The following is a 107,874-nucleotide window of genomic DNA, read 5'->3' as shown; positions in this document are numbered from 1 at the left end:
CCTCCTCGTCCTTAGCATCCAGACATATTTCGCTCGTACTTGTCCTTGTCTCCCTTCCCATCACCTACAGCCATCATCACGGCCATGAAGGCAGCAGCAGGACCGACAGGCATTGGGGCCTCCAGATCCCGCGGTTCCCGTGGGTCACATCCTCTAATTTCAGAATTTGCAGAAGCAAAGGCCCACAACAGCCCCCACGGATGCAAACACACCCGCCTTTGCCAAGCCCTGCAAGACCCAGTAAGGAGCACGGTGCACGGCGGGGGTCAGGAAGGGTCCCCCCACACCCGCCTACTGAGGGGCAGCTCCCACTGCGTGCACTAACAGCCAGCCCCAAATTTTCCTTCCCCATGGTGGGAGCAGCTCCCCAGGGCCGCGATGAGGCTCATCACCCCAAGCCATCGCCCTTCTCTTCAGCCTCCCACAAAATGATGGCAACACTCCGCTCACAGCTCATGCATCGCCACCTTTTGCTATCAAACCCCCACCCCCCCTCAGGCCCCGGCAGCTCTGAGGAGCCCGTGGTGGTGGTGTGTCGATTCATTAATCCAGAGAAAACACAGCCCCCTAGTAATGGCCATTGACACATTAACTGCTCCAATCCATCACGGTAATGACTGCGAGATAATCGGTCACCGGAGCGATTAGGAGGTACACCTGCCTGCACACCGGGGCTGCAAGAACACCCAGCCCATGCGGGTGGGTGCCCAGCCTGGCTGGGGGGAGGGCTCTCTGCAGCTCCACCTGCCCCTCTGAGCACCAAAAAGCAAAGCGCAGCCCTCCCAACACACATTTCCAGCTTCATTTTTCCCTAAGGCTTGATTTGTGCTTGTTTGGAATAGCGAAATACCAGCCCTGGTGCGGGATGAGCCAGGTCCCGGGCAGTGAGGGTGCCGGTGCGAAGGGCTGGGCGCTGCCGTCGCAGCCCTGGCGCCCAGATCCTGTCTGGAAGCTGGAAATGAACTGGTTTTGCAGCAGCACTCAGGGCTGCCCGGCTCCCAGCTCAACGCCCTGGCCAGGCCTCTGAAGGAGCTGCGTGCTCTCCGGCGAGACGCACTCCCCTGGAAAGCTGGCCGGCTGCCCTCCTGCCATTAAAGTAAGTGGCGATATTCCCATGGATTCAGATGCTCACGGGATCATGCCCAGAGCGCTGTCTCCTGCGGAGAGACCAGGCTGTTGCAGGGATTTTGTTTACAGCCGGAGAGGTTCTCGTTGTTATTCTGGTCTGATGCGGGGAGGGCAGCCCCGGGAGGGGGACGGTCCCATGCAGCCCCCACCATGCACACGTACACGGTGCGCAACCCCATCCATGCCAGCACTGATGCCACAAATCGAAGTACAAGGACTGTTGGACGATGGGGAGGGGACACAGGGGTGGATGATTCTTTGCTGTGAGGGCGGTGAGCCCCTGGCCCAGGTTGCCCAGAGAAGCTGTGGCTGCCCCATCCCTGGAGGGGTTCAAGGCCAGGTTGGACGGGGCTTGGAGCATCCTGGGCTGGTGGGAGGTGTCCCTGCCCAGGGCAGGGGGTGGCACTGGGGGGGCTTTCAGGTCCCTTCCAACCTGAACCATTCTATGATGGTGACAGCCCAGCTCTTAGCTGCCATCTGCCCCACCAGGAGCAACCTCCCTGTCCCCAAACAGGGCTCCAAGGCAGCAGCTTTCACCCGGCATCGGCCCATTTTGGGGGTCCATCGGTTATTTCCAAAAGGTTCTCAGGGGGGTGAGGACTCGCCCAGGCCCTTCTGCGCAGGGAGCAGGGCAGCTCTGCGGGGGGATCCCGAACGTCAAGGAGCCACGTTGTCCCTCCCACAGGCAGCAGCTGCAACACTGCAGCAGGGTTGGGGGTGACCCCCAGGAGCCAACCAAGGACCCACAGCTGGGACCACCGGCTGACCCGAGGGGGCTACTTGGACCAGCATGATGTAGAGCAGAGATTCATGGGCAGAATGGCGGGGAGGGGGGGGGAATCTGCGCCCATCAGTGCCCAGGGCCACCGAGCCCCTGCGAGGAGAGGAGCCAGCCCCAGAGGAGCCCCACACCTGCCCCAAGCCCGAAAGAGCCTTGGGCAACACCAGAGACACCAGACCGTGCCCCATGCTCGCGGGTCACCCACAAGCCAGGTCCAGCCCCTGCCGGATAAGCCGGGCACAAATCCCGTCACCAAAAGCAGCTCTCAGAGGCACCCCAAGGTCATGCCCTCGCCTCCCCGGGGGATTTCTAAAACATGTGCTCTGCTTTCCAGGAGAACCGAGGGCATCCTGCTCACAGCCTGGGGTCCCACAGCAGCAGGGCAGGGCTGTGCCAGGTGACACCAGCCCATCCTCGTCTGCTTCCCCCAGGGACCGAGGAATCACCGGGGGAAGGCGCCTGGGATGAAGGATGCAGAAGTTTGGGCTGAAGCGTTGCCTGAATTGCTCCAACAGCCTGCTCGCCCGGGGATGCTCCCCTGGCTCTGGTGGAAAATAATCATTACCCACCCCCCCCACACACCCAGTCTTGGGGACCCGAGTCCCAGGGGATGCTCTCTGTGTCTCTCTTCTTTTCTCCAAGCCTCATGGACCTCACGTCTCCCCTTCTCACACATCTCTCCCCGCCATCAGCCAAAATTTCATTACAGTGCTCATGTCACCGTTGAGAATGTCAAAACACAATTAATATTTGGAAACACGGCTCAGGCCGATGCTGCCGAGCTTCCCCCACCATGGTGGCTGAGGGGGACCGGTAGGAGGGCACGGGGACGGACGGGAGATGCCCCAGCAATGCCAGGGAAGCAGCTCATACACATGGTTACGCGGAGAGCAGTTCAGCACATCCCACAAAGGTCGCTGCTGCCACGGCCAGGGCTCCTCCTTGGCACCCGGGTCAAGAGACGATCAAGTGCTCCAGGATAGTTCGATACCATCAGCAAATGGATGCAGCACCGTCCTCCGCAGGATCGATACGGCTTCAAGAAGAACTGAAGAAGTCGCTGCCTCTCCTGTCCCGGAGACAGGTACACCCCGAGCTGATTCCCGGCTCCGTGTTCACATCCATCCAGGGACTGCAGGGTGCTCCAGCATCTCCAGGGCCACCAGAAGCTTTTCCCTGAACCTCCAGGGCTCGGGGGGCTCTGGTGTGTCCCAAGCCCATTCAGCCCATGGCTGTTCCCCAGACAGATGCAGCTCCAGCCATGTCGCATCCAGCCTCCCGCCAGCCCCCATCCAGCCAGGAAGGTCACCGTCTCCACTGCTCAAGCCACTGAGCACCACCAGGGAGACAAACTGCTTGCAATTTTTTTATTTTTTTTTTTTTAAATATACAAAACATGAAACCGCATCTTATGGACTGGACTTTCCGGCTCAGCTCTGCAGAAGGGCTTTGAATAATTTATGGCCGAGCCACCGCCTCCTCCTTCCTCTTCACGGGTCACTCGCGTCAGAGAGACACAGACCCGGGAACCACGCACGGTCCTTTTCAGCTGTGGGTTGCGTTTCCAGCGCCTGCAATTGCCTTGGGTGTGGATTTAATTCCCTCCTGGATAGAAGGGTGGGGGAAAATAAATCTTTAATTCAAAGTGAAATATTAATAGAACTGTAATTAGCTGTAATATCTACACAATTTAAAAAAAAGCAGGAGTCCCAGCAAGAGCTATTTTCATGTGTATTTAAAGGAAAATAAGTTTGCAGTGTAAGGAGGGGGGAGCTGGGGATGTTTTTCTGGTGTCCCACTTGTCTGGGGGGAAAAACGTGTCCGGGAGGAGCGGCAGCAAAGGGACACGGGCTCCGGCAGGTCAAGGGCTCCTGCCTGGTGCTGGTGACACAGGAGGAAGGGAAAGGCCAGCTTGCAAGAAAAGAGGAGGAGAACAATTTAGAGGGGAAAAAAGAAAGAAAGAAGAACACGTCGAGACTTCTGTCCTGCTCCCTGGGGAGGGTTTTTGCAGCAAAGGGAAAGTTTTCACTGACGTCAGGCAGAGAAGAGCCTCAGCAAGAGGATGGGGAAAACGGGAAAAAGTCTCTGCTGGAAGTTGGCCGGTGTTTCAGGCTGGGTATCGAGGGGGGTGACCCCAGCTCAGTCCCCCCCCCGCAGCGGTTCGCCGGCTGCAACGGCACAGCTTGCTTGCAAAAAGCCACTGAGCTGGGCAATCAGAGGCAGGGACGAGGTTTACTGAAGGAAAAAGGAAGAAACAAAACTGCAAAATAAAGCCAAGCGACAAAATAAGTCGACTTGCCCCCCCAAAAAATATCTAAATAACAGGCCCAAGGAGGGGAAGAAAAAAAAAAAAGACAACACACCAAAAAAACCCACATCCTTGGATTTCTTTCCACAAGAAAGGGACTCCTACACACAAACAGCACATGAATATGGGTAATAGATACGGATATTTCAGAGAGCAAAAATGGTACTGACTGTGCTCTTATTGGATCAACACTCACACATAGAGTCCATGTTTCTCTCAAGGAGTGAGGATAATGGGATGCCGAATGTCAGACCATTTTAAATATATATAAAACTCATTATACGCTTCATGACTAACCAGATTTCGACGGGAAGAGTCGCATTTTAAAGAAATGGGGGAAAGAAAAGCCCATCCAGGCTTGCAGGGAGGAATTAGCAACGAAAGAGGGATGATTCGGCTGCAGCGATGACAATTCCTTCTCCGCCTCATGAGCTGCGGCCATGCCAGCTCCCTGGCAGCCCCCCTGGTTGCCTCTTGCCCACCTTGGGGGCTGCCAAGCCCCCGCCAGTGGCTTTCCTACAGCCTGGAGTCCTGCCGCATCCCGCATCCCACCCGGCTGGTGCGGGACCCCCAGGAAAACCCTGCCTGAGGGCAAGCAGCCAGACCTGCCGCTTGGAGGCCACTAAGGAGGTGACTTTCCCTGGGTTTGTGGGCTTCTCTCACCCCCCCCATGCCAGCATTGAGGGGACGGAGGGAGCCCTGGGGATCCTCCAGGAGCAGCCCAGGGCAGCAGCAGGCACCGCTGCTTCGGGGCAGTACCCATCCCCGGCCAAACCCCCTCCAGCTGCAATGTCAGAGCCTCTTGTTGGCGTTTTATTCCTCTCTCCTGGGTGTATCCAGCCTAAAAATTCCCCTTTGTACCTCACCGCCTTCGCGTTTCAGGAGGACAAAGGAGTCATGGTTGGCTTTGGCCGCTCTCGGAGCCCGGAGTCGGGCAGCACCAGCGCTCTTCTCCTCTGCAACACTTCCACCTAACGGCAAGAGCGCCGGCAAGGAGTCAGCCCACGGCACCAGGGCCACCCACCCCACGGCCCCTCGGCACCCACATCGCACCCCCAGGCGTTGAGCAGAGGCCGGCAGAGCTCAGCGCACCGATGGATCCATCCAGGCTCAGACCCCAGTCAAGGAAAAGCTGGAAAAGACCTTGTGAGCAGGTACCGGAGGCTCCAGCAATGGGGAGTTTTCCTCGATTAAATAAAAAAAAAAAAAAGCCAGTTTTGTGATCGAAATGCACTAATCCGACGAGTGTTGCCTGGGCAGCGTGACATTTCACTACACACTTTGCAATTATTTGTCACCCCCAGCATCACCCGGGCTGCGTTTATTCCCCGCACAACCCATAACTTGCATCCCTGCGTTACACCCATCTGGGGCCAAGTTCCCCCTTCCCCAGGGAGCCGCAGGAAAGCCATAACCCCCACAAATGGGGGTTTTCCACCCCACTGCTCCGGCTCCCAGCCATCTCCATCCTCTGGGCGATGTCCTGCTTCCCTCTTGTGGCTGCTGCTCCGGCTCGGCTGCGCCGGGAAGGCAGAGGGGATTCGGAAGCCTTGCACCCCAGGCTTGCACCCCACTTTGCTGCTCGCTGGAGACCCATCATCTCCAGTTTGACCCACTCAATTGGTGCCATCCAGGTGAGAAGCTGTTGCTTATAAACGAGGCTGAAAAGCAGCCATTGCCTAATTCACCAGGGCTCCCCCAAATCCCAGCCGCCAACCCAAGGGCTCAGCAGCCAAGCTGGTGGCAGGAAAAAAAAAAAAAATCAGAGTTATTTTACCCATTATCTGTGTGGAACAGGCTGGGACATCTCCAACAGAAAGTGTCAGAGTTGTCCACACACACACAAATACTTTGACAAAAGACATTGATTTAATTTTTCCCACTCCCTACCGGGATTCGCGGCTGAACAAGATCCCAGCCCTCACCGAGAGGTGAGGAAAACTGGAAACCAGAGCCAGCTCTGTTCCCCTCCCAAATTGCTCCCACCCTCCTGAGAAAGCTGATGGGGAAAAGAAGGAAAGAGGGAGAAGACAAGTTTCTCGTCCCACCAGCAGCTCTCTGCGGCAAGATCCGGCCCCGGCACGAAGCGTCATCGATGCTCCATCGACTAACGCCAAGCAGCAGCAAACACCCCCCAGCACCCCCCTGCTCTCACCTCCCGCTGACATCCAGCCGTCCCTCCTCAACGCTAAAACCCTTTAAACAGACCTTAAAAACAAAATAGCCGTGACGGATTCAATGGTTTCGGAGGAGTTGCTCTGTGTCAGAGCGTGCTCACGTGGCACAGGCCCAAGGACGCAGCTGAGCAGCAAGAGGCTATTTTGGGCAAGCGATTACTCCGGATTTTGGGTCCAAACAATGCAGAAACACGAAGAGCTGAGACACACTATTACATCGGAAATCTCTCGTTATGCACCTTCAGCATCTTTTATCACTGGCACTTCGGAGAGCACAGGACCAACTCCTGAATTGGCGCAGAGACGGATCAAACTCATCACACCCGTGCTCAGATCACCCCGCAGGACTGCGGGTCTGGGGATGCGGGTGGTGCAGCTTCTGCCGAAGCCACCATCCTGCTGCCATGGAGAAGACCCGCAGCCGACGAGGGACGCAGGGCAGGACCCAAGACATGGAGCTGCCTGACAAGCCGGCAGCGCTGACCATGCTGGTGTCATTAGCGCCGCTGTGTTTTTTCGGCTAAATATTGCACCAAGCAGAGCTGGCACGGCGCAGAAGTCACCCCCCACGTAGGCTCAGAGGTGCCGGGTGTCCTGGCAGTGCTGCCCTGCTCCCCTGGACTAACATTCCTTTTCTCCCCCTGCAACTTTCTCTCTAAATCCAGAGATGTCCCCCTGTCCCCAGCGCAACATCCCTGGGGACATGGTCCCGTCCCTGGCATGGGGGGGGAGGGGGGGGTCCCAAAGAAAGGGGGTCAGACAGCTCTATCTGCATTTCCATTTGGATGCAGGACGGGTTTTTTCCACCCGCAGGGATCATGGGCAGCTGGAAATGCTTTCTTTAAAGAAAGAAAAAGGAGGAAAATGAAGAACAGAGCGCATTTGGTGGTAAAAATTAACTGTGATGGCCAGGCAGCACACACTCCCTCTGCACCAACAGGACAATTAGAGGAAAATCTTTATGTATTAACTAACCTGAAAGTCACTGATGGTGCGGAGAGTTTATTCCCTCGTCTTTCCCGGCTGGCTGTGCCGGAGCAGAACAGCAAGAGCAGCAGGATGCAGGACAGGGCTGACGGGAGAGCAGCACCTCGCCGGCTCCCAGCCAGAAACAGCCCTGAGCCACCAGGGAGGGACCAGCAATGAAAAGCCACGGGATGCCAGAAGGGTCCGGCACCAAGCATCGGCCTCTCGAGTCCCCAGCCAGGCGTGAGGACATACATGACACGGAGGAGAGCATGGAGCAGACCAGCGAGGCTGCCATTGTCATGCTTCCCCTCTCCAAGCTCCCGGAAAACCTGCCGTACCCCCCTCAAAGGCCTCCAAGCCAGCAGCGAAGACACTCGCCCCGCGTCCTGCCCCATGCAAAACCTGCCCCATTCGCTCCGCGTGCACCAGCCTGCTCTGCTGGGAGGCAAACTGCCCCAAACTGGGCTGGATTTGCACCGAGGGCTCCTCCAGCACCCCCTGCCTGCTGCCAAGGCCAGGGGTGAGGGGCAGACCATGCCCCCCACCCAGGGAAAGGGACCCCAGGCAAGCGAAGCCCTGCAGCACCAGGGCATCCTCCACCACAGAGCTGACCCCGTCGGAATAACACCCGTCTTCTCCTCCCGACTTTTCCATAATTCATGCAACAACCTCCTGCAAGAAATATCCTCCTCGGGCATAAAATATTCATGGCCTCATACTTTGCAAGGAAACACTGTCTTCCTTGGAGCGCTACCAAAGAGTCAATGCCGGCACGGATTTGTCTTTGCAAGAGTAATTATGTTCCTCATCGATCAGGGGCTACAATGAGAGGGGCTGCGCTGGGAAGGGGCCCCCCCAGCCGGTATCGGTCTGTAGCTCCGGCGCAAGAAAGTGACTTTTGGAAAAGCTGTAAAAAGGCTCAAGAAAAGGTGGGACGGCTCCTGCACGGTGAAGTGCGTCCCAGGAGGTCCCCGTCCCCGTGGCTGCATCGCTTTGCACAAGCAAGAGCCGCCACAAAAGGGACCATCTCCCCCAGCATCGCCACGGATGCCATCCAGCCCCATCCCAGCCGCGCCCCCGAGCCTGGCACAGGCACAGAAAGACATGCCGATAATTACACGCCTGCGGATGGCAACCCCCCAGCCCCCCCACCTGCCTCTTTCTGCTCACTATTGGGCTGCTGGTCAATTAATTAAGAGCTCCTTCATATTTCACTCCATTTGCAGAGTTCAGCAGGGGGCCCCAGCCCTGTTTGGCTGCACAATATTCAAACCCTTTATTATTATTATTATTATTGCTGCTTGCTTTTTCTCTTTCCCAGCATGGGCGGCACCACAAGCTCCGGTCCCAAGAGCCCAGGATGGCATGGGATGGGGGGGGGGGGGGGGGGGGGGGGCATGCTATGGAGGGAGCAGCCGGCTGCGAAGGAGCTCCATTCTGAGCAGAGTTTTGGGGCAGCAAATGTCCCGTGTCCCCAGCCCAGGGCCCCACACATGGCACAGAGCGGCATCAGCTCCTGCTGGCTCTGGTGCTCAGTCTGGCAGCAGCCGGGGAGCACGGAACAGCCTCCCCACGGCAGCGCTTCTCTCCATGGCTGGCAGCGGCTCAGCACCAGCCTTTGCTGAAGCCACAGCGGGCAAAGCCGCAGCCCTTGCGGGGTGCTCGGCAGCGCTGCATCCGATTTAGGGACGGCGCCATCAGCCAAAGGTGCTTTCACTGCTGAGAGAACAGCTTCCCACAGAGATGCTGCTCTGACCTAGCTATTAAAATTAACGAATAACGAATTCTCGCCCATGACCCGATCGATCCCCAGGCAATAAGCCAAGCCCACGCTCAGGCCAGGCTCCCGCAGGAGGGTCTGGCACCCAGGTGTGCTCAGCAGCTGCTGGGCACCAAACCCCTGCGGTAGGCGGGTTTGGGGACCTCTGGCATGGAGGGGACACCCGCACCAAAACAGAGCCCCCAGCCTGGGTGACAGAGGGGTCCTTTAACTGCCACCACCTGGGGACAAGCCCATGCTCAAGCAGCAGCATGCGTTTAATTACTCCCATCTTGTCCGGTGCAATATGCGCTCTAATAAAACATGGCCCAGATTTCATGGTTCCTCACACCCTAAGCCAATTAAAAATAAAAAAGCCTTTGCCACCAAGCCTGCCTTCAGCAGCCAAACCTCACCTTGAGCCGGGTGCTCTGGCCATGCCAGGGTGGCACTGCTCCCTGCACCCTGGGCGAGGGGTCCTGGGGGGTTCTCCCATGCTATAGCAAGGTCCAGCAAAGCCCCCATCCCCTGGGACAAGGGGGGAGATGGACGTAGGTGCATCACTCAGCTCTGAGGGGTCTCAGTGGTGGGGAAGGAGAGGAGGGGGCTGTGGTGTCCCAGGGGGAGCGGGCACCCCAGCAGCAGGGGATGGGGTTTACAGGGCAGGGGGTGGGGGCTCGGCACAATGGGTGGGTTTTCACTGAGAGGTGAAAAACAACCTGGAGAAACCCGTGCAGAAAGGATCAAAAGCCAGCCTTGGGCCAGAGCCGGGAGCGGTGATGAATGGATCCCGCAGGAGCACAGCCGGCCCCCCAGGACCCCCAACCAGAGCCACAGGCTGCCACACGCCCCAGCTCATGGCCACGCTCCCCACACCAAGCTCCAGTCCCAAATCCGGACTCAGCATCTCACATCCCCGGACTTCCAGCAAAAGCCACCAGTGCCTTCCTGTGGCAGCCGTCCTCACTGCAGCCGTGCGGCAGGACGGATCCGGCCACGCTGGGCTCCCTTCAGGCCGGGGCGGAGAGGAGGAAGGATTTTGGGGCAATTCACTGGCCTAACACCCCATGTACACACAGCTGTGGTGGGGACAGGGACCCTCCCCTCCTGTCCCACGCTCAAAGGGTGTTGCTCAGTGTTAGCACGCAGCTCCCACCACCCACCTGCAGTGGGTGAAACACAAGTCATGTCCTCAACACCCCCCCAGGAGCCTTCCCTAAGTCTCCAGGGAAAAATCCCCCCCACCAGCCGATGCACCCCACGCGCTCTCCCCAGGGATGCTGTGGAGCAGGGACCCTGCAGGCACCCATTAACTTTGTCCTTTCGTTTAAGGGCGACATGCGGGTGCTGGCCCAGGGGTGGGCTGTTTGAGGGGTGTTTTCCCTCCGCAGGGACCCTGGGGCCTCTCGTCGGGAACGGGAATGCTGCTGTCCTCCCCCGGCTCCCAGTCACGCCGAGCCGCCCCCCAGCCCGCGCCGTCGTGACGTTCCCCTCCAAGGGGAGACACGCGCGCGCCTCGTTTGGCTCCAGCACCTACATACAGATTAGCAGTTGCTAAGCGAGCAATTAATCAGGCCCCCGGAGCGCGCCGGGAAGGTGGGTGACAGCCTTGCAAACTCCCACCGAGCTGCTCTCCTGACGGATGGAGGGGGACCGGAGCATGCAAGAAGCCTCCTGCCCCCCAGCAATGAAGCCATGAAGGCGGCAGGCGCCATGTGGGACCCCCCCTCTCAGGCAGGGACCATGGGGGTAACCACAACCCTCATGGGTTTTGGGGCACGGAGGGGTGGGATGCTCAGCCCCATGGTGGCTTCCAGCATTGTGGAACCCAACCCCTCACCCTTTCCCTTCGTGACCCCCCCAGCTGCCATGCCGGTACGTCTGTGCCATTTGAAAGATGACCCCCCGGCATCGCTGGGCATCGCTCAGGCCTGGCGCCACGTAACCGGAGACAGGAACGACCAGTGACCACCCAGCCTGTTATAGCTGGCCCTAATCCTCTGGCCGGGCTGGATGTCACGTACCCTGCCAGGGATGGGCGAGCCACATCGCAGGGTCAGGGACACGCCACGTGCCTGGGTGTCCCCTGCTAGGGACAAACATGCTGCCCCTGCTGTCCTTGGGGGGCAAAGCAAGCAGCGTGTGGAGGGCTCAGCCCTGCAGCCAGGGTCACCAGCATCCCCCTGTCCTTCCCCTCCCCAGGGGACCAAGAAAGCCCCCTTGGGGACCGCCACAGGCAGGCTGCCTGCTGGGAGAGGCAGGGATGCATTTCAGCCCTGCCCAGCCCCACTTTGCTCCAAACCCACCCCAGCAGCTCACCCTCACCCCCAACCCCAGCACCATCCTGCTTCCCAGCAAGGGATGCTGAGACTCACCACAGGGACAGGATGCCTGCGGACAGGGAAATGGTGTGAAGCCCTACAGGGCAAGGACTAGCCAGAGGTGGCTCCTGCCCACTCTGCCTTTGAAGGCCAGGGACCAGCTGCAGGCGCAGCCCCATTTCACACCTCCGTGGGCTCCCAGCTGGGCTCAATCCGCTGCTCCCACAGCCCCAGCCCCAAACTGGGTGCAGCTGACCCGGACGGAGGGCCCCCAGCAGCAGCCACGTGTGGGCTGGGTTGAGCACCAGGACCCCCTGGGTCCCTTTCCAACCATCAGTGCCTTGCGTGCCTCAGTTTCCCCTCACCGCAGAAGCTCGGGTTCCCTCACCCCACCGAGTGATGCTCCCTTTGCCCCGGTGTGTTCGACCGCTGCGGGGAGGGTGCAGCCCTCGGGGGACCTGCACCCCACGGGGAAGGAGGGCCCCGGGAAAGGGGTTCTCCCCCTCCCCGGCCCTCCCCGCTGCCGGGAGGCCTCTCCCCGTTAGGTGGCAGCAGGGGACCGCAGTGTCACCGCCGGGCTGCAGGCAGCGGCCCCGGGATGCTGGCGGCGGGGGGGGACGATGCCTGGATCCGGCCCCCGCAGCTCCCCGCCCCAGGGGGACGAGGCCGCATCCTGCCCGCTGGCGCTGGGACCACCGGCTCGGTGGGCTAGCAGCTTTTCCTTCTGCCAGAAAACAATTTTCCAGCCCCCAAAACCCACTTTGGCAAGGTTGGGAGAGCGTTTCCCCCAGGAAAACCTGCCGGTTACATCTCAGGGTGCCCCGTCCCACCCAGCCCTGCTTGCCTCTTGGCTTATTCATTGATCCATAAGGTGCTGCACCCCCTGCCCGCCGTCAGCCATGGCCCTCAAAGCCCGTTAATTAAACACCCCAGCCCAAGGACGGGGACACAAGTCACAGCATCCACAGCAGAGACCAGGGCTGCTCCGGCTCCCGCCTTTACACCAGCAGCCAGCTTGGCCCCGTGCCCCATCCCGTCACCTCCGGCATCGCCTCCTCCTCCCGTTTCCCTGTCTCTGTGGTCACCCCGGGCCCCCGCACGCCTCCGGAGTGGGGGGACGCTGCCAGCAGCTGAGTCAGGCGTGACCACCACCTGAGTCACCGGGACGGAGGGAAGTCCCTCTGTCCCTGATGCTTTTCCAACCGGAGCTGAGTAAAAGGGAAAGTGTCAAGGAATTTGGCTGGGAAAAGTGTTTTCTTGGAGCCCCGATGACGAGCAGCCTCTCCGGCGCGTCCCCTTTGCCACAGTGAACTCGGGGTCACCATCAGTGAGCACAACCCCGAGCAAACAAGTACACGGTGCCCGTGCTCACATGGGGGGCAGCGCCAGAGACACCCCTCTGGGGGCGGAATATGGAAGTAACAGCGAGTGGCAGCGGCTCCGGACACGACCGTCCCCAGAGCTGGGTCTCCTGTCCCAGAGGTACCGGGGATGTGGCTGATGCGGGTCCCCTGGGGTGCTGCCCCGGGTGGGAGGGTGAGCTCAGGACATGCCCCCGCACAAAATCGGGTGCTCAGCAGGGACAGCTCGGGGCGGCCTTTGCACGTGGGGCAGCGGAGTTGCCATCTGGCCGGGGAGAAGGGCAGGGGGTCCTTCCCCATCGCAGGGGGTCCTTCCCCATCACAGGGGGTCCGTCCCCATCGCACGGGGCCCGCAGAGACTCCAGGGGCCGGAGGAGCCAGCCCTTCGACTGGGAAGGGCAGGAAAATCGTGTCCCCTGTCCCTTGCACCGCGTGTCCCCCATCCCCTTGGGCCACGCATCCTCCGGCCCCACTGCAAGCCCCTTGCAGTGTATCCCCCACCCCTTGCAGTGCACCCCCCCACCCCTTGCCCCTGGTGCCCCCCACCCCTTGCAGCACCTCCCTCCCACGTTGCTCCTGCCCCTCCCTGGGACGCTGCCGGCCGCCGCCGGCTCCTTTGCTGCCCTGTTTAGTTTTGATGTGCCACATGCAATAAAATACCTTGATTAAAAACAAAAATAAGGCAGCCAGACTCCCCCGCGAGCCAGACGCAAGTCCTCAATTAATGACCCTTCGCATTCTCTTCCGTTGCGTTTCGTTAATGGTTTACAGCGGTTCCCCCCGGCCTTGTTCCCCCCCCTCTTTGTTATCCCCCAGCCCCAGGCTGGGGCTGCAGTGGGAAAGGGGCTCTGGGGAGGGACCGCAGGTATTTTCTCACCCACTGGCACGTGCCCTGGGTGCCCCCGGGGGGGACTGGGGAGCAGTGGTGGGGAGCCCTTGGTCTGCTGAGGATGAGGAGCCCCGGGGTGAGGAAGGTGTTGGAGACCCCACCATGGATCGTCCACATCCTTGCTCGGAGGCTCCTGCAGGAGCGGGGACGGCACACAGCTTCCTTCCTGGTGGTCCCCTGATTTATGTCACCCCCTTTCTAGCAGGAGCGAGGTGATGCAGGACCCCGGCTGGGCTGATAGCCACCCGCCACCCACCTGAGCCCCAGCCCGCTCAGTGCATGTGTGCTGAAGCGCGGTGGGGGGAGTCGGGAAGGGGGCTGGAGCTGGCTGCCCCCAGCAGCCCGGGGCTTTGTGCTCCTGCAGGCAGCCCCGAGGAGGTTTCATGTTACTGGGAAACTGGGATGGCGGGATGTTCCCGGGGCAGCCCTGCAGACAAAAGGCCATTGTGCACCGCAGCCCCGGCCGCAGCCCCACAGCATCCCAGCTCCCCTGCCAGGGCCAGAGCCCAGCAGCCCACAGGAGGTGGCACCCACGGTGACCCGGGAGCACGGGGCACCCCCCTGTGGGACACCGAGCAGCTCCCCAAAGCTAATGGGATGCTCCACTTTGGGGTGCCCGAGCCAAAGCAGCTCCCCCACGCACACCCCCTTCCCCATCCCACCACCGTCGGCACCCAAAACTCATCCTCGCCACCCTCGCTGGGCTCGAGCGGGTAATCCGGCCCCGCCGCAGCCGAGCAGGGGTGACAGGCAGGGACACGTCCCCACGGGTGCCGGCAGGTCCGGGCGTGCAGGCAGGGGGTGGCTGCCCGGGCACGGCAGCAGCGTCCCTGCCGGAGCCAGAGCCACTTTCCAGCCCCACCGGCTCGTCCTGCTCATCCTGCGCCATGTGGGCTGCCACGACCCAGCCAGCGCTCTCCGGAGCTATAAATTAAGGTGTTAATGTGCATATTTACATATATGGGGCGATATGTATCACACACAGACCCAGGCAGCACCGAGCCCAGGTGAACCCCTCCAAACTGCTGGCAGGGGATGAAAAGCAAATCCCAATTTTTGTTTTAAAAAGGTGGGGGGGAATTAAACCTGGCTTCTGGGATTGAAGGGGGATGAAGCCCAATCCCCAAAGCGTGGAATGCAGCAGCTCAGCACCTAAGGGTGCTCTGAAAAAAACCCTGAAGCCAGTTTTTTTATGGAAAAAATACCTCAAGCTGTTTTTCTTAGGGTCTGTGAACAAGAGGCAGGATGAGACATGGTGTGCATGGGGACAGGGACAGGTCGGTGGTCACTTTGATTGACCAGGGTGTCGGGGGCCCGTATCTGCCCCCAGCCTCTGTCACCCCATCAGGGATGTCATGCCATGAGGATGGAGGTGGCTTCACCTCTGGTTCCTCTGGCGTGGCCGGAGCTGCCCCACGCTGCGTTCCGTTGGCCAAGCTCTTCTCTAAATCCCCGGCTCCTGGAGTCAGGGGATCCAGCCCCCATCTCCTCCCGGATACAAACGCAAAATGCTGCGTCCGGCAGCGCGGCTGGAGGGGCAGGCGGGGGGAACGCCGGGCGAGCGGCTGGCAGCGCCGGGACCAGCCTCATGACTCTCCGCCCAGGCGGCCAAGCCGTCCCTGGGGTGAGTTCCCAGCAGAGCTTTCAAAACAAGACAGCACCTGACATGCTTGGCTTGGTCCGGGCAGATTTGGCCACTTCTTTCCAGGCACAAAGGGCACCCGCACTCTTCGTCAGCCCGGGCCCCTCGACGCTGGAGGGTTGGGACAGGCGTAAGGCGTAATGTTCCCTTCCTTCCCCTCCAACTTTGCCCCAAGGTGGGCTCCACGGAGACCCACGCACACCCACGGCAGCCCTTCTCCCAGTGCTCAGCCCCCCCATTTCCACCCCATTTCCCTCCCCGGGGTGCGGATGGGGGGCAGGCACTCAGCGACCCGCACGCCTTGGCCTCGTCCACCTTCCAAGCAGAGGAGCCAGCTGCCAGAAATGTCTTTTCCTAGGGGCTAATTATTGGTTGCAGGCAGTAATAAATATTTCAGCAGGGATTTGCACGCAAGCTCCAAGGTAATGATGGGTTTTGTGTGCCCGCTCCACGACTGCCTCTCCCGCATGGACCAGGGCGAGCCCCTCTGCTTTTTGGAGGAAGGAGAAGTATTTCTTCTTGTCTGCTGGAAACTCTTCAGGACATGGCGAATCTCAGGAAAGCCCTTCCCAAGGGCTGCAGGTCTCAGGATGCTCCACACCGGAGATGTCGTGCCAGGAGGAGGAGTTCAGCCCTGCGGTGCCTTCTTGAGAAAGTCAGAAACATGGAGCGTGGCAAACGTGATGCTCACCATATTGCACTGGGCGAGACTTAACGAAGGCAGTTAATCATCTTGGACCAGTCTGCAGAGCCTTCTGGCTTGTGCAGCCATCACTTAGCTTGCAGAGAAAGGGCAGAAATGGGTGGAAACGGCGGGGGTGTCTCCGCTCATCCCTGCAGCGGACCCTACACTGGGTCCCGTAGTGTTGATCCCGGCCATGCAGAGCTCAGCTAACTCCTGTGCTGGAAGAGGTGGATGCGACCAAAGCAGTAAGCCCAGACCTGGCTCAGACCTTGCTGCTGTCCTCCTGCCTGGCCTCAGGCACCTCCTGCACCCAAGATGTTTTCCCATATAACATATATCCCCTCCCTGGAGACACTGAGAGCATCTGAGAGGCTGCAGCGAGCGGGGCTCCTGTACAGAGAGGAGCCAAATACGCGCTCCCCTGCCTGCATCAACGCAAGGGTGCTGGAAATGAGAAAACTCAGCTTCAGAGCGAGCCACGTCCTGCCTGTGGCTTTGGACTTCGCAAAACCACTTGCGCAAAAAAGGTCTTCAGCAAACGCCCCTCGCCATGCAGCGGGGGACCGGGGTGGTGCACGGGGATGCTCCAGGCACAGCATGAAACCTCCCCGGCCAGCAAAATCCCAGCGACGCTGGGTAAAGGCATCTGAGAGGAACACGGTGCGCCCCGAGCACCAGACCCGGCGCTAACACGGGTGAAAGGTGCTCTTCACCCGGCCTCGAACGAGTCACGCCACCGCTGATCCCCGCGTCTCCCCATCTGTGAAACGAGGGTAACGACACCTCTCCCCGCAAGGCCCACAGCCACGCGGATTCATTAACTGTTGTTCAAGAGGGCTTTGGAGGTGACAAACACACCACACTCTTAATTAGGCGGGGAGCCCTTCCAATTACCCAGCAACCCGGGCGGAGGCTTTTTTTTTTTTTTTTCCAGAGCTGCCTTAGAGGATCGGGTTTCCCCTTTCCCAGGGAAATTAGCAGGAATTAGGCACCCAAATCCCGAACGCAGCTTTGCGGGGCTCGGTGGCAGTCGCCGGGATGCGGGGCAGAGCGGGACGAGATGTCCCCCCCCCGCAGGGCCACCCTGCGGTCCCCCACGTGTCCCCCAGAGGTGGCTGCATTTTGGGGGCGGACGATCAGCGCCTGCAGTTCTGCAGAGCCGGGGGAGCAGGGAATGATTTCAAGCGCCTTCTTTTCAGGGAGGCTTACAGAGGTGCAGCTTTTCCCAAGCCCTGGGCACCCATTTCCCCATCGGATCTTCTCCCAGGCCTGAAACATTGGCTAAAAAAAAAAATAAGGACACACGATAATTCGTGTGTGCACCCCTCATCCACAGCACACGCATCCCACAGCGCTGGCATCACCGTGTCCTGCAAACTCAGGGCTCGCGCTCTCGAAAGCGGCGGTATTAAGCCTATAATTTATCAGGTGATTTAGGAATTTGTCCCCGGAATAGGGCGACAGGAAAATACTGCCCTGGTGAGTGCTAAATCCACTCGGGGGGGTGAGAAGGAAAGAGCTGTTTAATCAAATTAAAAGGAGTGTTTCGGGGTGGGACCGGGGCTGTTTGGCCACATGGGGCTTCATCAATGGGGCCGTAGGGAAACAAAGCCGGGAGGGGAAACAAAGGCCCCGTCCCTGTCCCCGTCCCCGTCCCCTCCCGCCATGGCCAGCCATCCCCGCAAAAACCCCGACCGGGGACATCCCCTGCCTGTGTCCCAGCGGGTTTCCCAGTTTGTTTGCCTCACTGGGATAACGGGCAGCACCGGCTCCATGCGATGCCAACCCCAGCACGGCGCAGGCTGCCCCTCCGCGCCCTGCGTGGGGCTCAGCTGCGATGGCGGAGGGAAATAAATAAATCACTTCTAGTTTCACTATTTCCAGCCATTTTCACTTTCTGGTCTCGCTGCAGAACTGTTCTGCAGGTTGTGGGATCCTCGCCCGTCCTGCTCCCAAATCCGGACCAACCGCAGGCTTTAAACTGGGGAAAATGGCAAAAACAAAAGTGAAAATGATCTTCCCGGGCTGAAATCCTGGGCCTGGCACCGGGCGCTGCTCGGATCCCAGCAGCCTCGCGCCGCCGCGCAGCTCACCTCGCCGCTGGGGCATCGCACACGCACAGACCCCCTTCTATTTACAGTGGGGGGGGTCACTGGCCTGTGGCCACCTCCCTGTGGGCGCAGCCCTCTCAGCCGCACATTGCCAGGCTACTTCCAAAAATCCCTGGGTCCTCCCATCCTGGCAAACACGCTCTGAGCGCCAAACCAACCCCATTGTCCCAAGTCTAATATTTTTCCCCCCCTGTTTTCCCCCATCGCACGCAGTTTCCCACCGGGGCGGTGCTGCTGGGAGCATCACACCGCCGCTCTTTAGTTTCGGGGCCACACTATTTTGTTTTAAAGACCAAATGGTCACCCCACAGGTGAACCCGGCGTGGGGGGGGCTCCGGCGTGGGCTCGGCCAGCGGGGAATTGCCAAAAGTTTAAGGGATCAAAGCAAGAAAAAGCAGCTTCGGTTGTTTGCAGCTCTCCGGTTACAGCCATTCACCGCCACCGTAGAATAAATAACGAGGGATATTAATAACAACGAGCCTGTGCCAGGGACAGAAACCAAATTCCTCGCCAGGCTCATGGCAAAGAGGGGGAAGCCTGAATTTGGCCGTGGGAAGGGCTGGGGCTGCTGCGGGCAGAAGGCACCCCGACCCCTCCAAACCCAGGCAGAGGGGGAACACCAATTTTAGCCAAAAAAAAAATAAAAAAATAAAAAAAAATAGGGTCTGCAAACACCACCTTGCCTGGATGCAAGGCCCTCAGATGGAGGAGACGCAGCACGATTCCCGGGTCGGGGATCCGCAGGCCGGCTCAGCCCCAAAAACGCAGCGGTGCGAGGGGGCGATGCCCGCTCTGTTTGCCAGGCGTTGGAAAACAGGTCAGCCTCTTACAGGGTGTTTTTCCTCCCCCTACACACCTCTCTGCTTTCATTTTTTAATCGACAGAAAGGGACACTGCTCCGATTGTGTTTTAGGCAGGGGAATTTGCAGGGGATTTTAAAAATCCAAATAACAATTAGCCAAAAAAAAAAAAAAAAAAAGGCACCGCAAGCCCGGCTGGGTTTGATTTCTTTTTCACGTTGTAAATCTTCCCTGCTGAAGAAGTTTTGCAGATATTGAAAGTTCCAAGTTTCACATTTATAAAGGCGCTTTTTTTGTTTTTGTTTTTTTGTCTTTTAGTAAAAACTTGCCTGAAACGTAAATCCAGCATCGGCCAGTCTGAAGTTTGGCTCCTAACTCCAGATTTCGAGCCTTAGCATTAGGATGGTCAGAAGCACCTAAATTGGAGTTTCGGTTAAATTTGTGATTGGAGTTTCCGTGGGAGTTTGGGGGAATTTGGCACAGCCCCGTCACTGAGAGGATGATGAGCTCTGGATTTCCTTGTATCCCATCAAAAAACCCACCGTGAGACCCCAAATGCCTGACATGCCTTGGAAAACTTTGCCCCCGATGTAACGGGGCTCTGCTTTTTGAGGTACCTACCTGGAGAGCTGATCCCATTCCAGACTGACCTAAACCACTTCCAAAACAGATGGTAGGAATTCAGAATAAAGCTCTTTCACTGCAGATGAAGCCCATCGCCCACCCAAACCCCGGGAGAGCCTCAGGGCCGCTCACCAGCTCCCGAAACCCCACCGTGCCGAGCCATGCAGGACTCGCTTCCACACCAGCCTCCCATTCCTGCAGTGCTGCTGCGATGAAAAACAAAATAAATATCGTGACAAAACCCAGCCGGCCCTGGGATGCCCCAGGGATGGAGCACCCGCTGGTGGTGCCTTCAGATGGGGAATGGAGGATCTTTTTTAGGGGGGGGTGGGTAACCTGGCAGGGACGGGTGCCGGACCCGGTGCACGGCACAGCGCCTGCTCCCACGGTGCTGCCAAATTCCTTTATGCCAGCCCAAAACACCGCGGGGGGGGGCAACCGGGGGGGGGGTGGGGGGGTGTCTACCCAGCGGCGAGGCCAGGTCGGCGGCATGGCGGGGTGCCCAGAGCCAGCAGCATCCCTGCAGCATCCCAGGGCGGGGGGATGGCGAGGCGGGGGGCGGCGATGTCTCCATCCTCCCCCGGCTCTGCCTCCATCTGCCCCCGGGGTCGGCGGAGGGTCCCCCCGGGGGCTCGGGGAGGGGAGGTGGGGGGGGGAAGCGGCCGCCGCCCGCCCTCCGCAGCCCTTTGAACGGACCTATCGCTCCCGGCCCTGCCGCCGCCCGCCCCCGCCGCCGTGATGCAGCCCGGCTCCTCCTCTCCCCGCTCCGCAAGGGCTGGAAGCTCCCCTTAGCCTGGTTGCCCTTATTTAATTTCGAGTGTGATTTTGCTATTTTTAGCAGCTGGATCCCCTCCAGTAAGGCTGGGAGCTCGCTCCTTTTTTTTTTTTCCCCCCCTTCTCCCCCCCTTCTTCCCCCCCCCCCCCTTTCCTATTTTTTTTTTTTTCCTCGCTCCCTGCAAATGATTTTGACCCAGCTTCCTTCCTCCTGGAGCAATTTTTTTTTTCCTCTCTCTCTCTTTATTATTTATATAAATAAGAGGGGGGCCTGGCTGAGCTGTGGATGCGTGTGTGAGTCGCAGCCTCTCTCTCTGCCTTCTCCTTTCAGATCCGCATTTGCGAGCAGCAGCAGCCGCCGGGAGGGGGGGGGTTTAATTCGCTTCACAACACAGACACGCCAGGAAAAAAAAAAAAAAAAAAGCAACCAAACCACCCCCCCCCAAAAAAAAAAAACCCACCCCAAGCACCCAGCTCCGAGATCAAGCTGACTGTGAGTGCCGGCCTTCCTCTTTCCTTTCTGCTCCGGGGGGGTGCGGGGGAGGATGGGGGGTGCTGGGGTTGGGGGGGACCCCGGGGCTCTGCTCCCCCCCCGCATCCCCGCATGCTGTGCACGATCGCCCCCGGTTCGCTCTGGATTTGCAAAGACGCGTGTGTGTGTGCGGCGGGCCGGCTCTGCAATGCCTCGCTTTTATTATTCTTGTTATTAATTATTGTTATTAATAGGGTGATGCACCTGCCTGGGCCGTGGGGAGGGGTTGTGGGGGGGTGGGGGGAACCGGGGGTCCCCGGTGCCGGCTGCTCCCGGCGCGGCGGGACTTTTCCTGCACTTACCGCGTTTCGGGGGATGCAAACGCCCCGCACCGCCCGGGGGGGGGCCCGCACGGCCGCGGGGTGCAGCCCCCCGGCACTGGCGGGGGGGTGTGTGTGTGTGCCCGGGCTCGCAGGGGTGCGTGGGGGCCGGTGTCGGGTGCGTGGGGGTCCGGGACCACGCATAGGGATGGCGGGGGGGGGGGCGGGCCGTGCAAGGTGCGTGGGAGCAGGACCGGTGCGTGGGGCCGGGGGGGTGCAAGGTGCGTGGGGCCAGGCCAAGCCCGGCTCAAGGTGTGGGGGGACAAACACACACAAGTGGGTGCAAAGTTGCAGTGCTGGGGCTCAGCCGCCCCCCGCCCCCCCCCCCGCCAAAGGACAGTGGCCACGCTGCGAGACCCTGGGGCCCCGCACCCCGGCGTGGGGGGGCTGTGAGGGGGGGTGATGCCACACAGGGCTGGCTCCACCCGGGGTTTTATTATACGCCCGCAGGACAGGGGCTTCACAAAGCGTGTGATGGTGCCCTTCCTGCCTCTTTTCTTTCTCCCCCACCTCCCTCCTTCCTTTCTTTTATCACTTCCTTTTATTATGCATGCCCAGGAAGGAAAGGGGGGTGGACTTTCCTTAATAGCAGGCCCGGGGGGGGCTTCAAAGCAGCCCCATGGAGGGTTTGTCCTAATGAGGAGCCGCGCACATCCCTTCCCAGCCCAGTTCCCTGCCGAACAGGCTCTTCAACTTCTGCTCCACTATTTCTTCCCCTCCTCCCTCTCCCGTCCTCCCTCTGCCAGGAGGTGCGGCCGGGATCCTTCTCCAGCTGCAATCAGGCTAGATTTCCTGGGCGTGAAGAGATTTTTATTTTTTTTTTTTATTATTTTTTTTTAAGATCTAAGCCACCGCCTGTCTCCCCTCCTTCTCCTGGGCTGGTTTGTTTAATCTAAGAGTAGGTGGCAGGAGCGGGGGATTTATGGGGTTATTTGCAGGGAGCGGTGTAAAGCTAGCGCAGGCGGGTGGGGGAAGGCAGGAGCAGGCCCAGGGGCAAGCGAGGACCGTCGCTTCGAGGGGCCAGGTTGCCTCTTTTGCAACCCAGCCCTCGCTTGTGCAAGAGATGGCTGCTGAGAATGGCCCAACTCATGTCGTGGAGCAGAGGGAGCCGATAGGGCTGGGGGACGAGAGTCCGGCAGCTCACCATCCGTAGGGATGGAGAAGGGAGGATCTTTTCATCCCCCCAACTCCATCGATCGAGAGGCAGATGTGGCCTCCCCACCTCCAAACCTTGCGGAGATTTATCCCTCCCGGCCTCGGGGAGCCTGGCAGTCCCCTGCCCTCCTCTCTGGCTGGATCCTCCCTGCGCGGAAAGGTTTCTCCCTCAGCTGCTTCCTTCCCTCCATGGCAACACAGCTGCTCCATCCCTCCTATATGGCTTTGATGCTCTGGAGCGGCTTCCCGCGCTGTGCCTGGCACCGTCCCGGGGGCTTGGGGTGGTCCCCTGGGGCCACCAAGCAGGGGAGCATCACACCGAGCCGGGGCTGCTCTGGGGCCGGGTGCTGGCTGGGAGGGTGCTGGGGTGGGAGAGAGGAGCATCCCCCATCTCCCACCCAGGCATCCTCCTCCTCATCCCCCTCTGTCCCAGCAGGGCATGGAGCCCTCGGTCCCCCGGGGTGGTTTCAGCGCTGGAGCCCTTGGGGAGAGCTTGGAGGCGGTGGGGGGACGGGTGGGATGCGCACGTACTTTCCCCAGCACCGACAACTTTGCGGCGGCAGGCTGTGGTCGGGGGGCCATAGCCGGTGGCATCCCCCCAGCGGGGAGGGTCCCCTCAGCATCCCTGGCCGGAGCCGCTGCCTGGGGCCCGTGTCCGTCCCCAGCGGGGTGGAGGAGAGCGCGGCAGGGTGGGGGCCATACTGGGCCCATCTGTTCCCAGCTACAGCAGAGGGTACGGCACAGCTCAGAGGCTGCCTTTCCTCCAACAAAGATTAACTTAAAAAAAGACAAACCCCTCTCAGCCCCCAGTCAGCCGGCCGGTGTTTTACTTTCCTAAACCTAAACCATACTTTTTTTTATCTAAGAGACTCCTTGAAGGGCTCTGGGATGCTGTGAGTAATATTTTCAGGGTGTTTACACGACAGCATGGTTTCTGTCTCCCAAAAAAAAAAAAAAAAAAAAAAAAAGAATCCGAGGGTGGTTTTTGTTGTTGTTGTTTTGCACTCGTGAGTCACTTCCAGGGGGGAGCGGGAGCTGACGCCTGTTTTTTAAAAAGCCTCGAAGGTCTGAGCACGGCTCCTTGCACCGCGTGTCTTGCCCGTCCCCGCTCCGATGAGTCTCAGCATCCCCCGGGGGGGGGGCAGCACCCCGGCTGCCCCCCGCAGCCCTGCTCTCCCCTCCCTGGTAGCGCTGATCCGGCTGCTCTAACACCATCCAAATTGAAACCAGTTGCTCAAAACTAAGTGTTATTAACCCTGTAGGCAGAGGTAGGCAGAGTCTCTCCTTTGCCCGCAGACCGGCCACACAACCTTGTACCTGCCGGAGAAGCCGGGCCAGGGGGGCTGCCGTGCTCCGGAGATGTGGGTCAGACCCAGGGATGGGTGCAGGGACCGTCCCCAGAGGGAGAGGTGGCCCGGGGGGGGGTTGCAGCACCCGTCCCAGAGCCACGCGGTGATTTTCTAGCCAAGTCTCCCAGGCAGCTCCAAACCCCGTCTTTACGGGCGGCGAGACCGGGACGCTGCTCTCACGGCCCTGTTTCTGCTGGGAAATGTCACATCACCGACGAGGGGAGCAGGCGCCCTGCGCTTGGGGCCACCACTAAGCGCTGGGGCTGTAGTGGCAATCCTGCACCCTTCCAGCCCGGAGCCCATCCTCCCGGCTCCTGGGCTGGGAGCTGGGTGTGGAACCAGCACCACGGGTCTGGAAAAGCAGGTTTTTCCCTATGCCCCTGGGGAAGCATCAAGGTGGAGAGGGGAAAATGGAGCCTTTTCCTCTGTGGGATTTCCCCACGAGCAAGGAGAGCCATCTAAGCCCTGTGGGACATGCACAGGGGAGGGGTCAGCCCAGCATCCCTAGGACAAGGGCCAGGCTGTGCCTGTCCCTAAACCCAGCCGGGGTGGCAGGAGCAGGGTGAGGGGTGCAGCATCCCGCCTGGGGTGCAGCGGTGCTGGGTGTCGAGGTGGGGTGGGGGGAGCCCCCGTGGGGATGCCCAGAGGCCCCCGGTGCCTTGCCACCGCTTGTCCTGTTCCAACTTGCCGGCACCGGCAGCGTGTCTGGGATTTCAAGGACTCCAGATTAAATCTGGAGCCGCTCCCCTCCTTTTGGGGAAAGGGGACGGGCTCTGCGGGAAGGGGTGGCCAAGCTGCTGCTCCCCAAATGCCTGCTGGGGACCTCAGGAGCTGCCTTACCACCGGGACACTGGCTAATTCAGCGGTGTGTCCGTGCCGTGGGTTTGTCCGGTTCGTTTTGCTCCCTCGGGAGAGACGCAGCTGCAAACCCACCCTGGGAGGAGAAGGCAGGGAGTGGGGACGGGTGAGATCATAGAATCACAGAATGGTTGGGGTTGGAAGGGACCTTAAAGCCCAGCCAGTGCCATCCCCTGCCCTGGGCAGGGACACCTCCCACCAGCCCAGGTTGCTCCAAGCCCCGTCCAACCTGGCCTTGAACCCCTCCAGGGATGGGGCAGCCACGGCTTCTCTGGGCAACCTAAATGAGCACCCAGAGCCTCTCCCAGCCGGGACAGGAGCAGCAGCCGCCACATGGGGCTGGTCATTAGTGCCACGAGAGCAGGGAGTGACACCGGGGTCCCGCTGCCAGGGTCTGGCCCCATCACTGCCACCACGTTGCTCCATCCCCGTGTGTCGGCGCTGGCCTGGGCTCGTTGCATCAGGGCTCGTTGCATCAGGGGCGGGAGGGAGCCAAAGGTCTGTTTGCAGGAGGGACGGGGGTGCAGCAAGGGCGGTTGTGCAGATCCCAGCTTTGCAGCAGCAGCGGGAGCAGGGTCATACCTGACCAACGTGCTCCGCATTTCTGGGGCAGAAAATCCCTGCACCCCACAGTGTGGTGCTGCCGAATGGGCTTTGGGGTTAAAAAACAGAAGCGGGAGTCTCTTCTAGGCATAACTCTTAGTGATGCTTTTAGTTTCTCCCCCGTGGGCCCTGCCAGCCCCGGCAGTGCCCTGGGTGCGGGCTGGTCCCCGCTCTGGGCGGGGAGAGGAGCAGGATATGGGCAAACCTCTGGGAAGGGCTGGAGTAAGGCAGAAGCTGCTCATTTCAGCTGAATTTTAATTCTAAGAGGCATTCTTAAAGGGGGGACCCTGGTCCTTGTCACCTCCTGTCTGTGCTGATACCCCACCGGCCACCCCCATCCCCACAGAGGGGCTGGGCAGCAGCTGGGGGGGCTGAGCATCCTTACCTGGGGGGGAGCGGGCAGAGCCACAGTCCGGCTGACCCCACGGGAGGCTCCAGTGGCTCCCCATGTCCCTCGCAGCCCCAGGAGTCACTTGGCGTGGCCCCCAGCACCCACTTGTCCCAGAGCAAGGGCTGGGGGGGAGAGGGGCTGGCTGGCATGGCGAGCCATCACTGACCGACCTTCCTCCCCTTCCCGCTCCTCCTCACTGCCGCTGGAAGGACAATGAGCGAATCCGGCGCCAAATCCAGCCAGCCCCTGGCCTCCAAGGGGGAGAAGGACGTGTCGGAGAAGAGGGGCCGGGGGCGGCCCAGGAAGAAGCCGCAGGTACGTGGGGTCCCCCGGGAGGGTGAGAGAGCACCCCGGCACCCCACTGGGCAGCTCTGCGCACCCCCAGGCCATGGGGCAGCAAGAAACCCCCCCCGACTTGCACCCCAGCAGCATCCCCCGGGCAGGGATGGGGATGCCCAGGGTGCAGCCCCCGTTACCCCGCTTCAGGCAGCACCTCCCGGGTGCAGCAAATCCCTCCTGGGGGGCTTCAGAGCCCCCCCAAGCCCTGCAACACCCCAGAGCTCCTCCTCACCCAGGGAAGGGCTGGGGGCCTCCCCTTGCTCCTCCCCAGGCTGCAGCTGAACCTGCCTTTGCAGACGGGCTAATTAAAGCCCCATTAGGAAAAGCTGCTCAGAGGGATAAGATGCTGCTGGAGCCTTTATGGTGCCAAGCCCCCCCTTTAACACACACACACACATACACACCCCCGGGGGTGGAAGTGGGGGTTTGTGCGCATCATTTTCCTGCAGAAAAGGCGATTTGCTGCTTCCCCGACACTTTGCCGGGCAGCGGCACCGGCAGCGAGCCGGGTTCGGGGCTGAGACACCGGCTGGGACCATCCGGCTAAGCCAGGCGATTAATGCCGGTGCGGGACGGGTCACGTACGCACCCGGCTGAAGGACGTGCAGGAGCCTGTGCCTGGCACCCGACCGCCGATCCCAGTGCAACCAGTGCTCCCAGTATCACGTCCAAGAGCATCCCTGCCCCAGCAGGGTCTGTTGGGGGGGATGGGGCTGCCATCCCGCAGCATCCCAGGGTGCGCTTGCTGCACTGGGAGCCGCGCCAGGCACGCATCCCTCCCTGGAGACCCCCAATCTGCAGTGACCCCCCCTCTCTGCTCTCCCTCCAGCAGGAGCCCAGCGAGGCCCCGACACCCAAGAGACCCCGCGGACGGCCGAAGGGCAGTAAAAACAAGGCCACCCCGAAAGGCAGGGTAGGTGGCTGGGGACGGGGGCTGCTCCGTGTGCTGGGACGACAGGTCCATTTTGAGCTCAATTATAGACAATTTAGGGCAGATCTACCCCTGGGAGGGAGGGTTCTTGGCGCTGGCCCCCGGGAAGGTGGGGAGGGAGCCAGGGACGGCGTGTGTCAGCCTGCGGACACCCCGCGATAAACCTGTTTGCAAAGGAGACGACTCACATCCCGCGCCCGCCACCTGAGTCACGGGGCCGCGGCCGTTCCGGTGCCGGGGGGGGCCTGGGGGGGGTGGCCTGGCTGTGGCCCCGGGGCCACCTGGGTGCAGCAGCCCAGGAGATGCCACTGGGGTGATGAATTTGGCAGTCGTGGGTGGGAGGAAGGGGAATGCCGTCTGCCCCCCGACGGCAGCATCACGGGGACAAGCGGATGGAGACAACCTGACTAAAGTGTCTTTTTTTTTTTTTTCTTTTTGTCTCAGAAAGCTGCAGTCACACCAGGGAGAAAACCTCGAGGCCGACCCAAAAAATCGGTGAGTGGGCTTTTCCCTTCCCCCTCCATCCTGGCAGGGTGCTGGGCACTGGCTGTCCCCAGGAGTCGGGGGGAGATGCTGCCGGGCTGGAGGAGAGCAGAGCAGTGAGCGGAAAAGGGACACGGCGTGGCACGGGACAGGCTCCAAACCTGGCCATGCCGATGCTGGGGGGGCGGGGGGGGCGCTGAGCCATCCCAGCTCCCCCATGTCCCCACGGCCCCAGAGCGGTGCGCAGGAGGCGGCTGGTCCTGCCTGCGTGACATGCTGGCACACGCCTGCCCGGGCGCCCGCTGCGTCACCAGCGTGGCATTCCTGCAGCCCAGGTGCGCAGCAGCCCCCCCACCCCGGTGCACTACAGCCCCCCCTCCCCCCGTGCGCTACAGCCACCCTCTTGTGCTTTCCCTCCTCCATTTCACTTCTCTCCCCTTTTCCCCCCGCGGTTCGCAGCCCTACGGGAGCTGCCGGGCACCCACGAGCATCACCCGGCTGGGAGCAAGTTTCACCTCCCTGCCGGTGTGCCCATCCTGCTGCCCCCAGCCACGTCCCTGTACCCAGGAGATGCCACCAGGCACCGGGACACAGGAGCCACCCACGGGCACCCCTCAGGGTGCAGCTGCTCTGCCCCATGTGGGGTTTTGCCCCTTAAATTCCTTGTGGAGAGCAAGAGGCTGAGGGCTGCAAACCAGGGGTGCCATCCCAGGGGTCTCCCGCACCAGCGTCACACCCCAGGGGCTGTTTTGGGGACCCCAGGGCAGGCAGCCGGTTCGGGAGGGTGGGACCAAGCCCATCCCATGGTGACGGGGCCACGCCAGGGACACCGTGTCCCGCTTTGGCAGCCGCCGGCTGCGGTGGCTTTTTTATGAATGGAGCAGGAGGAAGCGGGGGCCGGCGCTGACTCACGCTCACACTCAGCCCTGACTCACCGCCGCGTGCGGGGCCGCCATGCTCACGGCCACCCGCCCCACGTGCGGTGCCGGACACGGACACCCGGTCAGACACGGACACCCGATCCTGCCACCACCAGCACCCCCCTGGTGGCAACCGGGGACACAGCAGTGGCGCTGGGGACCGCAGTGTCGCACTCGCTACGAGCCCAGCCGGGGATTTTCTTACCCGGGATTTAGCCCATAACGGTTAAACCCGGTTAAATTTAGAGTCCCCCAATCCAGGAAAGTGCTGGTGCCTCAGTTTCCCCCTCTTGGCACAAAGGGCGTGATGTGCCTGCTCAGCCCTTCACCCAGGGAGGGAGGGGGGTGTCCGCACCCCCCGGCACCCCCCCCCCCGACCCCGCTCCCTTGCCTCGCAGCAGCAGGACGAGGAGGAGGTGAACATTTCCCAGGAGTCATCCGAGGAGGAGCAGTGAAACCTCCCGAACCGGCGCTACCTCATCGCCCGACGGTCCCCGCGTCCTCGGTGGCCGGGGGAGAGGGACGGGGAGAGACCCACCGCGCCGCCCTGGCTTTTTCCTCCTCCCTCCTCCGCTCCTTCCTCACCCTCAGACCACGGCAGCACTGGAAAATGGCCCAACCTGGGCGGCCCCTGCAGCCCCCCAACCTGGGGGGGCACCCACCCCGGCTCCCCCCTCTCCCCAGCGCTGGGTTTCGGGGCAGCCCCACTGGCAAAGGGGGTGCCCGGCAGAGAGCCGGGTCTGGGACCCCCTCGCCTTTGCTGTCCCCCCACAACGCAATGATCTCACCCATCCAAAGCGGGGGCCGGCTGCGCCCCCCCCCCCCCCGCCCCCCAACACCGGGCTTTGCCTCTGCAGGGAAGGGACCTGGGCGGGGGGGGGATGTCAGCAAAGGTGAGACCCCCCCAAATGCATTAGACCTTTGCTCTGCCCTGCTGCTACCCCGGGCAAAGCCCCCTGTGCCCCCCCCCAGTCCTGGGGACTGCGCTGTGTGTGGGAGAGCGGCTCCCGCAGCGACGCCGGGGCTCGGTGCCCGTCCCCAGGGGTGCCCGTCCCCGGGGACGCCCAAACGGGGCCGGCTCGGAGCAGCCCTTTCCTCATAGGTTCTGATATATATATATATATATATATAATTTTTTTTTTTAGTACTATTTTTTTTTTCCTTTCATTCACAACTACCTCTGGATATTTAAGTTCCACTCTCTGAACTCACAGACGTGCTGCTGCTGTGCCGGCTGCCGGGGGCATCGTTGGCTCGGTGTTTCCTTTTTCGGGGTGTCGCTGGGGGCTGTGGGGTATTTTTTTTCCCTCCCCTTTTTTGGGCTCTTTTTTTTTTTTTTTTTTTTTTTTTTTAAAAAAAATAAGAAAAAACAAATCATTATTTTGAGGTCTAAGTTACTCTGCTGCTCCAAGGGATAGAGGCTGGCAGGGTGGTGGGGTGGGGGGACCGTGGGATGCTGCTCCCCCCATCCCGCCGCTCCCCGCTCGACGGCTGCAGCGGGACCGGAGGTCGGTGCCGGGCGGTCCCGACGGGAGAAAAACTGGGGTTTGGTTTGGGTTTGGGGTTTTTTTTTTGATTTTTTTTTTTTTGGTCCACTGTTAACGACCTTTTGGTTTCCTATTTGCAGTTACTTGAATAAAACATTTTATGGATGTTTGATGCCTCTGCCCCGGCCTCTGGCGGGGGTCCAGCCCCCCGGCAGCGTGGTGGGAGCAGGTTTGCTGGGATCCAGCCAGTGGGAGCAGGTTTGCTGGGATCCAGCCAGTGGGAGCAGGTTTTTCTCCGCACAGGGCACGGAGCGGGAACCTTCTCCGCGGGTTCATCCGTGCTGGCGCCAGCCATCCTCTGCGGGGACGGACGGGACGGGAGCTGCCGATGGAAAAAGAAAGAGGCAAAACCCCGCCGCCCCCCACCAAAATCCCATCCTTGGCATCTTTTTATCACCAAACCGAGTCCGGACGATGCCAAGGCAGGAGCACGAGATAACATTCCCCCAACATCAGGGTGTCCCATGGTCCAACGGCGCTTGTGCTGCTGAAAACCCTCCCTGCCCGACGCCGGAGGCTCTTGACCGAATGCAGAGAAATCGGTTTATTGGCTCCCGCACACGCTGTGCTGCTCCTCTGCGTCCTGCCCTCCGCGCCCGGCAAAGCCCCGCAGCCTGGCTGCTCCCCACCAGGGTGCCAGCCCCGGCCGTCCCGTCCCGCTCGGTGCATTTTAAGGGGCTGGCAAAAGCAAAAAAAAAAAAAAAAAGAAAAAAACAAAGGCAAAAATAGGCGCCGAGGTGGGAGATAACCCGTTATCGTCAGTGCTCACGGGGTGGGATCGCTGCCGGGCAGTGGCCGCCGGCGTCACCATGCTGCTGCGGGCGCATCCTGCCCTTCCCGACAGGCAAAGGCGGCAGCGCCGGTGCTGACCCCGTCCTCCCCTCCCTCCTGCGGGCAGGATTCGGTCCCGGCTCTGCAGGCGGCATCAGGCCTTCCAGTCCCTGCGGGGGGAGCGGTGGGACGAGGGTCCCCCCCAGCCGGGCACCACCTGCAAAAGAGCGTGCCCTCAGCATGGCGGGCGGCCCCAGCCCAGACCCCCACCAGTGCTGAGTTGGCGGGGGGGCACAGTGACTTCGAATGGTGTCAGTGAGGGTGGAGAAGCCCCAGGGCTCGCAGGCGCAGCCCAACCCTCCCAAAAACCTTTGGATTATACCCAAACCCCCGCCCAGCTCCCAGAGCCCGCAGGCTGGCACTGGGGGTTTCCCACCCAGGCTCCGCACCCCAACTCCGCTCCCCGACTCGGTGCCGCTTAATACTAATTTTTCCACGCAAAAAAAATAGGTAAACGGCAATTCCCAGCGGCACTGTGGATGGCTGGTGAGGGACTCACCCGTCCCCAGCCCAGAAACCAAGCCCCCGTCCCCAAAAAGGCAGCGTCGCACCCACCCGGGCGTCCTCCGCCTCCACCAGCAGCTCCTGCTCCGACTCCTGCAGCTCCTCGGCCGGGTCGTAGCTGTACATGGGCAGCAGCCGGTGCCGCAGGCGGTCAAACCTGGCAGGGGGAGGGCGGCTGAGCGGTCACCGGTCCCAGGCGCCCCCCCTCCAAACCCCACATCCCCCCGCCACGCTCACCTCCGCTTCTTCTGGATGTACATCACCTGCGAGGAGAGCAGGGGAAGGCGTCAACGAGGGGGTTTCGGATGGTGTTTCGCCCCCCGACCTCCCCACCCAACCACTCACCGCGGCCAGGAGGGCGCCGAGGAGGGTGAGGAGGAGGAAGGGTCCCAGGACGTAGCCCACCAGCGAGTCGCCCGCCGCCCCCGGCGCCGTGGGGGCCGTGGCGTTGCTCATGGCCCAGCGCCGGCTCCTCTCTGCATGGGGACGCGAGTGTCCGGCCCCGCCGGACGGGGACGTCTGCGAACCCACAACCCCCCCTGGGAATAATCCAACTTCCCGGTAATGACCCACCATCCCGGTAATAACCTACCACCCCAGGAATAACCCAACTAGCCAGGAATAACCTACCACCCTGCGAATAACCCGCGAATAACCCACCGACCCGGGAATAACCCCCCATCCTGGTAATAACCCAACTAGCCGGGAATAACCCACTGACCAGGGAATACTCGAACTACCCGGTAAGAACCCACCGCCCCACAAATAACCCAACTACCCGGGAATAACACACCATCCTGGGAATAACCCAACTACGCGGGAATAACACACCATCCTGGGAATAACCCACCGCCCTGGGAATAACCCGACTACCTGGGAATACTCAAACTACCCAGTAAGATCCAAATATCCCCACAAACATCCCAACTACATGGGAATAACCCACCAACCCGGTAGTAACCCATTGCCCCAGGAATAACCCACCGCCCCAGGAATAATCCACTGACCAGGGAATAACCCGCCGGCCAGGGAACACTCAAACCACCCAGTGAGAACCCACCGCCCCACACATCCCGGGAATAACCCACCAGCCCAGGAATACTCAAAGTACCTGGTGAGAACCCCCCGCCCTGGGAATAACCCAACTGCCTGGGAATAACACAACATCGTCCCGGGAATAACCCACCGCCCCAGGAACAACCCAACTACCCGGGTAACGACCCACCACCCCGGTAACAGAACCCACGGCCCCGGGAATAATTCCCCCAGGAATAACCACCCCGCCCCCCGGTACCGACCCCCGGGGCCGGGCAGGAACGGCGGGGGGAGCCCCCATCCCCGCAGCCCGGCCGGGGCGCTGCTCCTCGGGACACGGGCATCCCCGCACCGCCCGGGGAGCCCCACTCGGGGCCGCGGGCGGCCGGTTCGGGTTGGGGGGGGATCATCCCGCACACATTCCCCCCCCCCCGCCCCGGAAATTTGGGCTCGGGGGGACTCCGCCTCCGCGAGGAGCAGGACCGGGGGGGACCGGCGGCGCCCCCGCACCAGGCTCTGTCCCCCCGCTGCATCCCCCGCCCCGTGCCCCATTTCTCCTCCCCCCCCCGCAAACACCCCCATTGACCCCCTCTCGGACCCCCCGCCCCCGCCCCGCGCATTCCCGCGCGCGGCCCCGCCCCGCCCCACCTGCGCGCGCCGCGCAGCGCCCGCACCCGGAACCCGCGCGGCGGCGCGTGACGGGCGGGGCGGGGCTTCGGGGGGAGGGTCTTCGCGGGGGCGGGGCTTGGGGGCGGTGGCGGCGCGGGGCCGGCAGGGGGCAGCAGAGACCGGGCGGGGGGGGGGGGGGGGAGGTCGGGAGGAGGACGGGGAAAATGGGGGGGGGGGGAGAAAAAAGGGGAAAGGAAAGGGGAAAGAAAAATGGGAAAATGAAAAATAGGGGAAGGGGAAAAGGAAAAAAACGTGAAAAACAGGTAAAAAGAAAGGAAAGGACGCGGGGGGGGGCACAGGGAGGGGTGGAGGGAGGGGGTGGATGGACAGACAGCGGGATGGAGGGAGGGATGGGGGGACGGAGGGGCACGGCCAGACAGGGGGTGCACAACGGGATGTGGCTGGGCGAAGGGACAGAGGGAGGGAGGGACGGGTGGGTGGACGGACGGACAATGGATGGACGGATGGATGGATGGACGGATGGACAAACGGATGGATGGATGGACAGGCGGACAGATGAACAGATGGATGGATGGATGGATGGACGGGCAGATGGATGGGTGCACAGGGTGGGTTGGTGTGTCCTTGCACCATTAGTTGGGTGGACGGACGGACGGACGGATGGATGGTCGGATGGATGGATGGATGGATGGTCGGACAGAGGGATGGACGGACGGATGGACAGAGGGATGTGTGGACAGAGGGTGAGACGCCAGACCCGCGGGGTCCAGGGTCCCTGCGGGTGCAGGCACAGAGTCTGGCCGGGCAAGGCCGCCCGTGGCGGGGGCTGCCGTGGGTCCCCTCCCTGGCTCATGCTGCAGCTGATCCCCCTGGGGACCCAGACCCACAGGGACCCGGGAGCCCGGGCAGGGGCTGTCACGGCGGTGCCACCTGCGTTGGAGCCCGGGGTGGTGGCAGTGGCCCAGCGCTGATCCTGGCCTCGGGGCTAATCCGCTTTGCCCGCGCAGGGACCAGATGGCCCCACTAAGTGGGTCAGGCAGGAGTGGGGGACACTGGGGAGCAAGGAGCCCCGTTTTGCTTCCTGGTACCTAAAAGAATTAATAATCAAGTGAAATGAGGTAGAAGAGGGGAGCCTGGAGGTGGCAGAGCTGGGGACACACAGTCCCCAGTGCCCGGGCTGGTAGCGGGACGGGGCTCGGTGCCACCATGGAGCATCTTGTGCCGGTGAGGTGGCAGCGGTGGGGAAAAGCAGCTCCTGCTCTGCAGCCCCCGGGATGAACCTGCCCAGCAAGAGGCCAACCAGCGGCACAGCCGGGGTCTCCTCCTGCCCTCACCCCCTGCCAGCCCACGCCAGGCGATTTTCGCCTCCTGGTCCCTGTGCCAGCCCAGGGCCGGGGCTCAGGGACGCTGCTGATGCAGCAGGGCCGTGGGGACGCAGGAGCAGAGGTGCCCTCAGCCAGGCACGGTGTGGAGCAGGGGATGCCGGAGCTCCTCACAGAGGATGGCAAGGGATCAGGGGGTGCTTGTCCCCATGCAAGGGGTACTCCGCAGCCCACCAGCCGTGCTGAGAGCACCTGACGCTGCTGTCCCCACTGTTCCATTGTCCCCAGTGGTCCCACTGGCCCTGGCAGCCCTGCTGTCCCCAGCATCCTCACTGACCCTGCTGTCCCCAGTGGCCTCACGTGTCCCATTGTCCCTGCAGACCCTCCCTGGCCCATACCCCCTTCCCAAACCACAAACCCATTCCCACATGGAGCCGGGGAGCATCCCCTCCATCCCAGTGTCCGTCTTACCATGGGATCCGGGGCTTTGGGAGCAACGGGGGAGGCAGATCCTGGGGGTCAGCATCAGTGACAGGGGTCTGGGGGAGTCCCGCAGCCTGAGCAGGGCATCACCCCTGTGCGAGCAGCAGCAGCTCCTCCTGGCAGCCCATCCTTATCCTTTCCTTCATGCCCAAAGGGGCCAGGATCCGGCCAGCACCAATGGGGGAAACACACAGTGGCACTGGACCCCCCAGAGTCCCCCCATTGCTGGGGCAGGAGCCGGCCAAGGCGGCAGGAGCACATCCACGCCGCGTGGCTTCCCTCGCTGCTGCTGCCCATCCTCTCCCAGCCTGGCGCTGCCGTGCTGCAGCTAAAAATAAATCCAGCAATTTCTAGGAAAGTTCCTTGGAGAGAGCGAGAGAGCGAGCGGGAGCGTGCTGGGTCCCAGGGGAAGCAGTGGGCCCTGGGAGCAGACCAGGGGGGTCACCGAGCCCCCCTGCATGGCTGGAGGCAGCCCTCGGCACTTGCAGCATCCCCCAAATCCCAGGTGAATTCTTTTCCCCATTCACCGTTGCCCAGAGCATCTGGATGGGGAGACAGGAGCGGAGGCCGGGGCAGGGCAAGGGCTGCTCATCCCTAGGGAAATCTCTTACTGCCAGGGAGGGGGAAGAATGCCGGGGGGCTGACGGCAGCATCGTCACCAGTCCCAGGACATGGCACCTTTGTGACCAGGGTGGGAGGGGGGTCAGACAGGGGGGCAAATTTTTGGCAGGCAACGAGAGCTGGAATAGCGATACGGGGTATTGCTGCTCCAAACCCGCCTGTGAGAGACATCGGCCCCCTCCTCGCTGCTGCTCGGCCCCCAGCAGATAATTGGGGACAGCTTTGCTGAGCCACTAAGCTCCCATTTAAGCAGCTAAGCGCGAGTAGCTGGATCTCCAGCCAGCGCATCCCTCCGGCTGCTCACCCGGCCAGGAATACCGAGAGCCGGGGGGAAGCACTGACGCCCGTCCATGCTGGGGCACAACCTGCTCCGGTTCTGCCTCGCAGCACCCAAACACGTTCACTCTACCGTGAGCAGAGATTTTCACCCTTGGCTCGGCACCGTGACCGTGAGGATGCTGTGCACGAGCCGGCGCGTCTCCCCTCATTGCAGTAACGCGGTGCAGGAGGAGCCCGGTTGCATTCGCATCCCAAAGGGAATTTTCAAAGCAGGGTGGGGGTGAGAGATGGATCTCCAAACCAGGACATATTCGCTTTGCAGATAAACGTGAGAGCTCCCGCGGCTGGATTTACGGCCCTGCTGCTGTGCCATCGGGCTGCACGTCAGTGGATGTTGCCCAGAATTTAATTTCACATCCCCAAAGAAGGAGAAACCCCCACCCCGGCCGAGCCAGGGCCAGAGCAGAGCCCTGCGGGTCAGGTGAAGTCAGTTCACTCTTCCCGAGCCCCAAGGCAAATCTGCTGCACCGCAGCATCAGCAGAGCCCAGCCCCTGAGCTGGGGAGAAACGGGGGTGTTTGGGGTAAGGGACAGTCTCGAGGGGCCGCACTGGGCACCCGTGGGGACAGGAGCTGCCCCTGGCACACGGAGATCCCCCCGCAGCCAGGCACGGCCCATGGCAGAAGGACCACGCTCGCTGGAGCGTGTGGAGGTTGAGGAGGGGCTGAGCAGCCCCGTCCCACCAGCAGTGAGGACGGGGGACCTGCCGAAGGCTCTGCCGTGACCAGTCCTGTCCGATCCCCGAGTGCGCCCTGGCACCGGTCCTGCATCCCCCACAATGGCCTCTGAGCATCTCCCACCGCTCGCCTTTCCCAGGTGGTCAGGGAAGGCACCAAGGAAGGTTTGGGATACCCTGAGCCGGACCATGGGTTTTGGGAAAGTGGTCAGACTTCACCAGGCCATGCTTTAGTAGAGCATTTGTGCACACACATGCGTTTGGAGCACAAACACAGCGGGTATTTGTAAGAACGGGGTCTGAAGGAGCTCATGTTATTTTTCCTTGACCTACGCTGGCATCTCCAAAGACATCTGTCGCCCTTTCCAGCCCTCGCTGCTCCTGTCACCAGGGCAGCAGCCACCCGCAGCCACCCGCAACGCGCTCTGCTGAGGGCTGTCACCACCAGCTCACGGCGGGTGCCGGTGGCACCCAACCTCTCCCACACCGGGGGCTATTTCCACCTGAAGGTCCCTCGGTGAGGACTTTGTGAAATAATTGTGAGCATCTTCAGAGCCAGGATGGCTTCTGCTCGACGAGGCTCTTGGTCAGGACCAGAAACATCTGCAGGAGGCTATGCCATGCCTTAAAATTCACCCCGGTTTTATTGCCCGGTGCTCTCCCCACTCAAACAAGCCCATCTCAACATCAGGCTGGTGGTGACATCCCTCTGAATTTTCCTTTCCAGACTGTGAATGTACCTCAAGCCGCTTCAGGGAGGGCTTTCTCCTCTGGTGACGCTTTATTGCCCAGTCCCCAAGTTCAGGTAACAGCGCCGGGAAGAAGAGAGACCACGCAGCAAGCAGAGCCCTGTGTGAAATACTGGCGTGTTTATTGGTTGGCACTAGATTACAGCCTACACTCTTGTCAAACTTGCACCCATGAATTTGGTTTTTTTTTAAATCTTTTAAAGACAGAGATGACCTCCCTCCTCCCGCACACCTCAAATCGAGGAACCACGTTGAGAAAGGAACCAGGCTGCCGTACATCAGCACAGCCGCACACCGACCCAACATCTGGCTCAAAAACACCCCCCGGACTCATCGCAGAAGAGGGACGGGGGCGTTGTAATGACACCAGAGCTGAGCGTGGAGCGGACAGGGAGCCCTCCGGTCTTTTTGGGGAACACTACGGTTGAAAAGATCCAAATTACGTAGGTATATGCTATAGCTGCCAGCCTAGACTAAGCAGGAACAGGAGAGCACCTGCATTATTCACAGGTCGAGCCAAGATCTGACCTTCAACGGAAACCAAACGTTGTTTTCTACTAATGCATCTGACTTTAAACAAATGTGTCGTAAGTAAGAACAAGTCCAAGTCAGTAAGAAAGAGAAAAAGCATCAGCCGAAATGCTAGATTTCCAAATTGCCCTTGCAGTTGTAAAGTGGTTTTGCAAACCGTTTCAACTTAATGTATCATAAAAACCCCCACGTTAACTTTACCAGAAGATTAGAAACACAAAGCACTGGAGTGAGGAACAGAATTCTGCAGCCAGAAAAATAAACCAAAAGATTATGGGAATTACAAGTCCAAAACCACCTAGAATTCACGGAGAATTGAGTATTTAACTTACGATTCACTGAAAAATCACCAAAAGCCTTAGGCTTCTTTCAATTCTAATAAATTAGCCAGTTTGTTCTCTACACCAGTTTTTCCTCCTCCAAACTCTGACATTTCCATGCAAAAGCTGGGCGGCAGCAGCAGCACAAGAGACATCCCAACCAACACCAGCAGGTCGCACAGGAGCAGGGAACCCCGGGAGATCACTCATCGCGCTCCGCTGCCATCGTCCTCCCCAGGCCTGGACACTCAATCGACTCTGAAAAGTATCCGCAAGGTTTAAAGAAAACCCCGTTTTCCTTAGGGACTGCTCATGGCGGTGCTGCCAAGGAGGAGGGGTCGGTGCAGGTCAGTACCTGGCTGGGTATCAAAGTCTTCTCCTTGGTTGCGAGGTTGAGTTCGAACGTACCAGCTCAGACAGGACCAGAAGAGACGGCCAAAGCCCCGCGGCTCCGATCTTGGAGGTATCTCAGTGCGATAAGGAATGGAAAAGCCTAAGGCAGATGTGTTCATACCCACGGACACGCAGCTGGTGCCGATGGCAGGGCGATGCGCCCTGGTTCTGCATCCCATCACCAGGCACATGCTCTGCCGGGCTCCAGGATCCTGCTCTCCGGCTCGGGGCGGGCTGGGGGGGGGAGGGGGGAAAGCTGCCAGCGGGTCTCGGGTACAGAGAGTTCATGAAAAGACTGACCAGAAAATGCAAAGTGATCATTCCAGATCTTCTGATTTAATAAATAGAAAATAGGACATAACAGGACGTTCAGCAAACACTCTTGGACCTCCCAAGATTAAGATGAGGCAATTCTAGAGCCAATTTCTCAAGTATAACTTCAAAATGCTCACTTTCCCACAAAAAAAAAAAAAGAAAAAAAAAACAGAAAAATACCCCCTATCAACTAGCACCAAAAAGAGATTTTATAAATCTCCTAAATACGTCTTCAATCCAGTTAAGTGTTCTTTGTCACCCATCTACACCTCTCTCAATTATGTACAGAACTCATGACACTACACCCAGTAAAACACTACACGTATCTACACACCACCTTCCACCACTGACGCCGAGAGTCCTCTCTAGCCATATTAAATTCATTCTAACACGGAGAAAAGTGAGGAACATATACATATATCTGTATGTTACAGCCTCTAACGCCGAGACAGGGTGAGAGCAGACCAGGAGGAAGGTCACCTGCATCCCCGGGCTGTGCTGTAGCCACTAGATGATGCTGTCTTATTAAGCAGGGAGAAGAGAGCCAGGAGGGAAAACCCAGTCATTTAAAAGCAGGACTAGAGCAGGCGAGGAATTAACACAAAGTTATTGAGTATCTTTATAAGGTAAGAGCTCTTCATGCCAACGAGCGTCTGCAACAACTTCATTTCTTGGTGCAAGTTCAGCTAAAGAGACCAACAGATTTCGATCCTCTCCCAAGAACTGGCACCAACCGATGCTTCTACTCCAGGAAAGTTAAATATTCAATCCTATCTTTCATAAACTCCCAAATCACCCCCGTTTCCTTGCACAGGTACAACCATTGCATCCGGCTGTCTGAAAAGCACAAACATATCCATTTGGGATAAAACTAGGTTTCTGAGAACGAGCAAGAAAATCTGAAGTTGACAGAACTGGGAGAGGGAAACATTCGCTCTGTGCAGCTCCAACTATTTGGCTCTTTTGGAGCAACCAGCACGTTGCAAAATGGTGAACGCATTTTCTGCACGGAAAAGCTGAGGCAGAGGCCCAAAGCCCGGGCGAGATCTGGGAAGGGAACTGAGGATTCCTGACATTCCCTACCCACATTTTTAGCCACTGAATACTTTGTGTCTGCACAAGGGAAAAAGCAACACTAGCAGATTCCGATCCCTTTTAATTTTTCAGTTTATAGAGTTTGCTTTAAGGCACATTCAAGACCAGGCTGAATTAAACTGCCTTCTTGCTCCAGAGAAATCTGGGCCGTGCACACAACCTCCGTCTGCCGAGGAAAAAAGCTGATGTGAATGCTTAAATCGCAGCTCCCTTCCAGCCCCCAAAGCAGAGCTCTTACCTTCCTCCCCAGCAGCGAGCCCCGAGGCCACCAGCGGAGGAGATGCAGCAGGCTGGGTGGGTGGGTGCAGGAGCTCCAGAGCACAACCCCCCCCAGGTCGGGGCTCTGCTCCGTCCCCACCAGCACCACGCAGCGTTTTTATTTCGCAGCAGCCATTAGAGCACACACCTGCCTTGCGAAGCTGGAACCAAAGCAACCTAAGAAGGAGCCACATCCCCAGAATGTTAAGGAAAAGGAAACAAATCCCAGCGGATGCATTTTTAAAAGCCGCAGAGAGACACAGCAGGTGCATTCACCTGTCCGTGCACCTTCCTCCGGCAAAGCGAGGCGAGAGATGTTATCTGAGGAGAGCCCTGGCCGGGCGCCCTTCACCTGTACATCTAATAGTTTCTTGTAGTGTAACATACACAGAACTCAGTTAAATCACAGCAGGTTTACTATCAAGAACCAACGGCCACTCCCAGGCATTTCTTCCATCTTACTGTACTGAACATGAGCAAGGGATGGGGGGAAGAAATAGCCAGATTTTAACAAGCCAGATATACTTTTCCCATCCGATCCACGCAGCAGCTTAAAAAAACTCATTATGAAATGCCCCTCTGCTAAAGCCCATGTTTTTATCCCCTTCTATTTTAATTACAATTACTGGCTAATAAGAGTTTTTCAGTAATACCGGTCTACGACGTCAGCTGTGTTTAACAGCATTAAACACAAACGAGCGAGCTGACCGCCAGCCACTTCCAAATTATCTTTTTGCTAAAGGTGATGCAACTGCCCCACTTATTGAACAGCCTCACTCCAACACCCTCTTCTTGACAGATGCACCTCAAGATATTTCAGCTGTAAAACCACTCAGAGACTACATGCCTTGTTCCGAGAGTTCAAAATCGTGCACAAGGAATATTTACCCCATCCAGCGCCCACAGCACAGCGGCCGGTGAGAGACCTGCCATCACGTCCTGCACCCTCCCAGCTGTCACTGCCTCCGAAAGAGTCCTAAAGAGTTTTGACAGTTCAAAGTCCGACGCATTTTCAATTAGAAAAAAACCCGTCATTTTTAGTTTGCTAAACTCAAAGGAATGTTTTGCCAAATGATACACCTGGTGAGGCAAATGCCAAACCCGCAGAGGGAAACGCCGAGCACTGGTACTTCTAAGAAGTCACCGCGGTTGCGAGCAAGGGTTTGCCGAGCTCTGCCAGAGCAGCTCTGGCCAACCCTAAAAGAACACAAAACAGCTCGGCCAGTGCTGGTAAGAAGGAAAAACACTGTGCAAAGATAAAGGAGGCACAAACCTCCCCTGGCTTGGTAACAACACCGAGTTTCTCTATCACCAGTAAACTATTGTCTAGAATTAAACAATCCATCTCTGTGAAGGAACCAAAAGACATCTTTGTGAAGCAACCAAAAGTACTCTTAACAGCACTGAATGCCCAAATTTCAGGGAGAACAGGAAAAAAACCTCTTCTTTCACTCTTCTCTAGGCATCTCCCAGGAACAGGCGTCACCTCCCCGGCCCGGCAGTGTCCCATCACACCCTCTCATAGCCAGGCACCAACACCAGCACGCACAGCTGCGCGGCACAGCTATTACACACTGCGGGAAAGCGTCACTGAATAGAAAACGATACGTATTACTTTAACTGAAAAAAGGTTCTTCCTTTTGAAACGTGCCTTTTGAAAAGCCTCAGCATGGGCAAAGTCAAATTTGAAACCCAAAACACCATCTTAGAGTAACCACTTCAAGCCAAAGGTGCCACTTGTTTTCTACCACACACGACTTCTAAGCTGACATGATCCAATGCATCAAAACCCCCCTTCCACCATACCAAAACCTCATTTGAGAGAGACTTCCTAGAGCTCGATACGTTCGATTTCAGCTCCACTAAGTTTAATTACACCTGGCACTCCCCTGCAGAGGGATGGCCACCTGCCTCTTGAGCTTTACGCATCAGTTAAGATCCTCAGAAAGGTACGGGATCTGACAAACCCTGCTGGAAGAATCAAGCAGCAGTAGCTGGAGACACTGGTACCCCGGGGTGTCTTCCTTTTCCTCTTCCTCCCATGCCAGGGCCAACAAACGCCAGTATACCCGCTACCCGGCCATCAGCTCAAACCACCAACTAACACTTTCCTGCCACAGCCGTAATCCAAGCTGGTCTGTCAAACGTTTCCAGTGACGGAGATCCAGACTTTTAAGTATTTTGAGGTTTAAAAGATGATCACACTAAGCGTGTCTAAGTGCTGGATGCACTGCTTTTCTCCCATTAGGGTCTCAAATATGTTTTAAAACTCCAGATGGCAGGATGCAACTCCGCTCTACGAGGATTTCTAGTTTTGACAATACCAGAGGAAGTGAATCAATGCTGAAGAGCGGGAACCGCTCAGAGAACCTCCCTGCGCTGAGCAGCAGGTTTCCCTCTTCCTCTTACTTCATCGCTCAACTTGTGACCCTGAGGTGACCCTTAGGTGCATAGAGAAATCCAGTGTTCAAGTGTTTCAAGGGCCAACAATTTTACCCCTCTTCCTCGCTGCAGGCAGACTTGCTTCTTGATGTATCAAGAGTGATGTGTCCTTGTATATACCATGAATTCACGTATGAAAAGCAGCAAGGGAACACGTAACCTTATCAGCGAAATTACTCTACCCCTAAGAAGTTGCAGAGGACACTGGAAGTTTGTCATGAGACCCCTGGGCTCAGAGGTGTGCCAAAAGGTAATTAATGGTAGCTCCTCTGAGTTGGAGGCTGTGTATCATCAACACGCCTGGTGTTTATCCCAAATTGAGTTTCAGAGAACAAAGACAAGCATCTGAAACCTGCAACTTGAGGGTGACTCGATGGATTTGCTGCAGACTTGCAAGGATGTCTAACGAAGCATCACTATTCCTCTGTTTTACTTACAGACAGGCCAGTGCCAAGTACGATGGAAGCTATGTTGAAAGCCAAACTAAGAACGTTATTCTTCAATGGGAAGCTGAGACACATTGTAATGTTCGATGGGAAGGGTCAGGCTAGACACTACACCGTTTGAGGTAAGAATGCCACTATCTCCAACACAAGCTCGATATAGCACCAGTTTTAGCAACGCTGGGAGCCTGAGTCTAATCCTACAGGGTTTTTAGCAGTTGGTCAGGACAGCCCCACGCAGCGCCATCATCCAGGCACTAGTCTGTACTGCCAAACCCAGAGCACATGCCGTTCTTACAACAACTCGTGTCATTAATAAAGGTAGTTTGATTGTCGGTCCCAAACCAATTTAACATCGTTTTTGGAGAAAATCGCTTAAACTGCCAGGGCACACGGCTGTATCCGTTACTGGAGAAGAACCTCAGATGCTGAGGAAGACGGGAATTCGTGTGGTGCAGGGAGAAATTTGGGTGGCACAGGACCAAGGCCTGTTTTGAAATCCACATCATTTCTACCCCAGGAGCTATTTCCAGTTAAGAAGGCATAATATCAGCCACTCGATGTTACTGTGTTAACAGCATCAATTCATGCCACATTAAAACACTTTCTTGGCACAATTTATTTTTCTGACCCAAACAAATAAGCCATTAGCAAGTCATTAACAATATTCTACCCTAAATTGTCAGTTTAACAGCCCTGTAAAAACATTTTTAGTTTAAAAACAAAAGTGTGCATGCTGTTGATATTAAAACTGCAGTTACTCTTTCAGGAGTACCAGCTGTTTTGTTGCAAAGCATTTTCAACATACTAATCTGTACAGTAAAGAGAGAAACTCAGTTGAAGGCAGTAGATGGCTGTGGTAGGTGCCACTCACAGCTCGGTGACAGCGGACTGGCTGAATTTCTTGTACGCTTCCAGATACAATATTCAAGCCCTTTTGAGAGTTTGGTTCAGGCCGATCAGCACAGAGTAAGAAAGTATTGTACATTCGTCTCTAAGTTGAAGTGAACTGAACTGGTGTAATTTAGGCTCGATTCCAGATGCTCAGTTTCAAGCTACTTCTTGAATAATGCCTCTCAGCTTTTTCTTATGCGTGGTTTTTCATGTTAGCGATCACTGGCACTGCTTTTGGCCTTGCTACTCCACACTGATGAAAGCAAGGAGAACAAGCAAAGGAACAGAATAGGATCTTAAAATGACCAGCTTCTTGCCAAACCAGCAAGGATACCATTCCCCCTTGTCCCAGGCTCCATGGATATTTCTATCAGATTTTCATATTGTAAGCGCTTCTCGGGAAGAGAGAAAACTCCGGAACAGTGAGTATTTATTAGAATATTTTTTGTTAAATAAAGAGGAGGGGAAAAAAAAAAAAAGGAAAAAAAAAAAAAAGAGTACTGCAGATTTAATTTCACATCTTGGCTATGCTCTGACAAAAGAGAAGTTACTGAAGTCAGCAACTCCTTCTTGTCCCAAGCCAGGGATTAATTAATGCCCCTCCCAAAACTTGTACCAGTCCCAACCCACTCCCCAGCCCCAACCCTTCCCATTTTATTTCCCAACTAGACAACACTGTTGGCAAATCAAGACAGCATGAAACTTACATCAACAAAAACAACAAAAACAGGAGAAAAAAAAAATGTGCCAATGCATCAGGGGAACTATCTTATTAGACGGTGAACTTCTCCAGCTAGCAATTCTGCTCGGGAGTCAGCTGTACCTTTCACGGAGGGAGAGTTTAAATGTTTTGAATATGCTCCATGGCGCAATTGTAAGTGCTGCAGAACCACAGGACAAGAGATTGAACACCTGAATTTCTCCCCCAGGACTTCTTTTCAGGGACACACATAGTTATCCAACCAAGGGTTCGTGCAGTAACACTCAGTAAGTACAATCCGATGCTTTAGCACAAATTACAAGTATCCAGTTCAGCACGGTATAAGGCATGTGGACAAGAAGAGACATCAGCAGAGCGCAGCAGGATCAGCAGAACAGCATTGGTGATTGACGCTCCAGTTTGTCAGACTTTGACCCCACTTTGAATCCCTGATTCCTACCACAAACAAGGAAATTCAGTTTCTATCGTAGCGTTTCTGAGGCTATTTATTTTTGGCCAAGTGTTAAAAGACCAACTCCTTTTTGTTTCGTTTTGATGTAAATGCAGAAACGTTGGCGGAAGCTGTAGGAGAAGCAATGGAGCAGCAGGGATGTCTGCAGGTGATCAAAACTCCGCCCTCAAATTCAAGTGTCACTGCACTGAATCGGGAGATACTGAACGGGGAGTAAACTGGCCCAGCCACTAGCACTGTCACAGAATGTGTATTTGTTGGGTTTTTTGTGTTTTTTTTAAAAAAAAACAGAACAAAAGGCAAACAGATTAATTATGAACCCTTCTTTTCAGAAGCAGACCAGGATTAAAAAAAAATTCCCGTAGAATTAAAATGTTAGATTCTCCACCTAAAAAAAGTTTATACATATGCGCTGAAAGTGACCACCACACAGGTCCGAACAGCACCTTACAGTACAGACTAAGACTTAAAGAGCTGATCTCACATTTGAAGTCTTTCAATTAAAAAAAAAAAAGTGGCTATGGCTGGGATGACACAAACGGGACACTTCAGAACACAAGGCAGAGGCGAAACTGGCAGCCTTGCTCGCCAGGCCATGGAAGCGGTGTAACGGGAAAGGGGCACTTCATGCACAAAATGTATTTTACAAAATACATATCCAAAAAAGCAAAAAAAAAAAAAGCCAACAAAAAAATAATAATCCCACCTTGCACTAAATTGCAGCACTCTCAACACTTGCTCTGCCACAGGCTGCTGCCCATGCCTTGTTTGATAGAGGAGGCATGTGAAAAAGGGGAGGGGGGAGGGAAATCCGTGTTTCAGTCTATTTTTCAAAATTTTTCTCCTGGGGACGTCTTCAGTCATCTGATGTCAGACACGGAGCTCTCAGAGTACGTCGTGGTCATGACAGGAGTGCCGTTGTTTGCCAAACAACCTTGCCTCAAGGTTTCAAAATACGAGGCCTGCACTGGTTTATGATACTGCAGAACTTTTATGGCATCTTCTATCTTAAACCATTCCCTTTTCCTTCCTGTGGGGAAAAAGAAAAATTAGCAGATGCAAAAAACAATGTTATCCTCTCTATGTTTAAACATTCCTGTTGATTAGCTTTCCATCATTATCACGTGCAAGAATAATTTCACTGTGTAGCAAAGCATCCGTTTAAAAGATGCTGGGAAATTTTCTCTCAGGATTCTCTGATCTCAAGAGCCCCCTACTCCGAACACCACAAAGACGGCTCCTCTACCCCCACGACAGGGATCTGCATAGGGCAGTACATCCACTGGCCAAACAAACCGTCTTGCACGTCCCAATTTAAACCCCCCCAACAATTATTTTGCTATTTCTGCACTTTCTGTTGAAGTTAGATACTCCTTTTAAGACAACCCACAACAACACACACCAACCACCACCTAATTTCTATCACTTTGCAAGCGAACCTCAGTTCTTGGTGGACAGCACTCATTTCTTACTCTTTCCACAAAACCTCTTCCGTACACAGCCTGAGGAAAGTCAAGGTACAGGTGCCACGGTGCTATTCACAACCCTCGTGCAGAACAACAGGTTGATTTTCATTTGGGAATCAGATTTAAATGCAAAGATTTCAAAAGATAATGGGGAATGATTAATCCACACTGCCCACATAATTTTTCTTCGAGTCTTAGAAAGGACAACTCTTCATGCTCTTTGCTCAGTATCTTCAAATGCAAGAATTAAATGCAAAATTGCTGCAGAGGCAGCTGTACAGCTGAACTGACTTCTCTTGGGCCAGAGAGGTTACAAAAGCATCAATTTGACCACAATGTTTTTTTTCCCAAGCAACCAAAGGACGCACCACTGCAACTTTTCTCGACCACTCCCAGAAGGATTCCAGCTCCCAGAGGGACACTGACATGTTTTTTCCTGCATCAAACCAGTTAATGTTAGCAAGTGCAAAGAACTTACCGATATTGACAGAGTCCTCCCAGTCTTCCAACACTTCTGTGACGATAAGTACGTAAACATATGTCCTGTGTTTCCTGTCCCGATTCTAGAAGGCAAAGGGAACAGAATAACCACAAAGCTACCAAGGGAGCCAAGGCAGGCGGGCACATGGTGACTACAAGTGGCAAGGTGCCTCACTGCGATGCTGCAGTACCTTACGTGCAGTTTCTCTCACATTATAGCTCCTTCTTAGCTACTAACAACCGTTGTGTTTTAAATGAGAGGTCTGAAATTAATAGAGATTGCAACTCAAAAGTTTATTTCCTAATCTGTAAGGCAGTACTTGGTGGATGGATAGGCTTATAAATCAGTTCCTCAGCCGGAAAAAAAAAAACAAAGGAAAGATTTTTATCTATTTCACACAGCTCTGAAATAGTTAGTGGAAAAACAACTGTAAGAAGAGCTGTGTCTGGTACCTGCTGACTGTGCATCTCCCCAGTACTCCTCGGGTGTTACCGCACTCCTAAAAGGAGCCCACACGCTCCACCACGTTGCAGGGGCCAGTTTGGCAACGGGTGGTGGCAGGTGCTAAAGAACAACGGAGGGTCACCACTCCCCAGCTGGTGGGTGGCATTTCTGGCAGCAAGAAAGGTATGAGGGCACTGAGAATATCCACTGTTACACTGGCTTATCACTCCTGATTTCAACTGGGAATTGCAGATGATCAATATAATTGAAAGGATTAGCATGCATTTTTATTTAAATGGGGAGTTTTACATTTTCCTTCAATCAAGTTATCTGGTTTATTTCACAACAAACTAGGAAGTGATTTTTTGCATCAACATTTCACAGCCTCCATGCCTGAAACTTACCTCAAAAATTCCCACTAATCTTCCTAACGTCCCTTTCACTCCAGCCTACGAAAAGTTCAAAGAGAAAAAAAACAAACATGCTTTAACAACAGGGCAGTACATATTTCCTTATTTGTTGTGCAGGAACAGTTCCTTTAGAACAGGAAGCAAATGCTGTAAAATTCTGTAAGCAGGCAGGCATTCTCAGGAATTTTGTCGTCTTTTTCTATATTCAAACCATTTTGGATTCAATCTGGAGGAAAAAAAAAATTATTTGAAGAGTTACTAATTGCATACCAATATACCCTCAATGACCAGAATCTCCTCTAAAGGCTATTGTAGTCTAAGCATGGATAAAGTTTGCTTTGGCGTTTAGCAGTTTTACGTCTTTAAAATTAGTTTAAGAAAATAACTTTAAAGTATGTATAAGGCATCCACTTACACCATCAAAGCAAGATGACAACTATCCGGTACCTCAGGGATGTCCTGCATACATTTGAAGCGAGCTAATATAAACATAAAATACTTTCAATGTGGCCTCCGCAGGAGGAACAAGACTATTTTTGATATAATACAAAATGCAGACGCGCATGGAAAGATTTTTAAATCAAGCGCAGACACAAATCAAGAGAAGATCTAAGCAATAGTTTTGTCTTCTATTTGAATACTACTGAGGATCTACCCACTTTATCTCATTTGCTGTCACTTTTTATACATCCACTCACTGCTGTGGCTCAGTCACTTTCTCAAAGTGCTGTTTCTCGCCTCTGCTCTCCGGGGTTTGCATCACGCATGAATGCAAAACGCCAGCCCACTCTCCTGCCCCCAGCCCCCCTCTTCTTTTCCAATAATTTACATTCCCTTCTTTTTATGACGGTAAATGGTTGGAACTCAAGCGCTATAGACAAGATGAGATTTCGCTCCATGACTTGATTGGTCTGAAACACCACACACAATCTGGCATATGACCCAGCCACGTTTGGAAGGTAAATTCGGCTGCCATCTCTGGCAGCTGGAACGTATCCTAAACAGTTCAGGAAAATAGTGCCTCTGCTCTCGCAGACAAGATACATAGATCTGATTATGTCAGGCTTTTTTTTTTTTTTTAAAAAAAGATCTTTAGGTGAGGGCAACTAAATATTTGATAAGACGCATCCTCGGTGTCCTGAGCAGCCAAGATACACCGTTTCCCGCTTGTTCAGCTACTAACCAGTTGCTGTACGGTCATACGCTTTTAGAAAGGAAGAACTTTTATTAATTAGAAGATTTTCCTAGTTAAGTTCCCTGCCTAAATGAACACACAGATACTAAACAATACAGGCAGGGCACACCTCACTATTGCTTCTAACAACAGCTGATGGCAGAACTACCCCAAAAGAAAAGGATTTGTAGCTCCCCCTACTACAAGCATTCACAGAAATCTGTAATTCTTTCTGTAACATGCTCCCTGACCTCTACTTCTAGGAAGGAGCTTTTCAACTGAATCTTTTATGTTGGTTTTGGATGCAAAATTTATCGTCTCATCAGTATTTCTGACATTCTGCTCAGCCCATAGGTGAACCACTGACTATTAACCACAAGGCTATTTCTGGAGTCAAACAGCAATTCCATGAAGGTCAGCGTACGCGTGTGTGCGCACACCAGCGTGGCTGGGACAGATAACTGGGTCTGACCTTTGCGGATGAGTGATTTTACCTCATCTGCAAAACTGTTGCTGCTAACCTGGACTAATCTCTCTCAGAAGCAAACTGGAAGGCTAATACTTCAAATGAAATTCATCCAAAGAACTCCTTCAGCAGCCTTGAACGGTGGGCTTTTTTTTTTTTTTTTTTTTTTAGATAAGCAACCATATCAATCAGCCAGCAGTAACACAGAGAGGAACACAAGGCTTCCACCTTCACAACATACATACATATATATAAGTATATCATAAGGTGAAGAGTAATCAAACTTTTCAGTTAACTAACTGTTTTAAGCCAGTTTTCTTCACTTGTTCCTGCAGAAGCCATTGAATTTCTGCTCTCCTTACTCACCTGCAGAGGCACTGAATCAAAAGCCAGGGATGTTGTTGTGATGGTTTAGCAAACTCTCAAGCCTGACTAGAAACAAATTTATCTCCAGGCAACTAGCCAGCCTAGAAACTGAGCATGAATACTGCACAACCAGCCTCCCAAGCAGTTCATCCCAGCTCTAAAACTGTGCCTGAAGTAAGACAGGCAGGTGAGGAGCCCTCCCTTCTGTTCTGATTTAACAGGGAGACGACAGAAATAATGCTCCGCCTGCAAACTAAGATCATCCTTTGCCATTCTGCCTAGTCTTATTCACCCAAAAAGGCACAAAAAGTGGTGCCGAGAAAACATGCCCTGTAGGGAAACCATATTGAATTATCATTAGACAACTCAAAAAAGTGCTAAGATTTTCTTCACGTGTGAATTTATCACATGCAGTAGGAAACAGCAACATAAGTTAACGGTTTGATTCAAACAAATATTGGGTTGATAAAGAGAGTCATAGAATCATTTAGGTTGGAAAAGACCCTTGGGATCACCGAGTCCAACCATCAACCCCACTCTACAAAGTTCTCCCCTACACCATATCCCCCAACACCTCATCTAAACGAGTCTTAAACACATTCAGGGATGGTGACTCCCCCACCTCCCTGGGCAGCCTATTCCAGTGTCTGACCGCTCTTTCTGTGAAGAATTTTTTCCTAATGTCCAGCCTAAACCTACCCTGCTGCAGCTTGAGCCCGTTCCCTCTTGTTCTATCACTAATTACCTGTGAGAAAAGACCAGCACCAACCTCTCTACAATGTCCTTTCAAGTAGTTGTAGGGAGTGATGAGGTCTCCCCTCAGCCTCCTCTTCCTCAAACTAAACAGTCCCAGCTCCTTCAATCGCTCCCCAAAGACTTACCAAAGACTGCAAAGCACATCAATCAATGGCGCTCTCATTCTGTTTTACTGGTATAGTGGATTTTAAAGACAATGTATAGGATATACAACGCAGATGGATTGGACTGTTACACACTTATTTTTAATAAAGCACTTAATTCACCCAGTGCCACCCCCTGCCCTGGGCAGGGACACCTCCCACCAGCCCAGGTTGCTCCAAGCCCCGTCCAACCTGGCCTTGAACCCCTCCAGGGATGGGGCAGCCACAGCTTCTCTGGGCAACCTGGGCCAGGGGCTCACTGCCCTCACAGCAAAGAATTCCTTCCTGATATCCAATCTAAATCTACCCTCTTAAGTAAGCTTCTAACATAAAAGTTAGAAAAACATCCAATAAAATACTCTATAGCTATTATCACTAACAAAGCAAGCTAGATAACAAGCAACAAAACTGCCAGGCTCCTCTTTGGGCAAGCTCCGTACCGCTCCCTTTGCTACGGGCCAACCCCTCAGCACCTTCCCGACTCATCTCCACTGCAGGACAATGAGCATTTTCTTGGAAAGTTAAAAGCACAGTCACACGGTCATCCAGGATTGAAGCTGGATCTAAATCTTAATTTGCACCAGATGACTCAGGAATTTTTCTCCTCGGATTGAGGATCCTCTGCCCTCATGGGCCACAACAGTAAGTGTCTGGCAGAGACAGCACAATTTATTTGGGCACGTGTTTCCCCCCAGCATTAGAAGTGCTGCACAGGGAGCCCGTGCTGCGATCCTCAAAATGCACGCGTGTCCTAGGAGGATACTATTAAACCTATCAACACAGGTAGGGGAGCACCAGCATCAACTGTTCCATCTGCAGGTGTGAAAATAAAGCCCATCAATCAAATGACACTATTCCCCAGGAAGAAGCACACTCAGGTACAAAAGAGGACAGACAGAGCTTGCAAAATGAGCTGCTTTTTCACTGCTCTGCAGATCCAAATCCGTTTCCAACGCCCGAGGTAGCCCTCACTGGAGGAAAAGACGGATCTGGCAGGAGTGCATCAATGTCACAGCAACAGCCAGCTGCCCCAAACCAGCACCCGACTTCAAACTGCTGCCGCGCGCCCACAGGGGTGGGCTGGGCATTCGGGACAAGGAACAGAAATCTGGAGGAAATGAAGCTTTACTAGTTCTGCTGCTCATGGAACAACTTGTTTTAATAAAGAAAAATTACTGAAGACATCCAAGAACAGCAGGTTCAGGTTTCAAAGCTGAAAATAAGTTGGGGTCAGATGCAAAAAGCAGCCTGCAGCAACACCATCTGTTCCTAGGGACAGCTTTTATTTCCTTCCATCTGAGCTAAGGAAAATGTGGGTTGGAATTTCAGCTATTTTACTTTGCTCTATTCGGCTCAAAGCCTGCATCTACTATGGATTACTGCTGGGCAAGAGGACTGTGGTAAAACACCCAAATCTTTGTTCTAATACTTGCAGTACTGAAGGTAGTAAATCACACCCATAAAGAGTGCTAGCTTAGACAAGTTCTAAAGACACCAATTACAGACCTACTAGGCAAATTTTCTTGCTGTCTCTACTGTGTCTCAGAAGGTTATACCTATTCATCTAATTCTTTACTGCATTACAATGTAATGCAATGTAAAAAAAAAAAAAAAAAGTAAAATGCTTTTACATTTGTGAAATGGAAACGAAATACCACAATGAAGTGAGGAACTTTAAGAGGGTGCACTCATTTTTATGAGGTTTGATTACACCGGGTAACACACAGTACTGAACTTGGTCCCCTATCTGCACTGAATATTACTAAAACCAGGAAGAGTTCAATGCCATCTCTTCACTCCTTGGTCCTTTCCTTATCCGCAGTCGTTTCCTTAAAAGAAGTCGTCCTATTTTAGGGCTGAAAGGTATCAATATTCATATTCTAAATCACTAACAAAATACATGAAACAGAAAGGACTCTTTATAAAGCAAGTTTAAGAGGGGGAAAAAAAAAAAAAAAAAAAAAAAAAAGAAGAGGTCTAGCAACCAGATCAAAGTACCATCACGATGGACTATTTTTCATATTGGCATCAATTGCCTGTTTGATCACAGATCAAGCACAACTTATCTGGCTTTTGATTCCCATGAAGAAAGCAGGACTAACACTCCCATAATTTTACAGAACTTGACATTTACTAAGTATTTAAAGGTCAGGATGTGAAAGATGCTGTAAGTGCAAAATGAAATGCCTTTGGGTTTAACAGATGAGTGTGGAGGCTTTTTTCAAAGTCACTCCATAATATGTTTAATTTAAGGCATCTATTTCTAAAACATGTTCTTCACCAGTTGCTCACACCCATAAAAAAAAAAAACCTTATTCCTAACACAAAATTAATTTTGTGGAGAGAACGCAACAGCAAAAAAATCCAAGAATGAAGAACCAAAAAATATACTACATCGGTGCTAATGACTGCTTTAAAAGGGCCCATCATTTTTTCAGGTGAACCTTAGAACATACCTGGAGTTTACAGCTGTGTAAGACTGCCTATGTCATTTTTCAACATTATGTCAGAAATAAGTGGTTTTATGCTGAAAGGCTGCTCTCATTCAGAGCTAGCGTGTTTGTCTACTGCCACGTTGCCTAAGAACAATGCCCAAGAACTCAAGTCACTTCAAATTTTATGCAGACAACAGCAGGCATGACAAGTGTTGCTACCTGTCTACTTTAATACTTCTGCTAGTACAGATTAATATAGATAAGGACTATCTCAAACTAGGACAAGGACTTCTAACTCAAACTGGGACAGAGGGATCAGAGGTTTCACTCAGAATCAACATTTTATTTTCAGAACAGTCTTCTAAAACACTGAAAATCAGAAAGAGGGGAAAAAGATTTCTTTATATTGCAATTATTCTAGCAATCACATGGATAAGCTCAAACATATATGTGGTGAAATTAAAACAGTGAATGCAGAAGTTAAAAATCTTAGTTTAGGGAAGCATATTTTAAAAAGCAAATGCATACCATGCAAAGAAGAATGAATTGAGAAAAAACAGCCTATTGTCATCTTCAAAGACCACAAGCAACTGAAAGGGTAATGAGTCCTTCCAGCTTTTCCAACTGTCTCTTATTAAAATGGAAAAGGCATACCAAAGGCAGTGAAAGAAGTCCACAAATTTCTTCCATAACTTTGACCAGCACACAAACCACCTTCTTTTAGAATAAAAATTACTTTGTGTTCATCAACACAGAGGAAATTGGATTTTCCCTCTCCCAACACAAGCAGCAGACTCTACCTGCTCAGCTACGCTCTGGCTTCCTTGCGAGTGACAGACATGCCTGGCCCAGGAGAGGAGCAAAGACATCAAACCTTCTCAGAAACCAGCGTCAGCTACAACCTACCTGAAAACACCTAGGTTCACATGAAAGGATGAACAAGGATGCACACCGGTTGCCCAGCAAGCAGCCTCCTAAAATACCTCCCCTGTCAAATCTATAGCACAAGCTGGGAAACTGGGTGCACAAAAGCCCTTTACAGCATTACAACTGTAATATAACAACCATTCCCCTCCCGCACGCACATTCCCCAGCAACATTTTACAGTAAACAGCTCGCTGAGCTTTAGACAGTTGATGTACATTATAATTTTGTGTGCGGTTTGTATGCAGCGTACTGGAACACAAACCTATTAGAGGAAGGCCTCACACACCTAAAAGCTTGCCCGCGTTTTCCACCCGTGTCAGCTAGCCTCATCATTAGCCGCAGAAGTGCTCAGGTAATTTTATACACATGACAGGCTGCTCTTCTGCAGAGGGCTTTCAGGAAAGCCTTTATCGTAACAGCATCTGATAGCTCCATTTCAGATTCCCACCCTGCATTCACATCACACGCTACTAGGTGTCGCGGAGGTTAGCTGTTGGGGTAATCCTGCCGCTTTTGGAGCTCTGGATGTTTACTGTTTGTGGAGCAGCATTCAAGCAGATAGGTGCTTCGCTGGGAATGACTCAACCCTGCCAGGCTGCCACAGTTTGAATTACATTCTCATTCGGCACCGGTCCACGTGAGCGAGGGAACACCAGCTGAGCGAGAGGGGATTATCTCAGCCAGCCCAAACCAGTTTCTTCGCTGCAGACTGAGCCCATGCCAAGGCTTTCCTTTCAGCCACCGAGCTGTCACGGAAAGAGAGTGACTCTTCCAAGGCACTGCCCGAGGAAGGGAGGGTCGATACAGATTTATTTTTAAGGATTTGAAAGGTGAAGCCACGCATCTCCTGAATGAACCCTTGACTTCTGTATCAAATCACTTAATTCTTAATAACGATTGGGCTGCAAAGCAGGAGTCTGTAGCTAAAAATATTCTATTGTTCTGGTTAAACTCACTCTGGCTTGTAATGTGTTTGAAAGATCGCTGAGTTACTGAAAAAGCAGGAGCTGCATTACAAGCTGGAAACGAAATTTGCCAGCAGCAATCCCCAGTACTAGAGGGACCTAAAGACATTTAAAAAAAAAAAATAAACTTTGAAACTTTGACTGTATAATCTTTCATATCTTTCTGATAAACTGCAGGATTATAAAAACACCCAAAGAGAAACACACAACTCGGGAACTGCCACATTAGGTTAGTCCAGAGGCCCAAATATTCAGCATTTTGTTAGACAGCAGCAGGTACTTCCAAATACTTCAGAGAAAAACCTTCATATACCAGACAATTAAATAAAGCAACTACTGGAGAAGCTTCCTCCCAAGTCCCATCAATTAGCTCTTGATTTCTGTTCTGCAGCACAAAGATTTATAACCCTCTCAAAAGCATTTTTAATCCCGCCTTATATAACTAACTGTGAACCTACTTGGTCATCCATATATAATCATTTAATCGTTTCTGAATCCAAGCATCTCTCCACTTCAACGATATTCAGAAGTGAATTCTAAAGACAGGTTTTACATACAATTTAAGTGCCATTTGCTGTCTTTAAATTCCTTATGAAGAATAAAATTGTTCTTCCAGCCTTAAGAAAAAAATATGCCTTCGCCACACAGATCATCAATCTGTGTTTGATCTGCTATGTGATCTCTTTCTGAAATAGCTTCAAGTAAAAAAAACAGCACATAAACATGAACACATTAAGAATTGTTGCTTATAACTCTTAAAATCAATTTCTCTTATTCACAAAAAAAATACATACTAGATCGAAACATGCTGAGGTGCCTATTTTGGAGTGTCTTTAGTGGCTCATACAGTCTTATTTCTACCTTCTACCCAAGTATTAGATAGTTCCGCAAAAGCACAGCTGTTTTTTGAAGTTCTCTTAAGAAACTGTCCTTCATACAGAGAAAACAAAACAGAGAATATCATTGTATGTATTGAAATGACTATAGCTTAATTTTATCTATTTTCAATTAAAAGTATCAGGTGTGGAGAAGTTCATTCCGATTAAGAGCCTTAATTACATTCCTATGCTATCTTTATTTAGGACTCCGGTTTCCTCCCACATACAATGTGGATATCGCCAGTGACCCTATATCCCTCTTCACCTTAAGGAAAACAAGCAAGAGTGACAAAACCAAATTCCCAGAGCTCTGGCTAAGCATCAGCAGTGAAGCTCCAGAAGCCCCCATTGCTGTCAAACACTCACCTCTTCACAGACTTCTCGCACAGCGGCCACGTTGGGCTCCTCCTCGGGCTCCATGCCACCCCCAGGGACAATCCATCGATCAGGATGACGACTACTGCTCACCAGCAGCACCTGCAGAGAGGAGAGCACGGCTGATGGACAAACTCAAAGCAATGCTCCTTCTCAGAGCCCCGCTGAACAGAAGTTGTCTTTGTATCTCTCACATCTCCAGACACAACCAACCCAACGCGAGCCCTTGAAAATACTCCAGTTTTTCCAAGACAATTTCCTTAGCCCCTTTCAGGCAGCTGTGCAAACTACATTATCAGTGACACCAAGGCACTCCAACACTCCAAATGATTTCAGTCATTACCTTCTCGCTGCTCCAACGCTTCACAGAATAAATTATGCCTCTGCATACCAAAACAACGATTTGCTATTTGATACAGCATGACAATACTTATACTGTAAGAGCTCACTGCTGTACTTCAAAGTCACTACGTGGTCTTGTCAGCCTGGGATAAGCATCATGCAACAACATAACATGGCATAGAAGCTGCTCAGCACCTTCACCCTCTGCAGAAGTAGCTCAGTTTAACTTCTTTGGTACCCCGGGCCTTGTCTGCCTCGGCAGTTACACTACTGACATATACAAGTCAGGTAACAGCCCATTAAAATATTTATGTGCAATTGTTTTAACAAAGATTTTCAACTTCCCCATTTGCCTCTTCTTACGCAGGAGGCACCAAAGAGTTCAGCTCTGGAGCCAGCACTTGGCTACTTTTGGTTTAGATGAGGTCGTTCAATGAGATGTAAGCCAAATATAAGCCTACATTAAACCACTTAAGAACCCTAGGAAAAGGCTGCATAGAAGGACAGACTTTTTTGAATCAGGAAAACGGTTCAACCATTTCTATGGGAGTAATTTTTCTTAAGCATGCTTTGTGGCATTTTTTCTTGAAACACATTTTATTCCTGTTTAATTCTGTTCTATACAAGTTCATTTTTTGTTTTGTCATCTTCTGGAAACAAAAAGCTAACTAACAATCTCAACCGGCTAAAAATTTTCCCAAAGAATACTGAGACACTGTGCTTATTAAATCTACTTGCAATACATCCCTGAGCAGAGATGGAAACTGAAAACAGAACTAATACTGCTTTTCAGCTCTCTAAACAAAGCTTGTTCATTAGAGTTATCATGCTATACTTCATCATTTCACTGGCACAAAGCTTACAGCCAAAGCGACTTGCTCCAGAAACTTTCCAACATACCAGTCCAATTAGGTTACAGGCCAGCTGTAACAGTTTCAATCAGACATTCTAAAGTTAAACTGTGCGAGACACTCAAATCCCAGGCTTTACTGTCTAAATGTTGCTTTACCAGTAGGATATGAAAAGATTTGCACTAATTATCAAGAGGAAACCTACCTACAGAATTCGAAATTAAACTTCTGAAACAAAAACACGCGTAAGATTTCCAGGGTTTCCCCAGTTCTTTTATCTTTTGAAAATTCTCATCTGCCAACTGACCGCCCTGAAAAGTGATTTTTCATTTTCCAGGGCCACCCAGACCACATTGGCTCAGCACAGGGAAAAGAGAAGGGCCAACAGAACTAGAACACACCAGGGTGAGGAGACAAGGGTCTATTGTGGGGGTCCAAACCACAGCTCTCAAACCAGGAGTAGCAAAGCTTAAGTCAGAAACCAAAGAGGGGTCACAACAAATGTTTTGGCAACTGCTGGTCTAACCTTTCCTAAGTCTGGAACTAAACTTGGTGTTCTCAAGTGTCAGCACTCTAATCAGGATTTTTCTGTGGATCCCGCCAATAATAATGTCTCAAAGCCACCTCCTCCTGCTTCAGCCAGAACCCACACCTCAATCCTGCAATGCCTGATGAAGCATCATTTATCAAACAACCCCATTTAAATCCCTGAGCACTCCCCAGTCTGTCTATTGAATTAAGGCAATTACAATGCGTACTAGAAATGAATCAAGCTGAATGGGCTACCTTAATTCTGCAGTTTCCCAATGGAGATGCTTACTGCCTTAGATGTCTTCTGGCTAAGGCTGCAATGGAATAGCATTTCCATTATAGTAACATCCTGTAGTGTTTGGTCTTCTTCAAGAGGAAGACAGAATTCCTTTCCCCCAAACATCCATTCCATATAAAACGCGATCAGTAAGCCGTGCTTAAATAGGGAATGTAAACTTCCTCCATCCTGAGAGCCTTCAAGGCTCGGGACAGCAGCTGGCTACCATGGGCTGGGACCGTAAGGCTGTCACCAGCAGCCACCTCTGGTTTGCCAATATTTGGCCACTGCAGGCTCACCACAAAACACACTCCCTGGCCTGTGCTGCCTTATCACGGTACCTTTTCCTACTATGTTACAGGACTTTACTTTGTCCTGACTCATTACCAGTACTGTACACTGGACTGAAATTCTTAACTTCAGGTCAGCAGGTGATTCTGAGGGCAACGTTAAAAGAAAAGTAACAGACATTTCAAATATACGTTTTCTTGCCAGGTAGGAAGCATCATCTTCGTCGGTTCCGATTTCAAGTCAGAGTTACAGCTCAAAGAAAAAAAAAAGTAAAAAAATCTGCAGGAAGAGATCTTTGAAACTCAGCACAGCACACTTCATGCCATTGAACTCCTGCCACCTTCCACTTGTGAGAAAAAATATCTGCTAAGAAAATCCCTGTACAAAGACTCGTAAAGGAAAGCCTGCTGGACTGCTCAGACTAAGACAATGCTTTAGTAACACACTAGTAGGAACATTTAGGTGTAAACAACAGTTTTAGGCAAAGTAAATTAACTTCAGCTGCTCTGGCATTTGAGCATTTTCTGAATAGAATTAACATGAACAACCCTCGCTGGGAAGGAAAAACCTGTCATTCTCACACTTTTATGTAATCAGACTATTTCCTGTTTAATAAAAAGGAAATCCCATCAAGAGAGAATAGGAAACATGCCCTACAAGGTCATTCTTTTAAAACAACTTTAAACAGGATATTGCTACCAATGAGCTCTCCCAAGACAAAGGGGCCTAGTTCAAAATGAGGGTGAGACACTCTTGTGTTTTAAAAAACCACACATCTAAAAAAGTCCTGTATCCCAATACATGCAACCCATTCAAAGGGATCATGTAAAAAGGTCGTTATAACCCAAAACCATGTTTTCCACAAGGCAACATCATTCAAATATTTTACAAATTGCCCCAAAGCCAGTAAAATGAAACCTGCTGAAAAACAACCTCTCTCTGAAAACCATTCACATTTGGGCCGAAGAGCCCGAATGCTGTTTCCAGATAAGAAATACAATCCCCCCATTTCGCCCCCCGATAGCTAGGTGGGTGAACATAGGGTACCTGGGGAAGCTAAGATACCGGCCAAGCAGGTGGCGGAAGCGAGACGTAATAGTTTATATTCCTGCCATAATGAGGTCAGAATTATTTTCCAAGTTTCAGAACACGTGAGATAGCACAAGGTTAACTTACACCAGAAAGCCAAGACAGAGAATGGCAACGATACCTTCACCTTACAGCATAACAGGACAAAAATGTTATTCAATTGCTCAAGTAGACCGAATATTTTCCAATATAACAATTCTATAAAATAAAGAGTATAGGTGTGTGGTTTTTTTAAAGGACCGCTTGATAGCTCCTATGTCGTCAACACCTAAATTTTTGTTCGTTAGCTTCTTTATTACTTACAAACATTAATTTGACTATATACTAAAGAAGAGATTTTAATCAAAACAGTAGAAAAAAATATACCAAAAAGTGATTTATTTTATTTCTTTAAATCAGGCCAAAACGCAAAGGAAGGTTGACATTTCCATTTTATTCTTGCCAGGCAACTGTGTTTAACATGGCTACCGAGACTCTTGACCCACCAGAGATTTTAGGGGCAGATTTTGGAGCCAAGATTTGAAGTCTTTTTGGAAAAGCACTTGCAGGTATCGCATCACATGGCCAAGTTCTGTTTTCCAGGATTTGAAAGACAATTATGTCATTTCAAAGCAGGGAAATGAGCAACACAAGCCTCTTTGGCAATGCACTAGGCAGCCCTGAAGTAGCTCTCACACACAATCAATGAAATAAGAGAATGGTTAGAAAAATAAGCAAAGTTTGAAGTCGACAGCAGGGGCTCCTAAACAGTGCTAGATTGTAGCCTTCATGGTACGCAAGCTTCAAAGCAGCATGCAAACAAAAAACCCAAACAAATCTAGAGCAGGCTACCAACTCTCCCCAGGAGGAGACAGGAAACACGCCGAGACATCTAAGGCACACATGGAGCTCGGGGCTCCATGGGAAAAGGGAAAAAGAATTTGTCACCGGGATAAATCTGGGAGTCCCTGATACACAATGCTGACCGTAAGGCAACCTAACTACATACAAATCTGTTGTGTTCACATAATCATTGTTGGGTTTTTTTCTTTCCTTTTTTCCCCCCACCAGAAATAACGGTGCTCGGGAAAGCAAAAAACCAGGCAATCAAAATAAGGCAGAGGATTCATTCTCAGTTAAAAGAGCAGAGACTGCGGGATTCCCAGGTTCTGTCATGCAATGGTGGATTTAAACAACAACCACCATCCATAAATAAAACAAGAGTAGCCACGCTGTAAGGAAGACGATTCCTAGAAAAAGGCTCCACAGAAGCATTACAGCAAAGACGAAAAGGACTACAGCATTATTAGAAGCTGGGCTACAACGTTATTAGAAAATGAGCTGTGAACCTTCCAGGCTTCCAGGAAAAGACAGTCCTACCCACACGCGCCAGCCTGAGGACAATCAAGTTGGCAGACTTAATAAGAAACAGGAGACAAGATGTTAAATATGTGGGTTTTGGCCCAGCTAGCATTCTGCTACCAGAAGCCAATCTATAAACTACTGGCTACTGAAACAGCCTTTGCGCTTTCTTTCATGTTTTCTACCAATATTAAGCCACAAAATCATGTATTTCACATAGCGACTAAAGCACAAACCTCCCAACAGTTAAACTCATTTCACACTTCGGCATTATTTATCAGAATGAGGACTGCCAGAAAATAACACGTCTCTTAACAGGCTGTAGGGAGACTGGTCGAGAAGATGGCTGACTTCAATGATTTTGGCCTGTACAATCTGTCTTTGTTTGAAAGTTTCAATTTAATAAGAGTCTCTGTATTCAGGAGTTTGGAGCTTAGCTGTGCTAGCGACTCTCCGATCTGCCTATGACCAGGCAGGATATTGTAGCTGGTGCCACTCTGTGTCCAGCATAATAAAGACCTTTTATGCTCTACTCAAAGTTAACAAACATTCTCACAATCTCAACATATTATTGTTACTGTACTTAATACTTTTATATCTGACAAAACTGGGATCTCAGATCGACCACATCAAACCAGCTTTAAACACTAACAACAGCATATGGTGACAAATGGAGTTCAAGAGGAGCAGGAGGGGAAAAGAGACACGATAGTGAGCAAAGCCGTGCAAAAATTCATCTAATTTAACAGGCAGAAACATGGCCTCAATTACACTACAAAAAACCATGCATTTTGCCAAACTACTAACGCAGGATGGTCTAAACACACACGCCAAGGCTTACAGAAGGGCTTCTCCCACCCTTTTGCTATTCAGGGCACGTTACGGAGTTAGCACATAGTAGTTGCAAGTACAGCCTGTGGTCAGCGAGGCTACAGCCAGCTTCAAACATGACAGTCTCTTTAGCTAAGACAAGAATACACACAACCTCAACAGCAAGCCACAGAAAAACCCTCTCCTGACCATAACAGCATGTCCTCACTGTTCCTCAAGAGTATACATTTCCTCAGACAAGTGTTATTTTCGCACACACACCCGCACCTTGCTCCGTGGCATAATGTGATTTAACCTACAGAGTGGTACCTAGAAACTGGAGGCAGGAAATTAATGGCACAAAGCGAGAAGGGGAAAGTACTCGCCCTACCGAATTTGACAAAAGTAGAGCACAAGTCTTGAAAAAGGAGTAAGAGGCAAACTGGAAGAGGTTCAAGTCATTTCAAGTGTTTGGATCGCACCTACAGTACTATAACCATAGAGGAAAAAACACAGAAAATCCTGTTGGTTTTTAAGCTGCTTCTTAGAATAACAATAATAAATCATCACATACTGCACTGCTACTCTGGCTTCAAAATACCAAGGGTCGTATTACTGTTACTACAGTTTTCTTGAGACTTTAGAGTGACTGCTTACTCTTACCAGAGAGCACCACAATCCGGAGTCCTCTCCCTCCACCAAAATTATGTTTTAGATAACCACAAAAGTTATCTGCGACATGCCTTTCACAACAGGGCCAGGACAGAGAAAACAGCTGAAATGCCTGAACCAGCCACTGCCTGTTTCAGAGGCAGAGGGCTGATAAGGAGGCACTCCCAGCGAGAGACCCCAAAACCGATAACCTATTTCTGTCTGTCAAAACCAGTTTGTTGACCACTCAGTACTTACACAACTCGTCCAGGCAGACTTTTTCCAGAAGAAACACTAGCTTTTAAACTGCCCCCCTGCCTTTTTTTCCCCCTAAGGGAAAAAAAAAAAAAGAAAAAGAAATGAAGGGAGTATTTTGGTCTTTTTACACAGACCAAATGACTCTGGATGTCAGGAGTTGCACATGTATACACTTACTGTTTTGATTAACAAGTCCTATCCATAAAATAAAGCATGCAAAAACCCTACAGCCATGAAAACTCTTGAGAAGCTTTTCAAATATAAGCAGTTAATTCTATGTGTAACATCAATATATGTTATTTGCACAAGAAAAAGTAACCACCTAAGTCAATACAAATGAAAATAACGTTCAAACCATCTGAAGCATCTTAAAAAAAAACCCACATCTATCCAGTAGGTAATTGAATCCCTCTGAATTTCACATGTTAACATGAAATTTCTAAGAACAAAGAGTTACTGTGCATTATCCACAGCACAACAAAGACAGCTACAGAGACACAAATTCTGATATAAATACACACAAAATTTGAAAGATCCTTGACTAGTCTGTGCAGTCAGTCTCCCAGTTAAACTGAAAAAGAACTACTGTTTAAAGAAACTGAGTACTTGCTTCCCAGTTGCTGGATATTACATACAGCATCTGAACACCGACGTTTACTATTCATAAGGTAGAACTGAGAGTTTCTTAATTTTGTTCTACCCAATTTTTCTGGGCAACTCCATCACAGAGGTATGCAAACCAGGATAATTTTCCTGATTTCAAAAAATAATGATAAAACCCAAGCACACGATCATTTTCTTTTGACCAAGAAGGGAAAGAGTTGTTTCCCCAGACCTTGAGAGACCACCCACAGAAAGACTAGGTCCCTTTGCCACCAGTCTCAGCTGGGTACACCTCCCCAGCCTCCTGTACCTGCTTCCACGCTTCTCTGGAGGGTGCTGAGATGAACCAACTCGGGGAACTAACCATGAGTTTTAAAAAAAGAAAAAAAAGCAGGGGGGACCACAGGACGTAACGAACGAGGAGAGAAAGGCAGGAAAAACAGCTACAGCCTCTGGTTAGGCAATAAGAGAATCTGAGACTAAAGGGATTTCAGAGGGTTATGCAGAGGAGAACAGACAGCGGCCACCGCTGTTGGGTCCTTCCCAACAAACCTAGGGGTGGAGTACACTTTCTCCTGGTTTCCATATTCATCACTTTCCCTGAGTTGCAGCAGAACAAAACTGACTCAATTCTTCAGTTTCACAACAGCTTACAGAGCTTCCAGTAAATTAAGTGAAAATTTAACAATTTTCATTCTTTTGTAGTTTGGGAAAGTACAAGAGATGACGGAATTGTTTGTAAAACCGTTTATGAAAGCTGCCTTTATGAAAAGGCTAGAAAACACTTTTTAAGATGAAAGTTACGTTTTGCAGAGGCTTCTACTCTTCCTCTTGGAGAAGATTAGCTACAAGCACCGTGGAGTTGGACAGGAGAAGCACAAGCAAGAGAACTATATCTAAACTGGCCTATGTCCTACTGGAGATGTAGTAATGTGTTAGCAACAGAGAGGGAGAACTTAAAAGGGTTGTGGTTGAAACCAAGTAATGTGGCTGAAGGGAACCTACAGAGTCAAGCTGAGCCATCAGAACAGAAATTCTATTATTCCATGGGAAGTACGATGATCATATGATGCGGGGCTCTTTTTACGTCCCAACAGTAAAGTACTCCAAGTGTTTTTAGCTATTATTATTTTTATATTGAGGCAAACGCACAAAGAATGGCCCAGGAACACGGTGTGATCATCACCGTAGCCTACAGTTAAAATTTGAGAACTGCTGTATTACGTCACAGCTTGGTTTAAAACGGACCCAGGAGAAGCAAGAAGAAAAACGTTAGTTTGCATTCAAATTACTTTCCCAACTGAGGCTGTTGTGGGGCTACATAAACGTAGCTTTTGGTGACCGTATTGGCTTGGCGTGCTCGTAGAGCGGCAGAGCCAGGGCGCTTACCAGCCGCTGTGTGAAAGTTCTGTTTTCTCATCTCAATTTAGACTTCATTCACAATTAAGAAAAGACGACCAATCCTGGATCCTATTCTTCCCGAAGCATTTCCTCCAAAAAGTCTTTAAAAATACCAGTTGTTAATGAGCAGCTTGTCCTTTCAGCAGATACAATGCAGGCATGCTTAAACCTGTAGCTACACCAGTGCGGGACTTAAAGCCAAACGGTTCCCTTTTTATTTCTGTTAAAATATAACACAGAGATGCTGCCATTGAGCAGGCCTCCATCTGTTTCTTAGTAGTAAGATATTAGTGAAATTTTCTGGAACATTTCCTCATTGAAACAGCTGGTCCGCACAAAAAAATACTTGTGTTATTTAAAAATAACACCATAATAGCAATATTGAGAGGCACTGACATCACAAGCAATAAAATGAATGATTTCAGAGGTAACACACAACTTGGGATCTCTTGATCTGCACACTCTCCTTCCCCACTTTTGCAGAAGCAGCAACTATCAAGGGAGTTCACTCCATTTGAAAGGATGAAAATAGCAGAGTCCTGGCGTTCGGTTGCCGGAAGGTCCTTTGAAGTCTGTTCACACTCTCTTTGAATTAATCCTGTTGATTCCCCTGTTCTCCCTCCTGCCCAGAGAGACATCATTCGGCAGTGGTTTACTGTTTATGAAACAACACAGATATAGATTTTTTTGCACGCAGCCCAATTAAGAAATGTGAGTTTTGCTCCATTTGAGATTCATGTTTAAATGAATTCTCCCTGTGCTGCTTTTTAAAGGAATACATAACAAAGACATCTTTTCAGCCAATGTTTGGTCTTGCAAAAATGTTCCAGAGCTTCTTTCATGTCCAAAAGTAGTAGCTTCCAAATGTGATACAGAGAAAATGTGCAACCTCGAGCAGCGTAAGAAAAAAAACACATTCACTTAAAAACTTAAAAAGAAAGTATTATGTCAAGACTCTTTATTTGCAAATTTAACGCCTAACCAAAGACTTGCTGTTTCAGCAATCTCCATTGACTGCTAAGACTTTAAAGAAAATTGTATCAACGAACTGAAGAGTTAGGGGGTAAACACCTAAAAAGAAAGAGTAGCCCCCTCTGTAAGTGTAAACAGATTTTTTTCTTATTTCTGCTTGTTCATTGTTTATTTCAGGGACTAATTAGTGGTTCTCAAAGGGAGAAAACTTGGGGTTTTAAATCCACAGCAGGAAATGAAGAAGAAATGCGAGAGCTAAGATTTACTATTTCTTAAGTGCTTAAAAGAAACAGTAACCAGAAACAGCCAGTCCGAGAAAAAAATACTTTAATACTGCAAGTTTTAATTATTTATCAAAACACACTTATTTTTCCTCTTTTCTTTTAAAACAGTAAGCTTTTAATAGATCTTTAACTAACATACTTTGGTTCTGTCCCCCCCCTCCCCTCGAGAGGCCTTTTAAATAGATCTCATTTTCCATTTAAATAGAAGTAATCAATTATAAAATATGTCAGTAGCACTAAAAAAATGTATTATTCTTGGGTTTTCTCTTTCTCTTGGAGAAGTCTTTCACAGACATGTTAAACTATATAATTAAACGTGTACGGGTAACACCTTTCTTGTTATCAAAAAAAGTGCAAGCAAAGATTAGAAAGTAGATTTCTCTCAAATTAAAGTTCAAATAAATACCAATAAATGAGAATTAACCTAAGAAATAACTAGAAAGAGAAATTAACAAAAATCAAGGTTTCCCGCTTGTTCATTTCAGTAATCGATATAAGCATAATTTAAGTGGCTTCTAGGCCTTTTGGCTAAGATCAAGAGCAGTATCTGTAAAAGGAATCCATTCTGGGGAGGGTGTGTGTTCAGCGTGGTGTGACTTAATAATAACTTTCCTAAATGCATTTGTTGAAAAAGTCCACTTCATGACCAGCTACTGCAATAGGTACATAACAGATGAGAACACAGGATGCAGTTTCAGCTCTGCATTAAATACATAGATATCATAAATAAATGCAGTGTTTGAAAGGCTGCGTGATGTCCTCGGAAGGCCAAATCAAAATAAACCAAAACTGTAATTCATTGCTTCACTATTTGTGTGGCTCACTTACAAAATCACACACATTAACGTACTTGAGGAAATCAATCTACATCCCATGCTGCATCATTTACAAAGCAATTAGTGCTCCTTAATGTGTCACAGAACAACACACCACCTGATTTTACTGAGGAGACCAGAGACAAGGCCGAGCGCTAACAGTGACCAAAGCCCAAGTGAGAAAGTGACGCTCATGTGAGAACCTCTATCGCCCTGACATACAGAAAGTTTTCCAGAGCTTCATTTGCAGCCTTCGTAACAGACCCATGGAAATGACATGGCACAATTAGCACAGGGAGACAGCTAACTCAACTCCTGCTTTTGAAACTGGAAACAGATTTTTCTAGTTTAGGTCTTACCTAGAAACTAAACCCTAAAATTGTACCAATTTCAATTAAATGAGATTTTTTTCCATCCACTGAAAGTTGTTGCAAGCCACAACACAGACACAACTTTGACATAGAAATGGCTTTAAACTCAACCTCAGACAAACCTAACCAGCTTAACCTACACTAAACGAAGTTTGTCACAACTTAGCATACCCCTAGAACGAGTTTACTTTTCCTTCTTCAGCCATCTTGGGTCAGTATTGTGAAACTTTGTGTCACCAACACCATAAGAGCTCAGGCCATCGGTTCCCACCGGCCAGAAGACGTAACAGCCCACTGCCACGGGGTAATGACACTGCAAATGGAGGCGTTGCAAAATAAAAACCAACAACCAGTCACAAGCTGACTGCATCAGGTAGCTGTTAAAATTACATTTCTACCTTCAACCATACTATAGTCAAACATGGTCAATCACCTAACTCTTGAGAAGAATTGCCACACTTGCCTCACAAATTGTGTAAAATTGCATGAGAAAACTCAGATGCCTTCAACCACCCATGCTGATTAGCCGCTGTACCATTACACAATATGATTACGTTCTTCATAGGTAGTCCAAAGTATCATAAATTTCCTGAAAGTCAGTGGGAAGGCCCAGCTTTGACGAACGCTTCACCAAAACATAGTTTTTTCATTTCAGCTCATTTATGCTTGAAACATTGACACTTCACCATGACAGCAAAGCTACAAAGGGTTTGTCAAGCCTCCTTCACTATGTTAAATAATAACTGAACAGTATGCTAATTTACTTTCCTCCAGTGAACTGTCTGCATTCCCTTCCAATTTCCTGTAGCTACAAATATGATAATCAGGAGAACAAAGACTTTAGCACAGCCACTCAGGAACCAGTAAATGAAATGAAGTATGCCTGACTCCAAAAGAAGCAGAGAGAGACCTGCAGCCTAGCTCGTCCTGAGAAACCCAAACCCACATTATGTAGATATTAAACAAGAAGAGTGAAAAATCACACATCTGTGAAAAGTTTCTCTTTTTAACTTCACGGACAATACGACCACTTAGCAACACAGCCATTCCTAAACGAACCAATCTACCTTTAATTCCCACTTCCTCCCAAGCCTCTCTGGACAGCAACTTCTGGCACTCCATCAGTCCCCTTTTATCCCAGTTTCTTTTTATAAATCCAAGGTCAGGTTTCCTCTCCCATCTCATGTGATGTGCTGGTCTGAAGTTCTGCCAGCGTGGTCGGTCCCCTCCACTGCCAAATCCCATCCCGTGCCACAACACTCCTTACCAGACTGTTCCACCACCCCACGAGCGTTTCATTCTGGGCGTTTTTCTCATGTTTAGCGGAGAGGAAATAAAGAAGATGTGGAGGGGGGGGAAGGAACACCAACTTTCCCAGTGACGCTTAATGGCATATAGAAAAATAAAACCCCCCTGCAACCAAGTCACACCCGGGCGGCTCCGGGGGGTCCCCCACCGCCAGCCCCGGCCCCCCGCCCAGGCCATCCCTCACCTCCTCCTCGCTCTCGCTGCGGAAGCACAGGCAGGCCGCCCGCTTCTTGTAGCCGTCCCCGTCGTAGGTGCGCGTCTGGTTGGACTTGAGCTTCATCATCCTCCGCTCCGAGGGGGCGGCTGGGGGCTGAGGGGAGCGGGGAGGCGGGGGGCAGGCCGGAGGACGGCGAGGCCCGCGGCCTAGAGGGCGGTGGGGGCGGGCAGGGTGGCGGCGCCGGGAAGGACCCGCCGGGGCTCCCGTGAGGGGCGGGCAGGGAAAGACGGGGAGGGGGGGGACACACGGAGGGGGGCCGCCTCCCCGCGACAGTCTCTTTCTCGGTCTCCGCTCTGTCTCCCACAGGCCGGGAGCCGCCCGCTACGCGCTGCCGCCTTTCGCCCGCCTCATCCCTCCCTTCACTTCCAGCCGCTCCGCCGCCGCTGCCAGCGCTCCGGCCACCGCCGACGACGACGACCGCGACGCCATCTTGGGGCACGCTACGCAAACGGCGTAGAGCCGCCGGGCGGGGGAGGCGGCGGCTGCCCCCTGCCGCTTCACGGGGAGCCCGCCACGCAGACGGCGCAGCCCGGCTTCCAGAATCGCTCCCCCCCGCGCAGACAGCGCCACCACGCCTCCGCCTCCTCCCTCCGCCTCGCTGCGAGCCCTCTGCGCCAGCAGCGCAGCCCGCTTTCCAGAATAAGGCGGCCGTTCGTAAGCAGCCTGGCGGCTGCGGGACAATTACGCAAAAGGCGCCGGGGCAGCGCCGGCCCCCAGCGCACATGGCTCGGCTTTGACAGCGGCTCTACGCAAAGCGCGCAGACACCGGGGAGAGAAGAATGCCCGTCTTGCGCAAGGCGGAGGGGGGGGAGTGTTACGCCAGTGGCGGAGCGCGGTTGCGGGGGTCCCATTGTAACCCGCGGGCGGGAGCGGCACAAAGGCGGGGGGGGGGGGTGCTGCACCCTGGGGCGGGGCCTCTGAGGGGAAGGGCGGGGGCCTGGGGGCCTTCAGCAAGCAGGAGTCCCTCAGCACAGGGCCACCTCATGGGGGGCAGTTGCAGGACCCCCCAACTATACATGCTCCTCGCTCCCCACAGGCCTTTTGTGGAGAATTTCAGGGCCCATTCTCAGGGCATAATGTCACCAGGCAGCCTGTGAGCCCCCAAACTGCACCCTAGGAGGGGCTAACATCACCATCGCCCCACTGCAAGGACACCCTTGGCTTGTCAGCATGGCAGGTAGACGTGGAGGGGTGCCATGGCACAGCTCAGCCCCACATGGGCTCCCTGTCCCATTTGTGCGCTCCCCCAGGAGGAAACCCCAGCAAAGGGGCAAGCGCTTCCCTGGGCAGTATTTGCCCAGTGCTGGTTTGGCGACAGCAGCCTGGCTTCCGTTCCACAAGACAGTGAAAAATGGGGGGTAAGCCAAGAAGCCTTTAACACCTTCTAACTCCATGTACTTTCTGCATAAAAGGCTCTTTTCCAGGTGTGGATCCCACTAGAGAACAGCCCCTGGAAGCACTGTCCAGAGGGTAAGACACAGTTAACTGCTATGCCTCAGGCCCTGAAGGCTAAAAAGCTTCGAGAGGATGAGGATGGATCCATTCTCCACCGCACAGAGCTCCCATCCCAGGCTGGACAGACTTGTGGGTTAGGAAATGGGGTAAATACTTCCCCAAAAGTCTATTTGTGTTCTTCACCCCAAAACAAAAGCAATTTGTCCTTGCTCATTTGGATCTTCCCTTTCATGAGTCAAATGTGCTTAAGAGTCATTTAGATGTGGTGTTAGGGGATATGGTGTAAGGGAGAACTTCGGAGAGTGGGGTTGATGGTTGGACTCGATGATCCCAAGGGTCTTTTCCACCCTGAATGATTCTATGAAATGTTCTTTCAGAAGAAAACATTTAACATTTCATACCAACTGCCACGCGCTCAAGTACTCCCAGTGATTTGAAATAGCTGCTTAATTTCACATGAAGCTCAACGTTTTGCTGAACACAATGCTGCTTCCCAAACAGAATCACAATATCAATGTGTAACAACAAGTGTAGACATTACCACTACATTGTAGGATAAAATAAGCAGAAACTTGAACAAAAATCCCCAGTAAATGCAGACAACCCAGAAGCTCATGAATATCACTGGCAAAGTTCCAAGAGGAGCTGCTTTAATGCACATTCCCATTAAGAACAAGGCTGTTAAGGTGCATCTTGGCTGAATCCAGTCCCCACCTGGGATTCAGCACATTAGTCTGAATTAGGTTTAGCTAAATCACAACCCACAGACTTCAATGGAGGCAGATGAGATCTGAAACACCTAGCCTCTCCCTACGCTTTCAACTCCCTCAGAAATAAAATAAATAAATAATCTCACACCTACCATTTCCCTCCCCCCAAGCCAGGAGGTGAAGGAACTCCTTTCCCCTGGGTTAGCGTCTAGCACTTGTGTGATATTAAGGCTGCTCTGAACAAGATACCATTTACCAGGCTACAGAAACCCATTCCCAATTAGCATCATCCCATTATCAGTTGGCGGGTGACATCTACTGGTAGGCTGCACACTGCAGGGGACCCTGTGCCTCCCAGCCCCAGCTCTGCTCAGCTGCAGGCAGCAGGTGCTGTCACAAAACACCCCATCTTTCTCAAGCCACCATTAATTAACCCAGTGGTTTCAGACCTGGGATAAAGGAAGCGCTCACCTGCCTGCACTGGTTGTGTCCAATTCACAGAGGGCCTCAGGCCAACACAGCTGAACTTGCTGAATTTTCTGTCTGCAAAATAGAATTGTCTCTCAGCCCAGATTTACTGCATTACTACAAATTACTAGAAATGAGCATCTTCCTGGGCAGAGTAGAAAAACTGCCTGCAGCACTTCTGCTCCTCATTCATCCATAAGAACCACCTCTACACACTAGCAAAGCCCTACATCAGCAACCCTCACACCTGTGAAATTCCTTCCTATAACCTGCTTCTAACCACAAGTTATTCCACTACTGTTGTTACACATGCCAAAGATCTGAGTCACCTCTCTGTGAGCCCTAGATTTATGCACTTAAATAAGACACAGTGATGCAACCCAGGTGGCATTTTCACCTATTTTATTATACACAAAACATGAGCAGGAAGTTCTACTGAGGAGGCTGACCACGTCCACGACCAAATCCACCTCTCTGCAACAGAAAAGGAAGAGCATTAGAAGTCACCGTATTAAGCAAGTGACAGCACCAAATACACAGCAGCAAGAACGACCAACATCATAAAAGAGCCACCTGTCTTTCCTCAACTCTGCATTACTTTGATAAGTGTCCCCTGCTCCCAGCAGAGCCTAACGCTGATCTGTTTGATACAGCTACCCGAGACAGGTTAACCAGAGACTAAGAACAAAACCAACCCATCCTAGCCAGCTCTGTGGATGGTGTCTAAAACTCTTCTATTTCTGAAGTAGAAAATCATGCATTTCCTCCAGAGATCCATGCTTGCTTCTCAAATGTGTCACTGGCTTCCCATCACAGCAGCGAGGCCATCACGTAGTTTCCTCAAGAGGAATGCAGCAAGCGGAGCTGGGCATAAAGGGTAACAGTTGCCAGCCTCTCCTACGCATAGCCAAATGCCTAACCCCAGCTGGCATACCTGAGAAGCACCACACTAAGAGCGTGCAGATACGACCTATCCACTTTCTCCAAAGGAAGGAAATCTTGAATGCAAGTACTCACAAACTGGAATTCAGTGGCTGCTCCAGCACCAGCCTCGGCCTTCTTGTCAGCACCAGCTGAAGAGAGAGAAGAATAGGTTACTAAGCAAAGAATCCACTTCCCCAAGTAGAGCACTCCTACTCAGAATCACAGGTTTACAATCAAAGACGACTACAACTGAGACATAGCATAGTAAAATAGCTACTATTGAGACTGTTAAAGAGTTACTGAACCCACTCCAGAGAAAATCCCACAGTCCAGCTTGACAAAATTCAAGAAAAGAATCATATCCATAAGCAGGTGAACTCTGTTGCGTAAATGAGTAAGCTGAGAGTCTTCTTGAAAGGAGGCCAATACCAAAGACAATTCTCCCAAAGAGATAAGCTGCACAAAGAGCAAGGTTGGCCTGATATTCACACAGCAACACAACGGACACTCACGTGGCACGGCACTGCGCCTGTACGTATCCCTGTCAGCTTCTCCCCGAGTGAGACGCGCAGGGCGTTCACCTTCCAGACCTGAAAGTGAAAACACCAACATCAAATACATTGCTTACCCAGGACCCAACCAACTCATTCTACCCTGCAGCTCAAGGTGCAAAAGCGCCCTCCAGTTAAGCATTAGATCTACCGGCAGAGCTGCACCTCAGACAGCTCAGTGTTACAAACCTAAACAAAAAAGTGGTATAATAAGGAAAACTTCGCTTTAAGGGTAAAATCTGCTGAAGTGCACCAGATCGTGCTTGGGTTCAAGTTAAATAATGTGAAAAATGCATTTATAGCATCATCTCAACAGTATTCATCTCAACAGCCAGAAGAACTAAGAAAAAAAGAGCCAAAAATTAATGGTAATAAAAAAAAATCATAAATACGGGGAATGTCATGTCCTACAAGCTTGTCCATAGCTAAATCACAAATTGCATGACATTCTGATCCCTACCTAAAATACAGCTACACTATCAGTATCACAAATCCTCCACAATGGAATAGATTAATAAAACTAAGAGCCGATTATCTATGTAACATCAGATTAATATCAGACAGAACACATGCAGGCAAGAAACAGATGTGGTGGAAGTGACAGCCTCTGCATCACTCTTATGGGCTTCACCCTGAGCATCAAAGATGAAATACGCTCCCACGGCACCAGGCAGTGAGACACATTTAAGGGCAGTTGCTGCCTGGCGCACCACAGTGTACTGGCAGACTCAAGAAACACAGATCGTGCACTTCTAGAGGCTTGAGTTATACTACAGGCACTAGTTTTCCCCTACAGAAACCAGTACTTATAATAGATGCTTTTGTTACAGAGATACACTACCCAGCAATGTGCAAACAGATTAACTTATCCTACAAGGGCTTCTACGTCCTTCTGTCAGGTTCAACCATTATAGCACACCCAATGGACTATTTTTTTTTTTTTAAACTTCTGATCTGTCCATCTTTCATTTCCAACAGTTCAATTACATCTGTAGCAGACTGTGAATATCAAATACACAGTAGTCTAAAACCTGCTTTAGACTTAACTGTTCCAGCTTTTGTACCAAGCCTTACTGGAGAAAGTTGGTAGCGCTGCATGGAAGTACCAGAAAAGGCCCCAAAACCCCAAGAGGTCAAGCAAGACCCACAGGCTTAGATTCTGCACCACCATCCACACACACCTCTGTGACTCCTTCTCTGCAGCAGCCTAAGGCAGGTAACCCACAGAGAAACAGCACAGAAACAGACAATTTGCGCAGCCCTACCAGCTAACCCTGCCAAGGTGAGGACTGATGGAGGTCACTGGCACTGCACTGAAAAGGGCAGCAATGCTGCAAGGTGAAGCTGCCTTGCCGCAGAAACCCTGAGCAAGTTTTAGCCAGGAACTGTAAGCCCCATCCTCCCATTAGATGCACACTTTCTTTAGCTCACTGGATAAACGCAACACCCAAAGAGTAAACTCGATAACATCCAAAGCTGCTCAGAGATCAAAGAAACCATCATCTTCCTAGTTTCGAAGCAGTTCTTCCCTTTGAAGCAGATGGTGCTACAGTTTTGTCAGGCTAAAAAACAAGTCACAGGAGTTGCAGGTGAACTCCTCAGCACCCCGTGCCCACAGCCTCTGTCCCCACTGCAGCCTCCAGCACTTGGGGACGAGATACAACGTAGCTCAAAAGCAGGAAGAGCAGGCTCCTGCCATCTACCAGAATAACCTTTGTCATGCAGGACTCCCCTTTCACAGAGCATGTTCTGCTTTAAGGGCACGATAACATCCTACAATATTTATCCTTGGTAAACACAAGAGGCAGCTCCACACAAGGCAGAGAACCACCATCTCCTGCCTTGAGGGAGAAGAAACATTTCCTTCCCCCAGAGACCCAGTCACAGCTGCTGTAACTTTCTCTCTCCTTTCTCTAGGTTTCCAGAAGTTTTGACCTCCCAGGCAATTTTACAATCCATGTTCTGCACTGTGGTGTTTCTTCTCTACTGCTGGACAAGAAACCAGGAAAACCATGCAGAAGGGCTTTTGCAGAGCATTTCAAAATGCATACAAGCAACATAACCATCCTTCCATTTCTGAATTATTAGCTTGGAACACAGTAACCTTTTCAAAACGGAACTGAGGAGCATGGTGCTTTCAACATATTCACCTCAAGTTTATACTGTACTACTATATGAATTTGCTCACCACATAGGATATCAAAACGGCCCACAAGGCATTTATAGGCCAATATCAGGGATCCACAAGGAAAAAGTGTAGCTTCTGCCTTGCGTGGACTAAACAGGAAGGTTTGCAACCCAAACTTTATTATTTAATATTGCTATTTGCAACCAGAGAGGAATACCTTCTGGAAACACATTTCAGCCATCTGCAGGTGGGTCTACAACACATTTTGTAGGGAGGCACCCCTCCAGAGGCAGTTGAGGGCAATCTGAAAAGTCAGCATCACCAACACATCTGTTTGCATGACCAGCATCTCCTTCACTTTAGGGTATGAAAAACCCACCAAGAAAAAAAATCAGAACCACAAGCCCAACATATCACATGCATTTGTTGTAAATATTTTAAAAAGTGAATACAGCTTTAATATCCTGACTTGCCTAACAGCTCATTAAGTGTACACGATAAAGCCAGAACTGTGGGTATCCAACTTGACATCAGGTACCACAGAGGAAGCACATCCAGCACCCAGGCTTAGCGTTCAGCCACCGAATCCTGTGCCCATGTGCCACAGCCCAATGCAAGTTTGTTCCTTATCTCAGCTATTCTAGCCAAGGCCTCTCAACTTTTACACAACTGCCTCCAAGGTAGTTATTCTAAGGGTAGCTCAGCCGGAGACAAGGTTCTCTGTACCTGCTGGACTACACCAGCAGTGCACACACAGTCTTCCCCAGGGAGAACTGCAGTGATTACTGCAGGCTCCTCCCAAAAGACAAGAACAGTTTCTGAAAAGCCCTGGCAGCTACAGACATCCCCATCTCGGACCTCAGCCATGTCTGGTACCTTGACCCACAGCCCGCAGTTTCAGCGTGCCTGCTCACAGTAACTCCAGACACTCATGGTACCAGAGAAGGCAAAGTCCCACACTCAAAGTGTTTCTCCCAGCCAGTCTCAGCTTTCTCTAGCCCCCTCCAACTTTTCAGTGGGCCAGTGGCCATGAGACCAGTGCCAAGTCCAAAAGCAATAAAACCTATACATGCCTCCTTGATCTATTAATGTTTATATATTCAAAAAATCACAGCAACTCACACCAGACTGCACTGGAAGCTGATGCTCAGCTGAGCATCCACCACACCTGCGCTAACACGCATTACTTCCCCCCCTGCTTCCTCCTCCTCACTTGGCAGCCACTGCTCAACCAGCACTTACCTTTGGGCCGTGGTCTGCCAGTCTCCGGGCGGCTCCGGCGCAAGGTTGCGGGGACGATCTCAGGGGGGAGGTGAAGGTAATCGCGCAGGTACTGGATGCCCTCGTTGGTCAGATACCAGTAGAAATGCCTCCACGCAAACTGCTCTTTCACATAACCACGGGATTTCAGAGACTAGAGAGAGAATTCTCAGTTACTTCACGTATGATCTTTATCATCATTCATCATCTCCGATCAATACCCTCACCACATACTTTTATAAACACAAAAGCTTATTCGGAGTAAATAAATATTCACATGCACAGGACAAAATTACAGCACCATTCCCATACTGTGAGAAAATACAAGGCCACCACACAGAAGTATCACAGCTTCAAAAACCGAGCTAGAGAATAACTTTCTGTGGTCTATGGGGAACAATAAACCAAAGAGGAAAGGGCAAAAATCAACAAAACGGAAAAAGAACCGTAACAGGAAAGAAATAGCAAATGCAACACATCTGACAACGTTTATTTGATAATGGCTGACGATGTTTATTCACAGGTCCACAACAATCTTATATGCTGCGATCCCCACGGGCCGGCAGCCTGGCCCTCGCCTCCATACCTGCATGGCTTTCATGACATGGAGGTTGGGCACATTCTTGTCGACGAGCTCAGGATGCTTCGGCATGTGGACATCTTTCTTGGCCACCATCACTCCCTCCTTAAAAAGGAGTTCGTAGATGGCAATTCGGTTCTTCTTGGGCATCAACATCTAAACAAGAGATCAGCGGTAGACAATAAACACTACTGCTTTAAAACAAGTGTGTTTGGGAGTCTACCACAAGTAATAAAGTAACAAGACTGTATGAAAAGCCTAACGATAAATAAACCCCCCCCAGATTACTGTCTCCTATAAAAGCTTTCTGAACAACTTTTCAACACTTGAGCTGCTGGGCAGGCACCCCTTCCGCTTGTTTTCCTGCCAAGGAAAACCAAGCAGTCCAAACTTTCACTCGTTAACATTAAATCACATCACCACACTGAAGACTATGAACTATGTGATGTCGCCCAAGACAAGGGCTGAGGCAGGCAGGGAGAGACGCAGCTCAGGGTCAGGCACATTCCAGCTCTCCCGCTGGTGCCAGAGGCCGCTTGTGCTGCTGTTGTTAATTCACACTTAACTCGGGAGCCGAAGCAGCCTCTCCCACTCCCGCTGAGCAGCGGGGCACCCCCGCCAGCCGCAGCCGGACCGGAGACCCTGGGGCCGGTCGAGGCCCTCCACCACGGCAGCCTCTCGGGGCGGAAGGCCCCACTGCCACTGCTGGAACTCAACGGAGCTCCACCGCAGCCCGTCCCTGCAGCCTGAGGGCGGAGAGCCTGGAGCAGCCGCCCCAGCTGAGGGACCCCCGGCCCCGAGGCCTGGCCTCCCAGGTAACGGGACCTCCCCGAGGCCTAGTGCCCCCCGCTCCCTCCCGCCCCGCAAACTCGGGCCTAGATCCCCCTCCATCGCGGAAATTCCCCGGCGGGGGGCCGGGCCGTGTCTCCCCGTCGCTGCCAAGCAGCAGCCCCGTCTCCCGCCCGGCGATGGCTCCGATGCGCGGCCGATGCGGGCCCGGAGCGCGGCCTCACCGTGGCGGCTGCGGCGGGCCCAAGAGCGGAAAGGAGGGCGCATGCGCCGCGCCGCTACTTCCGGCCTCCGGAAGGGCCCCCACCTGGCGGCGCGGGCGGCCGCGGCGCTGCCTGAGCGGGGCGTGAAGGCCCCCTCCAGCCCAGGCAGGGGGCTGCCCGTTGGGGTGCCTGATGGGAAGTGTCACCGGCGGCTGCGCGGGGTCCCCAGCCGCGCGACACTTTCTGATCCCACCCCGGGGGGGCGAAGAGCCACCCCCCTAGTTCACCCAAGCGCGGCTGCCTCCCCCCACCCGAGCGTAAGCTGCTCCTCCCTGGGCACCGCCGGCCATTGCGGAGTACGGGGGGTCTCGCTCCCCTTGGGGCTTGCTGGAGGCACATAAAGTCCCCTTTGTGCCCCAAAATGCCCGGCCAGGAGGTGGGGGGACACCCACAGCCCCCCCGCGCCCGCACCCCCCCCCCCACCAGGCTCTTGGTCCAGAGAGGGGACGTGGTGGCCCCGGGCAGGGCGCAATGCGGGGGACAGGAGCTGTGTCCCCTTAGGGCCACCCTGTGCAATGTCCCCCCCCAGACCAGGGCTGCTCCTGCGCTGGTGGAACACCCCAGGAGCGATGGGAGCAGGGTCCCGCGGGCAGAGGAGGGGAGATGTCCCCGCTGCCCCCTACAGACACCCCAAACCCGGGGGGGGGCTGGGCTGCGTGGCACCCCTGGATCCGCTGCTGGATGGGGAGAGGGAAAGGGAAGGGGATGGAAAGGGGAAAGAGGGGAAGGGAAAGGGGAAGGGGAAAGGGAAAAGGAAAGGGAAGGAAAGGAGAAGGGGAAGGGATGGGATGGAGGAGGAGAACAGGGAGGCTGGGGACCCCCCGCCACCGGCGAGGCCACCCGGCTTATTGCCATCCATCTCCGCAGTCGTTTTTTCACCTTGCACGGCCAAGGAGTCGTTACGCCGGGGCGGCGATTGGTTGGCTAAATATGCTTCCCTAATCCCCGTGCTGATCTTTACCCCCCTCCTCCCCATCTGCCGTGACCTTCCCGCCGATGCGCAGAGCCAGCCCCGCCGAGAAGCAGCCGGCCCCGCTCCCCGCCAGCGTCCCCACGTCCCAAAGGTACCACCATGCGGCTCCCGGGTGGGTTGGGGGTCGACGCGGCTCCCAGCGAGGAGGGAGGTTGGCGTCGGTGGGTTGGCCGGGGCTCGCTGCGGCGAGGGTTGGCAGCATACGGCGGGTGACGGTGGCGGTGTCCCCAGGTGGCGGATGGGATACTGGGGGCTCGCGCTGGTGCCGTCACTCCGAGGGCAAATCCCCTCCGGTGGTCCCCAGCTGGGGGGTTTGAAATGGTTTCCCCCCCCCGCTGCCGGTGGTTGTTTGCTGGGAAATGAAACCCACTCCCTGTCCCATTTTAAGCGATTTCCAAACTTCTGCCGGGTTGTGCCATCTGGGGCTCACCATCTGCCTCAGGTTCCCCCCCAGATTTTGGGTTCAGCTGTTTTACCTGGCCTCACGGCGTCTCTGCCAAGGTGGGAAGGGAGCGTGGGTCCCGCAGGTCCCTGCCCGGCTGCCTGCACCCCCCGGCGGAGCTGGGGTCTGACGTGAAGCGGCAGCGAGGGGCAGGGGACTGGGCAGGGGTCTGAACTTCTGGGGGCTCAGGAAACGCGGCACCGTGGGCCACGCTGTGGCCATCATCCCCGTAGCCCACCCGCCGCACCCAGGGCTCCAGGGGGCTGCCGGGGGGAGCTGCTGTCTCCACACACTGACCACGGGGACAGGGACATCCCAGGGCCATGCTCGCCCTGCCAGGCTGGGGGCTGGCACCACTGTCGGATCAGCTGCTCCCAGCTCCGTGCGCAGGGTCCCTCCAGCCCCTCCGTGGATGCATAAAGGAGGGCTGGGACCCCAGCTGGGACAGCCCGTGGTTGGGGGGGCTGGCAGCAACCGTGCTCCTTTCCCCCCCTGCCTCCCGGGGGTGCGTTTGGCATCGTCTTACCCGGTGAGAAACACAGGCTCCTGCTCCAAGCCCTGCGGTCGAAGGGGTCCAGCCTGTGCCGGCAGCCCCTGCCCGGCTGTCGGGGGCTCAGGGGCAGGGCCCCCCCGGAGATCCCTAATCCCCTCAGCCGCAGGGGCATGGCTGGGCACCGCAGCGCCCGAGCAGCTGGCGGGGAGCTGAGGCTCTGCAAGGCGGCTTAGGCTGAGCCCAGGGGCTGCCGGGGGGCTCTGCCTTCCCAGCTGCAGGCAGGGGCCGATGCTCACCCCCCCCAGCCCACATTTGGCCCCGGGGTGTGAGCTCTGGAGGCACACGGGGCAATAGGGCTGAGATTTGGGGGGGCTGCGCTAGGGTGAGCGGGGTGGTTGGAGGGACCACTGCCTGCCCCAGGAAGCCGGAGGGAGCAGTGAGGTCCCTGGGGGGTGCATGGGGCTGGGAGAGGCTCGTACCCACCCAGGGGTTGTGCCTGTGTGTTTTGGGGTGCCCGGGCAGAGCTGGAGGCTGGTGCAGCCCTGGGGCAGGAGGGGCCGAGGGACGCTGCACGTCCCGAAGTGCCTGGAGCTGCCTGGGGCTTTGCTACCCTTTCATTGCCTCGTTTCTTCCTCCCCGGGAATGCTGCAACAATCGCAGCAGCCCCCCGGGAGAAACACATCTCCCGGCTCGTCCCGCGGAGCAGGAGAGCTGCCCTTGCCCACCTCGTCCCACCGCACTGCCCGCCCCTGCCTGCGTCTCCTTGTCGCTGCTCTTGCGCCTGCCTCGGAAATGGCAAAGCAAGCACTTTGCTAAACGGATTAGAGCTTCCCCGGCAGCCTCTCGGGCTGCTCCCGCTTCCCTCGGCCCCCGCACCGCCTTGCCAGGGCGAAACCCATCCCTAAGCCAAATATTCGGAGCAAGGCCATTGCGGCAGCAGAGCTGGCCCGGCCCAGGGGACTGCACCGCCAGCCCCAAACAAGTGCCGTGCTGTGGCTCCCATCACACCTGACCCCAAAACTCCATCCGACGCCCTGCGAGTCCTTCCCACCTCCTGGCATTTTTCTTTCCCTTTGCAAGAGCCCAAAGCAGAATGGGGAATTGGTCATCCCATGGTGCTGACCCTGCCCTGGGCTCTGCACCGATCCATGACCCCCCCGGCCAGCGCTGGCCCCCTCCTCTCCCACCTCTGCCCAGGGTGCGTGGCTGCCGAAGGGGCTGCAGCAGGACCGGGAGCTGGATTTAACTGTAAAAGGATTGAGGAAGACGAGCCCGGGCGGCTGGCAGGCATCGATTAGTGACGCGCACAGGGGCAGGGCGAGAAAGAGAAGGCAACACCAGCGCCAGCGAAGTGCGTCTGCACCAGGGCCACGTCCCGCAGTGAGCCAAAGCCTGGCTTTGTCTCTGTGTGGGATCCCCCCTGTTGGAAATCCTGTGTTCCCAACCCTGCTGGTCCCCATGGCCGTGCCAGGAGGCGATGCTGCTGGGGCTGGGTTGGAGCTGGGATGGAGCTGAGATGGAGCTGGGCTCCTCCGGCACAGCCCGGCAGGAGGAGAAGACCTTGGCAGGCTGCTCTTCCCAGGGACAGATTTTGTCCCCGCGGAGCTGGGGACACCAGCCTGGCTGGTGTTTGTGCAACACCTTGGAGGCAAACCCAGGACCCTGCCATGCTTCTGCAGATGAGGAGAGGCCGTATCCAGCCGGCAGCTTCCTGGAGGGTCCGCGCTGGCATCCGGCTGCCCTCGGCATGGCACACCATGGAGGGAGGGAGGCAGCGAGGCCACGGCACCACCGTCACTGTGGCCATGGCACATACATATGAGCTCCTCCCAGGCAGCTGCCTGCACTGAGCTCCGTGCGGTTTCCCAGGAAAAATGGAGCCTTTATGTCCCGTGCCTGGCCCCTTCCGCGGAAGGGCTCGGAGGATGCCCCCGGGGCCGGTTATGAGCAGACAAGAAGGGGATTGTTTCGGTGGGAGCTGGGTTTCTGGCAGCACCTGCCCCATGCCGGGACCCTCCACAATGGCTGCCTTTCTGCGTAATTGCTGCAGAGCGGCCAATTATCCTCCGCTGCTAATTAGAGATGCAAAATAGCCCCGCGCTTGCATTCTCCCAGCAAGCCCGTGAGGGCTCCTGGGGCCTGCGGCACATCTGTGGCAGGGGCAGCCTGGCCATGGGGCGAGCACGGGGGGCACCGGCCCCATCCAGCCCCACAAAACCCAGCTCACACTCCTCTCTGCCCTCGGCATCGAGTGGGAAGGGGCAGGGATGGGTTTGGGATAAGCAGGATGCCCAGGCCCCTCTCTGCCCGCATCCGCAACACCCTTCCCCGCAGCGCACGTGGGCTGGGGGCTCTCCCACTGCTCCCAGTGCCAGCTGGCTCAGCGGAGCGCACCATAACGGGGGGCTCTGCCATGATTTAGGAAATGCATTTTCCTTTCCTTGCTCGGGAGGCAGACGGGAGCAGGGCTGGGCTTGAAAAATCCCCCCCTTATTTGTGCAAAGGCTGGCACTCGTGGCCGGATGATAGGCAGGGCGGCTGATAGCCGGTGGCATTTCTCTCCTCTCCTGCCCGCCCCGGCTGGCCGCGCAGGCAGGCTGCTGGCAGCCACCACAACACGGTGTGGGCTAATTTGCTCTGCTTCTCAGTTTGCCGTGGCGCTGGAAGAGCCGTCATTTCAGAGCGGCAAGTGGCTCGATAAATCAGGGCTTATTTCCTGCCAATACCGGCCGCTGCTTCCCGCAAGGAAACTCATTTTACAGGAGGGGAAATGACTTACTGCGGGAAGTAGTAAGCGGTGGGATGGCAAGAGGGAAAGTTTGTCATGGCCGAGTTTTTGGTGAAGGAACCAGCTGCCATCGTGGGAACCTCGTGCCTTGGAAGCAGGGCCCCTGCCCGCTACCAGCACGGAGCAGCCCAGGAAGGAGATGTGGGTTGGTGCTCCCTGAATGGACCCCATCTGCCACAAGGCTGGTGGCAATGGGCTGTTAGCACTGGGAACCACCCCCCCAAGTCATTGTGGCCCCTCCATCATCCCCCTGGAGAGCATTTGTCACCCAATTCTTTATGCCAAGCACATTTGCTCCTCTGCAGCATGGATGGTGCTGGGGCAGAAGGCAGCTGGGGCAGCCCGGCAGTGCCTGCAGCGACCCTGCGCTGAGAACCGCCAACTCATTGCCCACAAGGATGATGCCCAGTTAATCAGCACCCTCTGGTTCCTCGTCCTGAAAAGCCAACGGGCGAAGATCCCCCAGCACCTGCAGGAACTGCAGTCCATCCCCATTCCCATGTTGGGATTGGGGAGCGTTAGATCGCCTGGGTCTTGCCCGCTGCTGCCAGCTGCAGCCAGGCATGAAATATTTCGGGGGCCATGAGGTGGGAAGACACACTCGGATGGCATGAAGCTGGAAGGAGCCGGAAGGCAGGCAGGATGGAGAACCCCACCGAGCTTCATTAAGCAGTCGAAGGTGCTCGTTAGGGGAAAGCTGAGCCGGCGTCGGAGGCCGGTGGAGCCTCCCGGGACCGGGTCGCATTCTCCGGGCAACCCGATCCCGGCGGCAGCAGCCTGGCAGCCTCATTACTGCAGCTTCTGTGGGCGGCTTCGGTTACTCGGCTGGAAGCGCTCGTCTCCTGCTGGCTTTTAATTTCCCTGACATCACCCGCGAGCTGGGGGAAATGCAGGCGCGTTCGGGCAGTTGAGAGCGGGGAGAGCCTGTCGCCACCCCCACCCGCATCCTCCCGGCTCCCCGACAGCCCCCTCCATGGCGTGGGAGGGCTCCAGTCGCCCGCCATCCCCTGGGACCCGCATCCTGCAATAAGCTCCGGTGACCCTGGGCACAAGCCCTGGGGCTCGGGAGGAGGCAGATGGCAGAGGGGACGAAGCTGCCCAGCTCCCTGGCCTCAAGGGAGCCTTAGTGGGGTGCAGCCCCCATCACCCCCTTCCCCAGCCCCGCTTCCCCCAACCCCGCTGGGTAGGAAGGACTGTTTCTTCTTCTCCTGCCAGCCTGTTCCCAGCTGGCACCTTTGGCAAGGAGGTGGCACCAGCTGCCTCTCCGAAGGCGTTTTGGGGTGTTTGTTTCTGCAAGAGCCGCGGCTCAGCCCTAAAACCCTCCCTGCAGCCCCTTCCCGGGGCTGCGGAGGTGGCAGAGTGCCCAGGGGAGGAGGGGAGGGAAAAAATTGCTCTGTCCTGTCCTGTGCCGGAGGGACGAGGCCCCAAGGAGCAGCAGGATGAGGAACCCCTGGGGTATCCTCGCTTAGGTCCCAAAGAGCCTGCCAGCAGTGCAGCCTGAGGGGGAAGGAGCCTGTTTGTGGCCCTAACGGAGCCCCGCAGTGACAGGCAGCGACGCTGGGGCTGGACACCCACACTCACCCAGCCGCAGGCTCCTGGCACCCCATCATCTCCCCCAACCCCGTGCCCCAGGCCACAGGACCCTGTGTAGCCCCTTCCGGTGGGTGCTGAGACACGGGGGGCAGGATCCTGGCGTCGGTGCCTTGGGCGAGTGTCTCGGTGGCGATGGCATCGGGGGGGCTGGCATCGACGTGGCGCCCCGGGGTGGGTGCAGACCCGCGGGCCAAGGATGAAGGGGGGGGGGGTGTGGGGGGGTGTTTGGAGGCGGGGGGAAAGGATGATTTTTGCAACCTTTGCAGGCAGCGGCTCCATCCCCCGGTTGCCATGGCAACGGGCGGCTGCAGGCAGGGCGCGCTCCCGCGGCCGTGCGCGCCGCCGCTGCTGCCCGGCTGGGTGCGGAGCGCAGCGCAGCGCAGCCCGCCCGGCCCGGCGCAGCCCCCGGGACCCCCCCCCCCACGGCCCCCCGCCGCCAGGCACAGGTAAGCGGGGCAGCCCGGGAAGGGGCAGGTGATGCCCGGGTCCCCCGTGGGAAACGGGGATCCGGGGGGGCCTTTGCGCGGGTGGGGATGGGGGGAGCGGGGGGGGGGTGATGGGGAGGGGGATGCCTGGGTCCCTTGCGGGGGTGGGGGGACAGCGAGGGGGGATGCTGTGCAAGGACTAGGCAGTACGGAGCGGGTTTACACCCCCCCAGCAGGACACGGTGTCCCCTGATCCCTTCTGCGTGGGGACACGGAGTCGGGGGGGACATGACCTTCACCCCCTCCCTGTGCGTCTGATGGGGTGCCGGGGCAAGGGACACCCCCTCTGTGATGCTGCTGCACTCCTGCGTTTGTGCCTCAGTTTCCCCAACTGCAAATGATGGCGGGGACGACTTGTGCTGTCCATGTCATTGCTGTCCCCCTGCCCAGCTGTGCGCCTCATGCCACCGCTGAAGCCCCTCCTTTTGCCGTTGTCACCCCAGCTTCCCCCTTGCCCCCCCACCCCCTCCCCCGCTTTCCTACCCCGCCTCTGAGCCCCCTCTGGCTCCAAGTCTCCTTCTCCACCACAGACAGCTAAAATCCCACTGCCCATCCCCATTGCCCTGCTCCTGCCAGCCCCGTTCGCCTTCTGTCACCACCAGCCCCATGTCCAAGAGGGGACGGGACCCCCCTGGTGCCAGCGCGTGACGCTCTGGTTCCCCCCATCCCTAACGCAGAAGCGAGGGGAGGGCACCGCCGTATCCTCCACCACCGTCGTTTGCTACTTCTCGGTTGAATTGCAAACCTCATATTTGGATTTCTGCCTAAACCCAGCTCCCGGGACCACAAAAATCCCCACTCGAGAGGCCAAGCATCCTTGTTTAAAGTGGCAGGCTCGGGCGGCAGGCTGAGCAACCCCGCAGGGCTGCAAGGCGAGTCGAAACCCCACGAGCGGAGGCTCAGCCCCGTCTCCCTTCCCCAGGCCTGAGCTCATGCATGGGGTTGACAATCCTGCTCCCTGCACCCTGCCATGGTGCCTATCCACATTCCTGGCACATCCGCTGTACCTGAGCTGGGCTGCGAGCTCCCCTGGAGAGAAACACTCGCGTTATCTGCAAATGCCATGCATATTTCCCGAAATCTTTGCATAAGGCCGTTCAAATCCCTAGAAGACTTTGACGGGCGTCCTGCGCTCTGAGCAGGGTAACTTTGGGGAGCGCAGGAGGAAGGTAAAGGTTTCCGCAGAGCGCACACAAAATGCAAAGCCTTTTGCTGCCGGGGCTTGGAGCAAACGTGTTCCCCCCCTGGCTACTGCAACCTGGCAGCACCTTTGGCGCGTGGCCCCCACGCCAGCCAATGAGGTGGCCACCTTCCCATCCACCTGCAGGACACGTGGCTCCAGGTAACACTCCTGGATCATTGAACCTCCTTTGCAAACGCTTCGGTTTTGGGGAGCCTCCAAGCTCTGACCCGGTGGGGTCCAGCGAGTCCCAGCAGCCGGACTCCCCCAGTCCTCAGACCCCCGTGGTCAATGCATATGACTTTAATTGAAGCCAGGTGGCTGCTGCAGGCGCATCCCGCACAGAATTCATTGGAAAAGTGGCTCCTGGCAGAAGTTTCCCATCGCTACCTCCATGCCACCTCCGGGGACCTGCTGCCCTCGCAGCCACCTCGTGCACTGCTCCAGCAACCGTGTGCACTGGGTCCCAGCCAGTCCCACGGCGCTGCCCTGGCCCAAATCCCACGGAGAAGCACCCGGTGCGCAGGAAAGAGCCGTCCCATCCACGTCTGGCCACAGTTTGGCTCTTTGTCCCGGGGCTCGGACTCTGCTCGTGTTGCAGCCGCAGGGGTTTTGCTGGGGGATGCGGGATGGGGCCCTGACACCAGCTTCTCGCAGCCTGCTGGCATGGCGCCGGCGGCTTGGGAAGGGTCCAGGCTCACCTCCCGCCTCGCCGTGGGCTCGGTTTGATACCGAGAGGGGAGGAGGTTTGATACCGAGAGGGGAGGACGGGTGTTCAGGCTGCTCCTGCCCCTCCAGGCTGCTCAGCCCCGAGCCCCAGCTCCACTCCTGCCTCCCCCGCTGCAGAGCGGCTGCCAGCGTGAATCAGCAGTGCCCGCTTAACCGTTTCCTCGCAAAGTCCACATCGGCTCCGGAGAGGGGGGGACGGTGCAGCCACGCCACAGCCAACTCCCTCTGCACCCCCTCGCTCCCACGGCTGCCACCCCTCGCCACCCCACGGCAGCATTTCCCTGCCCCAGCCCCATGGATTTGCACGGATGAACCCTGTGCCGGTGGGGAACCTGCAGCCAGCGGCCGGGTCAGAGCTTAGCAGCAAAGACAGCAGCTCCTGCAGCTGCAAAGTTTCTTGTGAAGCACATCAGCGCCACCGGCTTCGCCTGAGGACCTGCCATCGTGCCGGGGGGCATCTCTCCCCCCCGTACTTGGCCATAGCGGGAGCAGCACGTGGGCATTGGTGCCCATGATGGATGCGATGCCGAGGTTGGGTGCCGCCGGCAGTCGATGCAGCAGCACGGCAGCCCCGGAGCTGCGGCGGTGTGGTGAGAGATGCTGCTGCCCGGCTCCCCTGGGCTTCCTCGGACGTTTCTAGTCCATTTGTCTTTGCCACGGTGGCTTTCATGTGGCAATAGCAGTGGTGCGTCGTGGTGGCATTTGGTGCTTCCTCCCCTGACAGACCCTCGACCAGCCCCATGCTGAGATAAGGGAGAGCAAATTAACTTCCCCATGGCCAAAAACCCAAACTCCAGCCTGACTCCCTCCCCCTAAACCCCTGCACTCGTCTTCAGCCTCACGTGCTTACAAAAGGAGCCAAAACACAGCAGCTATTTCACATTGCAGCCCCACGGATGGTTTGATTTGACAGGCCAGGTCGGTCACAGCGTTTAGTTACAATAAAACCGGCTCAGACCACTGGGTCCTTTCCAATTGCTGAGCTTCGGCTTTACTGCCGGCAGCCCCCAGGTAACTACAAGGCAACAGCACGCAGCAAATTACCGTCCCATCCCCAGCTCATGTGCCCTGGCAAGAAAAGGTCCCCAGCGCCCTCGGCTTGATCGGCACCAGCCGGGCTGTGCTGCGGCTCCGTGCCGGGATGCTGCGGCTGCGGAAGGGATTTGCACCGGGGAAATGCCATGCGTCGCATCGCTTTGTGCTTGGGGTTGGTGTCGGGGAGCTCCACTCTTGCTCTGGTTCCTGCAGATCGAGCGCAGCTGCCAGCGTGGCTTCCCCCTTCCCTCGATGCTTTCACCAATAATTAGTCGCCGACTGCCCTCCCGGCCCCATTAGCGCTCGCTCCCGCAGCAGGGCTCACACCTGGCGACCTCCGCATCCCCTGCCCCGGGGCAGGATGGGAACAGGGACAGGGATGGAGACACCGGCTTGCTCCGTGCTCCGTTCTGCTCCCCTCCTTGCAGTGTGTCCGCCACCATCCTGCCATGGCAAAGGGCTCTTTGCGGCAGGAGAACCCGCACCAGGGGGTCTCTGCAGCCCCTCCTGGCCCCCGGTGCCCAGCGGGCTCAGCCGATGTGCAAGCAAGCAGGGTGCGAGCAGCTGCCTGTCCCTGCATCACGTCCCCATTGCCCGCTTTTTGGCTGCACCAGAGGTGCTGGGATCAGGACAACCAAAAAACCTGGAGGCAGGGCAACCTGCCACCTGGACACAACTTCTCCCTGGGCTGGCGCCTGGCACCCCACCGGGGACCCCACAGCCCAGGATGGGGCACCCCCATCCGACAGCGCACCCCGAGGCCGCTGCGCCGGGGGTTGCACGTTTAATGGCGGTGTTATAGCAAAGACAAAGCTCTGGCAAAGGCAAAGAGAGCGGGGAGAGAAAGGAGCCAGCTGGTCACCCCGGGGGACCCGGATTGTCCCCCTCGCCCTTCCCAGGCCCTGGGGAGCCGCCGGAGGGATGCAGGCAGTGTGGACGCTGGAGCACCGCTGGCCCAAAGCCCTGCAGCCCCTCTGCCAGGGGCAGGGGACGGCAAAACGGGGCCGTCTCTGCCTGCATGGGGTCAGGGCGCTGCCGGCTGTGGGAGAACGGGCAGCTGCCTGTGCCCGCAGTGCCGGCAGCGCCAGCCCTCCCTGCATTGCAGCAGCCTCCTGCCTGCGCAGGGTCGGCGGCTGTGTCCCCAGCCCCCACGGAGGGCAGAGACCCCCCCTTGCAAACGCCGGCAGCAGCAGGAGCTGCCCAGTGGGTGAGATGAGCTGCAGCAATGCTCAGCGCCAAGCGGGCTGATGGGGAGAGAGATGCAGGGGGGCGGCCGCTGCGGGAGCAACCCAAGGGCATGCGGGGGCAGGAGCTGGGACAAACTTCACCGTCACTCGATGCCAAACGCTCTGCAGCTTCTCTCTGGCAGCTCTGTGGATGCGTGGGGCTGGGACGAGGGGGGTGAAGCAGAGCCCCCCTTGGCCGAGTGTGCCCGAGCGGCAGCGTGTGGCGGGGGCTGGCAGCTCGCCATGCCACGGCTCGGCCGCCGGCACTGCGGGCGCCGGGCATCACCGCCAGCCGCCCTGATGCGAAGCGATGGGCTGTGCCGGCGGACGCGGGGCGGCGGGCGCGGGGCTGGCGCCTGCGTGGGCGTTGAAGGATGGTCGTGCGTGGCAGGGGAGCGGCAACAAGGCGGCAGCGTGAGATGGGAAATGATGCAGAGCCAAAAATAATCCCCAGGCTGCAGCTCAGACCAGGTAACGGTGAGGAGCGGGAGCTGCGGCAGCCGCGTCCCGCAGTGTCCCATGTCCTCGGCTGCTGGTGGCTTGGCGGGGGTGGCTGGGGCCAGCTCACGTGCCTGTGGGTGCCAGGGCACCCCCGGCTGTGGGTGTGCTCCCCCCACAGGGTGCCTGCCCCGGCCTTGGATCGCCCCAAGGATGCCCTTGCCCTCTGCGACAAAACGAAGAGCCAGAGCCCCGAGGCACAAGCAAAGACACCGGCGCTGAGCATCGCGCCATGCCCAGGGCTTTCGGGGGGGCACAGCCACACGTGGCACCCTGCAGGGTCCCCTGGGGGCTGTGCCACCGGGTGCTCTGCCACCGCTGCAGCTGTACCGCGGGCACTCGGGTTGGGCAGTTTCACGGGCGGTGATGGTGGTGGCGATGCCGTGGGTGCCAGGCAGGCGCGGGCGCTGCCGGCTGCGGGGGGACGGCGCTGGCTGCGCCACGCACCGCCGCGGTCTCCCATCCATCTGTGACTCCTGCGGCTGAGCGAGGGACAGTCACGCGTTTATTTTTAACCGGCTGGGGAGGGCGGCGGGGATTGGTGCCTCCCTGGTTATATCACTAAATCCCTGCCAGGCCCTGTTAGTTCCAGCACAGCGAGCCCTGCGCCATGCTCCAGTAACCGTTTCGGCCCCCCATCCTCCCGGGACCGTGCACCGTCCCAGCCCCCAGGCTCCTCGGGGCCAGCTGTGCACACAGCTGGGGAGCGTGGGCACCCACCAACTGCTCCCCACGGGTGGGCAATGGGGCACCAGGACCCCATGCCCCCCAGCCCTGCCCTCCCACCCCATCGCCCTCTCCCAGTTGTAGGGTGGGATGCAGGCAGACAGGTCTACCGCTGCCTGCTCCATCTCCCCGGGAGAAGTGACGGTGCAGGGGGATCACGGCCACATCCCGCTCCTGCAGCCCTTTTGGGGATGCGGCAGGAGGAAACTGGGGCAGTTCACGGCCACTTTGTCACCATCCTGGTGGCAGATGCCATGTGGGACAGGCCCTGTGCTTTCCCACAGGAGCACTGACCACAGCCGGGCAGGACGGGGGTGATGAGGATGCTCATGGCCACTGTGGTCACCTCTCCATCCCCATTTGATGCCACCCGCCGGCCCCCATCCCCATCCCCAGCCACGGCTCTTGGCAAAGCGGCAAAGGGTTAAGCCGTGCAGCGGAGCCACGTGACACTCCGGGGATGCCGTTTTTCTGAAGATCAGGACGGATTAGGGTGGAATATCAGGACGAGAATTTCTTCAGGCGGAGCATCGCCCCCACCAGCCCCACCGCGGCCCCTCGCCCCACGGCTCCCCAGGGACGCGCGGTGCCAAGCCGGGCCCCTGGCCGGTGAGCTCCCCGCCGTGCTGCTCCCCGCCATTCTCCCTCCCAGCTCAGCTGGCTCTGGGGGGGTTTGGATGGCACCATGGGGTGGCTCATGGGGGGCACTGGAGGGGTCTGTGGGTCCAGAGATGGAACGGGCACCATCCTCATCCTGTCCCCATGCCCTGCAGCTGGACGCTGACCCTGTGGCGCTGCGGGCTGGAGGGATGGGGGTCCCTGCTCACCCCCCCATAACCCCCCATCTTCTCCCCTCAGTGCATGAGGCTGGTGTTTGCCCGAGAGCCACCCAGCGCCTGCACTGACGCCCGAGGCAGCGTCGGGAGCCATGTCAGGGTCCTACGACGAGTCGGCGGCAGCCGCGGAGGAAACAACCGACAGCTTTTGGGAGGTGAGTCCCGGGTGTCCTCTCCTCCCATGGGGCCCCCGCCACCGTCACTGCATCCCAGGGTGTCCCCCAGGCTGGGGGGGATGGCACTGCCCTCCCCTCCCACAGCAAGCGCTGACAGCGTGCGTCCCTGCCGCGGTGGCTCGGCTGTCCCAGACGGCTCTGCTGGAGGTGTCAACCTCGCTGTCCCCAGGGGGCACAGAGCGATGCAGTGGGGACCAAAAGAAGCTGGGTTTGAGCAGCCCAAAGCAAAAGCTCCATCCCTGCACCCCCAGAGCACCCAGTGCTCCCCCAGTCCCCACCTCGGGCCAGACGGGCAGCCTGGACGCAGCTCCCATGCCTGCCTGTCGCCATCCCCGTCCCTGTCCCGCTCCCAGGTGGGGAACTACAAGCGCACGGTGAAGCGGATCGACGATGGGCACCGGCTCTGCAATGACCTCATGAACTGCGTGCACGAGCGGGCCAAGATCGAGAAGTCCTACGCCCAGCAGCTCACCGACTGGTCCAAGCGGTGGAGGCAGCTCATCGAGAAAGGTACCATGGCTTCCCCTAGGGGAGGGTCCCCCCAGGACTCCTCAGTCCCATGGGTCCCCGTGCACTATCACAGCTTCACATGGTAGAGTTGGAATGGGTAAGGGCTGTGGAGCGACACTCAGCTGTCCCCTCTGCCCCCCAGGTCCCCAGTACGGCAGCCTGGAGAAGGCGTGGGGTGCCATCATGACGGAGGCGGACAAGGTGAGCGAGCTGCACCAGGAGGTGAAGAACAGCCTGCTGAACGACGACTTCGAGAAGGTCAAGAACTGGCAGAAGGATGCCTACCACAAGCAGATCATGGGAGGCTTCAAGGAGGCCAAGGAGGCTGAGGACGGCTTCCGGAAAGCCCAGAAGCCCTGGGCCAAGAAGCTCAAGGAGGTGAGAGGAGAAGCGTAGCATGTCCCGGGGCACCCATGCCATCTCCCAGCTCTGGCTCTGGGTGCCCGGTTCAGGCTGGCAGAGCTGGGTGTCACATCCCTGCAGGCAGAGGGATGGGCGGGGGGCTGCGACTGCTGCTCTGATGTCCCTTCTCTCTCCTCTCTGCAGCTGGAGACAGCCAAGAAAGCCTACCACCTGGCATGCAAGGAGGAGAAGCTGGCGATGACCCGGGAAGCCAACAGCAAGGCGGAACAGTCCAACACCCCCGAGCAGCAGAAGAAGCTCCAGGACAAAGTAGAAAAGTGCAAGCAAGATGTGCAAAAGGTGCAAGCCACTGCCCTGCTCCTGGCTCACGAGGCAGGGAAAACCAGTGGAAATGGCCACCACCCCCTTTTCCCCCTGATTCATTCCCATTTTCCCATCCCTAGGCTCCTGTAGAAGGGTGAGGGCTTGCAGGCAGGGCTCAGGGCAGTGTGAGCAGGGCAGAGATTTACCCCTTTTACTTGGGGCAAAATCTCTCTAGCAACCAGACTGATTTCACCCACAGAGGCTCTTGGCTCAATCTGGGCTCTGCAGTGTGGTGACCCACAAGCCAGACCCTGTCAGCACCCAGAAAGGGCCTCTGAGGTGCTCGAGGTGTAACCAAGGTACCCTCCTGCACCTTTGCAGACTCAGGAGAAGTACGAGAAGGTGCTGGACGAGCTGAACAAGTGCACCCCGCAGTACATCGAGAGCATGGAGCAGGTCTTCGAGCAGTGCCAGCAGTTTGAGGAGAAGAGGCTCAACTTCCTCAAGGAAGTGCTCCTGGACATCAAGAGGCACTTGAACCTGGCTGAGAGCAGCAGGTAGGTGCCTCCCGCTCTGGTTGGGTGGAAAGCCTCCATGCAAGGTCTCCTTGCGCTGCCTGGAAAGCGAACCAAGCCCTGGAGGGACTGGGTGCCCCCAGGCTAACCCATCCCCTGCAATACAAGGGAGAGGGGTTTCTGGCCAACAAGATGGTCACTAAGAGGTACCAGAGCGGCATAGGGCTGTGCGGGAGCCTGGCGCCCCCCAGTGCCTCATAGGAGGTGACACAACCTGGGCATGTCCCCGTGCCGCCCCGCCAGGGTTCACCCCCACACGCAGCCCCCTGACCCACGTCTCTCCCTGCAGCTACGCCAACGTCTACCGGGAGCTGGAGCAGACCATCCGCCTCTCGGACGCGCAGGAGGATCTCCGGTGGTTCCGCAGCACCAGCGGCCCCGGGATGGCCATGAACTGGCCCCAGTTCGAGGTGAGGCTGGGCACCCCGGCTGGAGTGCTGGCAGCCCCACGGGGCAGCCGGGCGCTCAGGGACCGCTTGCTTTGTGCTTGCAGGAGTGGAACCCGGACCTGACGCACACGATAACGCGGAAGGAGAAGCAGAAGAAGGGCGAGGGGGTGACCATGACCAACGCCAGCAGCACGGGCGAGACGGGCGCATCGGCAGGCGAGCGCGGGAGGTGAGGGCCAGCGGGGAGCGGAGATGCCATGGGAAAAGCACAGCATTTGCCCGTGCAAACGTTGCCAGTGCTGTGGGGACACCCAAGGGGACACGGGATGTCCTCGGTGACAGCCACCAACCACTCTTTTCTGTCCTTCCTCCATGTCTTGCTGGACACGTCGTTAGCAGGGCGTCCTGCTCACTGCAGCTCCCGCTCCCCCGTAACCTCGGGAAAGCCGGAGCATCCTCCCAGATGCCAGCAGCACATGGTGCCTGTCACCCTGCCATCCCCCCCCGACCCCGGCCCTGACAATCTCTCTCCCTCCTTCCACCCCAGCGTGAGCAGCCATGAGCGTGGGCAGACCTACAGCGCCGAGTGGTCCGATGACGAAGGCAGCAACTCCTTCAACACCAGTGAGGCCAACGGCGGCACCAACCCCTTCGACGAGGAGTCGGCGGGGAAGGGCGTGCGGGTGCGGGCTCTGTACGACTACGACGGGCAGGAGCAGGACGAGCTCAGCTTCAAAGCAGGTACGGTCCATCACCCGTGCTGGGTCGGCTGGGGCTCGGCTGCTGGAGCTGCCGGTCCCACACTGTTCTGCTTTTTGGTGTAAATTCCCTCAAATAATTTTTGGGTTAACCCAGCCCTTCAAAATGCTGAACTGGCAGAAAGGGGAAGGCACAAACTGAGCTCAAACCTGTGTGGGACCAGAGAGAAGTGGGTCGGGACATGTGAGGTCTCATGGGTCACCCCTTGCCTTTCTACCTTACAAACCTGGGTGCTCAGGATCAGTCCTAGAAACCCCCAGCAGCTCCATCCAGGGGAGAAATGAAGGCACAGAAGAAGCTCCGACACCTGCAATGAGTTCTCCCCTTCCCACCTTCCTCTCCAGGTGATGAACTAACCAAACTTGGTGAAGAAGATGAGCAAGGATGGTGCAAAGGGCGCTTGGACAACGGGCAGCTAGGTCTCTACCCTGCCAACTACGTGGAGGCAATCTAAATCTTGTGGTGTGCTCCTCGTCGCTGTCAGCAGATAAATCCACCCTCCGTTGTCTCCATCTCTCCACCAGCCAACCAGCCATTTTGCCGTCTGGTCCTTCACTCCTCACAGTTAGAGATTCAGACATATTTTCCGACCAAGCTTTTATTTTTTTAAGAGTTGTCTCCGAAGAGTATTTTGCATAGTCGCTTTCTTCTTCTTCTTCTTCTTCTAAGATAACGTGAAGCGAAAGATGACGGTGTCTGTTCATCTACGTTAGTTGATTTTTTTTCCGAGCGAAAAGCCAATACCTCAAGATCTTGAAGCCCAACCAGTGAGAGCTCCTGATTGGTTGGTTTTTAAAGATACTGAAATCATGAGCCGCCTTCTGATTGGCTGGAACTGTTCCAAAATGCACGGCGCTGAAGCTCCTGGGACCAATGAAATTCACCCCCCCAAAAATAAGAGGGAATGGAGTCCGACTCCATCTTTTTTGGCGTTTCCATGTTCTTCCCCCAAGTTCATCCTCCCTCCCTGAAGGAAGGGGGCAAACGTCCCCTCCTGCCCCACAGCCACCCGGCCCCATCGGCGGGCAGGTCCCTGCTCACAGGCAGAGCTGATGGCAGGTGGAGATGCCCGGGTGAGGTGGGACCAGCCCTGCCATGGAGCTTGGTGGCATCTCCTCAGCTTTCTCCTCCTCGCATCTGGGCTACCAATGTTTCCGGAGCAGGTGGAGGCTCCCGAGCTGATGCCCCACGTGTGCTGCAGGGAGCAGCATCGCCCTTTGCAAGGGCGATCATCAACGATCACCAGATCCAGGGCGAGATGGCCCTAAAATCCACCACTGTGCCGAGAAGGACCCACCCGCAGCCCAAAGCTGCTGGAAGCACCTTCATGCCCAGCCTGGGATAGCGGGGACCGGCTTGGATCCTGCTGGGGACGGTCCCCATCTGTCCCCTTCCTGAAGAGAGGCAGGAGCAGAGCAGGGATGGGGGATTAGGAATGTCCAGCCTTGCATGGAGCCAGTGGGAGCTGCAGGCAGCCGGAGGATGAGGAGGGCTCGGGGCAGGCAGCAGACCCCAGCCCGGGCAGCAAAGCAGCCGCCTGGAGAAGACATCCCAAAACAAGACACGCCAAAGCAGGGGAACGGCCACAGGCTTTGCCCTTTGCTTTTCCCCAGGGGGCTCTGCCCCTCCTGCAAATGGCCACGACATGGACTGGAGCCCCCTCAGCATCCACGCGTGCTGCCACCCAGCACGGTCGCCCCAATGCGGGCACATTCGCCACCCCGAGCTCTTCCCTACGGATCATCCCTCATTTGTTTTCCATACCATCACCCTCAGCAGCATCGATGCCGTCGTCTTCCCGCACGCTCCTCCCTCTCCTCTCCTGCCCCCTCCGTGGGTTCGTGAATTTTTTGGCCCCAGGGATCAAGTGTTCTCGCGGAGGCAGGAGATGCACCATGTGCTGGGGCACGGTGGGGGAGAGCCACCCGGCCGCGCATCCCCTGCCAGATACGCAAACGGGAAAAAAAAAAAAAACAAACCACAAAAAAAAAAAAAGTCAGAAAAAACCCAACCAACCACCTGTCTCAGCAATGCACCCCGGTTTTTTGTACATTGATTGTGTAATTTAAGAAGTATATATATAATATATATATATATATCGTGATTGTATTACTGTGGATACAACAACAAAAAGCAGCAAGCGAAAATAACTGAGCTCTGTAAGCGTCCTCCGGGTCTGGGTCCTCGTTTGGCTCCGTGCGCCGGTCTCGTCCCCCGTGGAGGCGATGTCGGGGTTATGGACCCCGCACCCCAGGTGGGTGCTCGAGCCCCCCGTGCCCCGGGGAGCCACAGTCGCCGACGCTGCACCCCCAGGTAGGGACACCCCCTCCCTGAGGCTTTGGGGTGCAGTGGGATGGGGGAGCTCAGATGCATTGCTGGGGTCCTGGGGGGCAAGGGGGCTGCGGGAGGCGGGGAGCAGACACTGATTTTGGGGACCCCCATGCCAACGTGCCAGGAAAAGCCCCCTGAAGCCCACGGGGGGATTCGAGATAAAGCAGTTTTGGGGGGCCATTCCCAGCACCAGCAAAAGCAGCAGCCCCCGACCCAGCGCTCCCCGGTACCCTGGGCAGGGGCAGAGGGGAAGGCCCCAGCATGGCGAGCGGGCACTGGCCGAGGGGATAGAGCCCCCCAGGCTGCCGACGAGCCTTGAAACCTTGGGAAAACCGATCTGCAGGTCACCCACGCCTCTGCCCTCCCCGGAGAGCCGGGGCAGCCCCAGGACAGGGCAGCGACGCAGGGAGATGGGGTGGAGGGAGTGTGGGGTGACTCCCTGGGCTCCTGGTGGGGAGAGGGCAGAGAAAATGGATTTATTTTCCTTTATTTAAGGGCTGGAGCTGCACGGGGTTTGGGGGAAACCCCTGTGGCACTGGCTGCCCGTCCCGCTGCAGTGGGCATCTCCTGGGTCAGGTCCCCGCATCCCTGGGGACACCGTGTCCCCGGGTGCACCCTCCCCAGCCGGTAGCGGCTTTTCTCGCCGTTTAACCCCCTTCCGTCCCACCTTCCCCACAGGGATGCGAAAATCCCCCGTGCCTCCATCCCCCCCAACCAAAGGACCTGCAAGAAGGACACGGGATTTGGGACACCATCACCCCCAGCCCATCCTCACGGTGCTCCCCACACAAGAGCGTCGGTCACACGCAGGAAATCACAAGACACCTTTTGCTTTCCCCCCCCTACCCCCCCTATTTCTTTTTTTTTTTCCTCCCCCCACTTCTCCAGAGGCCAAGGCAGTTTTTTCTCCTGCTCCTCTCCTCCCTCCGGCCGCCCTCCATCCCTCCAGCCGGGATGATTGCAAGGCTGGCCAAAGTGCATCCACTCCTCTGCCATGTGAAGAATATGACACAGGCAGAACAAACAGAAAGAGGCAGGAGCTGTTACAGGCAGCTATTTTAAGTTAAAAACAAAAGACCAACAACCAGGTGGCTTTTTTTCCCTCCCACAAAGCATCTCGTGGGTACCCGGGCCACCTGTCTACCCTCGTCATTTGAAACTAAACCGCAATTTGCCGCCAGCCAAAACCAAAAAGCAAATAAACAAATAAAAAAAAAATATAATATAAAAGATCAACATCAGCAGGTAACTCAGACTCTCGTGAAACGTGCACTTTAGGCAATCCCCGGTTTTCCGTCCCAGTCCGGGCTCAGCGGGTTGCGTTTCAGATTTACCATCCAGAGGGAAGCGGCAAAGCCGCCATCTCCCTTTTCCCAAACTCAGGAATCAGGCAGTCCAAATAAAATCCAAATCAAGGGAAGAGCCTGGTGCCAGGGCCAAGGACCTGGGGGCTTCGGGGGGCTCTGGGTGGCCCCGTGCCCAGGGATGGGGGACCCGGCTCGAGGGACCCCTCGTGCCTGCAGGGATGCCCCAAAGTGCGCAGCCCCTCACCCACGTCTTACAGCCGCTCCCTTTGCAAAACGCCCATTTTCAGCCCCAAATCCCTGCGGAGGGGAGAAACCGAGCAGGAAGTGAAGGGGGGGGGGTACACCCATCCCGAGGAGGTGCCCATGGTCCTCAGTTACCCAGCACCCAGCCCCCGTGGCCAGCAGCACCCCTGGGTGCTGCGGTGCCGCCGGTGCCAGGCTGCTCCCACACAGATGGGGTCAGAGAGAGCCCGGCCGAGGAGCAGCTGTGGGTGCCATTGTCCCTGCGGGTGCCATTGTCCCTGCTCACGCGCCTGGGCTTTGTCCTCCCCGAACAATGGCCGGGGCGAAGCCACCTGCAGCCAGTGCCCGGGAGGAAGGGACGAGCCCGGCCACTGTCCCCCCTGTGCCTGAAATCGGGGCAGTCCCTTTCTTCGCGGCTGAGGGTTGGGGTGCAGCAGAGGGCAGAGCCCCCCGCCACGCTGCCCCCTGACCCCGAACAGGGCTGAGGGCCAGGACCTGCCTTTTGGGGTAAATCCAGTGCACAGGGTCACTCCTGGTGGGCACCGAGGGCAGCCAGTCCCACAGGTGGTGGCATGGGGACAGGATCCGGCTGGAAGGGACTGTGACCCCAACAGTGTTGTTCCCCCCGCCAAAGCATCCCTGGGGCATGGTGCCGTGGGGATGTTGAGGTCTTCTGCTGGGACGTGCCCTTGACCCCTGTGTCCTGATGATGCCCCGGGGCTGTGGGGTGAGAGGACAACGTGCCCGGGGACAAGAGACCTGGGGGCAGGAGTCCTGCATCCCCCAGCTCCTCCCCTGGGTGACCACGTGCCCACCTTGGATCCCTGCTGAAGGGCACCAGGGCTGTGGGGGGCCCTTGTGACACCCACAGATTCACCCGCCTTTATGTCACCCCGATCAACCCCACACCTTCTCCGCCAGCCCCAAAGTCCATGTCCGCCCTCCCCTGGGAGCGCTGGCAGGAGGTGAGGGTGCTGGTCCCTCAGCTGGGGGCTCATCCCTCCCTTCCGAGGCTGGGGAGTGAAGGGGGGGGTCCCACAGCCCATTGCCAGCAGGTCCTGGGGGGGATTGAGCCTCTCGGCACCCCAGCTGTGGTCCTTAGCGCTGGAAGGTGGTTGCTGTGGCTGGGAGGCAGAGGGGGGCGGCGAAGGTCCCCTGTCCCTCCTGGGGCTCAGCCTGTCCCTCTGCCGCCGCTCAGACGGGGTGGACAAACTGGTAGACGAGGCGCTGGGAGATGTCGGGTTTCCGGATGATGCCTTTCTTGTAATACTGCCGGATGGAGCGGCTCAGCTTGTCGTAGTTCATGGCCGGGCGGTTCTTCCGGATGCCCCACAGACGGGCCACTTGTGCCGAGTCCTCGATCTTGAAGATGCCTGGGAGGGGAGCGGGGCACGGCGGGGAGTTACGGCCTCTGCTGTCCCTGCCCCAAGCCCTGCCAGCACCCGCCCCAGGGCCACCGGAGCACCCACCCACCCACCCACCTTTCTCCTTGTTGAGCCAGCGGATGAAGCGGCCGTAGTTGTGGGGCTTCAGCAGCAGCTCTTTGAGGAACTGCCAGAGGTGGATGGGTTGGCCGGCGCAGGACGAGTCCACCTCGCTGTCCGCCCAGCTGGTGTCACCTCCTGCCGCGGGAAGGGACAGGGGTCGGTGAGATGGGAGGGAAAAAAGAGGTCTCGCTGCTTTGCACCACCCCAGGGACCCACATGGAGTCCTCATCCGGGAAAACACGGCCCGATGCCTGTGGGTCTCTGGAGACTCAGTCCAGGCGCTGGGTCTGGAAGCACCGCTTTCTCCTCCCCATCTTGGAGCAGGGAAAACAGCTCCGTCCTGCCCTTGCGCAGCCCCACAGGGATGCACGGGGTGTGGGATGGGGCTGGAGAGGGTGTCGTGGCCATTTCCCCTTCGCTGCACCTTGCAGACAGCCCAGCGGCTGCTCCGGGACGGAGGGAGTGCAGGCACACGGATGCTGCTGCAGCAGCCGCTCCAACGCACCAGATAATTGCAATTAAGCATGGAGTGACCTCTCAAACACCCCGGACCTGTCTGAGGCAGAAGCGAGGCCAGTGGAGCTGAGCCCGCGCAGAACTCACCACAGTATCTGACATCTCCCGGGGCAGCTTTTTCCTTCATCCAGGCAGCTGGAAGGGAAGAGCGGGCGGTCAGAGGAGCTGCGGAGCATCGCCCCCCCTCTCAGCTCCCTCCCAGTCCCCCGTGCCTACCGGACTTCCAGATGTCGAGGTGGGCATGCAGGATGTCGCCGCAGGCGGGCGAACGCTGGCAGAACTGCTCCTCGGACATGGCACACAAGTCCTTTCCCGACAGCTCCTGGAAGGACTTCCCGATCTGCGGCAGCCGGTACTGGTGCTCCGTCCACAGGATCCACTTCTGCACGTTGCCGGGGCTCCAGTCCGCGGGGTCTGGAGGCAGAGGGGGAGCCCGGCCGGTGACAACATGGGCAAAGCCCGGGGAAACTCATCTCACCCCACACAGCCCCAGGAACCTGGTCCCTCCTGCTCTGCTGCAGCATCACCCAGCAGGGTGGCAGCACCCAGCTCCCAGCCTGCCCTGGTCCCCCGGGACACACTGTCCCCTTGCCACCTCCTTTGCTTTGGGAAGCCTCACACAGCCTTCTGGAGCCCCACTTGCTCCCTGCACCATCCCTGGTGACACCAAATGCTTCAAGGGAGTGGGTGGCAGAGCCCGTATAAACCTAAGCGCATCCTGAGACTGCTTGTGTCACGGCAGCGATGCCCCGAGGACAATACCCCAGTGATGCCCCATGGCAGCGATGCCCTGAGAACACCCCAGAGATATCCCATGGCAGCAACACCCCAGGGAACTTTGTCCTGGGCTGTCCTGCTCCCCTCACGCCCATCCCCTTGCCCAGCACAGGTGACACCAGCTGGCTCCAGGCTGTCCCCAACCCCACACACTCATCTGCCTGTTCCCCACGTCCCAGGGAAAATGGGGTAGAGAAAAGGATAATAAAAGTCACGCTGTTGGCTCCTTGCTACCACACACCATCCCCAGGTGGTCAGAAAAGCACCTCGAAAACGATGCCCTCGGGGGGAAGGGACCCCCAGCTCAGGGGAGGGGACGGGCTCAGCATCAGGTCACTGTGTCCCTGCACCTCCCCGGCTCTGTGGCACCGCTGGGTCACCCCGGCACCCCAGACCCAGCCCAGGGCTGTGCGTGAAGCCCTGCTAACCCCTGCCTAAGGTTAAGTCAGAGACAGCGAGGGCAGAGGGGCATTTTTTGGCATCCCTGGGCGTTAGCAAACAGCCCTGGAGTGATGCCGGCAGGGGAGCCAGGCAGAAGCTGCGCTCCCCAAAACCCCAGCTCCTGGTTGTAAACCCCAAGCTGCAGCATGGCGTTAGTCCCCGCACCACGGCGTTAGTCCCCGCACCATGGCGTTAGTCCCCACATCATGGCTTTAGTCCCCACACCAGCACATCCCTCCCTCGCTGCACCCAATGGCAGGGCCGACCCTACCCACAGCCCCCTGGGGAGGGCCGGGGGGGCACCCACCTGCGGCGATGTTGAGGAGCTTGCAGGCCGTCTCGATGTCCTTCAGCACTTCGCCCACCACCATGCTCTGCACTTGCTCCAGCGAGTGCTCCTCCAGGTGCAGGCTGGCCTGCAGGTCCCCCTCGGTCCCCAGCCCCAAGCCCTGGCTGTCGATGATGGGACATTGCTCCGGCTCCTTCTGCGCCTCCCCTCGCCCCCCCTGGGCACAGCTTTGGGAGGGTTCCCCCACGCCCTTGGTGGCCCAGGCGATGTCCTCCGGGTAGAGCATGTCGAAGTAGTGCAGGCAGAAGGCAGGCAGGGGCTGCTCGGGGGTGGCGGGGGGGCTGGGGCTCTCCGGGCAGCCCCAGCTCCGCGTGTCGGGGTCCTGCGGGGGGGGCAGCAGGGCAGGATCCGGCCGGGCCGGGCGGCCGTGGGGCAGAGCGGTCAGCCCGGGGCTGGTGCTGCCCATCCCTCCGCTCAGCTCCGAACCTGCCGGGAGAGGAGAAGAGGGGAGGCTCACCCCGGCACCGATTCCTGCCTTCCCGCCCAGCGGCCAGGCACAAAGGGAGGAACTAAGCCTGTTAGAGGGGAAAAAAAAACCTCCAAAGAGACCCACGGTGCCCTGCGAGCCCTTGGATGAATGCAGGCTTGGGGTCAGCCATGGGGTTGGGGGGGCTCTCCTCATTTTGGGAGGGCCAGACGCAGCAGCCGGCAAGGAGAAGGAGCCCGGGGGATAAGCGGGTCCTGAGCACCGCGGGATTTAGGGTCTTGCTCTGAATTGCACACCGGGTTGGCAGCAGTTCAGTCCCAGCCGGGGCTGAACGCCCTTGCAGGAGGCAGTGAGGGATGCTGGAAGGTCTCCAAAGCACCCATGGAGGGTGGCCCGTGGGCATGAAGGGCTGCGGGGTGTCCAAACCACACAGGCACGTTTCTGTGAGTGGGAAACATCACCTGCTGCTTTCACCCGAGGGTGCTCCGGTGGCGATGGCACCCAAACCCAGCTCTCCTGGGCGGGGGACCGAGCCCAGCACCGCAGCACCCAGCTCTCGGCTGCTGCTGCCAACCCCCGAACGAGAACTTTCCTTTTACCCTCTTGCAAGGAAAAGCTACCCAAAATCAGCCCGTCCCCATCTGTCTCTGGTACGTGGGGAGTCCTGGAGGCCGTGGAGAAGAGGATGAGCCTGCTGAATTTCCATGGCAACACCAGGGAACGGCTCCATCCATGGAGAAACCTCCCCAAGAGCCATGGGAGGCTTTGGGAAGAGAAAGCCCCCGCCAGGGGACAGGCTGGCGATGGGCACGGCCAGGGCACTGCCGAGCTCCTTGCCTGCCTCCGGCATTCCTTTTTACAAGAAGAAAAGACAAAAACATCCCAAATCGGTGATTTAAAAGCAGAAAAAGTAGCAGCTTTTGCAACAGAACCTACAATAAAAAAAAGGAGCGTGCAAAGCCTGAACCAACCTCAATCCCCACTAAGGAAACCAGGCAGCCCCCAAAGGGGGATGGGGGACAGTGGCCAGGCAAAGGGGGGCCCTGTTTGCTCTAAATCCCAGCTGAGAGGGGGGGGGAAAACAGTTTGAAAGACTAAAAATGAAAATACACCATCGGGTACTCGAGCGCGGGGAGCCGAGCAGCCGGCTGCTTGGCGTGGGAGGGACGCGAGCGCCCAGAACGGCGCGTTAACCGTCCCCCACCTCTGCTGTGCCGAACGCCGCACGGCGCCGCGCTCCGGGGCCTGCTCTGCTCCCCAGGCGTTAATTAGATGTCATTAATAGCCACGTGCTGTGACCCCGTTAACCGCAGTGAGACTGGTGGGGATGAGTTTAATGCACTTGCTGAGGATTTTAATGCCCTTAGAATATGGTTTTTGAAGCTCTGCATCACCTGCACCACGGGGAAGCTCTGCCCATTGTTTAACCCTTGGCAAAGCCAAAAAAACCTTGGACAAACACATGGAGGAACACTGGCCACCCAAACAGCACCCACACCAGCCTGATCCCACAGGGACCCGTAGGGGTTGTGGGTTTGGGAGCTCCAGCCCACGTCCCCGAGGGGTTTTGGTGGCACGGAAGTGAGGAGGAGGAGAAAGAAGGGTCGCCCACACCACCGAGCTGCCCCCGCCGCCCAAACAGTTTCCCTGAGAGATGGCGCCGGCTTCCAAACCTCTCCTTGATTTGCTCTGGATTAAAAGAAGAGCTTTAGGAGATCAGCCCTAAATCCAGCCTCACGCTGCTCCCGGCACAAAAGGGAAGCGGTAACAGCTTGTGCAGCTCCAGCTCACCGCACAGTGCCAGCCGCGGGGGTTTTATGGGGAGGGGACGGGGGTCTCATCCCCAGTGCCTCCAGGATGCTCTGGGGTCGTGGTGCATCCTCCACCCATCCCACCTCCGCTGGGCTTCGTTCCCGTAGCCTTAAGCCAGAGCCATCCCTGGGTACGTGGCAGGATGGATGGCCCCATCCCCATCCCCATCCTCCCAGTAGGGACCAGAAGGACCCGATCCCTTGGGCAAGTGGCCCCGAAAGCCTGAGCAATCAGCTGCCAAACGGTGTTGTACTCTCAGGGCGGGGGCCTTTGTTTGACTTTCTCCCGCTCTGGCACGCAGGCGGCCGGGCTGGGTGGGGACCTGTTTGCTCTAAGAAGCCACTTCGGGCAGCTCTTTCCGTCTCCTCTCCCTTTTTGCTTTTCCCTGGAAAAGGAGAGCAGCAGGGGCAGACGCAGCTGCATCAAGATGCTCACTGGGAGCACCCCAAAAACTTTCATGTTCCCCGCCCAAGATAAATAGGGCCGTGCTGGTAATTGCATCAGCCCTGGCAAACGCTCCCTGCCTTGTGCCCGCTGCCGGCGCTGAGCACGGTCCCGGTCCCATGGGCTTCGCACCGGAGCTCGCCTACGGCAAAGCCACACCAATGGAGCGTGGTGCTCATCCCGCCGCTGCAGGCAAGGGGGGAGGTGATCCGGGAATTGGCTCTTACAGCACTTTAAACAGCTTGCACCGAGTCACAAAAGCCCAACAGGTCCCTGAGGTTTTGCGTCCGTGAGCACGCAGGGACCGAGATCACAGACTCATAGAATGGGACTTTAAAGATCATCTCGTTCCACCCCCATGCCCTGGGCAGGAACATCTCCCACTAGACCGGTGCGGTGGGGGGGGCTCAGCAGCAGGTGGGGAGGCTCCGAGTGTGAGCGGTGCCGTCCCTGGGGTGCCAGGCAGAGCGGGGTGCTGCCTGTGGGACACCCTCCGCTGCCCCAGCGCCCTCCCCACGCACCGGCGCTGCCTGTGACCCTGTCACGGGCAGGCAAGGCTCCGGTGCAGAGCAGACCCCAAACCGGGATGGAGCCATCAAGTCCCCCCCACTCTTCCTCTGTGCCCGCAACTAAGCTCCGCCACCGGGGCATCGCCGGGAGGTAGCTGCCATCCCCGAGCCATCCCCTGCATCGCTCCTTGGTGCTACCCATGGACAAGGAGGGGACACCCCGACCAGCTGGGATGGGGGTGAGTTGCAGGGGCTCGTTTTCCCGGGCAGCATGAGGAGGAAAAGACAGCAGCGGCTGCCGAAGGGCACCACGACAGCCCGGCCCCCAGCAGCTGAGAGAACAAACCCGGACATTCCCTTCGAGCAGAAATCCCAGGGCAGTGGGGCTGGGATGGGGGTCCCGTGGTGTGGGGCCAGCAGTAACCCCACGGGTTCGGGTGGTGCTGGGTCATGTCTCAGTGCCACAGGGTTGCAGCGGCTCAGCCCCATCCGGAGCCGGGGGAAGCAGCGGATGCCACAGCCCAGGGGGATGCGGATGGGGACAAGGACCTCCTGCATCACCCCGAGCTCTCCTGGCAAACGCAACCCACCATCGCCCAGGGCAGCAACGCCGGCACCAGCACCGGGGGAAAGCTGGGATCAGCCCTTGGGAACCAGAAAAAAAAAAAATAAAAAAATAAGAAATCCACCCAACCACCACCCTCAAACAATGGGTCCGTTAATTAAAATTAAATCTGCAGTTAAACAGGTTGTGCCGGAGCACGGCTTGGGAAGCTCCGTGGGACCGGCAGAGGTTGGCCCGCTGTGGGAGGAGGTGCTGCCCGCGGCACCCAGGATGTCTCCCAAATCCCCAGGCGCTTCCGAAAGCCCTCCCCGGGCAGCCAGGGTGGTGGGGCAGGCTCCAGGGTCACCTCCAGCCCCCCAGCTGGGGATGGGGACAGGGACGGGGACGTGCTGTGCTCTCCAGGGAGGAACCGGAGATGTGCGGGATCCAGAGCTGTGCCAGACTGCCCGGAGCAGCCCTGCAGACACTGGGATTTGTCCTTATCGGATCCTTTCAGCTTCACCTGCCCCGTGTGGCCTCTCCCCCAGGGGTGGGAGAGGACGGGGACGCCATGTACCCAGCAATCCTCTCTGCCCAAAAGCCCATCTAGGGCTGGGATTTAGGTGGGTTTTCCCTGTTTTCTGGTCTGACTCAGCACCTCTTGCCCTGACCTCCTCCCTGGGAGGCGATGGAGCCAGAAGGCTACCGGCCTGGAAAAGACACGAACTATTTTATGAGGCCCAGACGAAGCAGGCAAAGGGACGCCGAGGTCCCCACAGGAGCCTGGGCTGCAGCAGACGGCCGGGTGCTTGGAGGCTGCGGATCTGGGGTCCCGCCAGCCCGTCCCACCCTCCCTGCCAGCCTCACCGTGCCACGTCCCGCCCGGCTGCCAAACCCTGCCTGTGCCACGCACCCCTTTATCTCGGGGTGGAGGAAGGAAGGATTGGCCAAAATCTGCCTGCAGACGGGGCAGGGGCTTGGGATGGCGCTCGGGGTGGGGGGGCTGGGGTGTGACAGCCCGGGCGTCTGACTCTGGGGCCAGGGCAAGCCCAGGACTCATGTTGGATGTATGCACAGGAGGGATGCCGCCCATCCCGGGGGTCCTGGACCCCCAGCTCCACGCCCCCCCCAGCCTTCTCCAACACCCCCAAGACACCCCCCACGGCTCCTCCTGCCGTTACCTGCATGGGTGCTGGCGCGGGGACCGAGCGTCCCCACGGGTCCCCAGGGCCCGGGTCAGGACGCCCTCTCCATCGGCGCAGGGAGGCAAACAGCAGCGGTGGGGGTGGGGATGGGCAGAACCGGGTGGCCTGACCAAAGCCCCGGAGCTCGGTGTCCCCCAGCTGAGCAGCAGAGCTTGGTGTTCCCCATGCAGGGCCAGGGAGCCCCTATTTATAGCAGCACCTTCCTCCCCCGCGCGCTCCCTGCCCATGAGAAAGCCCGTATTGTGGGGGATTTGGCAGCCGAGCGGCGTTTGTGTTTCACTAACCGAGCAGAACCATCAAAATCAAACCTAGAGCCAACGTGCCTTTAGCGCTGACAAAAAAAAAAAAAAAAATAAAAAAAATAAATAATACCCAGCGGCAAAGCAGAGCAGCGCTGAGACGGTGCAGGTTTGGTAAAGGGGTTCAAAGTGCTTTGCAGAGACACCCCTGAGCCGGCAGCTCCTCAGTGGCCACCCAGGACACTCTGTAAAGGGCTCTGGCTGCTTATCGGTCACACAGTGCCGCAAAGGACATTGTCCCCTGCTTCCCACCAGGCACAGGGGCTCGCAGGACCCTCCCCAGTGTCCCTGCTGGGACTGGGTGGGCTCGGAAAGAGATGGCCACAGCAGCCCTGGCTCCTGTCCCACCTTCCTCACCCAAGCAGGAGGGGGTTGCGAAGACACAAAGTTGGCAGATCCCATTATATTTCAGGTGACACCATCCCGAGAAGTGCTAGGAATCCCGTGCCAGGGGACAACCTGTCCCTATTTAGCCCTAACGGCACCTGGAAGTACAAGGTGCCGGGGGATGGGATGCTCACAGACAGGCGACGGCATCGCATCCACCCCAAATCGGTGCCAAAAGGGCTGTGGGAGCCCGGGAGAGAAGGTGGGTGCTGGTGGGGCATCGGGGAGGGTCGCAGCAGCAACACGGGGCTTACCTTGAGGGTGCACGGGCGGCTCAGAAACCGCATGTGTCCTGGCGTAGGGTGGGAAGAGGTGTCCCCGCGGTGCTCGGCACGGTGGCCGGGGCAGGCATGGCTCGAAGCGAGGAGCCCCGGCACCGGCAGGGAGGGCGGCCAGCAGCACCCTGCCCGGCTCAACGCCGGCCCCGCGGCAACAGGGCGGCCGGGCTGAGCCGCATCGGCTCTCGGCAGGCACCGGCGGGATGGGGACGGGGACAAGGACGGGGCACCCCGAGTGGCTCCGAGGGCAGCAGAGGGATGAAGCCAGCCGGCAGCCGTGCGGAGGAATGTGAGAGTGAAGCCGGCAGCCAAGCCGAGTGCAAGGTGCTCACCAAATGCCTCCTTTGCCCATTATATCTAATTCCTTCCTTATTTACCTGAACAAACAAGCTGGGTGCTTACCTCAGCTGGAGGTGTTTGAATAGCCCAAGCCGAGGTTAACCCTTGAGGGGTGCATTGAGACACCGGGCTGGGACCCGAATGGGCCCTGGGAGGGGAGTGCGGCAAATCCGGGCACCATTAACCCCTTCCCACTCTCGTCTGGGACACCCACCCAGAAGACGGGGACGCTGCAGGGCCGAGACCAAAGGCTCCTCCTGGTCTCTGCGGCACAGGGACCTGTTGGGTACATGAGAATCCCTGGCTGGACCCTGCAGCATGACATCGCTCCCCCGGCATGGGCTGGGCTGGGCTGGGGCCAGGAGCATCCCCGAATGATACCCCCAGAGCATCCCCAAATGATACCCCAGGAGCATCCCCGACCGATACCCCGGGAGCATCCCCAACACAAGTGCTGCGGCCACG

At 55.6% G+C, this 107,874-nt stretch overlaps 6 protein-coding genes across 22 annotated transcripts; 2 read left to right on the top strand and 4 right to left on the bottom strand.

Annotated features, from left to right (window-relative positions):
- Positions 1–20,154: 20,154 nt before the first annotated feature.
- On the top strand, positions 20,155–29,749 carry HMGA1 (high mobility group AT-hook 1). 5 transcript variants are annotated; one of them, XM_074564497.1, is made up of 6 exons: positions 20,155–20,410; positions 20,661–20,822; positions 25,747–25,852; positions 26,706–26,789; positions 27,252–27,302; positions 28,609–29,749. In XM_074564497.1, the coding sequence occupies exons 3-6, from the start codon at positions 25,751–25,753 to the stop codon at positions 28,663–28,665; spliced, it is 294 nt and encodes a 97-aa protein (XP_074420598.1). In that variant the 5' UTR covers positions 20,155–20,410; positions 20,661–20,822; positions 25,747–25,750; the 3' UTR covers positions 28,666–29,749. The 5 variants fall into 5 exon arrangements, with proteins under 5 accessions (XP_074420598.1, XP_074420601.1, XP_074420599.1 ...); XM_074564500.1 differs by lacking the exon at positions 20,155–20,410 and having other exon boundaries at positions 20,435–20,822; positions 26,709–26,789; positions 28,612–29,749; XM_074564498.1 differs by lacking the exon at positions 20,155–20,410 and having other exon boundaries at positions 20,435–20,822; positions 26,709–26,789.
- Positions 29,750–30,286: 537 nt separating this feature from the next.
- On the bottom strand, positions 30,287–34,872 carry SMIM29 (small integral membrane protein 29). 8 transcript variants are annotated; one of them, XM_074564489.1, is made up of 5 exons: positions 34,551–34,872; positions 31,438–31,568; positions 31,330–31,355; positions 31,144–31,249; positions 30,287–30,745 (listed from the first exon to the last, which is right to left on the bottom strand). In XM_074564489.1, the coding sequence occupies exons 1-5, from the start codon at positions 34,603–34,605 to the stop codon at positions 30,683–30,685; spliced, it is 381 nt and encodes a 126-aa protein (XP_074420590.1). In that variant the 5' UTR covers positions 34,606–34,872; the 3' UTR covers positions 30,287–30,682. The 8 variants fall into 8 exon arrangements, with proteins under 8 accessions (XP_074420590.1, XP_074420588.1, XP_074420591.1 ...); XM_074564487.1 differs by having other exon boundaries at positions 31,438–31,631; positions 34,551–34,867; XM_074564490.1 differs by having other exon boundaries at positions 31,438–31,611; positions 34,551–34,866.
- An 8,472-nt stretch (positions 34,873–43,344) lies between these two features.
- Positions 43,345–68,980, bottom strand: NUDT3 (nudix hydrolase 3). The gene is made up of 5 exons (XM_074564586.1): positions 68,475–68,980; positions 56,087–56,197; positions 47,605–47,649; positions 46,754–46,838; positions 43,345–45,839 (listed from the first exon to the last, which is right to left on the bottom strand). The coding sequence occupies exons 1-5, from the start codon at positions 68,571–68,573 to the stop codon at positions 45,670–45,672; spliced, it is 510 nt and encodes a 169-aa protein (XP_074420687.1). The 5' UTR covers positions 68,574–68,980; the 3' UTR covers positions 43,345–45,669.
- A 2,545-nt stretch (positions 68,981–71,525) lies between these two features.
- Positions 71,526–78,980, bottom strand: RPS10 (ribosomal protein S10). Of its 3 annotated transcripts, none has more exons than XM_074564588.1 (6): positions 78,704–78,980; positions 76,590–76,739; positions 75,986–76,157; positions 72,577–72,654; positions 72,158–72,213; positions 71,526–71,614 (listed from the first exon to the last, which is right to left on the bottom strand). In XM_074564588.1, exons 1-6 carry the CDS (start codon positions 78,707–78,709, stop codon positions 71,573–71,575), a joined length of 504 nt encoding a protein of 167 aa, XP_074420689.1. In that variant the 5' UTR covers positions 78,710–78,980; the 3' UTR covers positions 71,526–71,572. The 3 variants fall into 3 exon arrangements, with proteins under 3 accessions (XP_074420689.1, XP_074420690.1, XP_074420691.1); XM_074564589.1 differs by having other exon boundaries at positions 78,707–78,980; XM_074564590.1 differs by lacking the exon at positions 78,704–78,980 and adding an exon at positions 77,597–77,677.
- On the top strand, positions 77,758–95,882 carry PACSIN1 (protein kinase C and casein kinase substrate in neurons 1). Of its 4 annotated transcripts, XM_074564583.1 has the most exons (11): positions 77,758–77,892; positions 78,640–78,699; positions 90,662–90,794; positions 91,169–91,325; positions 91,468–91,703; positions 91,872–92,027; positions 92,373–92,548; positions 92,856–92,976; positions 93,060–93,184; positions 93,503–93,696; positions 94,059–95,882. In XM_074564583.1, the coding sequence occupies exons 3-11, from the start codon at positions 90,732–90,734 to the stop codon at positions 94,166–94,168; spliced, it is 1,338 nt and encodes a 445-aa protein (XP_074420684.1). In that variant the 5' UTR covers positions 77,758–77,892; positions 78,640–78,699; positions 90,662–90,731; the 3' UTR covers positions 94,169–95,882. The 4 variants fall into 4 exon arrangements, with proteins under 4 accessions (XP_074420684.1, XP_074420682.1, XP_074420685.1 ...); XM_074564581.1 differs by lacking the exons at positions 77,758–77,892; positions 78,640–78,699 and adding an exon at positions 84,235–84,370; XM_074564584.1 differs by lacking the exons at positions 77,758–77,892; positions 78,640–78,699 and adding an exon at positions 88,940–89,050.
- A 1,214-nt stretch (positions 95,883–97,096) lies between these two features.
- Positions 97,097–106,135, bottom strand: SPDEF (SAM pointed domain containing ETS transcription factor). The gene is made up of 6 exons (XM_074564585.1): positions 106,083–106,135; positions 101,124–101,591; positions 99,815–100,012; positions 99,686–99,733; positions 99,077–99,217; positions 97,097–98,968 (listed from the first exon to the last, which is right to left on the bottom strand). The coding sequence occupies exons 2-6, from the start codon at positions 101,569–101,571 to the stop codon at positions 98,790–98,792; spliced, it is 1,014 nt and encodes a 337-aa protein (XP_074420686.1). The 5' UTR covers positions 101,572–101,591; positions 106,083–106,135; the 3' UTR covers positions 97,097–98,789.
- Between the last annotated feature and the right edge of the window lie 1,739 nt (positions 106,136–107,874).

This window comes from Larus michahellis, chromosome 21, assembly GCF_964199755.1.
Source record: "Larus michahellis chromosome 21, bLarMic1.1, whole genome shotgun sequence".
Taxonomy (NCBI): domain Eukaryota; kingdom Metazoa; phylum Chordata; class Aves; order Charadriiformes; family Laridae; genus Larus; species Larus michahellis.
Note: the sequence above shows the minus strand (reverse complement) of the source record. Positions and strands in the feature narration are given on the sequence as shown.

Bases quoted from the DNA above. Each gene is read 5' to 3' on its own strand.
- HMGA1 (XM_074564497.1), top strand. From the start codon at position 25,751: ATGAGCGAATCCGGCGCCAAATCCAGCCAGCCCCTGGCCTCCAAGGGG. The intron at 25,853-26,705 runs GTACGTGGGGTC...CTCTCCCTCCAG, and splicing joins GGCCCAGGAAGAAGCCGCAG to CAGGAGCCCAGCGAGGCCCC. The intron at 27,303-28,608 runs GTGAGTGGGCTT...CTTGCCTCGCAG, and splicing joins GAGGCCGACCCAAAAAATCG to CAGCAGGACGAGGAGGAGGT.
- SMIM29 (XM_074564487.1), bottom strand. From the start codon at position 34,605: ATGCTGACCCCCAGGATCTGCCTCCCCCGTTGCTCCCAAAGCCCCGGA. The intron at 31,632-34,550 runs GTAAGACGGACA...GATTATTCCCAG, and splicing joins CCAAAGCCCCGGATCCCATG to GGGGGGTTGTGGGTTCGCAG. The intron at 31,250-31,329 runs GTGAGCGTGGCG...TCCCCCTGCCAG, and splicing joins TACATCCAGAAGAAGCGGAG to GTTTGACCGCCTGCGGCACC.
- NUDT3 (XM_074564586.1), bottom strand. From the start codon at position 68,573: ATGATGAAGCTCAAGTCCAACCAGACGCGCACCTACGACGGGGACGGC. The intron at 56,198-68,474 runs GTGAGGGATGGC...TCCTCTCTGCAG, and splicing joins GCAGCGAGAGCGAGGAGGAG to GTGCTGCTGGTGAGCAGTAG. The intron at 47,650-56,086 runs GTGAGTGTTTGA...AACTTTTCGTAG, and splicing joins TGCGAGAAGTCTGTGAAGAG to GCTGGAGTGAAAGGGACGTT.
- RPS10 (XM_074564588.1), bottom strand. The intron at 72,655-75,985 runs GTAAGTGCTGGT...TTTCACTTTCAG, and splicing joins TGGCAGACCACGGCCCAAAG to GTCTGGAAGGTGAACGCCCT. The intron at 71,615-72,157 runs GTGAGTACTTGC...TTTCTGTTGCAG, and splicing joins CAGCCACTGAATTCCAGTTT to AGAGGTGGATTTGGTCGTGG.
- PACSIN1 (XM_074564583.1), top strand. From the start codon at position 90,732: ATGTCAGGGTCCTACGACGAGTCGGCGGCAGCCGCGGAGGAAACAACC. The intron at 91,326-91,467 runs GTACCATGGCTT...TCTGCCCCCCAG, and splicing joins GAGGCAGCTCATCGAGAAAG to GTCCCCAGTACGGCAGCCTG. The intron at 92,028-92,372 runs GTGCAAGCCACT...GCACCTTTGCAG, and splicing joins GCAAGCAAGATGTGCAAAAG to ACTCAGGAGAAGTACGAGAA.
- SPDEF (XM_074564585.1), bottom strand. From the start codon at position 101,571: ATGGGCAGCACCAGCCCCGGGCTGACCGCTCTGCCCCACGGCCGCCCG. The intron at 100,013-101,123 runs GTGGGTGCCCCC...CTCTGCCTCCAG, and splicing joins GCTCCTCAACATCGCCGCAG to ACCCCGCGGACTGGAGCCCC. The intron at 99,734-99,814 runs GTAGGCACGGGG...CTTCCCTTCCAG, and splicing joins CCTCGACATCTGGAAGTCCG to CTGCCTGGATGAAGGAAAAA.